Source organism: Peromyscus californicus, unplaced genomic scaffold (genome assembly GCF_007827085.1).
Source record: "Peromyscus californicus insignis strain IS unplaced genomic scaffold, ASM782708v3 Scaffold_19__1_contigs__length_69161282, whole genome shotgun sequence".
Classification (NCBI taxonomy): domain Eukaryota; kingdom Metazoa; phylum Chordata; class Mammalia; order Rodentia; family Cricetidae; genus Peromyscus; species Peromyscus californicus.
Window position 1 is genome coordinate 716,170 of NW_026294491.1, and position 141,734 is coordinate 857,903.

The window sequence follows — 141,734 nt, forward strand, 5'->3', positions numbered from 1 at the left end:
TGAGGGTAAGTAGAATATTTGCTGTTCTCTCATGTAATACTGGTTTCCATGTATCCTCGACAATAGAGCCCCAGAAGGGGAGTTTAAAGCGGTGAGGGGCTTTTATCTGCCTGCTTTTGGGGTTCTATTACTTTGGGGGTTGATTTTAGCTTTTGAGGCAAGTGTACCCCAGGCTGGTCCCAGATATTATCTACCCACTGCTGCCTCTTGATTGCCAAGATGACAGGCATTAGGTACTGCAAAACAGGGTGAGTTTAATCAGCCACATTAAATCACACTAATCTGCTGGCCTCATGCCCTCACATTTTGGGTAGAAAAATGCCACAGTCTGTCATAGCTCTGCACTACGTATTTTCCTCTGTATTCCTCCAGGTATGGGGGAAAGTTTCTAGAATTCTCTTAGTCCCAACATTTTTTTGAGTGGGTGACCTGAGAAACCTTACTTGCCCTGAGAGAGTTTGCTGTAAAAATTCATGGTAAAATTGATAAGATTTTGCTATGGAAACCAGATGTTCAGGCAGCTGTTTGCCATATTTGGCACAAGTGACAAACTCCACGGTTGGAAAGTGCTAATAGCAAAAGCAGGAAATGATTACCAGATTTCATCAACCCCTGCAGGTGACCAGCCTCCACCAGTCCTGACAATCTGGATTCAATCCCATGGATCCTCATGATAGAAGTAAAGCAATTCCCACAAACTGTCCTACCTCCACACGTATGCTGTCACATACAAAATAAATAAATGCAATATATCTTAATAAGATTTCTTTATTTTCTATCACACGTATGATTATTTTTGAATGCATGTGCATATGTTCACTACATGGCTTGGTAACTGCAGAGATCAGAAGAAGGCATCAGATCTTCTGGAGGAGTTATGGAATTGTTGTAAGACACCATGTGGGTGCTGGGAACTGACATACGGTCCTCTGCAAAAGAATAAGTGCCCTTAACAACTGAGCTATCTCTCCAGCCCCTGTATAACGTATTTTTAAAGAAACAAAAGTTATGAGAAAACAGAATAATTCATGTAAAGTTGAGATTGGTAGTTCCATCTTGGAAAATGGAAAATGAGAAGTTTGGGAGGGGCACACAGGGCCCTCTAAGATACCTGGAATGTCTGTTTACAACCTTAACCTGGTTATTGGATGCATTACAGGTTGAATTCCTTATTGTTTATACTGTAGAGATTTGATTTGTTTACACTTTGATTTGAATATAAAATAATAACAATGAAAAATATTCTGTAGGAGCAAAAACAAGGAGGAGGGGAATAAAACCAGAAGGTTCTGGAAATAATGATGGGGCAGTGAGTGAAGCCCTGTACCTGAGTGTCCTTCCATCTTAGAATACTTCTGGCAGGGCCCCACTTACCCATTGCTATCCTGTCATCTGCCAGGCCAGAGAACCCTGTGTCCTCAGTTCAGCTTCCAGAGGAGCCACAACCTCCCCCATCTGTCACTGAGCTGGCCTGCTATGCTCCAACATTTCCAGTCACTTCACTGATGGAGTTTTCTTGGATGAAATTTTCCCCAAGTTTGACCTTCACTTTATTAATTCCGTACTTTCAATCACCTCATAGACCGGCATGATTGGAATTCATATCTAAGTCTTTTGATAATGCAACTGTGAGCCACAGTAATTTTAACAAGCCACTCTTGCCTCCTGACTGTTAACTTTCCATGAGGACTGAGTGATTGGAACAAGGCTACTTCCTATCCAGGGTAGCTATGGTGATAATGTCTTCCCCAATATAGCATGCACCCTAATAAGCTTATCTGGGGTCAGAGAAAAGAACAGCCACTAGATGTAGAGGCCAGAAAATGGTGGCACATACGCCTTTAACCCTATCATTTGGGAGGAAGAGATCTATCTGGATCTCTGTGAGTTTAAAGCCACACTGGAAACAGCCAGGCATGGTGACTCACGCCTTTAATCCCAGGAAGTGATGGGAGAAAGCAGAAAGGTATATAAGGCCTGAGGACCAAGGAACTAGAGCTGGTTAAGCTTTTAGGCTTTTGAGCAGCACAGTTCAGCTGAGAGGCATCCAGTCTGAGGAAACAGGAACAGCTGAGGAATTGGCAAGGAGAGGTGGCTGTGGCTTGTTCTGCTTCTCTGATCCTTTCAGCATTCATCCCAACACCTGGCTCCAGGTTTGTTTTTCTTAGTAAGACCTTCTAAGATTCGTGCTACAAATAAATTGTAAAGAAGCCAAGAGAGCTGAAATGATCTGCTATGTATGAATGGAGTCTCCTAAAATGAAAGAAAACCCCTCATATACATAATTCTGAACCAGATTTGGTGGCTCACACTTACAGTTCCAGCATTCCAGAAGCTGATACAGGAAGATTGCCTGGAGGCACTGGCCAGCCTATACTTCAAACCTTATTTCAAACAAACAGACTCATTCTGTCTCTGATAAGCTGTCTTACAAAATAAGAAGTATAAAATATATGAAATATATTTCTAGTTATGCCAATAAGTATTCACCAGCTAAACACAGAAATGGTGAAACTTACAGAGATACAACCTGAAAATTCAATCAAAATAATTTGTTTGAATTTATTTTATTTCCTTATTTCCTTATTTATTTGAAAACTGCAGACCTAAACTACAATTCATGCTTATCAGCTTTCTGCCTCAGAGGTACATCCATACCCCTAAAACATAGTATTTAACTAATTCCTCCAAGAGATAGTAGGCATGAGACAACACAGAGTAAAAACAGAAAAGCACTGAGAAGATAGGGCACCCCACACATTTCTCCTGAATGAGTGAATGAGTTGATTAACCAGTCAGGCATCAGCGTTCTCCACCTTTAACCAGGAAGTCAGAGGACCAGTGTGACAATTTACCCAGCCTCCTTCACGTTCTTGGTTTCTTCATAGCCACTAGACAACGTTTGACCAAGAGAAACAGGCAAGGGCAACGACCTGTTTGGTGATGAGCCTGGAAAGTGAGCTTGGGAGAGCAGAGGAAGAAGAAAAATGTCCATCCAGCATGTCCTGACTATGTCCTGAGAAGCATATACAGTGAATTTTCATGAGGCCCCTTGTATCACACTAATCTGACAGCTTCTTCTCACCAACCAGACACAAAAGGCCATGGTCAACCACAGCTCCCCAGCGGGCTTCCTCCTGCTGGGCTTCTCTGAACACCCACGCCTGGAAAAGATTCTCTTTGTGGTTGTCTTGTGTTCCTACCTCCTCACACTCCTAGGAAACACACTCATCCTCCTGCTGTCCACACTGGACCCCAGGCTCAACTCTCCAATGTACTTCTTCCTCTCTAACCTCTCCTTCTTGGACCTCTGCTTCACCACAACCTGTGTGCCCCAGATGCTGGTCAACCTCTGGGGACCCACAAAGACCATCAGCTTCCTGGGATGCTCTGTCCAGCTCTTCATCTTCATGCTTCTGGGGACCACCGAGTGCATCCTCCTGACAGTGATGGCCTTTGACCGCTATGTGGCAGTCTGCCAGCCCCTGCACTATGCCACCATCATCCACCCCCGCCTGTGCTGGCAGCTGGCAGCTGTGGCCTGGGCTATAGGTTTGGCTCAATCCATAGTTCAGATACCACCCACCCTCCGCCTGCCCTTCTGTCCGCATAGGCAGATAGATGACTTTCTATGTGAAGTTCCATCTCTAATTCGACTCTCCTGTGGGGATACCACCTATAATGAGATTCAGTTGGCAGTTGCAGGTGTCATCTTTCTGCTTGTGCCTCTGGGTCTCATCCTTGTCTCTTATGGTGCTATCGCCAGGGCAGTGCTGAGGACTAACACTTCAAAGGGACGCAGGAAAGCTTTCGGGACCTGCTCCTCCCACCTCATCGTGGTCACCCTCTTCTACAGCTCAGTCATTGCTGTCTATCTGCAGCCCAAAAATCCCTATGCCCAAGAGAGGGGCAAGTTCTTTGGGCTCTTCTATGCAGTGGGCACTCCTACACTCAACCCTCTTGTATACACCCTGAGGAACAAGGAGGTCAAGAGAGCATTCTGGAGGCTGCTAGGGAAGGATAGGGACTCTGGGGAGAACTGAGGGAGAAATACTTGTGTGCTTTCTGAATTAAAAGAGTTTCTTCATGATATGTAGGTTGTATTCATATATTTGTGCATATATATTATGTAACAATAATAATAATAACAGAAAAAGAAGCTATCAGCTTGAGAGGGGGAAGATGTGTGAGGAGTTGGAGAGTGGAATCTGGGAGGAGCTAGAGGTAGAAAAGGGAGGGGGAAAGTGATATAATTCTATTTCAATGAAAATATATTTTTGAAAAAAAATTAAATGTTCAGCTTCTAAGGCCCTACACCTGAGCCACTATAGTGGGACAGTGGGAGAGGGAGGGAGGGAAAGCGAGAACATGTGCATTTCCTTTACAGATCTTAAGTTCAAGCACTATCAACTCTTGATATTTCTCCTCTTTTCCATTGTATTTTATTGCCTTTGTTTCTATACATCCCCAAACTCTGCCTTGGTTGTTTCTTGATATATCTTCTCTCACCAGCTGTTATATCTGTATATCTGCATGTGCCATGTAAGCAAAGGCTTAGGGCATAACAAATCTGAAATTTGGAAAGATTTTGATCATCTTACAATGTGAGAGAATGTGATCATCTAGTGATATCTTAAGTCTCTGCCTATCATCTATCTCCTAACTCTGTCTATCTATCTATCTATCTATCATCATCTGTCTATCATCTATCTTTGCACCTTGGAGTCATGAGACATTTCCTTGAGGCCTCCCAGCTTCTGGCAGAGCATGGGGTTTTCTGCCTCATAACATTAGGATATAGCAACAGGACATGAGAGCTCTCTGCAACTAGAAACTGTGTCTTCACTGATGGAGGTTGTAACTTGAATGTGAGATGCCCCCTATGAGCTCATGTGTTTGATCATTTGGTCCACAGGTAATGGAACTCTTTTGGAATAGTGTGGAACCTTTAGGAATAGGCACCTGGCTGGAGGAAGTGGGTCACTGAGGCAGGCCTTGAGGTTTTAGAGCATAGATTCAGTTGCATCCACCCTCTGCTTCCTGATTGTGAATCCAGTGTTGCTCTGTTGCTCATATCCCTGCTACCGTGCTTTTCCATCTTGATGGACTGCATCCCCTCAATCTATGAGCCAAAAAAAACCCCTCACCCCTTATACTGATTCTTGTCAGGTTTTTGGTCCTAGCAACAACAAAAGTCGCTAAAACTGAAACAGGATTGACAGACTGAGAAAATGGAGGGACATGGAAAAGAAAGTAGCCCCTACCTCAGAATCTTGTTTAAGCCTTTACCAGCTGAGAATCCAGAATTGGAGTACAGTTAACATTTGTTATGAAGGTTGCCTACATAAAGGCACCATTCTTTAATATAGAGAAGTTTCCAATAAGAATGTTAAAATAATGAATCATGGCTTAAGCGTGTACTACTTTCAGGAATGACCTCTTTCCTCTCCCAACTATAAACCTGCAATTTTCTAAGACTCACACAAGAACCTCCAGTTATCATAAAAGACATGTCTTAGGCCCTATACAACCCTTGTCACCTATGGTTTCATCTGATCAGGTTGTATTCCCACCCAAGACACCTCAGGAGCTACCGTATAATCTCATTGACCAAATGCTGGTGGCCATTTCAGAGGAGCAGCAGGCGGCAATTGGAGTTCAAGGTGTCAGCCCACCAGGAGAAAAATCCCTGATGGGTGAATCTCAGACAGACAAGGCCCCAAGACCACAGACTCCAGAATGTCTTTTGCTTCTGCTGTGCCTTTACATGTTTGTGTCTGCCATCTTCCTCTGGTGTCTAGCATGGTGTGAATGGGTGTGGGAGATCCCTACTGCCTGTAATATAGTGTGTTTATACCATGGAAACATCATGTTCTACTGGGCATTTTTACCTGCGGACTATTATGAAGAGGATTTCTTCCTAAGCTGTATTGTCTAATTGATAATAATAATGTTAGTTTATAGAGTTTTGATGATTAAAAATAAAACAAGGAAGTGTCACACAGCTAGAACACATGAGTTTCTATTGAGGAGTCACATAGACTGTGGCTTAGGTTAATGATTAAGAAAAACAATTGAGCCGGGCGGTGGTGGCGCACGCCTTTAATCCCAGCACTTGGGAGGCAGAGCCAGGCGGATCTCTGTGAGTTCGAGGCCAGCCTGGGCTACCAAGTGAGTCCCAGGAAAGGCGCAAAGCTACACAGAGAAACCCTGTCTCGAAAAACCAAAAAAAAAAAAAAAAAAAAAAAAAAAAAAAAAAAAAAAAAAAAAAAAAAAAAAAGAAAAACAATTGAGTCCCAGTAGCCCAGCTAGCTTAAATTCTTTTAATCTTATGTTGGGAGATGTGTTTACCAGTCTCAGAGTGCATCATAGCTGAAACACAGCTTTGAAAATAACTTAAAGTTGGACTAAAATGTTTTTGTCAAATAGCTTTGAGGTGAAAAACCCAAAAAGGCAATCTAAAGTTTTGGAAAGGCACATAGTTGAATGATGAATTCATTAAGGTCAGGGAACAAGAACAAAGCAGCCCAATTATCATTGGGTGGTATGATAATTTTCTTGTTAGGGTTGGTTGATGACCAAAGGTGATGATTAATTCCTTGTACCCATTTCTGCCCTCAGTCTCCTGATATAAAAAACTATTGATGAGTGAGTATGCACCTTGAAGATTTAAAGTAGAGCTGACTGATTCTTTTTCATATATGAAAGTTTAGATTTGTGATCCCTTTAAGATTCCTTATAAGATTACCTTTCAAGATAAGTAAAAAAGTGATTGGACTTTTCTCTGTGACTGCAAAACATAACCTGCCAGTAAAAGAACTAACTGAGAAGAATACCCTGCTTGCTTACACTGTTAATCTGTAACAAGTTGCTTGGTTATGAATGTACATGGGTTCTTAGGGATAATTTGTTTCTCATCCATAATACATAAAATATTTAATCATGTAAAACATACTTTTTTTTACTTGTATTCATTGTAATCATTCACTTGAAAAACAAAATGTAACCACACTGTAATTTTTATATTGCTTGATAGATTTTGCTCAGGTATATAAGCTGTAAGGGAAAAAATAGAGAGAATGAGAAGGAAAACATCAAGAATGAGAAAATTAAGAGGAAAACATCAAGAGAGACAGAAGGGACACTTCCTGATAAGAATAGAGAAGAGAATGCAAAAGAAGAATAAAGAAAATGTCTGAAGGAAACCATCAAAAGAGTGTGTGAGTGTCTTTCCCCTTACCCCCTCATAAAGAAAGTCATAGCATGCTGACTATGGATTCCCTTTGAGCCCTGCGCTGCTGGAGGCTGGTCCCAGGCAGGGAAAACCAAACAGAGGTGGGGGGATATTCTTAGCAACCTTTTGAGATATCATTGAAGGCAGCCAAAAATAATGGCAGCTAATGAGAAAATAAAAAGCAACTGTCTCTTGTGAAGTCCAAATACACACTTTCTGTGTGCTCTACCCTGCTCTGAGTACCTCTGTCTCCAATGCTTGAGTCTACAGAGAGTTTCTTCCTAATAAAATCAAGCTCTGCCTCACATTGGCTCACACTGAATTTCTTGTCTTCAGCAAACTCATCCCATCCTCACTCATGAAGAAGTCTGTGAAAGAACTCCACAGGCTGCTGCAAGAAGCAGTGTGTCTCTCACCCACACCCCACTGCTCCTGACAACGCAGTGGGGTATCTCAACACTATGCCATCATACACTCCTTTTGATTCAGTGTCATCCTTTTTGAAGTATATAAATAATAAACTGCCTGCTGTTAAGGTGCGTTCATATGTAATGAGACTGAGAAGGAAAAAGAGACATTGTCTTCATGTCTGGTGAGGGACCCATGCTCCTGTATATAACCCCTCACATACATTACTGTAAGCAAACCTAGTATAACTCACTGGGTTACACACAAAAAAAGGACATGAAAATAGAAGGGGAAAGAGAACAATGGGAGGAGAAGGAGAACAAGAAAAGGTAATAGAGGATGAATATGATTAAAATACATTGCACACATATGTGAACATGTCATACTGGAACTCAATGTACTAACTAATACATGATAATAAAAAGTATTTTTAAACCTAAGTACTTCATTTGTGTAAACTGTACCTGAATTTTGACAGAGAGATAAGAAATAAAATACAATACTTGGTTATTGAAAGGGTTGAAACGAGACTTAAGAGAAATAAATGGGACACCCGAGAGGACACCATAGATAAAATAATGCCATTATGCCCCCTAGTGACACAAAGGAGAGTGTGACATTTTCAACATGGAATATTCTAATGGAATGCAGACCTCCATCCTCTCTGTTCTTAACATCATTGTCAACAGTGGCTAATTAATCATCAGTGGGCAGAGGCCCCAGAGTCCTGGCAGAACTAATGAGCACGTGTCCCTGTGGGATGGGAGTCCCAGGGATCCCTCCTTTCTATTTCCAGTGCTAGCGAAAGAAAAGGTAACTTTTTGACTTTGGCAGAATATTGGTGGTAAGATGCAGTGAGTGACTGATCCTGGAAGCAGTCTCCTTTGGTTCAAGTCTCAGCTCAGATTATATTGTCCTGACTAAATTACTTAACCTGTCTGTGTTTCCATCTCTTCATCGGAAATCAAAGGCAAAACATGTTAGTCATATCCAGGCAATGCCATTGTTGCAAAGCACTTTGGAAGTTCAGAGTGGCGTTCCCATCCACACCACTGCTGAGTCCTGAGGCCAGTGCTTTCCAGGGAGCACAGCCATCAGTTTGCTCTGTTTTCATGCTGTGACGATCAAGTGGAGGCTTCATTCAGACCAGAAGCTCCTCATCATAGGGAAGCCTTGGCTGCCCAGGGGTGAGAAGATTCGACCTGACCGTGGTAAGTCCTGGGATTTTTCTCCTTCTACAGTCCATCAAAATCTCCCATGTCTTTAAGAGTGGAGGCACCTCTGGCACACATTGTATTGTCCTGAACAAATTATTTGACCTCTCAGTGTTTCTCTTCATCTGTAAACAAAGGTAGAATACAGTCATTGTATCTGAGTTACACAATTGATGCAGAATGCTTGAGTACCTGATAGGAAGTCAAACAGGGTTCAGAATCCAGGACTGGCCTTATTGGCTGTGTAGTGTTGGGCAAGTTGGTTCAATGTTCTGGACTGTAAAGGGAGAATAAGGTTAATGATTATTCTAGAAATATAGCATGGGGCCAGATATGCAGAAAGCTCCCAGCAGATGGTAACAGCGTTGAGATGTGAACACCATCAAGAGCAGATATGGCAAGCCATTCCCTGTAACCTTTTAGTGCATGGCTAGGTCTTTAGTGATCAGAAAAGAAAAAGAACACATTTATGAAAATGAAAATAACTGGAAGACTGTCAAGTTTGAGTTTTGGTGGTGTCTCAGAATTAGAAGATCAGGTAAAAGGGTAATGTTTTGTAATAGCACACACACACTCACACTCACACACACACATACAAAAAAAACACCAGACAGTCAAAGGATGATGAACATTGACATTGAACATTGAAGAGCTTGAAAATAATAAACACAAAATGATCAGTAGAGTTGCTGTGGGATATCTTTCTGTATGCTGTGAATATATGTTGCTCTCATTGGTTGATAAATAAAGTTGTTTGGCCAATGGCAAGGCAGAATAAGGTTAGGCAGTACATTCAAACTGAAGACAGAGAGGAAGAATGGTGGAGTCCGGCAGAAGCTGAGGGCCACCACCAGGAAGGAGAAGCAAGATATGAGAGAACAGGTAATGTCATGAAGCCATGTGGCAAAACATAGATTAATAGAAATGGGTTGAATTAAGTTATAATAACTAGTTAATAATGAGCCTGAGCCATAGGCCATACAGTTTGTAATTAATATAAGTCTCTGGGTGTTTACTTGGGACCACCATGGGACTGGGCAGGACAGGGTGAAACATAGGAAAACTTCCAGCTACAGAAAGTAAGAAAGCCAGGGATGCAGGAAGGGTATTGAAGAGTCCACAGCTGAGTAAGAACTGCTTTTTAGTAACACAAGAATGTAGTGCTATAAAACAACATAGGAGAACTTATTATAAATAATCCAAATAAGAGCTGTTGCCTCTTAAGAGGTAGGAAGTGAGTGTGATCAGGAGAGGCATGCAAAGGGCTTTTAAGACTTAAACAGCCTTTTGCAGAAATTATTAACAATAAAGTATTTAAAATTCATGTTGGGGCCTCTTCCCTAAGAGAGATTAATGTGGGAGGAAGAGAAGGGAGGAGATTCAGTTAAGCTGGAGGAGGAAAGATGGCACAAATTTTTTTTTCCTTTGAGACAGGTTCTCTCTATGTAGACCTGGCTGTCCTGGAACTCGCTAGAAAGACCAGGCTGGCCTTGAACTCACAGAGATATTCCTGCCTCTGCCTCTGGAGTTCTGGGATTTAAGGCATGCACCACCACACCCAGCTGGCACAGAGCTTCTAACACACAAGGGACCTGTGAGGACACACAGCCCAACCATCCCCTCTGCGGGTCCCACCCATCAGCCTGCAGGGACCCTGCCCCTAAGCTGTCACAGTGGCGTCACTGCCTGCCACTTTCAAGGCCCAGATCTCCTCTCTTTCACAGCAGTAGCATCAGCTCCTGCAGGATGCAACACTGTTCTCTACAGCTCTGCCTCTCCCCAGACTCAGTAATTTACTTCATGGCTTTCGGTTATGGGTTCTTCTGTGGATGTTGAATGTCCTGCTGGGTTTTTCAAAGTCATGAGACCACTCACCTTTCCAGCCTATGAGCTCTGACACATGGTCTGTTCATATTGTTCAATATTTGAAGGAGTTCCTTAGCTTAGTGACTTAATGTGGGCTGCTACAGTAAACTGGTGAACTAAAAATGGTATGTGAATTTTGACTTGATCCTATGCAAAAAGCAATCCTATTGGCCTGGGTTTTTTTTGTTGTTGTTGTTTTTGGGTTTTGTTGTTGTTGTTGTTGTTGTTGTTGTTTTAACTGAACACAAGCTAGGGTTATATAGGAAGAGGAACCTCAGTTAAGAAAATGCCACCATCATCTTGTTCTAGCCAAGTCTATATGACATTTTCTTGATTAATGATGGAAAGGCATACCCTACTGTGGGAGGTGGTTCTGGATTGTATAAGAAAGCAAGTATAACAAGCCATGGAAAGCAAGTCAGTAAGTAGCACTCCCCCATGGTCTCTTCTTCATTTCCTGCCCTGACTTCTCTCAGTGATGAAGTATAATCTGAGAGCTGTAAACTGAAATAAACGATTTCCTTCCCAAGTTGCTTTTGGCCATGGTGTCTTATCACAGCAATAGAAACCCTAACAAAGGCACCTCTGAAGGTATTGGAACAATGGACAACTTTGGAATATAAGGTGGTCGTGAGGCAACAGTACTATATCCATTATAATTTCTTTGAATTCGGGGCTGGAGAGGTGTCTCAGCAGTTAAGAACACTGGTCGCTCTTCCAGAGAACCTGAGTTCAATTCCCAGCAACCACATGTTGTCTCACAACCATCTATAATGGGTTCTGATGCTCTCTTCTGGCATAAAATTGTACGTGCAGATAGAGCACTCATATACATAAAATAAAATAATAAATCTTTAAAAAAACTAAAAAATAAATTCTTTGAATTCACTTCCTGTACAAAGTTTATTTCAGAGACCACATTATTGTAGCCAATGCACAACAAAATATGAAGGCAGAAAGGAGCTTGATGCCATCAACTTGTTCTCAATGACTCAGAATAAAAATGGTACTCTGGGAATATAGTATAAGTGAGTAAAAAAAAAAATTAAATGGTGCATCTTTTAAAAAGTTATATAGGAGACTTTAGAACCACTCTGGTAAATTTTATGAATATGTAACCTTGCTTCAAAACAAAATATTTGAAAATGTATCTGAATGATATTAACTAAGAATTATGCAAAACCAAACTCTACTTTCGATGTCCTATATTTCAACATAATGGTGCTGAGATGGGGGATCTCAAGTACAAGTCCATTCAGGACTACATAGTCATTTTTAGATCAGTCTCTGCAATGTAGTAATACCCTGTCTTTAAAAAGGAAAGGGAGGCAAGAAGGAGAGAGGAAGGGGGAGGGAAGGAGAGATGGAAACAGGAAGAAGGGAGGGAGGGAACAGGGAAGGAGAAAGGAGTAAATTTTACTTAAGGTACAAAATTTTGCCTTATACGGAAAGAAAATAATTCAATAAACCTACTTCAGATTTCATTAGCAAACTACATGGGGTTTTTTGGTCATTGTTTTATTTTGTGAGGCAGAGCTTCACTCGGTAGCCCAGGCTGTCTCAAACTCACAGGTCCTCCTACCAAAGCCAGACTGATGCCAGAAATGTATTGTCTCTCTTTTTCTTTCATTTTTAGAAATTATTTTTATGGTTTTTAATTATGTGTGTCTGTGTCTGTGTCTGTGTATGAGCATGCACACATGTGCACAGGTGACTGAGGAAGCCAGGGGAGTCAGATCCCCTGGAACAGGAAGTCTGGTAGTTGTGAGTGGACCAACATGAGTGGGGAACCCAATTCAAATTTTCTGTGAGAGTAGTTCATGCTCTTAACCATTTAGTCATCTCTCCAGCCCCACAATTCTATGTTCTTGAGGAATTATGTCATATAGTACCAGGTGACAATCATTGTAGATCTAACACGTTTTTCTTAAATTTTTCCACATACATATATTAGAAAGTTGAGATAAGGGTTTCTCACTTAAAGGGAAAATATTTGTTCCAATTTTATGAGTCATAAAGATTTTTTTATTTAATTTTAATTTTATTTTATGTGTATGGGTATTTTGCCTGAATGTATGTATGTATGTAGGTATGTATGTATGTATGTATGTCTTCTGGTATAATCTTCTGCAAACATGCACTAAATAGAACACAAATGCTACAAGAAAGTAAGATAAGTCCTTGCTATTATTTATCATCAGATCATTAATCAGCCACACAATTCATTGTCATTCCTATCACACTGAAGAAACAACTTCAAAAGACCAATGTTCAGATCATAAAATATGCTTAGCAAATGTTTGTAGTGACAATGAAAATTCATTAGTGAATCCATGTTTTTAATTAGCCTCTTTTGCCCTTAACCAAACAATCAGAGGCTCCAGTATGAGGACCTACCTGTTCCTGGTTTCCTTGGGACCACCAAAAGCAGTAGGAGAAGACCAGGAGCAGTAGGAGAACATAAGGAGCTGCTGGGTCAGGTGCCCAAGAAAGCAAGGGCAGAAATGTCCAAATAGCAGAACTTCATGACATATCAAATTGTGATGATGGGAGAGCAACTTCAGCTGGATTCATAGCAGAAACGGGCCATGGTCAACCACAGCTCCCCAGCGGGCTTCCTCCTGCTGGGCTTCTCTGAACACCCACACCTGGAAAAGATTCTCTTTGTGGTTGTCTTGTGTTCCTACCTCCTCACACTCCTAGGAAACACACTCATCCTCCTGCTGTCCACACTAGACCCCAGGCTCCACTCTCCAATGTACTTCTTCCTCTCTAACCTCTCCTTCTTGGACCTCTGCTTCACCACAACCTGTGTGCCCCAGATGCTGGTCAACCTCTGGGGACCCACAAAGACCATCAGCTTCCTGGGATGCTCTGTCCAGCTCTTCATCTTCCTGTCCTTGGGCACCACCGAGTGCATCCTCCTGACAGTGATGGCCTTTGACCGCTATGTGGCAGTCTGCCAGCCCCTGCACTATGCCACCATCATCCACCCCCGCCTGTGCTGGAAGCTGGCAGCTGTAGCCTGGATGATGGGGCTGCTCCAATCCATAATCCAGACACCTCCCACCCTCCGCCTGCCCTTCTGTCCGCACAGGCAGATAGATGACTTTCTATGTGAAGTTCCATCTCTAATTCGACTCTCCTGTGGGGACACTACTTTTAATGAGATTCAGTTGGCTGTGTCCAGTGTCATCCTTGTGGTTGTACCTCTGAGCCTCATCCTTGTCTCTTATGGTGCTATCACCAGGGCAGTGCTGAGGATAAACTCTGCTGAAGCATGGAAAAAGGCTTTTGGGACCTGCTCCTCCCACCTCATCGTGGTCACCCTCTTCTACAGCTCAGTCATTGCTGTCTATCTGCAGCCTAAAAATCCCTATGCCCAAGAGAGGGGCAAGTTTTTTGGTCTCTTCTATGCAGTGGGAACTCCCACACTCAACCCTCTCATTTATACCCTGAGGAACAAGGAGGTAAAAAGGGCATTATGGAGGCTGTTAGGAAAAAATGGGGACTCCAAAAATACCTAGAAGAGAAATACTTATGGCAGGAGGATTGCTAGGCCAGCTTGGTAGACACATTAAGATCTTTTGAACAATACTGGGAAGAAATTGGTAATTGGAGCATGAATGACTGGTGCATACAACAGGTGAGATGTGAAGGCAGCAATGGGAACCTGAGTTACCTACTTATGAGTCTTGCTTCAACTCTAGTTCTGCTCCTGTTACATCAAGATGTACTGCTACTATACTGTAGTGAAGGATGCTGTAACCATATGGTTTTCAGGTGGTTGACAGAACCCCACTAATGGTAAGCATTTATAGCCTTGCAGACATTAGATATCCCACAGCTTGGAGCCTTGTCTCTTACAGGGTTCAGTGAATAGCAGCAGGTCTGAAACATTTCCTAATGGATACTTTTCTTGCAACTGTAGGATAACCTTGACCAAGAACTCTAGAGGCCAAGAATTCCTTCCCACTATTGATACTTCAATACTCCAGAGTATGGTGGGTGAGATGCGCAAAACAGCAATGCACTGGGACAACAGCCCTTTCCTGCTTTGTGTTCTAGTCAGTCATCAGTAAGTGGTTCTGTGAAGAAAGCTCATCACTGAAATTTGCTTCCCCTATGGCCAAAGCATTAGTAGTTTACTACCAGTGGTGTTAAATGTGAACACAAGAATTTGTCCTTACCCCGCCACACTAGTGGAAGACCATGAACTGTAGACTAGTGGCTGTGGAGCCCCCATGGGACTGGACTAGGCCCTCTGGATATGGAAGATGGTTGTTTGGCTTGAACTGTTTGGGGGTATCCAGGCAGGGGGATTGGGATCCATCCCTGGTGCATGAGCAGGCTTTTGGGAGCCCAGTGACTGTGGTGTGATGCCTTGCACAGTCTTGGTGCAGTGGGAGGGTCTTGGACCTGCCTAGGCTCAGTGTGCTAGGCTCTGCTGACTCCCCATGGGAAACCTTGATTTGGGGGATGTGGGGGGGCTAGAAAGGGAGGGCTGGAAGGTAAAAGGAGGGGGGATCTGTGGGTGGTATGTAGAGTGAGTAGAAAATTTCTTAATAAAAAAAAAAAAAAGGATTTGTCCTTACTTTGAAGAGATGTCATGTCAGGGTCCAGACTACCAGACCTCTAACAGCTTCAAACATTTGAGGAGCCCTAGATCTTTATGAGTTTTATTTCCCACTCTCTGAACTAACTATTATAAATGGCCCCAGTACACTTCCCCTCCTGGCTGACCCCGATTAACCAATACAATTTCAATTAAGCTGATGATTAAATTTTCTGGAATTCTACAAAACAGTTGTTAAGCTCAATCATGATTAAAGATTAAATTAGATGACTGTCAGTAGTAGCTAATACTTTCAAAATCCTGTGAAAATACTCTATGTGGCAAATTTTACAAACAAGGGAAGATCCTGATACAAAACACTTTGTATAAAATTCTCAGAAATTTCACATCCTGAAGGAAATGTTCTGAAAGCTATAAATAGGCTATTTATCAATGAATCTTATTAAAATAAGTCTTGGGCCAGGCAATGATGGTGCATGCCTTTAATCCCAGCACTTGGGAAGCAGAGGCAGGTGGATTTCTGTGAGTTCGAGGCCAGCCTGGTCTACAGAGTGAGTTCCAGGACAGCCAGGACTGTTTCACAGAGAAACCCTGTCTCAAAAAAAAAAAAAAAGTCTTGGGCTGTTATTTCTAATTTCACTCTTAAAAATAGAAGTAAAATGTTTTAAACCTGTCTTCTTTAAGCAATAGTATATATTTTAGGTAATGTGTATTTAAAATCAAATTTAGGTTTTGGTACGTGTATTTTTAAACTGGGTTGAATCAATGGATGGATTGAAATGTCTTTTGAACAGTAGAGGAGCTGATGTTTGTGTGGTTTTTAAACTATTTTGATTAAAAGATCATTAAAAATAAGTTTCTGAAAAATTTGGAAATTTGTTATTGGTTTCATGTGATAGGTTCATGCTATATAGATGTGTTCATGTGTGTGTGTGCATGCATGCATGCATGCATGTGTGTCTGCATGTGTGTGGAGAACCTCTAGAAAATGTTATCTTTTGTGGATTTATATGTTTAACATTTCAAATTTACTTTATGTGTATGTGTGACTACTTGAGGATATATATGCAAACCATGTATGTGCAGGAGTCCTCAGAGGCCAGAAGAAAGTGCTGGATCCCCTGACACTGGAATTATCGGCAATTGTGAGCTGCAGGGTGTGTTCTAGGATCTGAACCCAGGTGCTCTGTAAGAACAATAAGTACTCTTAACTACCATCTCTCCAATTCCCTATATTTTTTAAATATTGCATGTGACTCCTCATCAATATTTCTGAACACATTTCTAGAACTTTCTTTATTTCAGACAGTATTTAGATTAACAAATGTTACCTTTTTCATATTCTGAAAAATATATTCAAAATACTCATGAGAAAATGATCATAATCAAGTTCACAAATCTGTCCAATTTTTCTTTTCATAGATGGTCATTATTATCATGTGCCTACAACTAATATTCTCTTCCTCATATAAATCTTGTCATGTTTACATTGTTACAACTCTCTTTTCAGTCCTCATTTGTGCTTGTGCCTCATGCTGTTTTACCAGAGATCATCACAATCATTCCTCTGTCCTAGAGGAGGAAAAGAATTGTTATGAGGTTGGGGAAATGGCTCAGCAGTCAAAAGTATTTGCTGCTCTTCCAGAGCATTCAAGTTCTGTTTCCCATACATGAATCAGGCAGCTCACAACCACCTGTAACTTGAGCCCCAGGAGATCCTGAATCCTCTTCTGGCCTCTGTAGGCATCCCTCTTGCACAACATACACATAAATTTAAAAAAAAATATTTTAAAAGAATAGAATTATCTGACAGTGGTGGTGCATGCCTTTAATCCCAGGACTCAGGAGGCAGAGGCAGTCAGATCTCTGTGAGTTCAAGGCCAGCCTGGTCTACAGAGCTAGTTCCAGGACAGCTAGGGCTGCTACACAGAGAAACCCTGTCTTGAAAAACACAAAACAAAACAAAAGAATAGAATTATCATAATAAATCTGTCCAAACAGCATTAAAAAGTTAATTTACACAAACTCAAACTGAAATAAATTGTAATAAAATAAAGATAATAAATATTTAAACTCATGATTTCCCAGTTGTTTTATTTATGCCCTGTGACTATTTATTTCCATGACTTCTAGACAATAAAATATTTTATCATGCACTGACAGCAGTGTGCAACTGTGCATTTCTTTCCAATTCTATGTGGTTGTGACATATCATATCAACAGGTTTATTTGTTCATTTGTTTGTTTGGTTGGTTGGTTGGCTATTTTTTTGAGACAAGATCTCACGATGTAGCCTTGCCTATCCTGGAACTTGTTATGTAGATTAGTCTGACCTTGAACTCACAGAGATCCATCTGCCTCTGACTCCTGGGTGCTAGGATTAAAGATATGCTCCACCATAGCCCCACCATATTGACAGTTAAAAATTGGCCACAGTGGAAATAGTTACACTACAGACATGCATGCTGTGCACACCTTTAATACCAGCATTAGGAAGACTTGCAAATTTCATCCTTGGATACATAGGGAGACCCTATATAAACCAAGAAGGGAAGAAGGATGGGACAGAGGAAAAGGGACAAACAGAAGGACAGACCAAGGGAAGAAGGCTAAGTTAAAATACAGAAATCAATACATGCTCTATCTCAGGCTTGTTTGCCTGAAGGAAAAGACACTGTCAATGTCTCGCTGGAATAGAGTTATGAAAGAGTTCTGAAACAAACTTGAAGCAAAGCTGTAGTGTGAACTTAAATCCACATCTGTAAATCTAACTTGAGTCTGGTCCTTCTTCATAATAGCATCTGAAAAGAGCCTATTCAGTACTATAATGCAGAAAGACAGTAATGCAGACCCAGACCCAAGCATGAAAACCAGGCATCACTACTACAGCTAGAGCTAGTCCTTAGTTTCCTTTGTAGGATTCCATCATTTCTAAGATACATCTTGGCTTGGGGATAATTAGAATAGTTAATTGCATGGCTGAAGGAATAGGGTCAATCATCTTTTGTATCCTGCTCAGTGTTTTTACATTGTGATAATCTTTCGGGTTATAATACCATTTTCTTGTCTCTGTAGAAGAATGTAGATTCAGGTTTTTAACACTGCTACAACTGTCACTCAACACACCAAAGAACCACTGTGGGATTCTGCCATCTACTAAATATACACATTTGAGTTACATATTCTGAGTTCAAAACTGAGATCCAAGTATAGTCATGCCCGTGATACATCCACCTTCATTTGAACTAGGATAATGGAACCTGTATTCCTATAATGATGCTTGGTTTACATTAGATGAGGGGTAGACAAATATCCTAAGTCTTCTACAAAACTAAGATTTGATCATCCTGTATTATTAGAGTATGGGATGTTTCAGAAGAATTGAGCAGAAAGGGAAGAATTTGAGAGAACTGAAAAGCATAGTCCTATAGGATAAATGAAAGAATTAAGAGGAATGTCTGGATGCTTGTTACGAGATACTTGATCTCACTTTGATACCCCAAGACAATGTTAATAAAGTTAACCTTGACTCAATGGGCAAAGCTAGCCACTAGATGATCAAAATTAGGCACAGAGAAGCCAGGAACACAGATAGAAAAGACACACAGGAAGGAGTAGGGAGAGACTTAGAGATTTTGTACTTCTTCAGTCTGTGATGTGTGGAGAGAGAGGCACTTGCTGAGTCTTCCATAAAAAAGGGAAGGTTAGCTGGTTACTCCTCCGCTTCTTTAATATATCAGGTTTTCACTCCAATATCTGACTCCCAAGTCTTTCCTGGTAAGAGAACAACTTAGATAAAAAACAACATCAGGAGTCCAACAGATGGAACTAGTTCATATGGTGGCTTCTGAAGCTGCCACTTCTCCCTACCACTCCTTGGGCAGCTTCTCCCACCACCACCACCCCAAGCCTTCCCCTTGTGTCACAGGCTTCGCCCATTGAGGTCCCCCTACATCCACCCCTGGGGTGGATGCTGCATGTACCTGCCTCACGACACCCATTCAATGCCCGCTTGGGCTTCTGCTGCTGCTAATCCTCAACAATACACACAGGACACTCCAATGCTCTGTCATCCAGATGGACCCTGCACTGGTGCCCACCCACACCATCACCACCTGCTTTGCCCTCAGTGCCCACGGTGTCAGCCTGGCTGCCTAGGTACACCGCCATGCCTGCATGACCCCCCCATATCACCTGTTGCCACTGTCACAGCCACCACTGCTGTGGACAAACTGAAAAGTCAACAGATTTGATAAGGCACTTGGGAAGGCCAAAGAAAAACATTTCCCACATTAAAAATGGGAAATATCACAATGCAGGGAGTTAGAACTCTCTACAGTGCAACAATGGATGGCTTGAAAATGGAAAAAAATAAATGAAATTATAACCAACTTAGCTAGGATTGACATAATGTTGATTACAGTTTTTATCAGTTTGGTAACTCATATTTTACCCTTTAAAAAGTAGTTTGATAACTGTGCTAAATATGAAAAATTGACTGATAAAACACAAGCCTTAGAAAGACTTACTATTGATAAGATACAAGCCTTAGAAAGACATACTAAGGAAAATAAGAAAAATATCCATACACAGACAGGGAAATTTAGACCAGAACCTACCACATCACCACATGATGAAACCCAAGAGGGGTGGCCTAAGGCTATTAGAAAACCAACCTTAGTATATCCAGTTACTATACAAGAATGACCAGCAGATAGGTGCCCACAAGGTTATGTAGAAGTTAAATGGAATCTTATAGAAATGTTAGATTTGAGATGTAAAGAAGCAGTCATTTCATATGATAAGCATTCATCCTGTGTGAAACAGATGTTAAATTCACAGGCAACCCAGAACAAAATTATTCCCCTAAGACTGGAAACATTTAGCTACAGCAATGTTGGAAGCTGATCCTCAGTTACAATGGACAGCATGGTGGAAAGAAGCTAGGGCCATAGAACAATGAAATAGGGCTTGAGGTATTGATATTTCCCAAGATCAGTTCCTCAGTAAAGGCCAATATGCTGATTTGCAAAGACAGTCTGGATTTGATTAGCACATTTTGGCCCTTCGTTGGTCAGCAGCTTTGAATGCTTGGAACAAGGTTGAAGAATCAGGAAAGAAGTCTGAGTCATTTACTAAAATTATACAAGGCCCAAAAGAAGCATTTCTGATTTTTTATAAAAATTGGCTTCAGCTATAAACAGAATGTATCAGATCCAGAAGTCAGACAAATACTAACTGAATATTTGGCTTTTGAAAATGCTAATTCAGAATGTAAAATGATGATTAGGCCTTTAAAGGCAAGATCAGAACCCATAGATGAATGGATTAGAAATACAGCTGATATTGAATCTCATGCTTATGATGCTGTTTTGATAGGAAAAGTGATTTCTATTTTTTTTTTAAATCAAAATGTCAGAAGTTTTAATTGTGGTAAACAAGGTCATCTGAAAAGGGATTGTAGGCAAGGCATTCCTAGAAACACTGATTTTTCTAAAGATAGTGCAAACAGAAGCCCCAGCCTTCTGGAGCAGAAGGTGTGGCAAAAAGCTGGCACTCGGCTAATGAATACAGATCAACAATGGACAGGCAAGATAACCCTTTGCCATCGACAAATGCCTTAGGGGGACTCTTACAGGTCCCAATATCAAATTTGGTTCAATCATTCCCTGTCAGCATGGGAGAAACTCATCCACAAAATAAAAGACTTAATGCCTGTTTTAAAAACATCCATGCTCTGGATGTGATCAAGGACACAACAGCTTCAGTAGATACAGCAAAAATTCAGGAGATTGCGCAGTGCTTTATTAACTTCAAATTTTTTAAATGATAATGAGAAAGGAACGACAGCTGTACAGAGACACTGGACAATACAAAAATTGCTAAACTGAATCATCCTATATATTTTAAGAATGTGTTGGGCTCAAAATGGAAACCAAGGTATATCTTATGTTGGGAAAGAGGTTTTGCTTTTGTTTCCACAAGAAAAGAAAAGCTGTAGATACCATCAAGATTGATAAAGATTAGATTGGAACTGGAAAGACCTCTTGACTGGGAAAGGTAATAGTTCATTAAACAGCTTGGTCATTCTATCCAAACCAACTCATAAGACTAACAAATGCCTTTCATTTGATTAGATATAAAAGAAAAAATCTTATTAAAAGATAATACTGTTTCTGTTGCCAAAAAACATTTTGTCTTAGCAAAGATATAACTTACTAAAAAAGGAATTACCCAAAGTTAGGGGCAAGGTTTTGTGTTTGTCTTTCCAGGAAAATAAAAGCATCCAACCAAGGAATCTAAAGACCACTAGACAAATGAGACACTGGAAGGATGAATCATCAAGAAAAAAATGTACCTCCCCCCCAAAAAAAGTAAATTGGCCTACTGGTATAGCACACATCCAACAGGGTAAAATTTCATCAATCTCAAATGTTTGTTTCTGCTGCTCTCTGCAGGCAAATGGTCCATCTGTGATCCCAATTTAATTAAAATTTTAAAGCTGGCTTTGGAGTTGGAGTGTGACTCTCTCCTTCTCTAAGCCCATTCATGCTTATTAAAAGAAAACCCAAAATCTGTCTCATGTTAGAAGAGCTACCTGGTATGGGACAGAAGAAAACAAAACTTATGGGACTATTCTATTGCCATTAATCTCATCATTTTTTAGTTTCCATATGATTCTTTAAAACTTCCTTAAGGTACAAATATTATCTCAAAATCTGTAAGATTATTATATATATTTAAGCTTTCTGTTGTGATTTTAATGGTCATATAGAGTTCTAGTTCTAAAAATAAGCTTCATCTAGCTTCCTGTATGTGATTTCAGGCTTGAGTCTAAGTCATGTAACTAGGAACTAAGTGTGTGTACTCCGAATGTATTAACAGATTGTGGTCCTTTAACCTCTCAGAGATCTGCTGCATACGACATTTAAAATGCTTAAGTTTTCTGCAGTGAACTGTGACCATTCCTGGCAGTGACATTTGAGGTCTCCAAGATGATGAGGCCCTACAAAGAATCCGCCTGGATTGTGGTAATACCACTAAGCTGACAACCACCACCCAAAGATCAACTTCAGACTACAAACTGCTCAAGACAACTTCAAAGTGGTTAGCTAAGGTGGTCCAGCCTCAGACTACTCCAGCCAGTTCTTCAGATAAGCTCTGCACTTTCCCATCACATTGAGACTGGACAACTGCTAGCTCTCCCAGGACTTGACCATTATCTCAATTTTCTCAGGGTCCCCTAAAAATGCTGTTACTCACAAACAGCAAAAAATAATTTTAAGAACATGATGCCCAAATCCCCAAGAGGTGGGGTGGGTGATTTTTGGTCATTTGGTGGGTCATGACCCATTTTGGGGGGTTGGTTGCAAGTTGTTATTGGTAATGGTCAGGGAGGAAACTAAGCAAAAGAGGTTAGATTCAGGGATCTTTTTCTGAAAAGATAAAAAAAAAAGGGGGGGGGATATAGGAATGATGATAAAAATGTAGATTATTGAATCTACTTTTAAACTAAAAAGCAACTATTAATCTCAAATATATTACATTGGTATGGTTTTTTGTATATTGGTACAAATTTAAGGTTATTTTTGTTTTAACACACTGTATATATGTTTATACTCTTGTTTAAGGTATTGTACTTATGCAGCTCATTTAAAAATATAAATCTAGTCCTTTAAAGCTATTATTATAAACTATTTAGGATATTTAAGAAATATAAGTTATAGTTAGTCATCTATAACAATCAAACTTATAGTCATGTTAGGTATGTTTTCAAGGTCAAATAGACATATTTTAGATAGATGATCTTTAAACACTTCAGAAATCTACTGAATATGGCATTTAAGATTTTTTAATAACATAAGACTTTCCATGACAGTCTTCTCCTGGCAACACTAAACTACTTCAGAGAAGAAGATGGGCATCAAAGTACCTCCATAAGGAGTTTGCTTTCATTGTGGCAAAGTTAGCCACTGGGCAAGAAACTGCCTGTGCCTTGACTGCTGACAGTATGCTGTCCAAATTGGACAAACAGGATACAAAAGAAGGCAACTACCAAGCTTTGCCAAGACAAGGTTGTAGATGTAACCAACCGTCTTATTAAATAAGAAACACAGAGCCGATTCAGAGAAGAAAGCCAAGAGGTCAGAGCTAAGAGCCTCACCCTTCCTGATTCAGCGATCCTCTTCAGTCAAGAGAGCTCTCTGAAAGGGACCTACTTCCTATGTGTATGTCTTTATATAGTCTAGCTGTTCTGCCTTCTCATTGGTTGTAAACCCAAACACGTGACTGCCTCGTCACTGCCTGTATGTACAGCCCTCCAGGTCCTCTATGGTATTGAGATTAAAGGCATGTGCCACCGCTGCCATGCACTTGCTATGGCTCTAATAGCTCTGACCCCCAGGCAACTTTATTTATTAACATACAATTAAAATCACATTTCAGTACAAGTAAAATACCACCACACAAGGTAGGACAGTCCTTCAAAATTCCTGCTTTCTCAGAGAAGTCTTTCAAATATTCTAGGCCTGTAGATTGAAGATGGATGACCCAACATTGGAATCTTAGTGACTATCCAGGCAGCCAGCTCTCTGTGTCACTTCTATAGTTTTGGAAGTTGTTTGCTCTGCACTTCCTGTTTTCTCAGGTGGTATTGTATCCTTCTTGATGGGGGATGAAGACTAGATAATTATACGATTTTCTTTGTTACCAAACTCAGAAAAGAAATTTACAAAACAGATATAAAGCTTGTGAAGTTGAGAGGCATGAAAGCTTACGTTGTTTACTAAGAAAATGTTTTAAGATCTAAAAAGATGTTTTTAGGCTGGTAATACAAGTTAGGATAAAAAATGATTTAGGTAGGGCGGCGGTGGCACACGCCTTTAATCCCAGCACTTGGGAGGCAGAGCTAGGCAGAGCTCTGTGAGTTCGAGGCCAGCCTGGTCTACAGAGTGAGGGCCAGGACAGGCACCAAAACTACATGCAGAAACCCTCTTGAAATAAAAAAAAAAAAAAAAAAAAAAAAAAAAAAGAGGAAGAAATATATGGGCTGGAGAGATGGCTCAGCAGTTAAGAGCACTGGCTGCTCTTCTAGAGGTCCCGAGTTCAATTCCCAGCACCCACATGGTGGCTCACAACCATCTGTAATGAGATCTGGCACCCTCTTCTGGCGTGCCAGGCACACATGCAGGCAGAACAGTGTATATATAACAAACATATAAATCTTTTTTAAAAAATGATTTAGGTATAAAACTTTGGACTCACCAAGATAGGATAGATAATTTTTTCTTCAAATTTGTCAAATAAAAATGGACTGGACATTGTAAATGCAATTCTTACTTGACAACTATTCTTATTGTATATAGTTTTACTGTGTTAGACTTAAAACCTTTCCTTTTTATTTAGACAAAAAGGGGGAAATAGTGCAGGATATTTGACTGCACTGTGACACCGAGACTGTGTTAATAAAATTAACTTTGAATCAGGGCATGGAGCCAGCAACCAGCAAACCAGAATTGGCCATAGAGAAGCCAGGAATATGGATAGAGAAGACACAGAAAGGAATAGGAAGAGACTTGAAGATTTCCTGCTTCTTCAATCTGGGAAGTGTGGAGAGACAGGTGCTTGCTGGGTCTCCATAAGGGAAGGTCAGCTGGTCACTCCTCCTCTGCTTCTTTGATCTTTCAGGTTTTCACCCCAATATCTTACTCCTGAGTCTTTATTGGTAATAGAACAACTTAGATAAAAACAACAGATGCTGGGTGGAGGGGAACAGATATGGCCCTGGTTATTCCAAATACTATCCTATTGAGAGGAGGCAGTGGGTGAACTATTGACCTACTGCAGTGGGGACTATTTGCTGTCATCTTTCCTCCAGAGTCCCATGCCCCCTCTATCATAATTACTAGCTAATTAATTGTCTGTGGGCTATGGAACCCTTGGGTCTCAGCTGAATTAATGAGCTGTTTCTCCATAGGACAGGAGTTCTGGGATCCCTCTCTGTACCACATACCATGTCAGGCTTTCCATCACCAGAACCACTAGCACAGATGCTAACTTCTCCACACACTGAAAGAGAAGGCCATTTGTAAAAACCTTGATGGTAGAGATGTATCTGCCTTCTCTTGAGCTCATTTGTGCTACAGAAAAACAGTGAACTGTGGTCATTTACACGACTCTGATATTCCCTTAGCTTAATTGATTTAAACTTTGCTTCAACGTCTCATGTTAAGAAGGTGCAGATATGTAGATTTGTGAGGGGTAATCCTAAGTGTGTAGACAAATTTTTAACAACCACCTTGGCTAGAGGGATGCAGAACTTTAGTCTGAAGTATTTGCTCCATTTACACGATGTAAACATTCCCGGCAAGGAAGATTCTAGCTAACAATGGGTTAATAGCTAACTCACAAAACCTGAAAATTATCAAGAGGTGCTATGAGCTAGCTCTAACTCATTGCATATTCATGTAGTTAGAAAACTGCCTAGTAGTAAACATTAACAAGTCTTACTAATACTAGACATCTAGCCACCCATTCAGAACTGAGTAATCTCCTTATATTCAGTCTTCTTCTCGACGTCCATGTGGGGACTAGGCACCTGTTGAGAATTTGGTAATAGGCAATTGCTAGACAAAGAGGATATTCTGTGGTTGAAGGTAAGTAAAACGTTTCTCACCTGTGAAATATCAGATGTTGAAGGTAAGTAAAACGTTTCTCACCTGTGAAATATCAGATGTGTACCCAATAACCAAGTCTCAGACTGGAAGGCAAGCAAATCCAGGGATTTTGTTTGTTTGCCTTTCCATTGTTGTTGGGGGAGGTTCCTTAAAAAAAAAAAAAAAAAAAAAGGAAAGAAAAATTTCATTTTCATTTAGTGTGTTAGTGTGTGTGTGTATCCATGTGTGTGTCAGTGTTTGCAGAGGTCAAAAAAGAGCATTGGATTCCCTGGAGCTGGATCTATAGGTACTTGTGAACTGCCTGACATGGGTGTTGGGAACAGAACTCTGGCCCTTAGGAAGTGCACCAAGCACTTTTAACTGTTGAGCCTACTCTCTATCATTCTGTGGCCCAAGCTGGCCTCAAACTCACCATCCTCTTGCCTCTGCCTCCTGGGTACTAGCATGAAAGCCATGTGCCATACTTAACCTAAACAGGGTGAATTTTTATCACCCATATTGAATCAGGTGGTCATGTGGTTTCATTCCTTCAAACTCTCAGCCACAGTTCCCCAGCAAGAATCCTCTTTCTACATTTCTCTGAACACCAGTTCTGGGGAATGTTCTCTAGAATCTTGGTCCTAGTATCTGTTGAGTAGGTGACCTGAGACATGTTATTTACCCTGACAGTTCAATCTTTGATAAAATTGGTAAGATCATTACAAGGATACTATGGAAATCAGATGTTCAGACAGCTGTGTACCACAGTTGGCCCAAGGGAAACACTCCACAGGTGTAAAATGCTAATAAAAAAAAAAAAGGAGGAAATGATTACCAGACTTTCATTGATCCCTTCAGATGATCAACCCCTGCCCTGGCTTGTAGCACAATGTTGATACCTTAAAGCTTAAGAAAAAGACAAATGCACAGACCAATAAATGTCAGGAAGACATCTGGGCAGTGGTGCATGTTTTAATCACAGCACCCAGGAGGCAGGGACAGGCAGATCTCTAAATTCCAGGCCAGCCTGATCTACAAAGCCAGTTCCAGGACAGCCAGGACTACACAGAGAAACCCTGTCTAAAAAAAACAAGATGGGGTGGGAGAGAAAGTCAGGAAGACATAAGCTAGGAGAAACAACGGCAAATGGCAGAGATCAAAAGAGAGCAAAGGGAAGGTCACTAAGTTAGCAGAAATAAGGCAAAGAAAAGGAGGGAGTGAACTGCCAAGAGAAACAGAAAATTGATAAGAACATTAGTTGATGGATGAATATGAGTTGGTTGCCACTAAGGTAACACACTGCATACAAAGAAAGCAAAAGATGGTCAGCTGCTATTTGTGATCAGCCTCCTTTGCCCTCAACCAGGATGCCAGTAAGGATTCACATGTTCTCCATCACATTCTTGGTTTCCTCTGACCAGACACTATCTGACTCGGAGGAACAGTGGAAGAGGACAAGTGGTTAAGTGATGGGCTGGAGAAGGGAGCCTGAAAAACATCAGCCTTGTGTTTCCTGATAAGTACACAGGGTGAGTCTTTATCAGGCCTCTTATATCACACTAATCTGACAGCTTCATTCCTTCAACCAGACACAAAAAGCCATGGCCAACCACAGCTCCCCAGCGGGCTTCTTCCTGCTGGGCTTCTCTGAACACCCACACCTGGAAAAGATTCTCTTTGTGGTTGTCTTGTGTTCCTACCTCCTCACACTCCTAGGAAACACACTCATCCTCCTGCTGTCCACACTGGACCCCAGGCTCCACTCTCCAATGTACTTCTTCCTCTCTAACCTCTCCTTCTTGGACCTCTGCTTCACCACAACCTGTGTGCCCCAGATGCTGGTCAACCTCTGGGGACCCACAAAGACCATCAGCTTCCTGGGATGCTTTGTCCAACTCTTCATCTTCTTAGCCCTGGGCACCACCGAGTGCATTCTCCTGACAGTGATGGCCTTTGACCGCTATGTGGCAGTCTGCCAGCCCCTGCACTATGCCACCACCATCCATCCCCGCCTGTGCTGGCAGCTGGCAGCTGTGGCCTGGATCGTTGGCCTGGTGGAGTCAGTGGTTCAGACACCATCCACTCTTCGCCTGCCCTTCTGTCCCCACCATCAGGTTGATGACTTCGTGTGTGAAGTCCCTGCTTTGATTCGACTCTCCTGTGGGGATACCACCTATAATGAGATACAAATGGCTGTAGCCAGTGTCTTCATCTTGGTTGTTCCTCTGGGTCTCATCCTTGTCTCTTATGGTGCTATCGCCAGGGCAATAATGAGGATAAACTCTGCAAAGGGACGCAGGAAAGCTTTCGGGACCTGCTCCTCCCACCTCATCGTGGTCACCCTCTTCTACAGCTCAGTCATTGCTGTCTATCTGCAGCCCAAAAATCCCTATGCCCAAGAGAGGGGCAAGTTCTTTGGGCTCTTCTATGCAGTGGGCACTCCTTCTCTTAACCCTCTCATATACACCCTGAGGAACAAGGAGGTCAAGAGGGCATTCAGGAGGCTGCTGGGGAAGGAAGTGGAGCCCAGCTGACACACACTCTCAGTATGCTGAAGGGAGATTCTGCATGCCTTTATCAAAAGGCTTATGTGGTCATCCTCTTCAGACCTACCCTGCTACTGTAATGGATGACACAATACAGGACACAAAGATGAGAAATTCAGTAAGGGAATATAGTTATACCACATATAGATTACCTCAGGAATCAAATGCAATCTATCTGTACTTTATCAATTCACCTCCATCCTCCTGTGCCCCATTTCACTGATTTTGATTTTAATTCCTTGCCTTTGCCAGGGTGTATGTCATGAAGATTTTATTTTTGTTATGTCTTTGTGTATGTGTGGATGTCTGAAGAAGCAGGAAGAGGGTTTAAGGTCCCCTGGAGCTGGAGTTACAGGGAGTTAGGTTGTCCAACATGAGTGTTGTATCTCGAACTCTGGTTCTTTGAGAGAGCACAAACGCTCTTAACCGCCGAGCACAAACGCTCTTAACCGCCAAGCCATCTCTCTTGCCCCTTGTCACCATTTTTTCCCGCTTCCAATCCCATTTCCCACTGCATTTTTGCTGTATCTCCTTTAGAGTTTCTTTGTAATTCTATATGACTCTTCCTTTTTTATCGCCCAAATATCAGCAAGGGTTGAGGGGAAACTGAAATTTAATTTAGAAACCCAACCAAAAAATAGTGTTAGGATGTTTGCCTAAAATTTAGGTCCTGTGACTTCTAGTCAGACCATTCCCAAATGCATGCTGTTTCCACACCATAATAAAATGTTCCATTATTCTTACCTTGAGACCAGTACAAGGCCTTGGAGAGCAACCTGAACTGTAGTCCTAGTGTTGTCTTTATTAATGCCAGACAGCCAGGTCAAAAAAAACCCGCTTCTCTTTAATGCGGGGAGAACAATTTGAGCACTGGAACTTTGGTGCCATCTACTGGCCAGATATGGAACTGCATTGATATACCGACCAGTCACCTAAGTCCTCTCCCTAAACAGAAGGGCTGCTCAAGAGATAATATGTTGTAGTTAATGTGATAATTCTTAGATGTCTTGTGATCTTCCAGGTACCATTGAAAGTATTTTACAACCCTTGGCTCATTTCATTCTTGTAGCATTATGAAGCTTTTTCAGAAGCAAAACCTAAGAATAGTTCATATACCATCTCTCAAATTTCTCAGCCAGGACTGGCACCCAGGAGGGCATAATCCAGATCCCCAGCTCTAAGTCCTGTTTTGGTATATATAGAGCCTTCCTAGCCCAGCGAGAAGCCTCAATTTGTCCTCAAACTTAAGAGGAATCAATCTTAACTAGACATGTCCATCCTGAGACCTGCCTCGCTATAGGAAGTTTCCCAAGTTGCTTCAAAGCACCCTGTGAGAACATTAGAAACAGAAGACTACTTTGGTAAGATATCTGAGCCTGGAAGTCTGTCTCGGTGGGACAGGGCTTCCCTGCATATGCAAGGTCCAGGGCTTGAGCTTCAGCACAACAGACAAGTATCTGTGATGATCTGAGCACTACAAAGTGTGAAGGCAGTGCAACCCCATCTAAGGGTAGGGCCACCATCCTAGACCACCTGCTGTACTCAGTTCCAGAAAGGACCTCAGGAATGTGCCATGACAACTCAACAGATACCCAGCAGGATGCTCCTGCAGACATTCTGTCTGCGATTTATGGCCCTTGAAGATATCTAGATAATCCTGCTGAGCAGTCCAGATAACCCTCCTCAGCGGGTTGCGGTTCCCCGCCACAAGTTGAACCCAATGGTTTCAAATGTGGCTTCGCGCCCAAAGTCTAGACCAATAGTTTCAAAAAGTCACCTTGCCCCATATCCCTTCCACCCAATCCCAAGCATGTAATTCCCAGCTTGTGGTTTTTCCCTATAAAAACTCTTTACACCTGGGCTCGTGGCCACCGCCACATTTCCTTCCACCTACCTTGTGGTGGCCCAGGTTGAACCTGACAATAAAAGGACCCTTATGTGTTTGCATTGGAAACCGACTCCTTGGTAGTCTCTGGGGGGTTTCGAAAAACAGGTACAACAAAAGCTAAGTCTGGAGGAGTCACTGTAAATTTGAGGTGCACTGTGTCTGGTCTAGTCACCAGTTTACTTCTAACCCTCCAGTAAAGCCAGCCTTCCAAGTCTCACACTATGCACAATTAACCATTCCCCCAGATATGTACCAGAATAATACCTCAAAACATACAGCTTTATATTTATTTTTGAGACAAGATCTTAGTATGTAATAACCCTGGCTGGCCTGCAACTCGTGCTTCTGACTTCTGAATGGTGGGATTAAAGGCATGTCACCCCACCCAGCACAGGATGTGCCTCTTTTTTGTGTGGCCCTGGCTGTCCTGGAACTCACTCTGTAGACCAGGCTGGCTTTGAACTCTTGAGATCTCCCAGGACTGGGATTAAAGGCATGCACCACCCCTGCCCGGCTAGCACATGTCTCTTTAAGAAGAGGATTACTTTGAGCTAAAGGCTATAGGAAACCAACCCCCAAGAAATGCTGCCCAGCAGGAAACAAATTTTCCTTTTCTAAAGGAAATTTACATTTGAAAAGGCCTCATTCTTATCAGTGAAGAGGGCACTTGCTTAAATCTGCATAACAAATTTTTATTCACAGAACAGTATTTACCACACTTTCCCTAATGTCCTTTCTGTAACACAACTCCCCTCCACCAGCTCACTCAGAAATGAAAAACCCTTCACCTTTGGGTAGACTAAGTTGTATAAAGCCAACCTCTGAGTGCTCGTTACTAGTAATCTCAAAGTACACAAAGCACATGTTAAGAATTTCACATTTGTCTCTTATTAATCTTTTACCTGCCTGCAAGACCTCAGCTAGAGAACCTATGACACAGGACTTTTCCCCTTTCTACACACACCTGAAGATGTATACCATTTTGCTGCGCCAGAGCCTGCCAGGCCCACACACCTGTATTCCCGTGCAGCTGCCCTGTACTGGAAATCACCTTCCATCAGTTTCAGTCACTAAAGCAGTGGTTCTCAACCTTCCTAATGCTATGACCTTTTAATACAGCTCCTCATGTTGTGGTGACCTCCCTCCCAACTATAAAATTATTTCGTTGCTACCTCATAACTGCAGTTTTGCTGTTATGAATGGTAATGTAAATATCTGATATAAGGATATCTGATATGTGAGCCCTGTGTATCATCTGACCCCCACAAAGGGGTTGTGACCCACAGGTTGAGAGCACTGCACTAGACTCTAGTGTTGTTTCTTGCTCCAGGGAGGCTATAAAAATGGATGCAATACAAATGGTTGTTAATGTATTTTTTTTTAATCACATGCTTGAGAGGCAGCTTGTTGTGGAGCCCACTTTTATGATGGCCTTTGGTTAATGGAACACAAAGGACAAAGTAAAGAATTCCCTGCTCTAAAAGCCTTGGTGAATAAGCCAAAATTTGCCTGTCTCAGGCAGCCTAAGGTTATGGAACATTGTGAAGGGAAGCTGCAATTAGCAGAGCCATCTTCAAACAAGACAGGCAGAAAGGGCAGGTCTGGGGTGGCAAATGGCCCTGAAATATCCCCAAAGAGGGGCCTGGTAAAATGCTAAATATCAGATGAACAAAACTGGTTTGCTCAGGCTGGGTACAACGATACACACCTGTAGTCCCAGCGATGCAGAGTCAGAAGCAGGTGTATTTCTAAGTTTGAGGTCAGTCTGGTCTACATAGTTTAGTTCCAAGCTAGTCAGGGCTATTTTGTGAGGGCCTTTCTCAAGAGAGAGAGAGAGAGAGGCAGACAAACCTGGTGATCGTCAAGAGAGAAGATGCACAATATGGTGAGGTCATGAACACTGTCTTTGCGGAAGGCAGATAAGCCTTGGTGGATCATGTTTCCAGGTAAACGTGCAATGAATTACACTACTCTGTATGTGTTTCCAAGAGTTTAGTTCTACCCCTTGAGACTAGCACAGCAGAATGTAGCAAAAACAGTGTTTTGTGACTTCCAAGGTTTGCTGAAAAATACATATGTACCCGTCTCTCCCACCTCCAAGGACACGCAGTGACCTTTGAAATCTAGTTTACTGTATCAGAAGAATCAGATCACAAGGAAAAGCCCTGTGTAGTGGTTTCAGTCCACATCCCAGCCAAGGAGCCTGCTAGGCCAAAACAAAACCCACTTCTAGGGGTTATAAAGGACTTCTAACTAGCTCCTTGTCTTCAAAACTGCAGGCTGTTGTGTAGTGTAGACTCCCCTCACTGCAGCCCATTTAATGCTTTCACCCACAGAAACAAAGATGTGGCTGTTGTGGGCTACGCAGTGGTCAACGCACAGTCTGGATGTTTGCTCCACTTCCTGTTGCTGACAGTGTTCCTCTCCCCCAGCTGCAGGCTCCTGGCCAAGTAATGAATGTAGAACCCCACTCTATAGACTGTTGTGAGGGATCTGTCTCTGCCTCTCTCCTCTCCCTCTCAGAGGCCATCTTGTTCACTTCTCTTTCCCAGTTCCTAGTACAGTAACCATGGCCGTAACTGACTTGTCCAGTCAGCGCTTCTTAATGGAGCCAGGTGCAGTGGCTGATGACTGTAATCCCTAGGAATGCTGCAAGAGAACTTCTGTACATTTCAACCTGGACTACCCAGCCAGAGCTACATACCAAGACCCTGTCTCAAAAATAAAATCTGTTTCCAGGCACAATGCTTAACACCTATAATCCAATACTTGGAAGGTTGAGACACGAAGATCACCATGAGCTCAAGGCCAGCCTGGGCTATATAGTAACTACCATGCTCCAGATAGAGCTATGTGGTAAGACCCTGTACCAAACAAACAAACAAACAAAAAAACCCACAACCTGTTGACAGGCATGGTAGTACACACCTGTAACCCCAACACTTGAGAAGCTTCAGCAAAAGGACAATTCAAAGACAGCATGAACTACATAGTGAGGGTGAGGCCCAACATGGGCTATAGAGATGAAACTTTATCTTAGAATTACAAAGATAACAGTCATACACAGTAAGTATTCACAGGAGTTCTAGTGACTGGGGCTAGGGCAGAGATGAGAAAAGACCACAGGTATGTAACAGGGCACTGAGGCCTGGCAGGTAGTCTGGGGTGCAGGGTGTACCTGACTGAGGCGAAGCTGGAGGTGCGGTCAGCTCCACTGAGCACAAGAACAGGTGCTGCCTAAGCTCCCTCAGGCCTCTGCACCAAGCACTCTGTCAGCTCTGCTATGTGGCTGGGTTCCTGCCTCTCTTGCTATAGTCTGCCTCACTCTTGGCTACAGTGGAGCTTCTGACCCTTGATTTACTTACTATTCACACCCCACCCATGTGCAATGCAGTACTGACAGGGGTGATTTCAGTCTGCACAGGGCTGGTCTGTGCTTGGGCTATAGTTTCTGAAGCCAACTGTTAATTTCTACACTGCAGGTTTCTCTACTCCACAGGCCTCCTCTCCTTGTTCTGAGAAAACTCCACTGCAGGAAAAAGGGAAACTCAAATTAAATCCAACTGGTCCCAGGTGGATAATCACTATAGGTTGTTTTCAAAGGGGCCTAAGATTTAACCTGCCATCAACAGGACAGTGAAATGACAGAGCAGATCCAACCCTTGTAGCTTTCATGCAGAGCTGGGGAGGAAAACCATCATCTTAAAACAAAACAAAACAAACAAAAACCCGCACAACATGAAAAAGCTTCAAAAAAGCCAAAAGGGCACTCAGAATTCTAAGAATTCCAGTTTGTTTTTGTTCCTCCTGGCTTTTCAAACTTTCATCTTGATCAAAAAAAAAAAAATCTTCCCAAGGTACTCAGTGTTCCTTAGATAATGATTTTTAAGTTTGGAGGCACCTATCCAGAGCCTGGCAGTCACTGTTTACTTGTGATTCTTCCTTTCTGAGGAGACTCCTCACATCTGCTCCAGGCTCCCAGATCATGGCCACCACTGTCAGGGAATCCAGGAAGCAGCTGTAACAGAGGCTACCATGGCCCAAGCAGATCCAGGCACTGGAATGCATAATTAACCTAGTTCTTATATGCACTCCATTGAGAAATGCATCATCATTACCGTTATTACCAGATTCCCAAAAGTGGAGAATAGAGATTGGAGACATTTCTGCATGTGGTGCAGGCCGGACACGCTGGCAGTCTGACTCCAGAGCCCACACTTCTAACCACCAATGTCAGCACTTACTAATCAGGGCCTTAATCTTGTCCTGCTTTGCCCTACTAAATTCTGCATGGATCAATCACATATCTCTTTGCACCTCTCCACTTCAAAGCCTCTTCATTAACTCCAAGCCTGAGAGCCTGGGCTTCTCCCTTCCTGGCCTGGAGCCCACTCAGTTCACAGGATGGAGGGTGAGGTGCTGAGTCACACTGTTCACTGGTTTATTGAGATTCAGGGAGATCCTTCCCCAAGAGACACCACAGTGTGAAAGGGACATTGCCTCCCGCCCCATCAGTCCATCTGTCCACGCTTTGTATGGTTAGGATGTGGACCTACTATCCACTGGAAAGAGCCTCCAACCTGTACCCGTTTCTTTTCCCTTAGTTCTGAAAAATAATAATAATAAAGAAAAGAAAACTAAGATGCAGTCTTGAGAGATGATTGTGAGTACAGACTGAGAGAGGTACACATGAGAGCAAAGAATCCAGGGAACACCTGAGGGGAAATGCCAAGGAGAGGGTACGGATGGCTCAGAACACATGAACTGAGGAGGACGTGCTTAACTATGTGCATGTTGGGTGCACATGGCTCTGTTGGAAAAAGACATGACATCAGGTAGGCAGACAACTGTAGTCCAAACACTCAGAAGGCTGAATGAGACAGGAAGACTGCCATGAAGCCAGCCAGGGAAACACACGCACACAAAACACACAACGATGTGAAGATGCAAAGCAGTAAATATACAACGCACTGAGTCACACAGGGAAAACACAGAAGGACATGGCATGTACATGAGGAAGACAGCTTAGTGTGCTCAGCACATCACACACACCTACCCAAGTACACCACAGCACACACCCATAACCACTGTGCATTCATAGGTGCAGGGTATGCGGAGAGCACATGGCAGCATGGGAAAGCACTCAGGAAAAATGCACTTGGAGGATGGGGTACAAGTGTTGGGATTCAGGAGCACACAGAGCAAAGAGACAAAGAGCATGTGGGCCTGGGTGAGAATGAATCCCCTGGAAGAAACAACACTTAAGGAGAGGAACACACAGGGATGTGTAGGACAAGGGCAATGGAAGGAGATTCTGATGCTGAGAAAGAGAGGATCCTGCTAGTGTGGGAAGAACACTTGTGGGGAGACCCCTGCTGCTAAAATTGCAGGAGTTTCCGTGGTAACTATACAAGATAGGCTGTGGGAGAAAAATATGGTCAGCTGCCCCTCTGGGGTTATGAGTGAATAGCTTCAAATAGAGTTTGAACTAAACCGTGAAGTAGTGATACAAAATAATATGAATGAAAAAGAGAGAAAACAGTCTGTTTCCCAGAGTATTGGAGACCCAAATAACCCCAGATGCACAGAGTGACATATATTTATAAGAGGGGGATTGGAGCATGTTCTCCCAGTTGGAGATAGGAGTCCTTGCCCTCCTCCCAGTCCCCCACCCTCTTCCCAGACCCTTCCCTCCCCGACTGGCCTTATCCTTCTTGACACCCCCTCACTTGTAAAGCAAATGCACTCGACTCCCATCACAGCTAAGTCGGTCAGGGGGCTCCGAGGGTCCCCTGGGAAGGCCCCCAGAGGGGTCCGGGGGTGTTGGGGGATGGCGCCGTGAGCGGAGCTGCTGCCGAGACTGGAGCTGATGGCGCAGTTCAGAGACACGCTCCTCTTTCTGGAGGAAGAAGCACAATTGGGAGTGTGGGAGGAGGGTGAGGAATGGAAGGGGGAAAAGGGAGGAGAGGCATTGAAATGGTGTGTACAGGTGAGAGAAGAAATTAAAATGTGAACCAAGAAAGGAACAAAGAAAGCCACGGAACGAAAAGGCACCAAGAGAATAGATGGAGGAAATAAGTGAATTAAAAAACAAAAGGAGAATGACAGGAAAATTGCATCAACCAAGGTGGAATGCCGCCCTCCACCCCCAGCACTGCACCAGTCCCTAACTACAGCCTGGACACAGCGGACACCGTGGGCAGCTGCCTAGAACCAATATGCTGTGGATGCATGCCTCCCCCATCTACTGCCGATGGACTCTCTTTTGCCTCAGGAGGGCTGAATCTATAGTCCCCACTCCAGAGCCTCCCTCCCCCCTCCTCCAGCTAACACTAAATTTTAGTTAAGACTGAACCTCAGCCCTTTTCCTTTCCCTCTCCTGCCCCTGCTCCCCTGCAGGTTTTATGGGATCCTCTGTAAATCACCAACACTTGAACCTGTATCTAAGGCTCAACCCCAGACAACCCACCCTTAGACAGGGGCCCCCGGCCGTCACCACACACCTCAGCAATGATCTTTTCCAATTCACGGTTCTCTTTCTCCAACAGCCTGGACTTCTCTTCCTCGTTGTTGTTGGTGGATGACCCCGTCTTCATGGTGTCCTGTGCTTCAGACTGCCATTCCCCTCGGGTGATCAACCTGCGCATCTGGGGGGCAAAGGTTTGGGCACTGGGTGGCTGAGCAGAAGCTCTGTGAGTGAGCAGCTGGTAAAGTGTTGGGAGTAAGGAGTAATGAAAGACAAGCTGGGCCAAAATGGAAGTCCTGGTTTGCTGTGGGATGTTCTGTATGGCAAATGTGTTGCTGATTGGTCAATAAATAAAACACTGATTGGCCATTGGCTAGGCAGGAAGTGTAGGCGGGACAAGGAGGAGAATAAAGCTGGGAAGTGGAAGGCTGAGTCAGAGAGACACTGCCAGCTGCCACGATGAGAAACAGCATGTGAAGATGCCGGTAAGCCACGAGCCATGTGGCAAGGTATAGATTATGGAAATGGATTAATTTAAACTGTAAGAACAGTTAGCAAGAAGCCTGCCACGGCCATACAGTTTGTAAGCAATATAAGTCTCTGTGTTTACTTGGTCGGGTCTGAGCTGCTGTGGGACTGGCAGGTGATAGAGATTTGTCCTGACTGTGGGCCAGGCAGGAAAACTCTAGCTACACTGGTTCTATCTAGGGAGGGCAGGGGAGAGCCAGACTCACCTTGGGCACAAAGAGCACAACCAGAGTAATGTAGGAAGAGAACACGATGGCCAGAGAGGCAAAAGCAAAGGCTGCATCCTGCTGGCTGGAAAGAATCATGGTGACAGGAGCAGTGATGAGACACAGGACCTGGAGAGAAAGCATTTGGGAGACTCAGATCTAACACACGGTTCAAGTGGGATGCAGGGTTTCCTTCCCCAAAGAGAGAGCCCATGGAGACACACTCCTGGTGAATGGTCCACAAATTCAGGATGATCCTCGACTTTAAATAGCTAAAAATCAGGAACAGACTACCAAACCAGTTCTCAGCTCTCGATCAATGCTTCCCTCAGGATCTCTGCATTCCGTCTGTCCTTGAGACTACTCTGGGCAGGTGCAAATGATGTAACAATGTACTTTCATTTCAGCTTTGTTCTTATCTGTGTGTATTGTGTATGTGTGGCTCAGGAGCACATGTGTGCACAGGGATGCTAGAGGAAAACTTCAGCTGTCATTCCTCCTCCACTTTGGTTTTTCATACCGTGTCCCTCACCTGGTCACTGAGAACTGAGGACCTGTTTATCTGCATCTCCTCAGGGCTGAGATTACAAGCACATCCCATTATACCCAGCCTTTTCTGATGTGGGTTTTAAGGACCAAACTCAGCTCACAGTAAGTTGTCTTGTAAGCATCAGGACCTATCACCCCAGCCCTAATGTAGTGTTCTTTCTAAACTGCTGTATAGTTAAATCCTCTGAATTGAAACATCCCTCTCCGAAAGAGAGGGAGACCTGTGATACTCAGCCACTTAGAAGACTAAGAAGGCCCATCCCCAGTTAGTTACATAAGCAGTAACAAATTCCTGGTGAGTGAATGTCTCCTGTGGAACTGCCTGTAAGTCGGGCAGGGAACTCCAGGTGTGCAGCTACCATGAGCCGCCACCCGTGCCGCAGTGGACTTTTAGATGACATAAATGCTATTAACTCCCTCATGCTCCTGTGGTAACCTCAACAAATACACAGATTCACCAAGTGTGGTGGTTAGCTTTGTCAATTTGACATAGTTTAGATTCTGGACTCTAGAATCACTCAGGTGATTATCAACGAGGGATTGTCTAGATCATCTTGGCTTCGTCTGTGAGCATATTTGGGGGGGGGGAGATTTTCTTGATCTATATTGTTGAGTGATTTGGGAAGACTCAATCATTGTAGAGAGCAACAAACCCTAGGCAGGAGGTCCTGGATTGAACATGAGTAAGCATGCATGCATTTATTTGTTTTTGCTCTTGACTCTGGATGACTAGCTCCTTCAAGGTCCTATATTGACTTCCCTCATTAATGGACCATAACTTAGAACTGTGAGCTAAAATCAGTCCTTTCTCCTCAAAGTTGCTTTTTGTCAGTCATTTTATCAAGCAACAGAGATGAAAGTAGGATGCCACGTTAGACTCTGGTAGAATCATTTCTTTTGCCTGTCGTGGTACCCTGTCTAGGGTCTCCTCAGGAAAGTCATACAACCATGTATATATACATCAGTCATTATTAACCAGTGTTTTATGACTTCTACACAAATGATCTCAGATCTAGTTTTCTGATTCTTCTAGTCCTACCACCTTAACAGTTTCCAGGACTAACCCCGGGTGTCAAGGGAGCTTACCGCAACGTTGTAGATAGCCATGCCCACAGCCCTGTGGTCGTTGATCTTTTCGGTGGAAACGCTTTTGGTCTCATAGGCAAGAAAGATTCCCAGTAGCAGCAGCAGCCCCTTGTAACCATAGAAAATGCCTAGAACAGCAGGAGAGTGTCACCTGGGCAACAAGGACCATCACACTCCCAACTCAACCCTCTTCCTCTCTTTGTCCTTGTAGCTCCTGTGTAAAGGAAGCCTTCCTCTCCATTCCAGTCCCTCTGACATAGCAAATTCTCAGTGTGGCCCCACCCGTGTGGCCCAGACCTCACTTCAGCTTCCAATGGAGCAGCTAGGAATGATCCAATATATGCTACACAGTGTCTAGACCCTTAGACCACCAGGCAGGAACATGCAATCCAGGCTAAGGGTTTTAGTTCATCCTGTGGATTTGTAGATCAGAGGAATATTAGCCAGGCTGAAGAGAGGCTAAGCCCATGACCTCATGACCTTGGTCTTACTCTCAGGAGCTGACCAGTCACAGAAGGGTGGGTTACGCACCAGCACTGGCCCTCTGCTGAACACTGCTACTCACGGCGAAAGCTCTCCTACTCTTGGAAGTTTAGTGCAGTGATAAAGGCACTGGAACTGTCTCCTCTCTGAATGGTCCTTCTCCCCTGGCCTCCTGCTGTTACCCATTCCTCCTGCATATGCTTCCTCCCTCCCCTCCTCCCACCCACATCCCACACACCAAGCCATGTATTCATCTTCTTGGAGCTGCAGTGCTCCAGCTGGGGCAGGATGGAGACATCAATGTCTTCCTTTGGTTCCTCCTTGGCAAAAGTCTGAGGGAGAAAAGGAGGAAAAGGATGAGTGAGCGTACATTTCTCCAGCTCTGAACGCCCAGCCCTGACTATGAGACTCAGTACTGTGCCAAATCCTACTCCAGGCCTCGGGACATTCTCCTGAACATGCTAGAAGGGCTTGTTCCCCACTTTCCCTGATGCTTGGAAACCCTACACATCCTCCCAGATCCCTGACATGTCCCTTCTCTAGATAAACCAAGAAGCTTCAGTGAGGCTCATCTGGGAAAGACAGAAGAGCCCTGAATATAAACACAACCAATAAGCTGTCTCTCCTTTTCTTTTTAAAGTCAGGGTCTCACTGTGTAGCCCTGGCTGGCCTGGAACTCACTATATAAACCAGGCTAGCCACAAACTCAGAGATCTGCCTGCCTCTGTCTCCTGAGCTTTGAGCCTGAAGGCATGCTGGGATTAAAGGTATGTGCCACCACCACGCCTGGCCTTCACTAAGTAGCTACATCCTTCAAGACCACATATATCCCTGAAGATGCCAAGCTGGTGGGCCCTCCCCCACTTCCTGACCCCAGAAACTCCTCTCAAGTGCCAGATACCTCGATGGTGCGGTGCAAGGGGTCCACAATCTGCCAGATGGCAAGAGTCAGGACATCCATGCCCACCAGCAGGCCTACCGTGGCATACAGTTTCCAGGGCTCTAGGGTCTGACAGACATCCAGAGAAGACAGGTCAGAAAGGTCTTCTCTATGCCCAGGATCAAAGGCTGAGTCTGGGAAGTTCCTCACCTTCCTCCATTCCTTCTTCTCCTCCTTCTTTGTGAAGACTGTGTGGACCCACCAGATCTTGGTGAACATAGAGCCATAGCCCAGACTAAAGCCCAAGCCCAAGAGCCAAAGGCGGGCCTAGAAAGGGAGGAAAGACACTGGTCATAGGTGGGATTGAGCCCTGGATGGGACTGCAGGGAGCAACGTGAACAGTGACCACACACAAAAAGCAGGCAGGACACAGCAAGCAGAGTATGGAGGGAAGGGAGGGGAAGGCTGGGACTCCATCCTTCTCTACCGCTACAGCACCAGAGCACTCTTGCTAAAGCCTACCGCTCTATTCTAGTGCCTAGTTATCACCTGCACACCTCTGAATGTGACACAGTATGGCCCATCCACTAGCCTGGCCCATCTCTCAGGCCCTCTCCTTCCCTGTGCCCCACCCAGCTATGCTGAACCACTCAGTCTCCCTTATCTACTCTCTTTCTGATCTCATGCATCGTCCTTCAAAGCACAAACACCACCTCCTTTCTGAGGGCCACTCAAACACGGACTGTGAGCTGCTTCCCTTCTCTCTGTCCATAGTGCTTTCTACAGATCCCTCCTTAAATGCATCTCCTAGTTGTCTCTTTCCTGCTGCACGCAGATCCCACTAGGAATAGGCACTTCCTGAAGACGAGAGTGCATGTGTGTGCACACATGTTGTGTGTGTGCACATGTTGTGTGCACGGTGTGTAATCATGACAGAAACGCAGTGGAGGAAAGAGAGTGCCAACGGAAGGAACCAGAAGATGCTACATATAGTAGAGAACCATCGTTGAAGCCAGCCTTTCCCCACAGTCCCAGAAACTCCATGAGCCCAGAGTCCCCAGAGGCCTTCCTCCCTCTGGAATGACATGTCCCCTGCCCCAGCTGTCTGCTTTGATTCTGCCGCCATCCTTTCAAACTCCAACCAAGGCTCCCACGGGAAAGCCCAGTTTTGTTTCTCAGCCCACACACCACAAACAAGCCACTATTGTTCCTAAGTTCTGTGTGCAGACCCCGTCCTTTGTCTTCAGCTCTTCACCCCTCTCCTCTGCGAGGCATGCCTAGCAACCTTGAGAGCGGCCAGGGAACTGCAGAATGGGAAAGGTCTGGCGCCAAGAAAGAAGGGACAGAGCCAGCGAGAGACGAGAAGGGTGATGCCAGGAGGAAGGCAGGAAGGGAGACACTGGTCAGGGAAAGCGGAGAGACAGAGAAGGCGCTCCTGAGAGGAGAGCCATATTCCGCACGGTCTATACTGGCCCACCATCTACTCACCTGGCAGACGAACGGGAACTGGCCTTCCCCTATGTGGTAACCATCCAGCCCAAGGGGGAAGACAGCAGCTAGTGCCAGTGAGCAGCCCACGGCAGTCAGATTGTTCAGGTTGGGTTGGGAGTTCTGGATATAACTAGGGCAGAGGCGGAGAGGGTGGGAGAAAGAGCAGAATTACCCCATCTCCTCCAGGGAGGCTTGGCTCTCCAAAAATGCCATCAAACAGCACAACCCTATCCCCGGGGCGGATAAAGGAGACAGACTGGGAACAGACAGAAAGAATACTCAAGTTAAGATGTTGGACCACAGGGCTAGACCTGGGGAGCACAGGGCCACAGGATAAGGCCCCACTGGCATACTCTAGTTAGAGCCCAAGACTGTGCACTAGGCTTCAAATGTTACTGTTTTTCTAGTTGACTACTCTGAAGCAAGGGTAGGGGTCATGCCTGGTTTCCCCTTACATTTCTGGTGAGTCATCACACCACTCTCTATGACACACGGTCTTGAGGGTCCCAGTTTTCTTACTCTTCAGGAAGTGTATGGTCAGTACCTTGGAGAGGCAGCCAGGCCAAGGATCAAGTCAGAAAAGAAACTTACCGAACGTGGGAGTTGTAGATGTTAAAGGACAGACAGACAACAGCAAGAACAATGCCCAGGCTGGAGAGAACTGAGACGGAGATAAAGAGTTTCTGTGACAGGAAACGGAATGTCTTGATGACCAAGGTCTGGTCAGCTGGGGGAGCCCCTCCTGCATGGCACAGGGGAGGAAGGGAGAAGAAAGAGAAGGGAGGCAGTGGCATGAAGACAGGAGAAAGGGGTGAAAGGTGAGCTGCTGGGGGACACTCCCTGTCCGCTGAAGACACGGGGCCCTCAAACGCACTGAGGAACTATGGTAGGCAGAATGCTGGAGGAGACTGGGAACCTTGAGAAACAACCAGAAAATGAGAAGATGGGGTCTGTGCTGGGGGTCTCTTTGCTTGCATGTTCTTTCCGTTTGTTTTTTGAGACAGGGTTTCTCTGTGTACCCTGGCTGTCCTGGAACTCCCTTTGTAGACCAGGCTGTTCTGGAACTTAGAGATCTATCTTCCTGCCTCTGCCTCCTGAGTGCTGGGATTAAAGGTGTATGCTACCACACCCAGCTTTGATTGCTTGTTCTTTTTGCTTCTCTGTTTTACAGGAAAAAAAAAAAAGACAGCTAAAGAAAGGAACAGCTGAAATAATCCCACATAACGTTGCCTATTGCCCCATTAAAGGAGCAAAAGGCAATTTAGAAGCAGAAAGCCAGAAGAGCCTCAAAGTATCCAAGTGTGTTCCTCTAACCTCCAGCAAAAGACACAAGAACAAGCCTAGCAGGGTAGTATTCCCAAAAAGTGTTTTCCAGTTACTATTAAGGGAAGGCTCAAATTTGTCGGAGGGGGGAGGGGGATGACGACACGCAAAACACCTACTTAATTTCAATTTGCTTAGCTTTAAAGAAAAAAATTAAAAAGCCAATTTAGGCCAGGCAGCATTTATAACTGTACAGAACACTGCCCTAAATTCAAGCTACAAAAATAAATAAATAATAAAAATGAAGCAAAGCCTAGGCATGGTAGCTCACTCAGTAAGGGAAGCAATGCTTGGAGTCGGAGGCAGGAAGATTGACACAACTTTGAGTTCAAAAGAGTGAAAGCCTGTCTCAAAATAAATAATAAACTAAAACAGAGAGCTGGGGAGATGGCTCAGCGGTTAAGAGTACTCCCTGTGCTTCCCAGCACCTATGTGGAGGGTCACAACCATTTGTGATTCCAGTTCCAGAAGCTCGGATGCCCATTTCTGGCCTCAGGAACACAAATGGCTCACACGTATGCGCGCGCGCGCGCACACACACACACACACACGCACACACACACACACACGCAGGCAAAACACCCATAACACATAAAAATTAATTAAACTTAATAAAGCTGGGCCCGAAAAATGACTCAATGGGTAAAAGCAATTGTTAACTCTGGCAACATTAAGTTCAATCCCCAGAGCTGGGTAAAAATGTTAGGACAGGACCAACTTCACAAAGCTGTCCTCTAACCTCACAAAAACACCATGGCATACTGGCCACACAGCATGCATGAGTATGTACTCAGCACACACACACACAGACACACACTTTTCCAGGAGTGCTGCTGGAAATGATGAGATTTCACTGGGCAAGGCAGGTGGCAGCTGCCTTCCATGGCCTTACCATCCTTCCCCATCAGCAGGAACTTCCTTTTTGCTTACCTCCAGTATCTTTCCCATTTCCTGTCATTTAGCATACCAAAAATAACTGCTTTCTTTCCCTCATTAAAAAGTACAAGGCCGCCGGGCAGTGGTGGTGCACGCCTTTAATCCTAGCACTTAGAAGGCAGAGGCAGGCGGATCTTTGTGAGTTCGAGGCCAGCCTGGTCTACAGAGCGAGATTCAGGAAAGGTGCAAAGCTACACAGAGAAACCTTGTCTCAAAAAAACAAACAAACAAAAAAAAAAAGTGCAAGGTAGGCTAGGTGTGGTGGCACACACATTTTATCCCAGCACTCAGAAGGAAGAGGTAGGTGGATCTCTGTGAGTTGGAGGGCCAGCCTGGTCTACAGAGCAAGTTCCAAGATAGCCAGGGCTATGCAGTGAGACTCTAGTTCAAAACATACAAACAAACAAAAAGAAACAAACAAACAAGAAACCTGCAAGGTAAGCCGGGCAAGGTGGTATACACCTGAAATCCCAACACTCTTGAGATGTTGAGGCAGGATGACCATCCTGAGTTCAAGATAAGCCTTGGCTACATCATGAGCTCAAGCCCAGCCTGAGATACAGGATGAAGCCCTGACTGGGAAATAAATAAACAAACAAGCAAGCAAACAAACAGAAACAAAAACTGGTGAGACGGCTCAGGGCATAAAGGTCCTGATGATCTGATGTTCAAGCCTGATGAGTTCAATTCCCAGACCCCACATGGTGGTAGGAGAGGCCTCCCATGAGTTGTCCTCTGACCTCCACATGCACACAAAATGAATATATAAAACTCGAGAGGAAAACAAACAAAACAAGTCAAAAAAGCAAAGGATAAAATAGCCAGTAAGAAGGACATGAATTTTTGCCTTCTCTACTACAGTTAAGCAGCTGTTTCCCTGACAGGGACCTGAAGTCCCTGTCCCTAATGTACCAAGGCTGAAGGAAAGCTTCCATTTCTTGAAGCTTCCGTGTTGCTTTTAATTCCCACTCACTGCAGTAGACCACTGATAAAAAACAGGGTGACTCTAGGTCTGTTCCAGCTTCACATCAACTCACCTTCCCTCCCTTCTTGGAGGCCATGTTCACTCTCAATCTCTGCCATGACCCCTCTGCCATTCCAACCCAACAGCACCCTCCCCCTCTCATCCAAAAGTCTGACAATGATTATTTGAAAGGACCAAAGCAGAACTTACCGATCCACTTATCTGTTTTGGACCAGGAAAGGTCATCCTTGGTGCTGTCATAGTAGCCAATCTTCTTGTAGCTGCCACCTGAGCAAAGGACTGGAGTTGCCATAGGTAGGGAGAAGCCACCCCCGGCATTTTCAAACTTCCATTCCCCTCAAAGTTGCTCTCCCTGGTTGCATTAATGCCAATGACCTAAGCAACTCAAGGATGCTAAGGATGCTACAAGGACCCAAGTTCGCCTGGATGGGCAACTTAACTTCACAGCAACACAAGGCGGTTCCCAAGTCAATTTGAATGCGTAATATAACCCTTACGGCATTTAAGGCTCTTCTCAGAGGAAGGCACCTTGCACGTCTACCACCTATTCGATCGCCTCACACCTCTCCCAGCAACATGTCTCTCACTTTGATTCTGGCTTCCAACGCTTTAAACCGTTTCTGCCTAGTCTCCCTCTTGTGATGGACAGAATTACAGCATCTTTTTTCCCCAGTGGCTTTAATTTTAGAAATCTCTCTCCCTTTGGCTTGGGTTCTAATGCCTTGAATAAGATACATCTGCCTCTTAAAGTGCCACTAAGGGAAATGCATCACTCCTAAGATTTCTCTTCCAGAATGGCCACAGTTAATACAACTTTCCTTCCAAACACCAACTCACACCCACTTTACCCTGGCTAAAGTCCAGTCTCACTTGTCCCATATACAAAGAGAGCTGAGAAGATTTAGTGGCAGAGGTAGGGGGAGGGGAGAAAGAAACTTTTTACAGGAGGCTAAGAAATGGGTCTCTTGGCCACACCACAAGAGGCTGAGTCAGGTGGAACTGAAATATTAACTCACAGAAGCTCTGTAGACTCCTCAGTGCTGTTAAAGGTAAATGCCATGGAGAAAAGGCCAGCTGTATGTATGACTGGAACACTGTGCTTACACTGAAAGGCACTGAGAGGATTCCCTTTATAAAGAGCCAGCTTCCTAGGCTCAGCTTTCCTTTATCTTTCAGGACACACTAACAGCTCTTAACCCCTCAACCTAGCCTGAAGCAGGTAACTTCTTGAACTAAAACTGGAGCCACTGGGAGGAAAGGACACCTCTTTTTAATCTTTATGTCCCTTTGAAAGAACAGAATCACTGCAAAAGACCTACCCAGGACTCTGGTTTTTGTCACTGTCTAAAGCCTGATGAACACAGTGAAAGGCAGCAAAAAGTACCAGGCAGTCTTGTTGAGATGCATCACTGATCTCCTCCCAAGTGAGCACTCAGCTCAGCCCCTGCCTGCCCCTTCCCCAGCCTCTCAGGCCTGAGCTCACCCTGTAGCTGCTCGATAAGTGTCCACGCCATCCGGGAGCCACTGGCATCAAAGACCACATGGCCCTGAGGAGAAACACGTGGAGGAAGGCAGGGGGATAAAAGCGGGAGGAAAGGAGAACATCAGGGACTCTGAAACCTTCTGGTTTTGATGTAACTGAGCTTCTGAATGAAGGCTATTTATGGCATCTGCTGCATATAGGACACACCCCAGATGCACATACCCTAGATTCTGGAAACAGTTTTCTTTTGAGAAGGAGCTTCACCCTTGAGATCTGAGTGAGAGAGTCCCCAGAGAGAGGGCCAGGAGCAATCACCAAACCCTATTGGACACTAATTTCCTTACTTTAAAAGGAATGAGGAGATTGCCAAGTTATCGCTTTTAATACCCTACACTTCTTATCTGACCTGCAAACACCTGGACCAGGTTGAAAAGCACTAGAATACAGTAATTCTTTTCATTGTCGTCTTTTCTCCCGTTTGCTGGTTTGGAAATCCCTCTTCCCATAGTCTATGACTGACTTTTACAGAAAATAAGCTGAGAAAGCAGGAGAATGCATGCATCTAGGGGCCCTCCAAGGTGTCCCTTTCCCTGGGGTGCATGGCAGAATCTGCTGTAACTCACAGAAACACCCTCAAAGGATGAGGAGTTCATGGCCCGGTAAATTTGGTCTGTAATGGTCTGGTTGTTGTAGTTGAAATCCTCCAAGCGCACACCCGAACGGCCGCCTCCTCCAGAGGTCTTGTTCAAGGCCAAAGCCAAGGCCCAGATAGCATCATAGGCCAGTGGCGCCTCCTGGAAGCCTCCAGTCTCCTCGGGGTGTCTTTTCAGCCTCTTGGTTAGTTTTTCCACAAATTCCTGGGATGTCTGGATGAGGTAAGAACAAGAGGAAAGCATTGGAATGTGTGTGGGCACAGGGGGAGAGGCCTCAGTTCTGGCTCAGACACTGTGACTCGAGCGGATGGTTTGTGTTCTGTTGTCGGGTAGACCATATGTACAGACAAAATTGTTAGCTATACCCATGTGTCTATCTTGGGTTGGAAGCTACAAGACTAAAGCGGGGATTAGCTGGGTCCAACGGTCTTAAGAGTGTACAGCTGCTAGCTCAGAACTACAAACAACAGAGAAATCTGATGAATAAACACTCTGGAAAATGAATGGCAAAGGAGAGAAGCAGAGACAGAGCCAAGGAAGAGATGGATACTGCAACGCAGAGTGGCTGTGCTGGCATTCTCCCAACCGTCAGACTTTCACAGCAGAGTTGACCCAGGAGCTAACAGCTCCTCCAATTTTGAAAGATCCAGAAAAGGCGACACCACAGCCTTTCACACTCTGCCTGCCAACCAGAATTGTTCTCTGGGGTGCTAACTTCTTGCTGTCCTGGTAGGACTTCTGTTTGCTGCCTCCTTAGACTGGTGATAGCTATTGGAAATACCCTTCACACCGTAGAGGTCCATATTCAGTTCTATTCACTCACTCCCCTCCTGGCACTCAACCTTTTTCCAGGAAATCTAAAAGGAATGGCAGTTCCTTCAACCCTCATGGATGAAGAGACCTGGCTGTGTATATTACAATAACCATGCTTGGCCTTCTACTTAAGGGTGAATGAGTTCCTGAACCTCTCGGAACTGCCTTCCACATAACAGAGAACAATCACACCCTCCTTTCCTTACCACCCAGAAACATAGGAAAACGTTTAACTTTTTCTTGGCAAAACACATGTACAACATAGAATCACTTCAGAGAACTGCTGGATTTAGAACATTCACAGGTATGCTCTAATGAAGGAATGATACATGCATGAAGAATATTTGCTTAAGAGTGAATGATTCAGCATGTAAAAGCACCTACTGCCAAGCCTGAGTTGGAGTCCTGGGACACATAATGGAGGGAGAGAATCAACACCCAAAAGGTTAGCCTCTGACCTTCACATGTGCACCTTGGTGTGGCACACATACACAAAATAAACAGATAAAATGTAATTTTTAAAACATATTGTCAGGTGGTGGTGGCGCACGCCTTTAACCCCAGCACTAGGGAGGCAGAAGCAGGCGGATCTCTGAGTTTGAGGACAGTCTGGTCTACAGAGCAAGTTCCAGGACAGCCGGGGCTACACAAAGAAATCCTGTCTTGGGGGAGGGGGGATGGATGTTTAAACCTTGTTCCCATGCCCTCAGAACATTTTTTTTTCTGTTTCTTTTTTTAGAAACAGCCTGAGCCTTGAAACACAAAGGTCTAGGCTCAACTACCTAGAGCAGGAATAAGCTCCATGCCCATTCCTCTCATAAGCATTAGTACCTATAGCTCACAGAGGACACACTAAAAACACCCCTGGAACTCTGTGCACTTCATGTGACACTCTAAGGGTATACACATGTCAAACGTACCCATAGAATGCAAAGAAAAATAAAACAGCTGGCCCTAATATAAGCCATGGGCTTTGGGTGACCATGGCCAGTTGATGAAGATCATCAGCTGTAACCAATATACTCATGTGGTAGTAGAATCTGACAACGGAGAGGTATACATGGAAAATATAGGAACTGTGGGCCTTGCAATTTTGCTGTGGATCTAAAACAATGACATCTTTAAGTAAAAAGAAAATCCATTGGATGGGTAAGTAGATGAATGGGTTCCAATTCTAATTAAACCACTTACCTACTAAGAAATCTCAAGCAAGTTATTAAATCTCACTAAACTGGCTATTCAGCTTTAAAATGGGAATACTAGTGTGTTAAAGAGCTCCTGTAAGGATTAAGTAAGAACACATAAAATGCTGGGTATGAAGAATATTACACTCCTCCCTGTGAGTTTCCCTGTTCCCACCCTCGTCTTTGTTCCCAGTGCTCAGGCCTGTAATTCTGGCCCAACACCTTACAGGTCTCATTGACTCTAACACATTGTAGTTATACATGACCACTGATCTCAAATTCAAAGAAACAGCAGCGGCAGCACCTGTAGGCCAAGCTGCTTGTGAGGCTAAAGGGACGGGGGTGGGGGCGGGGGGAGGGAGACACACATGAATCTGAGTTGTAAGTTCAAGATCAACCTGGGCAACACAGTAAGATCCACCTCAGAGAGGGGCAGACAGACAGGCGGTCCACAATGGCGCATGCCTGCAACCTCCAACTCAGGAGGCAGACAAAAACAGTAGGATCTCAAATTAGAGGTGATTCTAGTGTACACAGCTAAGATAAAAGATAACCAGAGCTACAGCATAGTAAAACTCTCGTCTCAAAACAAAAAGAAAGGTGGATGGGCTGGAGGAATGGTTCAGTGGTCAAGAGTGCAGATGCTACTGCAGAGGATCCATGTAACTCCAGCTCCAGGGGATCTGATACCTCTGGCCTCCACTGGCATCTCCACACACATATTCAGACATACTTAAAAATAATAAAATAGGCCGGGCGGTGGTGGCGCACGCCTTTAATCCCAGCACTCGGGAGGCAGAGCCAGGCGGATCTCTGTGAGTTCGAGGCCAGCCTGGGCTACCAAGTGAGTTCCAGGAAAGGCGCAAAGCTACACAGAGAAACCCTGTCTCGGAAAAACAAAAACAAAAACAAAAAAAAAAAAAACAAAAAAAAATAAATAAATAAAATAAAATAAAAACAAGGACAGAAGAAGAAAAAAACAAGATACACTTTTTCCTCATATTCCCACACTGCCCAGCATATAAGACAGAAAAGTAAACTACAGATTTTCAAATCAGGAAATCCTCCTAACACGTTTGTTCTAATATTTCATTAACACTATCCCTCTACATACAGGAGGAGGAAAAAGAGGCTGATGAGGGTGGATATGAAGACGGTGACGATGCTGGGGGTGGCGATGGGAGGGGTGATGGTGTAACTAACATCTGTATAGTCCTTACTTTGCTCCAGGCACATAGATCGATGTATTTAACCCTCAAACATTTCAATGAATCATTATCTCTATTTCAGAAATGAGGAAACTAAGGCACAGGGTCCTGTAACTTGCCTGACATTACACTGTAGCAAGTGTCGAGGCTGCGATTCCAGCCCAGGGTGTCTGGCTTATTGGGCGCGATCCTGAGCTACTTCTGTGCTGAAAGCCTCTGCAGGTGCAAGTGCTCACAGACAGCAGCGTGCTAACACTTTCTGAGCAGTCAGTCCTTCAGCTTTCAGGTCTAGCCAATCCTCAGTTCAAAGCAGAGATTACATCAGAAAATCACCATATTGGGAAAGGATTAATCTGCTCAGCATGATATTATCCCCAGATTCTCAGCTCACTCAGGACAGCACAGCTAGCCAAGAAGAGCACCACCGAAAATCATGAAAAAACAATCCTTCCCCTTGAGTCGGCAAAGATTATGGTTCTATTTCTCCCTCCCCACCCCCTCCCCCACCCACCTCATCACCCTCTCTCTTCTATCTTGGTGAATGGTGTGGGTTTGGATGTATATGGTCTCACACCTATAGCCCAGGCCGGCCTCCATTTCTCCATTTCCCAGACATGGTGCTTAACATTCTTTCTCTAAACCAGGGTTTCTCAACCCCCATGCTGTCGATATCCTTAGCAAGAAAGTCTTGTTGCTGGAGGCTGAACTGTACATTATAGGATATTTAGAAGCGCCCTCACCCTCACCCTCCAGACACTGCAACCTCTTTTGAAAACTGCTACCCTACAGTTCTCACCGATGACCAGATCTGCAGGGTCACAAACTCCAGAAATGAAATCCTCAGGTCCCAGATCTAGGCAACTCCAGGGAAAGGTTCAGTAACCTATCTACTAACCTAATTTTCCGGTTGGTGCTGATGGAAATTTGGGAACTGATCCAAACACACCTGAGGCCAACTCCGCTGTTTCTTTACGTCTCTATGGTTCTGCCACTCCACCCTTCAATCCAACCTTTGCCTGATCACTCCTTTTGATTCTGTTTGACTTGTTACTTGAAAAAACTGCTTCTCTCTTCTATTGAAAAATCTAGGCTTTTCCACATGACATTTTTAGCTGGGGATTCAAGAAGGCTCTGCATGCCTTTGAAAAAAAGGTACTTTCTCTGGAAACCAAAAGCCAGAAAAGACCTGTGCCCCCAACATCCTACCCCAAGGCCCAACATCCCCACCCAACTCTAAACTCTGTCAGTTCCTTCTCTCTCCCCAGTGTCAGAAAGAGCCCTAGAGTGGCAGGTTGTGAACTTAGGACACTAATAAGCCTTTCTGACTTTGGTAACCATGCCTCACTACTCTGGGTTCCAGAAAATGACTCAGCTTTCTTCTCCTGTGCAGGGAAGTGGTTGTCCAGTGTTCCTTCACTGTAGTTTTTAATTAAAATAAATTAAACATAGCATCCCCTTAGAACATTCCAGAGCACAGTTTATAATCAGAATCCACATAGCAGGCCACCCTTTATCACAATCTACTGCCAAAAGCAGATTACCAAATCTCATTTCTCCTTTGCTAAGACACTACCATTATCTGTACAGCATTATCTGCACATAAAAGTATAAAGATTTTGGCCAGGCTTTATGCTTTTCCATGGAAAATGATGGGGCAGGGCAGATTGGTGTTCAACTCCACAGGGCACTAGGAGATGCATGACCTAGGACAAGTCAGTAAACCTCCCTGATTCTAATTTTCTAGCTCAAAAGATATAAATAACAAATCTAGTTTAGAGTATTGCTGTTAAGATCCTGAAATTATATATCCAATATCCTGATTGTCCTCATAAAATCAACCAGTATTAAAAGCATCACTAGTTCACCTCTCTGAAAGCAGATATTTCACAGCTGGAGTTACATCAGGTATAATAAACAGACACAGGTTACCCCACTGACCTATCAAGATCCCTGCACTGTGGGGTATGGTGCTGTACAGCAAGGGCCTCTTCCCCACACACCCACACCTACTCCCACTCATGACTCCAAACACAGGGCTACCCTGGTCCTCCCAATTTAAGACAGTGTGCCTTCCAGCTTCAAGTGTTATCATTAGAAAACTATCTGTGCTAAAGGATTTCTGAAGTCTCATTTACATCCAAGATTCTTTAAAAAGAAAAAAAGAAATTGAGGGAGAGAAATAGTAAAAACTAATTTCACATCAATCAAAGTGACTATTAACAGTGGGCAGTGGTGGCGCACGCTTTTAATCCCAGCACTAAGGAGGCAGTGGCAGGAGGATCTCTGAGTTTGAGGCCAGCCTGGTATACAGAGTGAGTTCCAGGACAGACAAGGCTCTACAGAAAAACTCCATCTTGAGAAACCAAAATTAATAAATAGTGAATATTAAAGCCAGGCATGATAGCACACACCTTTACTCCAAGCTCTCGGGAGGCCTGAGGCAGGGGAATCTCTGTGAGTTTGAGGCCAGTCTAGTCTACAAAGTGAGCAAGTTCCAGGACATTCAGAGGTACAAAGAGACTCTCTTTAAAAAAGCAAGAAAGTGAATATTAAGCAACTCTCTGAGGTACTAACGTAAGTCTCTCTCTCTCTCTCTCTCTCTCTCTCTCTCTCTCTCTCTCTCACACACTCACACACACACACACACACACACACACACACACACACACACCAATAATAATATGACAATAATAATAATAATACATAAAAACAGATCGGTGCCCAAGAGAAGCTCTCTGGAAAAGGTATGACATGTATGCAAGCTTCTGTATCACCATTAACGCCTTTCCCTCACTTGACTTCTCACCAACTGCTCCTTGTTTCCATGGTAACAGCCCTTCCACTCATCAGAAGCCTACTGTACATGCCACTATTTTTCTCTCTTGCCCAAGGAAATAACAGCACAGGTAGAACCCACGAAACATGACGCAAATAAGCACAATATGGGCACAGGCGCCTTTCCACACTGGACTTCACTGCTATCCCCCTTCTTTCCCTTCCCTCCCCTTCGATGCTCCCACAGTCCCTTCCACCCCAGTGCCAGTTTCCAAGTCCCCACCCTCACCATGTTGGAAATGCTTCGGGTGTTGGCAGGGTTCAGCATGACAATCTCAGTGGTGATATGGCCCTCCACCGCCTCAGTCATCTCATCCACTGTACAATTGATTGACGGGTCATAGATCTTGAACCAATTGTCAGCATACCACCCAATGAGAAACCAGACATACTTCTTCCCGAAGAGCCGCTCCTTATAGACCTGCATTCAAAGTGGGGAAGGGAGCATTTGAGGTCTGTTTTGTTCTGAGGCAGGTGGTGTTATCTCTCTAGATACTGTTTAGCCTCTTGAGAATCAAAGAACGGGATTTTCTTTTTTAATCTTCACTGAAGCCCATTACTTTCTATGCTAACCTAAAAATTTAGTAATATGTTTTTTGAAATCTTCAAATCATAGGAAAGGCTCAACAAGATGCCTCCATCAGCCACTCAGGAAAGACGGTATTAAAACACACAAGAGGAAAATGAGAAAGTGCACGGGCATGTTTGAGTGTAGACAAGTGATACAGTCAGAGTCTACAGACAGGCTCAGTATTCATTATCACCTCAGGTCATTTGCTATCAATTTGAGCAGAAATGCCATAAGGAGGACCCATGAGAAAACCACCATAGACAGCCCATCCAGCCCCTCCCTGCTCCAGATTCCATCTCCACCTCACAAAAAACTTTGCGGGCTTCGGTCTCATAGAAAAGTCCCACGATGATTCGAGCATCTTGACGCTATAAAACAGAAAGAGAAACAGAGCTCCTAAGGGATGCTGAAAGCGCCTGAGGGTTAAGCCAGCGCTTTTGAAGCGTTGATTTCCCAGCTCCAACTGCTTAGTGCAAAGGAATGTTCAATGGGCAGTGGATAAATGTCAACGGAAGATGGAACTAAACCTTCCCAGGAGACTCAGCTGCCTCAAAGAATGAACAACTGCCTCTCCCAGACTCTCCTTTCCAGAGGACCACCTCCCACCATGGCCCCTCGGCAGGCTGAGCCCTCCATCCCTGCTCGCCCACCTTAAGGTTTTTAACAGGCACAGCTGGATCTGAGAAGAAACTCTGGCGGAAGGTGATCTCAATTCCAGCCTCTTTCACTCGCTCCTCTAGATCATCCAGCGTCTTAAGTGGGCATAAGAAAGAAGTAGGGAGATGGGGTACGTACAGAATAAAGCAGAGCTCATGCGTGAGAACTGACTATAAACTCACAGCAAATGAGTAGTATCTGAGCCTTAATCCAACAGCCCCTGGACCCTATGAGGAAAGGATGGAAGAAAACACCCCCAGTCTTAGGAGGCAGCTTCCAAGATGCATGATGAGCCCCTCCTCAGGGTCTGTATCCAGTGACACTGCCCCATCCACCCCACTCCTGACACTGAGAAGAAATTAGAGGAAACAGAAAAAAGCAGGGCAGGATCCAGAATAGACAAGATGATGCCAGCTCAAGAGGCAAGTGGGCAGACAGACAAAAGGATCACAGGAAAACGGACTGAGTCACTAGGACAAAGTGGGAGGGGAGGATTAAAGGGTCATTGAGCATGAGTTCATAGAAGACCCAGAGAACAATCAGGCTAACTTCCCTCAAGTGTGGAGCCTTGTGTTTCCTCTCTACCTCTGGGAACTCCCTGTCCCTCTTCAAATCATCTATAAGCATCATTCTGTGTCAACTACCAAACCCACACCTCTGTCATCATCTCTTATTTGTCTGCCTGTCCCTTTACCCTCTTCCTTCCCACCCCATCTAGGAGCTACACACTCGGCTGCCAATCACCCTCCACCCCAGAAGGCACTGGAATCCATTGCTTCCCTAAGACCCTATTTCATATTCCCTCTGATCTCAACTTGGAATTAAACCTGCTTTCACAGCACAGAGTCCTATCTATCTGGGTAACAAAACAAAACGAGGGAGAGGATTCCAAAAATCCAACTCATGTGTTCCCGTGGCTACAGAAAGAACAAGCACTTCGCCCACTTGGAATGTGTTCACTTTTGATAAACCATCAAGATCTCCCCCAACAGAGCAGATGCCCTGGGACCTCATGTCCCATCCCCTCTCCAGACTCACTGAGGTGAAGACCTCTGTCGTCTGCTGGATGGTGGCAATCTTCTTCCAGCCCCACTTTTCAAAGAGTTTCACCCGGGTGGGATTGTGGAGTGTGGCGGATGGATGTGTTCGGAAGAACGTTGGAAAACGCTGTCGGTTTGACAGGGCTGGTGAGCTGGAGCCGTATGAGAGCTGAGGAAGAAGGATGGGAGGTGTCCATGCACACTGAGGATGCCAGGAGTGTCTTTAGGCCTTTCGTGGCTCTGATTTTCCTCCCCACTCTCCAAACCTCCCCACCTTACACACACACACACACACACACACACACACACACACACACACACACACACACACCAATCTGAGTCTTTATCCATGGATCCCCAGAACTCCTTCAGGCAATGCTACTAGAAGGCCCAACAGCTCAGGTTCTCAGCTGGCTGAGTCCTGGCAGTGGGTCCCTCTCTCCAGTCCTCTTAAATATAACCACAATTCCGCTACTTAGCACAGCCCAAAAGGAGATGACCCTCCCTCCCGCTCCCACCACCTTGCATACCACAATAAGGTTCCACATCCGGGCAGCCTCGGCTACAAGTGTGGAGACAGAACTGCAGCCAGGCATGAGGATGATCTTGATAGGGTCATTGTAGAGTAGTTCGTACAAGTACTTGGTGGCTTGCCCCGGGTCACACTGAGGGAGGAAGGAGGAAGTGAAGGCTGGCTCCCAACCCTCCCCCTCCACATACATACATCTTACGATGCCTACTGTCTTGGACAACCTAGGGCCTTCCTCAATTCCTCCCTTCCATCGTTTTCACCACATTCTTCTTCCTGTCAAGTTTCTAGTTTCTCCTCTTTCATTAAGCTCCCTTCTCTTGTCTTCCATCTGGAACCCCAGCCCTACCCACTACTGCCTGCTCTGCCTTCCATAGTAATGCATTTTCTACCCTCCCCCTTTCTGCTCATCCTCAGTCATCCCTAAACCCACTCTCCTTGGCATCTCTGCCCCCCATCCCATGTTTACAGGCTCTGTACATCTGCCCAGAAAGTCTGCAGGAACACAAACACGTTCTCTCCAGATCCCCAGACAGCTTCCTCAATGAAATTTCCACCTTCAATTTGAGAGAACAGGAGCAAGATCAGTAGGGGATCTGCTCAGCACCCCATCCTTTCCTGCTGGGCCCTGACATTTGACAAGTCCATTAGAAAAAAAGGGGGGGAGGGAGTGAGGAAGACTCTAAAATGAAGAAAATAAACAGAATGGAACTCTCCACAAGTCAGAAGATATTAGAGGTGCCTGAAAGAGACGCAACTGGAAAGCTGGAGAGGAAAAGAAAGGTAGGAGGGAAAATTGGGGGAGGAAGAGCCAGCCGTGGGTCCCCCACTGTCTGTTCCCCTCCTGCTGAAGTATGACATTTCAGAAGCTGCTGGAGCCCCCAAAAGAAGTGGAGAAGAAATGGCAACCAGTGGGGAGTCAGAGCAGAGGGGCACAGGAGACTGGGGAGGGGGGTGGGTAGAAAGGAAATAAAGAAGGCACCTGGAGTCTGCTTGCTCCCCACTGAGGCCTGACATTTGAGACACTGTGGGAAGCTGGAGACATGAAGCCCAGGGAGCCAGGGGGAGCCGGCAAATCTGAGCACCCAAAAAAATTGTACTCTGAACTCAGCTACCTACTCTGCTCTCTCGCCCTGTCAAGGGCAGGGCTCACCTGTAGGTTTGGAACACATCGTGCCTCCTACTTAGCACCTTTACAATTTTTTTTTAACCATTATAGGGTCCTTTTCAACTTACGCTAGAGCAGATACTGCCCCCAGCTTCTCCCCAGCCCCATAAATGTTCCTCCAATATTTGTCTGAAGAAATTATTTAATATGAACAATAAGGATACTCAGAAACCTACAGTTACATAAAACAGGGCATGTGTGGCCTAATGTGTGTGCCATCTTTGGCTTCCTTTCTTCTCTTCCTGTTCTCACCTACTCCTCTCCACACCCCACCCATCACTGCAAAGTTCCCCCCTCCAGGGGGTTCCCCTCTTACCAAATGCCAAGGATCTAGACCTACCCTCTGCCACACCCCCTCCTTCACATCTACCTTCTTCTAGCCTGACGCTCCATTTGCCTTCCAACACCTCCAGGGACTCACTTGTCACTGGGGATGAGTTTGAGCTCAAGTCAGGCCTCCCCTATCTTCCTTCGTGACCATCCCAAAGCCTGCTCCGTCTCTGTCTTTCTCCAGCTCCCCCTCACAGCCAATTATCTATTTTGCTCTCTAGACAGATCAAGACCCTCTCTCTTCCTGCCTCCCTACCCTCACATGTAATTTTTTTTTTCCCCTGCACTCTGCCATTCTTCCCACAGGCATCCTGGGATAAGCTACAGGCAGGCATTTTCTAGGCAGGATTCCTGTGGATGAAAATGAAGACACTACTTGGGATTCCTTCCTGACTAAGGAGTTTGAACTAGTGTTTTAAACAAATGATGATTCTTGTTCAGTGATGTTTGAGACCCACAGAGAAGGCACAATCCAAGGAATTGTAGTTTTCTCTCCAGACCCCTAACAACCCTTCCCCAGCACTCTGCCTGCAGGCTCCCTTCTGCCCCCTTTGGAGGCATATGTCTATTTTTAGGTGCATAACAATGTTCCACACACCCCAAGTATAAAATGGCCAAATCCCACCTGTACTGTTTCCCTAACCTCAAGTCTCTGGAGCCACAAGTCAGAAAGGACCCAAACCTCCTTCCTTCTGTCCTATTAGTCTCCACTTAGACCTGGTAAAGAAATCTTATTATAGACCTCCTCTAACACCAACATTTCTTCACCATGGCCCCCTCCCCTCTATCCTCTTCCCAACCCTACATGCTGTTTCTCTTTTCAGATCCACTGGGCCATGACAATAAAATCAGAAGCTGAAATCAGGACCCCAAGGTTCCACAGGAGGCCCAGGGTTCTTCACTGTCCCCACCCTCCTCCCCGCCCCCTCCCTTCTCCATTCTTTTCCAATCTCCCTGTACACTGACTCTCCACCCCAGTGCTGTTGTAGGAGCTCCTTATGGACCCCAATACACTCTCCCAGGGCCTAAGCCCACCTCTTGATTATTATTAGTCTTTCCCAAAGCCAGTAGGCCACATTCTCACAGGAATGCCCCATAGGGTAGATGAGAAGTCAGGCAGCCCTACCTTGCTGTTTGTTTTGATACATAAAGTAGAAGCCTCTTGTCCCTCTAAATCCTCCCCCTTCTCTCCCTATTCCTTCCAGCCCCAACCTACGCCAAGATTTACCTTGTTACCATGGTAAATGTAAACCCCTGCGCCAGATGCCAGCTCTGACGTTCCTTCCAGCCCCCAAACCTGGCCAGGGAGAGTTTACTCCAAAGGATCAGCACCTAAGACCCCCCACCATTTCTGTGAGTCTCCTACTGACTGCAAGAGAGTCGGCCTTGAGAGCCACTGAGACATCCCTAAGCTCCTGCACCTCCAGCGCGTCTCCAGCCAATCACACTCGGGAGGGGTCTGCTTCGCAATCCCAAAGAGGATTCGCAGCCCTGGCCCCCCACCGCCCCAGGCACTCTGTCCCTCACCCCGACTACCTTGCTGTCGTGGTGGATAAGCTTGAGCTCGTAGTCGGGCAAGATGTCCCTGCGGCTGTTAACGTCCTCCAGCGCCATCTCCACCGCGGGCTGGCAGGCCTGGCCCCCCGGCCAGCCCCCGCTCATGGGAAACAGCGCCCCGATGTACACTGCACGCCGTTCTGAGGAGGGGTGCGGGGGGACCCTCGGGTGAGGCCGCGGGAGATGGGGGGAGTGAGAGGCCCACACCGAAGCCACCCCAGCCGCCATCACCAGCAGAAGCGGCAGCGGCCACCCCACCGGGAAGCAGGGGCCCCCCGGGCCCATGGCGGGGAGGGGCGGGGGCGGCCTCCTTGGGGTAGGGGCAGCTCAGGGGGGACACTTCTTCTGGGAGAGGATGCCGGGAGGGCTTCGGGGAGGCGCCTCCATCCCAGGTCTCGGGGAGGAGGGGGCCGGAGCCCCGGGGAGGCAGAGACGTGGGCTTCCTAGGGCCAGGCGGCGCTCGCTCCCGCCACCGCGGACTCTCTTCGCCGACTGACCGACCGACAGAAGGGAGGAGGGAGAAGAGGAGCTAGGAGGGGGGCCTTGACGTCACGGGCTGGGGGCGGGGATAGGAGCCAGCGTCGAGGGGAGGGGAGAGAAGGAGCACGGGAGGGAGGGGTCTCCGCCGAAGGAGACTGGAGGGGAGGATACCGAGAGGATCTGGAATGCGAGAGGCTAAGCACAGAGCAAAGTAAGAAGCGAGGGTGGGTTGGATGGGGGCGCTGGTCACAGTTCCTAAAGGGGGCTATGGGGAGATGGAGCGAAGGGCTGAGGGTGGAAAGGCTGAGAGTGATGAGAAACGTGTTGCAGACAGAAAGGGTTGAGAGAGTGAGGACTGGCATGGAGAAGTGAGCAGCATTAGGGAAAGCACAGTGCGGCCGAGGGAAGGCTTGAGGAAGGGTGATGCGAGAAAACGGAGGATGGGAGGAGGTCCCGCGTGGGTGGGACCGGTGCACCGGGCCCATGGCACCTCGCGGTAAAACCTAGGTAGGGGGTGGCAGGAATAGGTCCCCAGGTCTGAAGGAACCCTACCTACCTAGGAGAGACCTGGGATCCCCCGGCACACGGTTGCCCCCTACCGGGCTTCGCGCTTAGAAGCTGAGTCCGGAGGCGGAGCGCGAGCCCGAAGAGCGTGGCCGGGCAGGGAAATTGGAGGGAGCCCTACCCGCGGAAAACCACGATTTGGAGGCAAGAAACAGGTAGGCAGAGGAGGGCCAGGCCGCAAACTAGAATGGGGGAGATGAGTAACAGGACACCCACAACCCACGGTGGTGGAGGGTGAAGAGTGAGGAGGTGGGGGCGGCAGTGCACGCGGGAAGGGTTTCTGATCTCACCTGAGTGTGGCGTTCGATTCACTGGCAGCAGGAAAGACGGGGATCAGAGAAGAGTTACCAGTGGCGCCCAGCTTCCCAGGCCTGATCCCCAGCCCCCTCCCACACCTGTTCATGCGGAGCGGAGACTGCGTTCAGGGAAGGGTGCCTGGGGATAAGAGCAAGGCGGGGCTGGGGGTCAGGACTTGGTGTTTTCTTTATTTTTCAAAGGACAACAGAATTTGTGCCCGCAAGTAAAAGGGGACCGGGGCATAGCCTGTTTTTGTAGAGCTTGAATATTATAAAAAATCTATAGTCTCTTTAAGAAAAAAAAAAACCTACAAATATAATTGGTTTTAAATGATTGCTGTTTAAATACCTTAATTTAGTATATTCTCCCAAAAGTTGGCTAGCATATGAACACATTCTTAAAAGCTCAAAACGAGGGCTTAGTAAAAACTGAGGAAGCCTGAAGCTTAATTTTCATTCCAGGAGAGAAGAGTATAAAAGAGTTTGGGTGCCCAGAAAAGGGAGATGCTTGTAGAAATAGACAGAGTAGAGCAAAGAGGTGGAAAACAGAAAAGCAGTTATTCCCTCAAGGAATGACCAAGGTTGTAAAAGGCATAGACAAGGCCCATCGTCTCCCATCTGCCCTTGAGGTGTCCTTAGTGTCCGATCATTCTGCCCCCATTTTTGCCTCTTCCATATATTTGCAATCCCAGATCTCGGCAATTATTTTTCTAAATGTATGTATGATTTAATTCTGAGTATTTACAGTAATTCCATTGTAGAGTGAATAGCAAAGGATCAGTTCTAGAAGAGTGATACATAGGATGTTCTATGTCTACAGAAAGGGGGTGGTTTTTCTCCAGGAGAAAAATCTGAGTCATTAAACTCTAAGAAGGTGAAGGGGGGTGTGACATTAACGAAGAAAAAGATAAAACACAAGGCCCAAGATTTGAAAGCAGGAAGGACACATTACAGGGAAATGGAATGGAGGGAAGCCCAGCAAAGTGAATATAAAGGATGGTGGGATCAAGTCTGAGGCAGGTGGATGGTGGAAAGAGTTGGGCGTTCACCTCTGTCTTCCCAAAGTCCTCCCCAACACTCTTCACAGCACCCATCCTTTCCCTCTCTCCATTCCCACCCCACTCCCATTCTAGTGCAAGCAATCTCATCAGCTGCAGGCAGGCAGCTGTTCCCCTCACCCTGGCAGTGGGGCTTGGGGGTGCTCCACTGGCCCTGACTACAGATGCTCCGGGAGCTGCCCACCAGATGGAAGTCGGGATCACATCGGAAATCCACCCGGGCTCCATCCAGAGCTGGGAGGTCCCCACCCGTCAGGAAAACCTTCCCATTTTCCAGGGTCAAATAAGACTTGGAGCAGATTCGGACTGTAGAGACAGGAAAATAAGGAGAAAGGCAAGTTGTAGAGGGTTTCCCCTTGGGAATACAGGGAACGCAGGTTTGGGTCTGGGTTCACAAGCATCCTGCTCCACAGGAAACCAGGTGTGCAGTGGCTTTGCCTCCCTGCCTCTCTCCCTTTCTCCCTAGCCCCAGTATCCACATTCCTATCAGAAAAAAAGAAACAGCAATTCTATTGTAGGAACCCAAGATGGAGCTATAAACACACAAAGTAGGAATTGCTCACAGCACAGTAAAGTGAGTAGTTCTCTGCCTTACCAATGTGTAGAAGTATGCAAATTTGGATGCATGATCAGGCTTGCTTTTCTTATTATGGCTGGTCTATAATACTACTAAACTGGCTTATATGGTCATTGAGTTGGAGACAAAAGTGTCAGAAAATGTAATGAAATTGTTTTATAACTTTAAAAAAAAATCCTTCACTGATGATCCTCAAAGAACTCAGATGAAAAATCAAAGTTATTTCACCCAATGATCAATACCCTAATGAAGAGGATGAAGTGAACGTGCTGGCTGCTAGCTTGCTTCCTCCCACCAACTGCTCACAGCAACACCCCTCCTCCTACATAGTACTCATTCATTAAACGTATTTGTGAATTTGTTTCCGCTGTATTTAAATTGCTGACTTGCAAAATAACTATGGTTGGTTTGCGACTTGGGAAAGGAATGGCCTGAAAGGGGGTGGGGGGCGCTTCCCAGGCTACTCACCACAGCGGCTGGGTGTGTCCATATCCGTCCAGGAGCCGTTGGCCAGGCACTTGCGCACCTTTGGCCCCACCACCTCGCGCTCCCCCCGGCACACATATTCAATCTCATAGTCCACCGGCAGGAAGTTGATGGCCTTCACCTGGTCGCGCGTCAGGCCGCGGTACCTGATGCCCCCTTCCCAGGGCGGGTGTATGATCTGGCAACCTGAGAGGGAGTGGGGAGGCACAGGGGAACCGTGGGAGCGGGAAGGCAGCGCCGCAGTGGAAGGAGGAAGAGCAGGGCGTGGTCAGCGGTAGGGCCCGGGATGGGGACAGAAACGGGGCTGGGGTGGGAGAGGACTGGGAGGTGGGAGTGGGGACAGTTAAGAACCCCAGGCTGCAGAACCCAGAGTCATGGGCTAGGGCTAAAGCTGATGCAAGAGTCCACCGGTGGAGAAGTGTAATGGAGAACAACAGCTAAGAAGAAATCGTAGGGGCTGTAACGTTCGGTGGTTAAAATGGGGGAACAGGGCTAAAGAAGGATATCCGAGCTGAATGAGAAGAGCACCGACCACACAAGCCCATCTGAGCAACCAAGTGGACCACGGAACGGGGGCGCTGTAGTCATGTGGGGCCCGGAAAGGGAGGTAGGGCTTAGAAGATAATTCGGGGTCACAGAAAAGCGGTGTAGTATAGCAACGTGAGGCTGAGGAAACGGGCGCTGGTGGTGATGCGGGGTGACAGAAAGGAGGTCAGGAGTAGTGAAGTGGCTGCCGGGCGGTGGGGGTGGGGTTCTGACGCGAGAGTGATGAGGGAAAGGAGACGTGCAGGGAAAGGGGCTAGAGGGTGGAAGAGGTCCGGGGCGCCGGAGGAGGGTGCACCTTCCGAGGTGGCGTTGGGGGTCTGCGCCCCGCCTGCGCCCAGGGGGCGGAGGAAGAGAGGCACCAGCAGCAGCAGCAGCAGCATCTGAGGAAAAGGCGGCCGTGAGAGCACGGCGGAGCCCGCCGGCAGCGGCCTGGACCAGCCGACGGACAGACCTCGCTCGGCGCGCCTCGCAGGCTCCGACCGCGCGGTTCGGGACGCGGAGGGCGCCCCGCGGAGGAGGCGGGGGCGGAGCCGCACCGGCTAGGGGAGAGGAGGAGAGAGCGCCTGTCCCCACCCTCCTCCGGCCTCCCTCGGCCCCCCACCCTCCCGGGACTCCACCTCTCTCCACCTCCTCTCCGCGGCCCCAGTGGCTAGCGCGAGCCCAGCTTACCCACGCTCCGGGGTCCCGCGGCCCCGTCGCTTGCCATTCGCACCCGACCCCCAAACCCCCGGTCCTGCCCTGCGTCCACCCGCCTCCCTGCGTGCCCCTGTCCAAGCCCGGCTCCTGGGGCCCTGCTCTTACCTCGGCGCCGGGTCCCGCTCCCCGGCTGTCCCCGGGCCTCAAGGCCCCAGGCCCGGCCGCTGCTCCCCGGTCTCCCTCCCGGTCCTCCAGCTTCCCCTCCCCCCCGTCCTTCTTCCCTAGGAATCCGGGCTCCAGCCGGCCGGGGTCTCTCCCCTCCTCTTTCACTACCCGCAAACCCCACCCCCGTCTCTCCTTCCCCGGGGCGACGGCGGCCGCGAGAGCGCGGAGCCGGGAGGGAAGGAGGCGGCGCCGGGGACCGGGGAAGCTCTCGGGCGGAGGGAGGAAGGAGGGTGCAGGGGAAGACGGGGCGGGGGGAAGGGAAGGGGAGACCGAGAGAGGGCGCCTCCCACAACCCGAGCCCCGGGAGCCGCCCCGGATCCCGGCCCCTCCCTAGACCGCCCACGGCGCGGGAGAGTGTAGAGGTAGGATGGAGGGGACAGAGGTGCTCACGCACACGGGCGGGGACTGAGCGCTGCCGAAGGACCTGCGGGCTAGACTGCTCCAGACTGGTGGGGGGTGGGGGGCGGTGAGGCGACCGGAGCCTAAGGGAGGGGAGCTGGCACGGAGACAGAAGCCTGGATGAAGGTGGAGAAAAGGATGTTTGCACAAAGAGAAGGAAGACAGACCTGGATCCTGGCGAAAGGAGGGAAGCAGATGCCAAGGGCTTGGAAGAGAAGGGAAAAGCCAGGGTCAGAAGGGCAGCTGAGGGTGGAGGGGGCGCCCGGAGCCACCTAAGCGGGAGAAAAATGGGGTAGGAGAGCCGGAACTGGGATCCCAGGGTGGCTCTGTAGTACAGAAGTAAGCTTCTTGCCTGTTTATGGCAGGGAGCAAAAGACTGGGGCATTAAGAAGGGAAACTGAGGTAGATGGAGAAAGGAGGGGACATCAAGAAAGAGAACCTCCAGGTGAGCAGGAGCCTGTATTATCCACACTCGAACCAGACCGAATACCAGGGGTTCTTGACCAAGGGTAAACTGGAGGCCCTGGCGTCTGGAGAGATCTGACAGCCAAGGCGCCTGCGTTGCAATTGTCCTTAATGATGATGGACAGAAAGATGAGAAAGGGAATCCTGCTAAGAAAAGTAAAGGAAGGACACTCCTTTGCGGCCAATTCTTCCAGAAAGGTGAGAGGAAACCAGACATTGTGAGACCCGGGAGAACTGAGTCTCTCAACCTTAAATCCTACATTAGAACAAATATTTGTAATGACTCCTAAACTATAAACTAATGTTCATAGACTGATTACATCACTTCCCTGTGCACATGACTGAAAAGATCAAACTATAAGGAGGAAACAAAAGCATAGCAATCTGTAATAACGTAAACAGTATTTTAATGCTGAGTGCTCGGTTTCACTCAAAGCAGGAAGATGCTTACACCTCTCCACAGAGTCACAGAGAAGGAACGTCTACCAACACACACTGATACAGGTGCACAGTGACTCAACCACCTCCGGCATGTTGCCATCGATGAAGTGACTTCAGGAAATGTTGAGCAACTCTTGGTAGCAAAGTCAAGCTTCCCTACACTCACAGAGAACTGTAATTGTATTCCTAGAAAGTTAGCTGCACGTTCAGACCATCCAAAAAAAAAAAAAAAAAACTATTAAGTTCTAGGCTCAGATAATTAAACTCAAGTTTTCACCTACATGAATGTCCTAGGGGACTTCTGAAAATCTGGATAAGAGAAAACTCTTTATCTGGCAGAAGGATAGCTTTTACACCTGCTCTGCCCATAAATGAGTGTACCCCACACACACCACTAGATACAAAAAAATGAAAGAAACCCCACAAAGTTTTAAATATTGCTTGAAGAGAGACTGAGAACCACTGGACTAGACAATGAGCAAAGGAGAGTAGGAAGGATTTCTACCCACTGGAAAGGACAGCCACCCTCCTAAGAATGGCCTGCCCTCTCAATAGGACAGAACCAAAGAAATTTAGCCAAGTGAAGTTACGAACACCAGCAAGAGATGCTCAGACTGTCAGAAAGAAGAGCTACTTGACCTGTGTCAGGTCTGAAGGCTAGTCCTGTCTGGCCGTATACCTATCTTGGCTATTACCATGTGATCCTGGCAAAATTGAGTTCACAAGACCCCTCCTCAGACCCAGCAGGAGCCTGCTACAATGGAATATTTGAGCAAGCATGCTCGCAGGGGTCACAGAGTACTCTCAAAATCCTTGTATATGCACTCTGATATGCTCACCTCCAGAACACTCTGTAGCTGCCATTTTCTCCTTTCAAACCTTTTCATTCTCCAGTGTGATTTCCAGAATTCCTTATGCAATATTCTTCAGGATGGCTGTTTAGATCCTTCCCCAAATCACAGTGTGTGAGCCCTGTTCTTCTCACAGATAATGTGTTTAGCGGGAGATACAGTGTTGGGGATGAACTTAGGGCTTCATACATGCTAAGTGCTGCATTGTACCTCTAGCCCTCCACTTCATCTTTTCCTTTTACAATAAATACAAAAGCTTCTCTCTTCTGGAAAGGTCCTTGGGCACAATCTATTCTACATAAGGTGTGCCTTTGCAATGCTGTCTCCTTTTGCAGTTTTTCACCATTTTCCAAGGAAACGGGAGAGTTTCTACTTTGAGTCCCTGATAATGGCCAATCTTCTTGTTCATTTTATTTCCCATATCCCCCTTCCAATTCCTTTTCCCCATTATTCCTCTTCTGTCCAACCCAGAGAACATAAAACTTAAAAGCATCAGAAGCCCTGAAAAAAACAATAATCAAAGTAGCCTGATTTGGAGACCTGTGAAATGCTGGGCTTTTCTGGTAAACGCCATCTAATCCTCACACCACCACACAAAGTAGAGAGATGTTTATGCTCTCACACTGAACTGCATTAGAGAAGTAAAAAGCAAACCAAGCCCAGCTAGAAGACAGCAGAGACAGTATTTGAACTCTAGCGCATTACTCTACATCCAAATTAAATTTTTTAGTCTCACCGTGCAGTCTTGGCTGATTTGAAACTCCTTGTACAGAACAGGATAGCCTTTAACTTGTGGTGATCCTCCAGCCTCTACTGTTTGAGTGCTGCAGTTACAGTTAGGTACCATCATGCCTAGACTTATATTCAAATTCTTCGTGCTACATTTCCAAAGTTTAGGTTTGCCAAGCATCATAGTATATGCCAATAAGCCTTGCACATGGGAGGACAAGCCTGGAAGAATACTAGTTCAAAGCTAGTCTGTGTCACATAGAATTTGAGGCCAAGCTGGCCTGAGAGAGAGAGAGAGAGAGAGAGAGAGAGAGAGAGAGAGAGAGAGAGAGAGAGAGAGAGAGAGAGAGAGGAGAGATGAGTCTTTGTTTTGGGTTTGTTTGTAAGGCTGTATTGTTATTGTTCTGTTTGGAGTATTGTTTTTTGATTTTGTTTTACAGAGAAGGTCTTAAGTATGTAGCCCAGGCTGTTCTCAAACTCTCAAATTTGCTGGGGAACCAAGGATAACCTTAATCTCCTAATCCTGAGTACTGGGATTGTAGGCATGTGCCACTGACACTGAAACCCTGGTTTGGTCTTGGTGTACTCTTTTCCTCCAAAGCTCACTCCCCACAGCATTCTCCTTCAAAGGCTAAAATGCAGTTCTTTCTGTTCTGTTTTCTTGCCTGATGAGGAGTAGGAAGCATGTGAAGGACAAGAAGGACCTGTCTTCAGGAAGTTTTCTGTCCCGTGTAACTTGTGCTGTTTAGAAATATGTATAGGTTAAGACTTCAAAATTAAGACATTGGTTTTATTTACGCTCTGGGCATCACTGCTTCCCTGTAGTGTGTGTTAAACTAAACGCTTGCAGAGAGGTGAGTAGTGCCTGTAGTCTCAGGACTTGGAAGGCTTGAGGCCAGAGAGATGGCATGAGTTGAGGCCAGCCTGGGCTACATAGTAAGTTCCAGGCCAGGCTGCTGGACCTCAGTGTGAAACACTGTCTCTCACCCCTACCCCACCCCTCAAAAAATCCTAGAAATGTATGGCTGACGTATCTGGAAGTTGGAAGCACAGATTAAGGTTCCACTGCTTCCTCACAGATGACACCTTTCTAGTTACATCCCCAAAGTGTGCTTGTGAAAGAGAACACAAGCTTCTCTTCCTACACCTCCCCGCCCCCATCTGAAGCTGAGGAATCCAGTCCAGGCCTTGTGTGTGCTAGGCAATCATTCTCCCACCTAAGCCAAATCCCAAGCCCAAGTGGGCTTTATAAAAACAATAATCGGGCTGGAGAGATGGCTCAGAGGTTAAGAGCACTGGCTGTTCTTCCAGAGGTCATGAGTTCAATTCCCAGCAACCACATGGTGGCTCACAACCATCCATAAAAGAGATCTGGTGCCCTCTTCTGACCTGCAGGTATATATGCAGACAGAACACTGTATACATAATAAATAAATAAATCTTTAAAAAAAAAAAAACAATAATCGCCTTCCAAAATGGCCCACCTCTGAATACTATCACACTGTGTGCATTAGGTCTCAACATATGAACTGGGAAGCAAGGGGCACAAACATTTAGACCACAGCAAGTATGTGTTCTTGACACTTCTGGTCTTTGCTTCTTTGCTCCAGCATAGGACATAGGAAGATTAGTTGTGGCACACTGCTGTTGTGCCTTCACAGCCAGACACAGGTAAACCTAGTCTAGAATTCATATGAGAATGAGAAAACCACACCACGGAACCCTTTCTCTAGCTCACTTCTCCCTGTCTCAGGGGCACTCAGAGCCAATAACCAGGTTACCAAGTTGGCAGTGTGAATTGTCTCTATAAATAATGTCTCCACAAGTAAGCTCTTATGTAATAAATGAATGAGCACAGTGTAATTAAGTGTTAGAGTAACCAAAGCAATAATAAATCAGTAAAGCTTATCTTTACAGTATAGATGAGTGTAGTGCATTAAATATAAGACTTTTCACTTTGGATGGAGTAAATAGAGTCTGTAAATAGCTTCATACCTGATTTTGCTACAAAAATAAGTGCAAGTCTGGCTAGATTTTGCCACCATATAAGTGAGAAACAAAACTTCAGTTTTTAGATTATTGGCAAGTTTGGAAATGCAGAAAACTACATTTGAAACTAAGTTTATAAATATGAGAAGTTATTTGCAAATGGATATTTTAGGAGTCAAATGAAGAAAGCTGAAACAAGAGACTAAAAATTCTATTCATGGTAACATAATAAAATGTCGAGCAAGGATCCCATGCAGGCCTTGTCCACACCAACGAGCCTATCACAGCAAAGCAGACAGGTCCTACCCAGATCCAAGGAACCACATAAGCCGCTGGGATCCTGGCGTAGAAGAAAGCCAGGAACAGGTGTGCCACTAGCTCTACGTTAGCAATTGAGAGTAAACAAACACCTGTTGGGTTTACTCTTCCTTGACTGTCTTTCCAAACCGTCACTCTGGAACAACAATATGACTCATACCCACCTTCAGATGCTTTCAGTATTTGTTACACTTGAATCTGTGCAGAAACAGAATACCTTCATGGTGCGTAATTTACATTATGTTCTCTTCTAATTCATTCTTACTCTCTCTCTCTCTCTCTCTCTCTCTCTCTCTCTCTCTCTCTCTCTCTCGTGTGTGTGTGTGTGTGTGTGTGTGTGTGTGTGTGTGTGTGTGTGTGTGAATTATTGTGTGTTTTTCTGGAAACAGAACCCAGGGCTTTATACTTATAGCCAAGCACTCTGACAATGAGCCACATTCTCCAACCCCTTCTGTCCTGTTCTTTTGTTTCTTTATAATAATATCCACACATGTCAGATGAGAAAACTGGAGCTCAGACATTTTAAATATGGCCTGTGAGATAGCTGAGCAAGTAAAGTCACCTGTCACCAGGACTAAAGAGCTGATATCAAGGACATGCATGTTTGAAGTAGAGAACCAACCCTAGAAAGTCTTCTTCTGACCTCCACATTCTTGTACACACACACACACACAAAGTAAATATGTGAAAATGAATAAAAGAATGGATTAATTAAATACACTGGAGAGACTGACTGCAGAAGGTAGTTGTGGGAGCTATTCCAATGTAAGTTTAGCCCCACACCTGACACAGAAAAAAAAAAAACTTTCTGAAATACATACTACTATTTCCATTCTATTAATAAGAAACTCAAACTCAAATTCATGTGACATGGGGAGATGAAAAACACTGACTCCAAAGACTATACTTGACCTGAGGTGCTGCCATGGGAAACATTGCTAAGGCTCCTAGTTTGTCTCCCTGAGACATCTCTGTGTATCTGTAGTGCTCCTATAGATAAATCCACTGGGATCATGGTTACCTGGATAACAGTTCTTCTGGGAATAGATTCATCTTTCTGTAGAGCTGCCGGCAGTGTGGCTGGGCTGTAGGCAGAGTCTTTCTCCAGCAGATTCCTCTCCTGTTTACCTGTAAGTCATCATTTATCAATCTGTTTGCTTATTTACCTCATTTATAGATGCTATCCAGGATGCTGTCATGCCAGGTACCTGACTTCCTACCCAGCAACTCTTGCTCTTAGGAAACTGAAGCTTCTTCCAGCATTGGAAGTGACAGAATCCCGGGGTCCTGAACCACCCATGTGTCCCCTGACCACACGGTATGATCTATGGTACATACACAAGCTCTGCTCCACATGGCTGTGCTAATTGTGGCCCTAGTCAGATTACTACTACAGCGAGATATCACTTACCAAGAAGAGGGCCTAATCCATCCTCCTCTTCCTGTTCTTGCCCCTGTTTTTCCTCCTCCCACTTCCTCTTCTCCTCCTGCTCTCTTCTCCTGTGTTATGTTTTTGTTTTGAGGGTCTAATGTGGCCCAGGCTGGCCTCCAACTGTAGATCCTCCTTCCCTGGCCTCCTGTGGACCAGGATTATAGGTGTGCACCAATGTGTCTGGCTATTATCACTCTGCTTGCTCTTTGGAAGTGCCCATCAAAGGATCGTGGTTCTTGAGCTTATCCCAATATCCTACTCCAAAATCAAGAACATGGGTAGTGAATTTTCACCTGTGCCAGGGTCCAACTTCCATTCTCTGTAGATAGGTATTGCCAGAGGATAAGGAATTTCTGGGAAAGTAGGGGCTTGAGCTGATGGACCCTAGAAAGGCTGTCTGCCAAAATGGTAGGAGGAATGTACCACACAAGTGTCCCTGAATCATCATCTTGCCATTTTCCTAAAAAGTTAGGGGTGATGTTGTCCTTAACTCTAGAAATCTGTGAGTCAACAGCACCAAGTCAGTACTGGTGAATGTGTGAGAGATGAGAGATGAGCTAGACATGCTCTTCCACAGAACGGGAGTTTGCTCCCCAGAAGTTATGCTGCAGGCAGCCCACACTCCCCTGTAATTCCAGTTCCAGGGGATCCAACACATTCTTCTAGTATCACATACAAGTGCACAAACCCCATACACATATACATATTTTTCCATACATTGTATTTTGATCCCCTTCCCCAATTCTTCCTAGGTCCTCCCCACCTCACTACCTACCAAAATTCATTTTCTTTCTTCTCTGCATCTGTCTCTGTCTCTGTGTCTCTGTCTCTGTCTCTGTCTCTCTCTCTCTCTCTCTCTCTCTCTCTCTCTCTCTCTCTCTCTCTCTAAATAAAGAAAGTCAAAACAAACCCAATAAGATAAAAATAACAAAAAAAAAAGTGCACACAAAAATGGAGTCTGTAGTAGAATATTTTAAGGTGTGTTATTTTGTTTATGTTGCATTTGTTTAACTCTATGAAGCTGTATTACTGTGCCTGTCTAACACACTTGATGGTCTAATAAAGAACTGTCCAATAGCAAGGCAGGAGAAAGGATAGACGGGGCTGGCAAGCAGAGAGAATATATAGAAGGAGGAATCTGGGAGGAGAGAGCTGTTCTAGGAGCAGCCAGAAAAGGAGGAGGACTCCAGGGGCCAGTCACCCAGACACGCAGCAAGCCACAGAGTAAGAATAAGATACAGAAATAAGAGAACAGGAAAAGCCCAGAGGCAAAAGGTAGACAGGATAAGTTAAGGAAAGCTGACTAGAAACTAAGCCAAGCTAAGACCGGGCATTCATGATTAAGAATAAGCCTCTGTGTGTGATTTATTTGGGAGCTGGATGGCAGCCCCCCCAAAAAAAGAGCAAAAGCCCCCAACAACAGGAGTCTGTTTTGTGTTCACTAACTACTTCTAGGCACTAGACTGCCCTGGAGTGTGATTGGTATATTCAATGACACTCCATTGGAGAAAACTGGCTTTCCCTTTCTCAGCAGACATCAACTGCAAATAGCTTCTTGGTTAGGGATGAGACGTTGTGTCCATGTCCCCTTCTTTGTGCTGGGATTTTGTCTGGTTTGAACCTGAGAAGGCCTGGGTGTACTATCACAGTCTCTGTGAGTTCATATGTGCGTCAGTCATGTTGTGTCTAGAAGACTATTTCCTTGGAGTCATCCACCACCTCTGGCTCTTACAATCTTTCTGCCTCCTCTTCTGCATAGATACCTTATCCTCAAGGAGAGGGCTTTGATAATGACATCTTATTTTAGGGCTAGGTGATCCAAAGTCTCTCACTCTTCACATACTGTCCAGTTTTTTGTCTCTGTGTTAATTCCCATCTACAACAAGAAGCTTCTCTGATGGAGTTGAGCAATGTTCTAATCTTTGAGTATAGTGATATGTCATCAGGAGTCATTTTACTGCTGTGTTCTTTTAGTGGAATTAATAGTTGTAGATTTTCCCCTAGGGAAAATCCCCATGTATTTCAGATTCTGGGCCACTTTTTTGTCAGATATGGGTCCCATCTTATGGAGTGGACCTTAAATCCAAGAAAAACATGGTTAATTACTCTCTTAGTTACTGTTCTATTGCTGTAAAGAGACACTATGGCCAAGGAAACTCATAAAATAAAGAAAGCTTTTAATTGGGGACTTACTTACAGTTTTTAAGATTTAGTCCACGATCATTGTCTTATGGTTTCTATTGCTGTGACAAAACAGTATGACGAAGCCAGGTGGTGGTGGTGCAGCCCTTTAATCTCAACACTCAGGAGGCAGAGGCAATCGGATCTCTGTGAGTCCAAGGCCCAGCCTGGTCTATAGAACAAGTTCCAGGACAGGCTCCCAAAGCCACACAGTGAAACCCTGTCTCAGGGGGAAAAAAAAGGAACAACAAAAAAAAAAAAAACCATGACCAAAAAGCCAGTTGGGGAGGAAAGGATTTATTTGACTTACACTTCCAGCTCATAGTCCATCATTGGAGGAAGTCAGAACAGGAACTCAAGCAGGTCTAGAACATGGAGGCAGGAGCTGATGCAGAGGCCTTGGAGGAGAGCTGCTTACTGGCTTGCTTCCCCTGGCTTGCTCACCTTGCTTTCTTATAGAACCCAGGACCACCAGCCCAGAGATGGCACCACCCACCATGGGCTGGGCACTCCCCCACTGATAACTAATTGAGAAAATGCCTTATAGCTGGATCTCATGGGGACATTTCCTCAATGGAAGCTCCTTCCTTTCTGGTGATTCTGGCTTGTGTCAAATTGACAAACAAAACCAACCCACACAATCATCATGACAGGAAGCAGGTAAGTATGGCATTGGAACAGTAGCTGAGAACTTTACATCCTGATTTGCATGCAGCAAGTGGAGAGGGACCAAAACTGGGCCTAGAGTGGGCTTTTGAAACCTCAAAGCCTACCCCAGTAACACACCTCCTCCAACAAGGTCATAACTACTGCAATAAGGCCACACCTCCTAATCCTTCCCAAACATTTCCACTAACTGGTGACTAAGCATTCAAATATTTGAGCCTATGAGGGTCATTCTCATTCAAACCAACACAGTTACTCCCACAACGTTTGTGCCACCATTGCAGTAGTCTATTTTGCAGACAAGTTGCTGTTGTAGGTAATGAGGTTTATAGCTGGGTGATACTACTGATGATTTTCTCCTCTGGTAGCATGCAGAGTACCTTCTAGCACCATGAATACTAGTCAGTAGGGGTAAAAGTTCTTGTTGGGCACCAGCAGTATTCCTCCATGTTCAACAACATAAGTAAGTTGTGTCTTCAGCAACAGGGCCCTACCATCAGGTTGTGGAGAATAATCAAAATAGCAAAGGACAATAACCTGTGATGTTTGGGGGTGGCGTGTGGAACTCCTTTGGCCAATAACTGGAAAAGATGTAACCCATCTCTGCCACTTGAGGCTTTAATTGTTGACATATACACATAATTAAAAAATGTTTTAAATCAAGTATTGATAATAATGTAATAAACTAGATCCTCAAACATAGTTAACATGAGTGTATATAAGTAAAACCATTTGGGTGAAAGACTGTCACATTATGTGACAGACAACATTTTAAGTCCTCTTTCCTGGGTCTCAGCTCACAATGAATATGGAAGAGATGTTTCTGTAAAGAAACACTTTGAGAAGAATGCCAGTCTGGTGACCTAAGGTCTGGGGCCCTAGATCTTGTATGGACAATAGTCATCTGACTTATGGCCTCTTCACAATCCCTCTGGCCTCTATTTTCTCATCTGTGAAATTAGAATAAATATAGCTTATCTGCCATTGTATTGTATTGTATTGTATTGTGAGAAATAAACACATTAACAGAAAAGTGGTCTAAGGCTATAAAAATCTATCTGACATATATTAGTGATTAATATTTCTTCTGTTGAGTGGCATGCAGATGTTGGTACATTTTTACCATCATTTGGTGGCCTAATATCTCATTAAGTATGAACTCTGTGCAACTTTAGTGAGTGATTCTGTTGTGTCATGATTCACCTTCACCTTTGAAGTTTTCAGCACCCATGCATCTTCTGTGTTCTTGTACAACTGAAAGCAAGAGTGTGTGTGCGTGTGTGTGTGTGTGTGTGTGTGTGTGTGTGTGTGTGTGTGTTTAAGACAAGGTCTTACTATATGGATCAAACTAGTCACAAACTATAGGCAACTCTTCTGTCTCAGCCACCGGAATGCTGGAATTACAAGTGTGTGCCCTTCATGCACAGTTCAATTACTTAATTAGCCCATTAGATGGCATTAGTTACAAGGCAACTCTAAATGAGATGGAGCAAGTCTAAAGAGCAAATGATTGTTCAGTTTTGTTTGTTGTATAACATTTTTTTCAAAAATCATTATTATAAAGTCCATATGTTCACTGTGAAAATATATCAAAAACATTAAATGAAATAAAAAAAATTTCATTTCTGGTAAGCTTCAAGACAGCTTCTGGCTCTGATTTAAATACAGTAGTATATGGGTATAAACTCCTAGTTAAACCCATTTTAGCAGAGCTCTGAAAGTTGGGCATGATAACAAAAACCTGTAATCCTAGTATTTGAGAAGTAAAGACAGGAAGATCAAAGTTTATAGTGAACTTCGGCTATATACCTAGTTTAAAGGCAACCAAGTCTACATTAGACCCTACAGAGAAGTGGTAGTGAGAGTTGTACTGGGATCTTTGGAATGCCTATTATATTTAGAACATTACTAGCAGGGTAACAGTAATTAGCTCAAAATCACTATGTCCACATCAACCCTACCTCCTACTATATTATCATTCAGCTGTACAACTGGAGTTAATATTCCAGACTTTTTATAGTCCCCCCTGCTTCCCTCAGTCAGCAGACTAAACTGGCTTAACCTTTGTGGTATAAGTCCATAACTAAGTCAACAGTGTCATGAGGCATATTAAGAATCTTACTATTGTATTACTTACCTGGAATCTTAGCTTGTTAGGGACAGTAACTGTGTCTGTTTCTGTCACCCTCACCTCCTAACTTGTAGCTACCATGCATGAGTGCATCTCTGCCCAAATTAGCCAGGCTGGTGTCCAGATTGGCAATGCCTGCTAGAATCTCTACTACCTAGAACATGGAATCCAGCCCAAAGGCCAGATGCCAAGTAAGATCATTGAGGGAAGAGATGACTTTTTCAACATCTTCAGTGAGATAGGTATATAGCAAGCATATGCACAGGACAATGTTCCTAGACCTGGAACCCATAGTTATTGATGAAATTTTCATTGGCACCTACTATCCGCTCTTCCACCCTGAGCAGCTGCCAATAACTATGACCATGGCTACTACATCATTGGAAAAGAAATCACTGACCTGGTCTTAGACTTGCTGATGGAGTGGCCTTCTGTTGATTATGGAAAGAAGTCCAAGCTGGCATTCTCCATTTACCCAAAACGCCAGGTTTCCACCACTGTTGCTGAGCCCAACAATTCCATTCTCACCATTCATACAACTTTGGAAGACTCTGATTGTGCCGTCATCGTAGACAATGAGGCTATCTATGACATCTGTCTTAGAAATCTTGATATTGAATGGCCAACCTCTACTAACTTTATTCACCTTGTTAGCCAGATTGTGTCTTCCATCATTGCTTCCCTCAGATTTGATGATAACCCTGAATATTGGTCTGACAGAATTCCAGACCAACCTTTTTCTCTATTCCTGCATCTACTTCCCTCTGGCTATGCTCTTGTCATCTCTGCTGGGAAAGGCTACCATGAGCCACTTTCTGTGGCAGAGATCACCAATGCCTGCTTTGAGCCAGACAATGAGATGCTGAAATGTGACCATTGCTATGGTAAATACATGGCCTGCTGCCTGATATACCATGGTGACATGGTTCTTCTAAAGATGTCAATGTTGCCATTGAAACCATCAAGACCAAGAGTATCATTTAGCTTGTGGACTGGTGTCCCACTGGCTTCAAATTTAGCATTGATTACTAGGTCCTACTGTGGTACCTGATGGAGACTTAGCTAAGGTACCAAGAGTTGTGTGCGTGCCGAGCAACACCACAGCCATTGTTGAGGCCTAGGCTCACCTAGACCACAAGTTTGACCTGATGTATGTCAAGCATGACCATGCTCAGGTACATGGGTGATGGCATAAAGGAAAGGGAGTTCTCTGAGGCCTGTAAGGATGTGGCTGCCCTAGAGAAGGATATGAAGAGGTTGGTGTGGATTCTGTTGAAGGAGAGGGTGAAAAATGCCAGTTCATTCCTTTTAGCCTTGGACATATCAAACAACAGCTGATAGTAATCAGTGCTTCTGATTAGGTTATCTTCATCCTGTGATCATGTCTATCTTTTCCATATGGACCTGTAGGGATTTTCCATATCTCAAAATAAAAGCTTTAAGGATGGGTGGTGGGGGGAAGAATCTTACAATGAAAAATAAGAACATGAGGTAGGAGGCCAGGCATGGTGTCGCATGCCTTTAATCCCAGCACTCAAAAGGCAGAAGTAGGTGGATCTCTGTGAGTTTGAGGCCAGCCTGGTCTACATATCAAGTTCCAGGACAGCCAGAAGTACATAATAGAGATAACTGAGAACCAAGGACAAACAAAATATACTACTCTACTTAGTCAAGATGGCTGTCATATAATTTACTCAGCAAGAAATATTGAGCTGGGCATGGTGGCATAGAACAGTAATCCTAGCACTCAGGAGCAGAGGCAGGAGGGCTGGCACAAGTTTGAGGCCAGCCTGATCTACAAAACAAGTTCCTGGCCAACCAGGGCTATGGACTGAGACCCAGTCTCAAGTAAATCAGGGGAGAAGCAGCTCAGTTGTCATGGTGTTTTCTAGCATGCCTAAAGTGTTGGGTGTTTTGCTTTGTCTGTCTTTTGTCCCCAGCACTGCATAGACCATATGTGTGATACATAACTGTAGTCCCAACACTTGGGAAGTAGAGGCAGGCAGATCGAAAGTATAAGATCAGACTCAGAGTTCTAGGCCAGCCTGGGTTACATGAGACCATGTCTCAAAAACAAACAAAAAAGTGCCAAGGAGCTAGGCTTAAATTTTGCACCAAATAACTAAGCTTAAATCTTGACTCAAGTAGATTGGACAGTTTTGTAAAATCTATCATTTTCTTGCCTGACCTTGGGATGGTCCTTGCTTGAAGAGCCTTGGGACTGAGAGCTTCAGGTCCAGAAGTACCTGGCAGATGCAGATGCACAAAGGGCCATCTGTGGGGAAAACTAATATTTTCTTCCTGGAGGGAAATGACACAAGGAGAAGAATTTAGGAGTTGAATCTTAGAAGCTGTAGAAATTGATGTGGAGAATAACACTAAGGAAAGGGGAAAGGTATGGTGAGGGAGCACAAACTCTAGGTCCCCGAGAGGCAACCAAAGCTGTTTTATCACAGGTCAAATACCACTTCCTCCCTCCCACATTCTCCTTCACCAGTTCTTTAGGACTGGCCGTGTAGCTCAGTAGTATAGCACTTGACTAGCATATCTGAGGCTCTTAGTCTCAATCCCCAATACTGGGTGTAGGGGGAGGGAGGAGGCTGGAAAAATACAAGTTATTTGTAATCTAGATCGAGTGAAAGTACTGATGTTGATGTAGGGTTAGAATTCAGGAAGGTGTCTAAGGGCAAAATCACTGCCTGAAAAAGAATTGAATGTGAAGGTTAGAGATGAGAGGGTAGAAATTTTGTCCTTGGTTTGTCTGTCTGTTTGTTATCTACTTGAGAAATAAACTTACTTAGTCCAGGCTGACTTCAACCCTCTGAGGCTGGTCTTGCATCCGTAATCAGATCTAGGGCTTTCTGCATGCTACCAACTGAGGTATTATTATACATACCAGCCCCCAAGCCAGCCCCCAGCCCCAGCCTCTTGTCAATCATTCTTTTTTAATATAATATTTTTGTTAATTCATTGAGAATTTCACACATACATACTATGTATTTTGGTCATGTTCACACCCCAACTCCTCCCAGATCAACCCTGTATACCCCTCACTCATTCTTTTCACAAGTTTATTGAGGTTGAGTATGTAAAGAAAGGGTGGAGTAGTTGTGGTTCATTCTTTTCAAAAACTTACTCTGTTACATGTCTCTCACTATTACATGCCCAGAAGGAGGAGAAAATGGGGTGGGGTTAGCATCCAGGGGAAAATAAGACAAAATCTTTCCCTCATAGGCTAACATTCTGTGCACAGGTTCAGAATAGTATATCTTTGTTTCTCTGAGAGCCAGACACAACACTTAGCACTTTATGTACCTTGTCTCACAGAACCTCTGTCTCATGAAGTGAGTGGTATAGTGTTAACCCCAAAGATGGGAGGAGAGAGACCACCAACCCAAATCATCGTGGCCAAATTAATTACAGCAAGCAATTAATTAAAGCAAGTTTCTTTATTTGTGTACACAGGCTTCCTCACTCTAAGGAAGGGCACAAGAGGCCAGCACCGGTTGTGAGGAAGACAAGGCTTTAATACCTCAGTGGTAGGAGGTTCCCACATAGGGGGAAATAGGCCAGGTTACAGGAGCAGGACATAATCGGTGGCCAAAAGAAAGCACCAGGTAGTCATTGTGGAATGCTATTTTAAGATGTGCCGAAGCCGGGCGGTGGTGGCGCACGCCTTTAATCCCAGCACTCGGGAGGCAGAGCCAGGCGGATCTCTGTGAGTTCGAGGCAAGCCTGGTCTCCAAAGCGAGTTCCAGGAAAGGCGCAAAGCTACACAGAGAAACCCTGTCTCGAAAAACCAAAAAAAAAAAAAAAAAAAAAAAGATGTGCCGGGCGGTGGTGGCGCACGCCTTTAATCCCAGCACTTGGGAGGCAGAGGCAGGCGGATCTTTGTGAGTTCAAGGCCAGCCTGGTCTAGATGAGCGAGATCCAGGAAAGGCGCAAAGCTGCACAGAGAAACCCTGTCTCGAAAAACCTAAAAAAAAAAAAAAAAAAAAAAAAGATGTGTTACATTTGTTTATGCTGTGGAACATTTGTTTAACCATGAAAAAACGTGTTGCATTCTTTGATGTTGCATTTGTTTAACTCTGTGAAGCTGTGTTACTGTGCCTGTCTAAAACACCTCATTGTTCTAATAATGAGCTGAATGGCCAACAACGAGGCAGGAGAAAGGATAGGTGGGGCTGGCAGGCAGAGAGAATAAATAGAAGTCTGGGAGGAAAGAATGAAGGAGCAAGAAAAGGGGCCAACCATCCAGCTACACAGCCACATGGAGTAATAAGTAAAGAAAGGTATATAGGAAAAAGTTAAAAGCCCAGAGGCAAAAGATAGATGGGATAATTTAAGAAAAGCTGGCTAGAAATAAGCCAAGCTAAGGCTGGGCATTCGTAAGTAATAACAAGCCTCTGTGTGTGATTTATTTGGGAGCTGGGTGGTGGGCCCCCCCAAAGAATAAAGAGTAAAAAGTAAAAAACAACCAACTACAGGTAGTGATAACAACAGGTAGTCATAGGTGGTCATATAACCTTTTGAAACAAAGGTAGGGTTGCAAGATGGTTATAAACAACTTTTTGAAAAAAGACATGATTGCCATTCCTGGAACTGGCAGTACAGAACCATTTTGTAGTTAAGGTTACAGGTGGGAGCATAGTGCAATCCTTGAAAAGACAGAGGTTTAATCATAAACAGGAATAAACCTAGTTTTGTCTTTACTGTAAGATGGCTTTTAAGCCTATGATGGAGGCAGGCTGGTTCTTCAATAGTCCCCATTTTGTAAATACAGAAATTAACATTTCTTTAACCCATGTGCAGGACCCTTTAGCTAGTCTCAGATGGCTAGGAAGGTGCTAGACACAGAATCTGCATCTGAGAATTCCACTTCTGACATAAAGAAACAAGGTCTCTCATATTAGAATAAGAATTCAAAGAGCTCTAGGAATTCCAGGACACATAATTATCCCATCATATCGTTTTCTCTACTAGAAAAATGGATTGGGATGGGCTATAATTAAGAGGTAGGGTGCCTGCCTAGTCTTTTAGATCCTAGGTCGACCCCCAGAAAAGAAAACAACGGGGAGAGCCTGTAAGGTTCCAAGATGGTCTGCAACGTGACAGCTGCTCAGCTGGGAAACCGCCCGCGCACACAGTCGCTGGCGTCAGAGCCACCGTGGTGACTGACAGCCCACTGCGAGTCGGGCCTCCGCAGCCTGGGTCTTGATGGCCCCGGGTCCACACTGCACAGAAACAGAAACGAAGAGGTCAGTGGAGGACAAGCAGGTGACCAGAAGCGGCAAGTCTGAAGCGAAAAGGCAAACAAGGTCTTGCTTGGGGGGACGGGGTATCACAGTGACGCTGGCAGACATTACAGGCCCCTCCTAGCAACCAATCAGGGTGATCAGGCCATGGACGTCAGCTGTTGCTGGGCAGACTAGATGCCTCTTCCACCCCCTCCCAGCAAGGGCCTGCGGTAAAGGTCTCCGGGAAATGCAAGGATGGGGAGGAGAGGGGAAAAATGCTGAAGGAAAAAGTTCCCTTCTGGCTTTCCGATGCAGAATGGGAAGCGCCTTCTGGCAGTCTTTTTCCATGGTGATTGCAGCTCTGATAAAGAAATTCCATTTTTGTTTGTTTGTTTTGTTTCGAGTCCGGATTTTTCTGTGTATCCTGGCGGCCCTGGAACTCGTTTTGTAGACCTGGCTAAAGAAATTCTTTACACTGTGAGGAAGACATAGTAAAATGTGCCTTTGAATTCTCATACTCAGCTGTCCCAGGGGGCAGCCGCACCCTGCCCCTGCCTTCCAAACAGCTAAATGCTTCTTCCACAGGATAGCCCTTAGTATTGCCTAAAACCAGCACTCCTCCCCACCCCACCCCACATTTAGAATGGAAAGCAAGTGCTTGGCCGGCCCCCTTGACTCAATTAAACTACGTGATATTCTCTATAAAACATAAAAATGTGGTAACTTTTCATAATAATAATAATTATTATTATGATAACAGAAGACACGTAAGAATTTCTTTTCTATTTGTTTTGTTTTATTTGGGGTTTCCATGTTGTTTAGGCCCAGGTTGTCCTTGATTTCACTGTACTTTGTAGGCAAGTATCAGCCTGTCTCTACCACCAAGTGCCGACATTATAGCTGCACCACCTTGCCTGCCCCGCTAAGAACACTTAAAATGTGACATTTTAATCATCAGTAGATGCGGTGGTTTGAATAAGAATGGCTCCCATAGGCTCATAGATTTGAAAGCTTGGTCACTAGGAAATGGCACTAATTGGTAAGGGTTAGGAGGTGTGGCTTTGTTGAAGGAAGTATGTCACTGGGGGTGGGCTTTAGGGTTTCAAATGTTCATGCCAAGCCCAATGTCTCATTCTCTCCACCTGGATCCAGATGCAGAACTCTCAGCTACCATGTCTGCCTGGGTGCGGCCATGCTGATGATGGACTAAACCTCTGAGCCTGTAAGCAAGCCCCAATTAAATTCTCTCTTTTATAAGAGCTGCCTTGGTCATGGTGTCTCTTCACAGCAACAGAACACTGACTAAGACAGTCATAGAGCATAACTGATTTTTTTTTCTGATTTTCTACACTGAACTTAATAAACACAACAAGGGGGGCTGGAGAGATGGCTCAGAGGTTAAGAGCACTGAGTGTTCTTCCAGAGGTCCTGAGTTCAATTCCCAGCAAACACAAGGTGGCTAATAACCACCTGTAATGAGATCTTCTGGCCTGCAGGCATACATGCAGGCAGAATACTGTATATGTAATAAATAAACTTTAAAAAATAATAAAAATAAACACAACAAAATGAAAGTAAGGCCACCCACTCACACACCCCACTTCCACAGCAGCAAGTATTCTCAAATCCCACACTGCTGCTCTTCTCTTCGATTCATTAAATCCTCTGCATAATTTCCCTGTTTTAAAAGAAGTTTGAAGCAAACTGATAAAGGAAATAGATTAGTTTACATTTTGGCCAAAGTGCATTTATGCAAAATTTATAAAAAGTCATGGTACAAAGGCTAAGAATCTCCAATTAACTCAGAGATAGGCTAGCTGGTCCTTTCCTAGAAGAAAGGGGACCTGGCTTCTCGGTTGTTTCTTAAACAATTTTCTGGATTGAGTCCTGGCTGAGGAAAAGAGGGTCTTAAAGACCCCTCAACTTGAAAAAACAAAGAGTCCGGTTTTGTGGGATAACAACAGATTTGTTTTGTAGCTGGAGAATTTTTCTCCAGCTCCCACCACCAAGTCCCGCAGTCCCAGAGCCCACTTATAAAACAAACACACAGACTCTTACATTATTTAAACTGCTTGGCCATTAGCTCAGGCCTATCATTGTCTAGCTCTCACTCTTATATTCAGCCCATTTCTATTAATCTTTACTTTGCCACGTGGCTCGTGGCTTACCGGTACTTTACATCTTCCTTGTCTTGGCGGTGGCTCCAGCCGGTCTCCCTTTCCTAATACCAACATTGTTTTATATATAATTCTATTTCATTTGATAGTTGGAGAGCTCAAGTCTTTGTGTCTTTTATTTGGAGGTCAGCTTCAGGTTCCAGACCCTCCATTCTTGTTAAGTATTAAGTGGAAAAGGTGACACTCTGACCTGTCAGGCATAGTGGCACATTTCTGTAATCTCCCCATCTGGGAGGCAGAGCCATAGGCTCAGTAGATTAAAGTTATTCTCAGCTATAGAGTGAGTTCCAGGCCAGCCTGGACGTAACAAAAAAAGTGAGTCTAGCCGGGCGGTGGTGGCGCACGCCTTTAATCCCAGCACTCGGGAGGCAGAGCCAGGCGGATCTCTGTGAGTTCGAGGCCAGCCTGGACTACCAAGTGAGTTCCAGGAAAGGCGCAAAGCTACACAGAGAAACCCTGTCTCGAAAAACCAAAAAAAAAAAAAAAAAAAAAGTGAGTCTAATAACTAAAAGGAAGGGCACAAGTGAGTCAATGCTTTTGACCATATGCAGCGTCTAACGTCTGTTTCTCAAGCACACATTTGATAGGAAACTGAATCAAGCTGGTTCACATCAGCGTATCATTTCTCCAGCAGACTTATGAGGCGCCTGACTAAATGGAGATAACTATTCACAGTCTATCAGTCATTGGGTCTCAGTGGGCTCTTCAGATTCAAGCACACCAATATGATACAAGCAGAGTAGACCTCATAGGCACGTAGTCAGGGTCCCATTGTTAGGTAGCTGTTAACAGATTGAAAAACATTAGAACTGGACTCCTCCTTCATAATAAATATCTTATAAAGCCAATGGGAAACTTCAGGACTCTAATTATTGGTCAGAGCAATGGTACCTGAGCTATTTCTGTCCCTGAGAGGAGACTGGACGTCCTAAACTGCTCAGGGGGTCATTAATGGATATCTCTCTTACCCTGCTTCTGGGAGCCCTAAACCCTGTAAGATTATTATATTTTATTAGTTAAGCCCAGCATATACCATGCTGTTAAATGGTTATTAGTTTAAATTGACTAAATACACTTTTTGTTTCAGTCTAGTAGATTGTTTTTTAATGGCAGCAGCCTAAACATTGCAGAATGCCTAGTTAGATGAGTATGAAATGTATATACAATAAGATACTGTGCATTTGTGTAAAATAACAAGGGTATTATTTGGGTGCTGATAAGGAAAGATCTCCTAGAAAAAAAACAGAAATGCAAATTAAAATGATTTTGAGATTCTATCTCACCCCAGTCAGAATGGCTATCATCAAGAACAAAAATAGTAACAAACGTTGTCTAGGATATAAGAAAGAGGCACGTACGCGCACACACACACACACACACACACACACAAATAATAACAACAACAACAACAACCCCAACCTAATTCTATGTTTGAAAAAGAAAATAGGCCATACTTGGCATGAGGGCACAAGCCTGGGTTACAAGCCAGGCAAGACCCTGTTTCAAAACCAGAAAACAAGAAGGTCATATCTTCATTACAGATATCATTTTCATCTGTGAACAATGCCAAGCCTGGGTATGTATCTGCATGCTGGACCTGTTCCTGAAGCCCATGTTGACTGACAATTACTGATTCTCTTTCTCATCAGTGCTGCCTTTCTGGACACAATGACTATTAGCTCTTTTTTTTTTTTTTTTTTTTGGTTTTTCGAGACAGGGTTTCTCTGTAGTTTTGCGCCTTTCCTGGAACTCACTTTGTAGACCAGGCTGGCCTCGAACTCACAGAGATCCTCCTGCCTCTGCCTCCCGAGTGCTGGGATTAAAGGCGTGAGCCACCACCGCCCGGCAACTATTAGCTCTTAATATCCACCTTGTGACTTTCTCAAATATAATCTTTGAGAGCTGGGTACAATGGCTCACACCTGCAATCCCAGCACTATAAAAGAAGAAACAGGAAGATCCCTGCAAACTTGAGGCTAGCCTGGGCTACATAGTTCATTCCAGGTGAGCCTGTGCTACAAAGTAAGACCCTATCTCAAAAGGAAACAAACAAAAACAAAACAAAAAAACCCAATTTTCAACAGCAACAACAACAACAAATCACATCCATCCTTTGCTGGTAAGAAGCTGACTAAACTCAAGTGAACTGTCCCATGTCTAAGCATAAAGATGGGAGTTTGGATCTGCTACAGGCAAGAACATGTTTGACATAGAGGAGAGATGCCAGGGAGATGACTCAGGGGAAAAAGCACTTGACGTGCAAGACTAAGGACCGGAGTTCAGATCCCTAGCACCAACATTTAAAACACTGGCAGGTATGAGGGCCCACCTATAATCCCAGCTCAGGAGGTGCTTCAGTGAGAGACATTGTCTCCGTAAATAAAGTAGAGAGTGGTTGAAAACATCTGATGTCAACCTCTAGCCTCCACATATGTATGCACACACCTTTGAACAAATAACATATACATTCGTATCACACTTACAAATATACGCAAAAAAGAAGAGGCTGGGCATGGTGTGCACACTTTTAATCCCAGCACTTAAGACACAGAGGCAGGTGGATCTCTGTGAGTTCAAGGCCAGCCTGGTCTACATGTCAAGTTCCAGGGCAGCCAACCATAGGGAGACCTTGTCTCAGAGTGGGGGTTGGGGAAGAGGAAGAGGAGACGAGGCAAGGTGACCAAGCTGGTATGGTAACACACACACACACACACACACACACACACACACACACACACACACACACACACACACAAAGACAATTGACACAGCAAGTCAAGGCTGAATGTTTTTTATTTTTAAAAAACCTTCACTAACCACTCTCCCCCAGATAGTTCTTGGTAGCAAGAGGAATTAGAGAAGCCTTACAAACTCCATAAACAAGTCCCTCTGATCACCACTGAACACCCACTACATGCCCTTCCCCAGGCTGGATCTAGGGAGGGGAAAAGGGAAACGGCCCAGTACCAGTCAGCCACTGCTCCAATGCTGTGAGGGGGGTGTGGAGGCAAACCCTGGTCATCAATGGATCTGTAGTCCTTTTGTGCAAATGTCTGTCAGGGGTGACGTGGGGCCATTCCTCTGGGCACAGCTGTGTAATGCCTGGATGGAGGTAGGGCCTGGGCAGTAGTGCCCTCCCAGAGTCTCCCATCAGGCTTCTTGGAGTAGGAGACATGCAGCCTGAGGGCCTCAGCGTGGCCTGACCCTGCTGCCAGGGACTCTGTCCCCAGTAACCATGAAGATGATGGCCAGTTTGTGGAGCTTTTCTCTGTCTAGCTGCCTCCTCTCCCTGCTCCTCCTCCTCCAGCTGGCATCCAGCTATGCAGGTAAGCATGCTAATTCTAGCCCTACATAGACCTAAGAACAGAAAGGGGGTGTTCTGGGCTTACCTCCTTTAATCATTCTCAAATGTCTATATGAGTTTCTCATCTGCACTTAAGTCTACTGGCATGGTTTCCCTCCTTAGAAACCTTCCTAACTTCTTGTGGAATCCAGTTCAAACTTTCTCCCATTCCTACAGTGCTGGGAATCAAACTCGGGGCCTTGTGCAAGCTCAGTTCATGCTTTACTACTGAGCTTTATCCCCGAGCCAAACCTCGTTTTGGTTTTTCACCTTTCAAAAGAGAAAAAACTAAATTCTTGGAGTTGCTGTCAGAGTTTCAAATTCGAGAAAGTCTTTTGCACATTACTGCAGTGCCTGTTTGTAGTAAATCTCAATGAATGTTTGTTGAGGGTCAGGGGGATGGCACACTGGGTAAAGGTCCTTGCCTCTAGGCCTGATAACCTGAATGATAAAATAACACAAATAAAATAATTTTTTTAATATTTGAGTTATAGCATCTCATTATATTTGAGACAGAATCAGGCAGCAATAAGTTTGTATACAGGTTCCTGTTCCCCAACTAGGGGGAGAAATAAAAACACAGAAGACAGAGTCCTACCTCAGGGAGCCATATGATTGACGGAGGCCTAGCCCATGCACCCCCTAAGGACACCCCGCTCTAAGGAAGAACCCCACCTATTTGCCAGTAGCTGAATCTCACTGGGAAGATGTTCAAAGAAGGATCCGGAGCTGGGGCGAGGCTGTAGAGTGACGCAGTTATTTCCAGAGTGGGTGACTTCACAGGGAACAAGATGTGAGGACAGAGGGCTAGAAGCACTTAGGAGGAGCAGGTCACATTCCAAGGTGGAGGCGAGAATCAGAGCTGAAGAGTCAGACGAACACAACTGGCAGAGAAGTGGAAGCCATTGTCCAGATGATTTCATGTTGGAACATTCAATGCTAGACACTCAGAACATATCTTTAACTAGAGACTGCTTACTTTGTATCTGTTCAAAGTTTAGAAACGAGGCCCGCTGAGGCTCTTGAATTCCATTTAAAACTCCTCAACCTGGTGTGATGGTGAGCCCCTGTAATCCCAGCATTTGTGAAATGGAAGCAGAAGGACCAGAAGAAATTCAAGTCACCCCCAGCTACATGAAAGACTAAGGCCTGCTTGGGTTTCAAGTGCCATGTCTCAAAAATGGGGAGATGAAGAGATGGCTCAGAAGTTAAGCATGCTTGCTGCTCTTGCAGAGGATCCAAGGTTGGGTTCTCGGCACCAATATCTATGGGGAAACTCATAACTACTTGTAACCCCAGCTCCAGAGGACCTTACAGCCTCTTCTCAATTCCAAGGGCAGTCACACAAAGGTGAAATACATTCACCCACACTGGCACAGACACAAAATCTTTAAAAGAAAAAAATTGATTGTCCTAAGCCAAGCATGGTGGCACATGCTCATAATTCCAGCACTTGAAAAGTTGAGACAGGAGGATTGTTGTGAGTTCAAGGCCAGCTCGAGCAAGACCATGTCTCAAAATTAGTAAGTAGGGGCTGGAAAAGATGGTTCTGTAGTAAAGAGTATGTACTTCTCCTACAAAAGACTGGATTTTGGTTACCAAAACCCACATCCATGGGGTTGCTCACAACACCCTGTAACTACAGATCCAGGGGGACCAAATGCCTCTGGCCTCTGAGGGCACCTGCACTCTTATGAGTGCTGATGTAGACAAATACACACACACACACACACACACATCACTGGATGTGGTGGTATACAACTTTGATCCCAGCACTTGGGAGGCAGAGGCAGGCAGATCTCTGAGTTCTAGGTCAGCCAAGGATATATAGTGAGACCCTGACTCAAAAATAAATAAAATAAAAATTAAAAATTGATTTTCCTCTCTCTTACTCTTTTTTTGAAGTAGGTTTCCTATGACAAACTTGTCACATTTGACTCTTGGTTTCTTTTCTTTGATGTCTTGGACAGGACAGTTCAGAGTGGTAGGACCAGGGCATCCCATCCGGGCTTTAGTTGGGGATGAAGCAGAACTGCCATGCCGCATATCTCCTGGGAAGAATGCCTCGGGCATGGAGGTGGGGTGGTACCGTCCTCCCTTCTCTAGAGTGGTTCATCTCTACCGAAATGGCAAAGACCAAGATGCAGAGCAGGCACCTGAATATCGGGGACGCACAGAGCTTCTGAAAGATAGTATCGGTGAAGGAAAGGTTACCCTCAGGATTCAGAACGTGAGGTTCTCAGATGAAGGAGGCTTCACCTGCTTCTTCAGAGATCACTCTTACCAAGAGGAGGCAGCAATGGAGTTGAAAGTGGAAGGTGAGTTTGCCAAGGTGGATGAATAATTTCTATTCTCCCCTACAATCCCTCCCTTAGGCTTCTTAATGGTCTAAATATCCTTCTCATGATTCCCATGTTCATTACACAGTATGACCTGTGGGAGGAGTTGACCTCGCCTTCAGTCATTCAGCTAAGGTCTTTCAACCCAAACATGTCACTTCTGAGATCAGTTCCAGTAAACAGGGACTTTTATGCTGTGGCTGTTGGTTATTTTGTTATTTGAAATGGGAAAGAAACTGGAATCAAAGTCAGTGTTCATGGATAAGAAATTAGATAAGAGATGGTATCTAAGCTAGACAAATGCTTTTACACTTCAGTTTTGGTTTGGTTTGGTTTTTTGTTTGCTTGCTTGCCTGCTTGCTTGTTTGTCTTCCTTTAATGATGGCTTTTCAGTATGTAACCCTGGCTGGCCTGGAACTCACAGTGGTTCTCCCGTCTCTGCCTCCTAAGCACTAAGAGCTGAGATTAAAGGCATGTGCCACCACAGCTAGCTTTTATATATATAACTTGGGCAGTCCTCCATCCACAGCCTCTGGTGTGCTGGGACTAAAAGTATGAGTCACCATGCTCAGTTTAAAATGATTGTTTTAGAGCCATACCAGATAGCTTGGGTGCTTCCCATGAGAACTTGTTGAGTGACATAAGCAAGCCATAGAATCTAGGGAACAAAAACATGTCCCTGTGTTTGAGTGTATTTACATACATGTACACACACATATATACATATATACTCAGTATATATGTATATGTATATATATGCATATATGTGTGTATTATATGACAGGTATATAATTCGTGTGTGTGTGTGTGTGTGTGTGTGTGTGTGTGTGTGTGTGTGTGTGTGTTAAATATATGGCAGGGATAATTCAGTTAGTAGAGTGTTTGCTAGAATGCAAGTAGACACTGGTTCAATCCCCAGCACTGCATAAACGGATCTTAGAACCTGAAGCCTGTAATCCCAGCACTTAGAAGTTAAAGTCAGGACAATGAAAAGCCATACACCAGCCTATGTTATAAGAGACTGTCTCAAACAAAACAAAACAAAAAAGGCTGGAGAGATGGCTCAGTGGTTAAGAGCTTTTTCTGCTCTTGCAGAGGACCAGAGTTTGGTTCCCAGTACCCATATAACTTTAGCTCTGGGAGATCGGATACCTTCCTCTGGCCCCCAAAGGCACCCACACATACCCATACACAAATATACACATAAATAAAAATAAAATAAAAATTAAACACACACATAGGTCGGGGAGACCTATAGTTTTAGCATCATTGCTTCATTTTCATGACTTCATTTTCAGTATGCTTTGTGTGATAGCTGATTTTGGAGTTATTATTATTTGTCCTGCCTCAGAGTGGTTAAAAGTGTGGATAGGAAAAATACACAGAGGGAGCTTTGAAAGTTAATTGCTATGTAGTTGAAGAACAAAAGTGTTCTGAGCTGAGCCTCTGATCCTGCCCCTTCCTCCTCACCACCTGCAGCATGAGCATCACACAATCCATCGTTTTTGTATCTGAGGTGGGGGTGACTGTTGCCAGGCTGAGACCAGAAGATGCATTGTATGCCCAGTAACAAAGCGCTATTTCTAGAGACAGCTTGCAGGGACATGAAAATAGCTGTGCACCACAGAATGTTCTCAGACAGCTGTTTTTGCTGGGGAATTTTTACTCACAAAGAAGTGGAGGGTCAGAACTTCAGAATACAGATTTTCCCTCTTCCTGCTCAGCAAATTCCCAGTTCAACTGCCAACTCCAGCACACTCACTGAGGCCCTGCACGTTACAAGAAAGAAAGATAGAGGAGGGGGCAGAACACACACTAAACAAGGGAGAATGCTTTTCTTTGAGGGATCTCCACATTCCAAATCCCTCCAGTCATCTCCGGTTTTGCTTGTCTGAGAGAGAGGGGAAGGGGTGGAGTTTCGTTCACAACACTGAATAAGATTTGGAGAGTAGTAGCACAGGCCTGTAATCCCAGCATTTGGGAGCTAGAGGCTGGAGGGCAAGGAGACCTCAAGAGCAGATTTGCCCTGTTTTAAAAACAAAACCAATGGCCACATTATCCCTCACTAGAAACAAGCCCACTTTACTATCAAAATAAGGCCAAACTTGTTTCTCCAGTCTATGTTTTTTGTTTGTTTGTTTGTTTTGTTTTTTGCTTTGAGACAGGTCATACAGGTTGGTCTGTGACTTGCAGCAATCCTCCTGCGTCAGGCTCCTGAATGCTGGGTTTACAGGCTTATGGCACCATGCCTGGATGTGTCAGCATTTTGTGTAGTCAGACCTTTTCATCAGGACTGCCAGTTCCCCTATAATGACATAGTGACTTATCATTAATTACAAAAGCTCAGTTGATAGCTTAGCTTGTTACTAACTAGCTCCTATAACTTAAATCAACCCATTTTTATCAATCTACTCTTTGTCTCGTGGTTTATTACCTTTACTCTGTACTGCTCATCTGCTTCCTCTTTGTCTGGCTGACAACTCCACCCTTGTTCTTCCCAGTGTCCTCTGTGCCTCAAAATCCTGCCTACCTTTTTATTAAACCAATCAGAGAGACACACCTTTACAGTGTATAAAAAGATTATTCCATATTTCCCCTTTTTTGTCTAAGTAAAAAGGAAAGGTTTTGACTCTGACATAGTAAAACTGTATACAATAAGAACAATTATTAGGTATTGTTTAAGTAGAAAGGAAAGGCATTAATTTTAACAAAAGAAACAATAAGAACAATTATCAAGTAAGAATTATATTACAATGTCCAGCCCATTTGTATTTGGTAAATTTAGAGAAAATACTCCATTATCTATCCTTTCTTGATGAGTCCAAAGTTTTGTACCTAATTTACTTTATATCATAACTAAGGAAAACTATAACTATCTAATCTTCAATTCCAAAGACCCCAGATGGATATAATATTATTTGAGTAAACAAGAAGTGCATTGCAAGCCACTTCCAAAACTAAGAAATGACAGAGACATCTGGCTGCCTGGACAGTCACCCCAAGGTTCCTCTGCAATGTTGGGGCATCCAAGTTCAGCCTACAGGCCTAGAATATCTGACAGACTTTTCTGTGAAGCAGAAATTTTGAAGGACTGTCTTACCCTTGTCTTGAAGTTCAGCAGTTTTTCTTTGTGTCCTGCTTGTCCAATTTGGAAAGCATACTGTAAGCAATCAAGACAAGGGAAGTTTCTTGCCCAAATGGCTAGTTTTGCCACATTAAAAGCAAACTTTATATGGAGTTTTTTTGGTGCTCATCTGCAGTAAATTGGTGCTGCTAGGAGCAGACGTGTCTCATTGTCATGAAAAGTCCTATGTTAACAAAACATTTTAAATGCTATATTCTACAGGTCTTTGAAGTGTTTGAAGACCATCTGTCTATCTAAAATATATCTTTGTTTGACTGTGAAAACATACTTGATATGACTACAAGTTTGATTATTATAGGTGACTAACCACTAACCTGCATTTCTTTATTATCCTAAATAGTTTGTAATAACTTTCAAGGACTAGAAATTGACATTACATTGTTAAATGAGCTGCATAGGTACAATACCTTAAACAAGAGTAGAAATGTATGTATAATATGCTCTAACAAAAATAACCTTAAAATTTGTATCAATATACAAAAATATCTTTTTTTTCTTTTTTCTTTTTTTTATTATTTTATTTTATTTTACAATATAATTTAATTCTACATATCAGCCACAGATTCCCTTGTTCTCCCCCCCCTCCCTTCCCCCCCCCAGCGCCACCCCCCATTCCCACCTCCTCCAGGGCAAAGCCTCCCCCGAGGACTGAGATCAACCTGGTAGACTCAGTCCAGGCAGGTCCAGTCCCCTCCTCCCAGGCTGAGCCAAGCATCTCTGCATAAGCCCCAGGTTTCAAACAGCCAACTCATGCACTGAGCACAGAACCTGGTCCCACTGCCTGGATGCCTCCCAAACAGATCAAGCCAATCAACTGTCTCACCCATTCAGAGGGCCTGATCCAGTTGAGGGCCCCTCAGCCATTAGTTCATTATTGAGACCAAGGTTGGATAAAGCACAGGGACAAATAGCTAGACAAATGGAAACACATGAACTACAAAAATACCTTAAACGCTGGGCGGTGGTGGCGCACGCCTTTAATCCCAGCACTCGGGAGGCAGAGCCAGGCGGATCTCTGTGAGTTCGAGGCCAGCCTGGGCTACCAAGTGAGTCCCAGGAAAGGCGCAAAGCTACACAGAGAAACCCTGTCTCGAAAAACCAAAAAAAAAAAAAAAAAAAAAAAAATACCTTAAACAAGAATAGAAACATATATACAGTATAACAAAAATAACATTAAATTTGTATCAATATATAAAAATTCATACCAATGTAAAATATTTAAGACTAGTAGTTGCTTTTTTAGTTTAAAAGTATATTCAATAATCTACCATTTTATCCTATCATTTCTATGTCTCCCTTTTTCTTTTGAAAATGAGATCCCTGAATCTAATTTCCTTTGTTTAGTATCCTCCCTGGCCATGACCAATAACAAGTTGTGACCAACCCCCCTAAGCAGTGACAAACATCCATAACCCAACAAATGACCAAAAACCATCCACCCCAACTCTTGGGAATGTAGGTGTTATGTTCTCTAAACTGCTTCTTATTGCCTGGGGTTGCTGGAATCTTTGGGGGCCCTGAGAAAATTAGGGTAATAGTCAAGTCCTGGCTAGAATAGTCTGTGAGGCTGGACTATCTTAGCCAGCAGCCTTGAAGCTATTCTGGATGTAGAACTCTAAGGAAACTACAACAGAGGTATTCTGAGAGGCTGGATCACCTGGGCTACCTATTTTCATTGGTGTCTGGTCCCCTTGCTCTGATAACACATAAACTTTCAAAGGTAACATACATATCTGCATTAACACAAATATGGACTATATGTTGTACACAAGCCAGTTAAAGATGATTTTTTTTGTTTTATGTTTGAGCAGGTAAAAGGCATATGTCAACTTTATAAGTCCATTTGGACTGTGTAATCAAACTGTAATATAAATCTTTATCCATGCTATATGAAAGGATGGCATGTAATAATATCATGAGGATTCCCCAACAGGATTTATCATATCTCATCTCATCTCAGAGCTGTTCCCATGTAAAGGGATCAGCTTACATGGCACCTTTACTGTAGTCTTTTTTGGCTTCCTCCCCCATGTCCGTAGCCAAGATACTCAGGAGGTTTCCCTTGGTCAAATCTGATCTTTATCTGGAAGGAATCCATAGCTTTCATTTCCTGTGGAAACAAAAGCATAACCTCTCCCCCAGTGTAAGAAAAGCAACTGCTGAACTTTGCCAAGACAGGGTAGGACAGTCCTTCAAAAATTCCTGCTTCATAAAAAGTCTGGCTGATATTCTAGGCCTGTAGGCTGAAGATGGATGCCCCAGTGTTTCTGTCATTTTAGTTTTGGATGTTGCTTGCTCTGCACTTCCTGTTTCCTAAGGTAACATTATATCCTTCTGGGGTTCTTTGATGGAGTTAAAGACTAGATAGTCAGTTATAGTTTTCCTTGGTTATGACAGAAGGTAGGTTAAATCAGAGCTTTGGACTCACCTAGAATAAATAGGGTATTTTCTCAAAATATGCCAAATACATATGGACTGGATATTGTAAATGTAATTCCTACCTGATAATTGCTCTTATTGCTTATAATTTTATGATGTTAGAGTTAAAACCTTTCCTTTTTATTTAGACAAAAAGGGGGAGTGTTGTGGAATAATCTTTTGATACACTGTGAAGATCTGTCACTTGGATTGGTTTAATAAAAAGCTGAATGGCCAATAGCTAGGCAAGATTTTGGGGTCAGAGAGTACACTAGGAAGAAGAAGGGCAGAGATGTGGAGAATCTTGAGCCAGAGACAGAGGAAGCACGAAAGCAGCATGGGCAGTACAGAGTAAACGTAATAAAGCCACAAGGCCGAAAGTAAGTTAATACAAATGGTTTAATTTAAGTTACAAGAGCTAGTTAGAAACAAGCCTAAGCTATTGGCCAAGCTTTCAAAATTAATAATGTCTCCATTTCATGATTTGAGAGCTGGCAGGAGGGACAGAAAAATCTGCCTACAATTTTTATGTTGTAAATCTTAAGGTTTATTCCTTTATTCAAACCACCTCACTGCAACACAGGCTCTGTACAGGGTGATGGGGAAGCAAGCTGGGTGATGTCCCTTCTGCCTTTCAGATCCCTTCTACTGGATCAACCCTGGGGTTCTGGTCCTCATTGCACTTCTGCCTGCACTCCTGCTACAGATCTCTGTAGGCCTGGTCTTCCTCTTTCTGCAGCACAGACTGAGAGGTATGAGCAGTGACTGGGTTTGTCAGGATCCTTTCCTGTCCTTAAGGGATAGTTCATTTTTAAGGTTTCTGAGTTCAGGACTACATAACAAGTTTCACTGAACACTTTCAGATAGGACCCTGTGAAGTAAGACTGACATGTAACAGCTTCATTGCCGAGGAAGAAATTGAATCCAGGGGTGGTTCAGTGACTTGCTCAAATGGCATGTTACAGGCAGTAGAGCTCAGCCCTCCATCGTCCTTAACAATCTCATGAAACTGGGAGAGTAGTCTCTTCAAAGTCAGCCAGGTCGAAAATACTAAGCATTAATAATAATAATAATAATAATAAACAACTTAAGGGCTGGGGAGAAGGCTCAGTGGTTAAGAACAATTGCTCTTCTTCTAGAGGATTCAGTACCCACACCAAAGCTCACAACCATCTGTAACTCTAACTCCATGGGACCTAACATATCTAGCCTCCTCAGGCACCTGCACTCATGTGCATAAACCTACATGGAGATATACACACCTATACAAAATTAAAAATAAAATGAAAATGTAAACTTTCAAATTTATTTTTATTTGTGTGTGCTTGCTTGTCCATATGTGCACACATATGTATAGGTGCTCTAAGAGGCCAGAAGAAGGTGTCAGAGTCCCTGGAACTGGAATTATAGGTGGTTGTAAGATGCTCTATTTGGGTACTAGGAACTGAACCCTGGGTTCTCTGCAAGAGCTGCAAGCATTCTTCACCCTTGAGCCATGTCTCCAGCCCCATTACTTCACATTTTAATAAGGATTCTGAAATGGAAGTCTTCACCATATAGAATGCATTCAAAAAAATTGCTTTCCTTGTGTTTTCCATTCAACTGTGGACACAAGTTCAACTGTTGACGAAGTTCTTTTGTGCCCAGAACCTCCAGTCAGAGTCTTCTTAGACTGTGTACTTCCCAGTACCATAGCACAGGTCATGTGTTTCCACCTCCTCTGTTAAGAGGATAAGGCAGCAAGGAGTGTTTGGACCATGGAGAGGAGACAGGTACTAGATCAACAATGGCCCTGCCTTGTGCACAATAGACAAGTGCTCCACACTGTTCTACATCCCCAACACCACAGTGATGTCTTTTCTTTCACCTTAAACTCATCCCAAATGTTTGGTTACTTGCTTTTTGGCAAGGAAAAGGCCTTTTGCTGTTGTGGCCAAATAGAACAAGACAGAGCTAGGCAGCCTAGGATTCGACTCTATTGTAGACACCAAACTTTGAGGAAAATTCTTAGGTTCTCCAAGTCACCAAGCAGGGATAGCATTTTCCCTCTTAAACTGTGGGAAGTTTACAGAAGGATAATGTCATGTAAAGTGCCTGATGTAGATGCAATCATAAAGTAGTATCTCACTAAATGTCTCGCTCCTAGTCTAATTACAAAATAGTGATCTATTTGGCCATGTGAACTGAGCAAGGTGTGATAGAAGAAGTAATAAAGCCTTATGATATAGGACTGGAAAGACAGCTTAAGAGCTAAGAGCTTGTACTGTTCTTACAGAGGACTCAAGTTCCATCCCTAGCACATATGTCAGGCAGCTCACAACTACCCATAACTTCAGGAGATCTGACAACACACACACACACACACACACACACACACACACACACACAGAGGGAGGGGGAGAATTAAAAATAAAATAAAAAAAAAATAAACATGATTGAGTGGTTTGAGTATTGTTAGCTCATAGGGACAGTCCTGAAGGCTTTTGAATTCTTAAAAGCTTTTTTTGGAGGTTCTAGCTATGAAGTGCAGCTATTTGTATACCCTTTGGGAGGGACACATGTGGAGTTGTAAGAAAAGAAGGGAGCACTCACCTGGATCAGCACAATCAACCATGGCAATCACTGGGATGATCAACACCACAGCCAGATTGCCCTCACATCCAGGCTCAGGTTTTATTTCATTATTTAATTCAGACAACACCCACAGAAAGAGCCTGGATTCTTGGTTTTAAATCTAGAGCTCTTCCCACTCTCCTAAGATACAAGTTATTACAAAGTTGCCCACACAAAGGTCCAAGGTGCTGGGTGCAGAAGGGTCCTCATACAGTAGCAGATTGGGGAACTAAAAAGTTGTCTTTTTCTATTTTAGGGAAACTTCGAGCAGAAGTCGGTGAGTTCCAGGCACCCTCCTTCTCTAATTCCTCCCGTCTAGTCTTTTAGCTTAACCAAAATGCCCCTTTCTTCAGACCATTTCTGCCTCTCTCCAGTGCTTTGTGATCCCTTCAGTTGGGAATGTCGGTATTTAAAACTATAAGCAGCCGGGCGGTGGTGGCGCATGCCTTTAATCCCAGCACTCAGGAGGCAGAGGCAGGCGGATCTCTGTGAGTTTGAGGCCAGCCTGGTCTCTAAAGCGAGTTCCAGGAAAGGCACAAAGCTACACAGAGAAACCCTGTCTCGAAAACAAACAAACAAACAACAACAAAAAAACTATAAGCAGCTAAAAATTAGAAATCTTATTGTTTCACCTGAGTTTAGCCAGTATAGACATAAAATCCTATAGCTTGCTTTATTTTGTGTCAGGACTAGAACCAGCTTTAAGAGATTTAAATAGGTCCAGGGAAAGGATCCCCTCTCAGTGCCCAACTGAATCAATTTTCATCTGTTCCTCTTTCAGAGAATCTCCATCGGACTTTTGGTAAGTTCAGACATATCCCAACCCTCCCAAGTCACTGTGGGATTTCACTTGTGGCCTGGGGAACTAGGACCAGTGGCTCTTAGGTAGGTCCCTCCACCTTTATTCTTTGCATTTAAGATCTATAGAAGCCGGGCGGTGGTGGCGCACGCCTTTAATCCCAGCACTCAGGAGGCAGAGGCAGGCGGATCTCTGTGAGTTTGAGGCCAGCCTGGGCTACCAAGTGAGTTCCAGGAAAAGGCGCAAAGCTACACAGAGAAACCCTGTCTCAAAAAACCAAAAATAAAAAATAAAAAATAAAAAATAAAAGATCTATAGGAATATAGCAAAAACTTATGTATCACATTCTAGTGTCAGGCACTACACTAAATTGCACAAATGTAAACTTCTTATATATATGTTTTCATCTTGTGAATTACAAAAGGTAGATAAACAGATCCTTTGCACATAAACTTGGTTGCCTAGTTGGAAAAATATATATATACTTGAACAAGACACAACTACTGGAACTAAAGACATGGCTCAGTGGTTAAAAGCACTTGCTGCTCCTCTAGAGGACCTAAGTTCTATTTCCTGACCCACAGAAGACATTTTTTTTTTTTTTTTGGTTTTTTTTCGAGACAGGGTTTCTCTGTGTAGCTTTGCGCCTTTCCTGGAACTCGCTTTGGAGACCAGGCTGGCCTCGAACTCACAGAGATCCGCCTGGCTCTGCCTCCCGAGTGCTGGGATTAAAGGCGTGCGCCACCACCGCCCGGCCACCTTCTCTTCTTAATGCCCACCCCATCTCCACCCTTCCAGCCTTTCAGGGTCCTTCAACTACTTGTGTCCAGGGTTTTAATGAATTGTCAAGGTTTTTCTCATTTCTTTCTCTTCCAGATTTCCCCATTTTTTGTTGTGGGCCTGAAGCCCCAACCCTCCTTCTAAAAAAAAATGTATTTATTATGTACACAATGTTCTGCCTACATGCCAGAAGAGGGCACCAGATCAAATTATAGATGGTTATGAGCCTCCATGTGGTGGCTGGGAATTGAACTCAGGACCTCTGGAAGAGCAGCCAGTGCTCTTAACCTCTGAGCCATCTCTCCAGCCCCCAACTCACAGCGGACATCTATATGCACAGGGCACACACACATAAATGAGAAAAAAAAGATTTTTTGAAACATGGTGTTACTATGTAACCCTGGCTAACCTGAAATTCACTATGTAGATCAGGTTGGTCTTGAACTCACAGAGATTTACCTGCCTCTGCCTCCCCAGTGTTGGGACATATGCTGCCATACCCAGAAAATTATATTTTTAAAAAGCCATCTACTACACTTATATGGCAGTTAGTTTTCATGAGTACAACCCAAGCACACTATCAGAGAAGGCTTCTCTAAGGAAGAAGTAAAGCCGCACTCGTACCTTTTCTGAGTAAGGGCTCATGTGGCTCAGGCTGGCCTCAAACTCTCTATGTCATGAAGGATGGCCTTGGGCTTCTGATCCCTCTGCCTTCACCTCCCAAGTGCAGGTAAATACATATGCAGCCATGCATGCACCAACTAGAATATTAATCCCTCAAGAATGGTCTTTGCATTTTCTTTACTTCAGATTGCACAGTTCCTAAGGACAACACCAACAACAGAATACCCAAATGTTTGTTGAATAAATTCCATACAAATTAGAAAACAGCACTAAGCAGAGCACAGAAAATTCCTGCTCTGAGCAATCTTCCTAAACAGCCTTTCTTTCTGAGGCCAAGAGTAACCCTGTTCAATTCTCCTGGCATCTGGCACAGAGGACCCCACCCTAGCATCTGACAGTGGGCTAGTGTGTGGGTATCACACACGTAGTCTTTGACACACACGTAGTCTTTGAACATCCAAAGAAAAATAGTTATTTTTTAATGTGTGCGTGTGCGTGTGCGTGTGCGTGTGCGTGTGCGTGTGTGTGTGTGTGTACACGTACGGTTGTAGGGGGTGAGTGGGTGAGTGTGGGCAGGTGCTAACATAGAGGTCAGAGGATAATCTGTAGGACTTGGTTCTTTCCTTCCATCATGTGGGTTCTGGGGATCAAACTCAGGTCTTCAGGCTTAGCAGCAAGTGCTACCAACTAAGCCATCCTGCTGACCCCATTCACTTTATTTTGAGACAGACTGTCATGTATTTCAGGCTGGCCTCAAATTTGCTACATAGCCAAAGATTACCTTGAATTTTGATCCCCCTGCCTCTACCTCCTGTGTTCTAGGACTAGAGGTGTGAACCACCAAGCCTAGTGCATGCTGTGCTGGGGATGGAACTCAGAGTTCCGTGCATGAAAGGCAAGTTACAAGAATGTAGCTCTACAAACTGAGCTACATTCCCAGCCCCCAGGACTTTGCTTATAAGATTTGAATGTCTAAATTCTTAACCATTTTTGTATCTTGAAATCATACAGCCAGTGCTAATACTGTGCGTTTTTGAGAATTGATCCCAGGGGCCTCAACATGTGAGATGAGCACTCATTCTACTGAACCACATCCCTACCTAGCCTGCTGCTTGCCTTTTTACTGTAAGAAAACCTTAGGAATAGCCAGATTGGTGGCCTGTAATCCCAGTACCTGGGAGGCTGAGGCAGGATTTCTTAAGTTCAAGGCCACGCATGGCAAGACACCCTATCTCCGAAAAAGCAAACAAAAATGCTAGGGATGGGGGTGAGGAAGAGTTAGTGAGTAGCTGAATATAAACAATGTGTCATGCAACCCATTTTTTTGTATGCTAAATAAAATCAGCTAAAAAGGAAAAGCTAAATTCAATTAGAAGTTAATGAAAATAAAAACAGTGCACCTCATCCAAATTCATGGACTCTGTAGTTTGTCCCCAGAGTCCTTTGGTGTTTGAGGGCTTCAGGTTTAAGAATGGGTACGGTATAGAGGGAAACACTCTGTTCTGTTCTACCATTCAGATCCTCACTTCCTGAGGGTGCCCTGCTGGAAGATAACACTGTTTGTTATTGTGCCTGTTCTTGGACCCCTGGTTGCCTTGATCATCTGCTACAACTGGCTGCACAGAAGACTAGCAGGTGTAGTGTCTGGGCAGCAAACAGAACCACTATGCAGCAGGGAACTCAGGCAGACCATAATGGGAAAGAGTGGAACCAAGGTTCTACATTCCAGGGCTGGGATTGCCTTTCTCCTGTGTCCCCATGCTCACCATCAGAATTCTCAGAAAAACTGAGAACCACTTAATGAGGTGCATGGGTCCCTTAGTGGAAGGGGAGGGTTGTCTAGGGAGGATATGAGGTGTTGTTGTGGGGAATCTCCTGCTGATCACCCACCTACTCATTTTTCTTTGTTTGCAGGACAGTTTCTTGAAGAACTAAGTAAGTTCTCCCCAATACCCCTTTCCATTCTTGAGATCAGTCTCAGGATGCGCCTCTGGAACTCACTATGTAGACCAGCCTGGTCTGAACTTAGGGCAATCCTTTTGCCTCTATTTCCAAGTGCTAGGGTCACAGGCATGTGCCACCATACCCAACCTTTCTCCTTTCTTCTAAACTGAACAAGAAAACCAGCATAGGGAAGATGATTAATTACTGAGGGACCATAATCCCAGGAAGGACAGGACAGGAAGGACCTCCTCTCCTGTGAGGGAATGGGAAAGGGAATAACAAGTTTTCAGTGCCAGAGAGGCTTAGCCACTCTTACCTGCTGACTTAACATCTTCCAGTGCCCCTTGGCCAGAATCCCACTTCTGCAGTCTACTTTGACATTCTCCATAATAGTTTTCCTGAACCTCATCTTCAAGACCAACCTAGGGGGTGGGAGAGGCAGAGATAACATGACCCCTGGGGACTGTCTCCTAGGTTCAATGACTTCATGAAAGAAACCACTGGCAGGTTTTTGATCTTGTCTTTCTTCTAGGAAACCCCTTTTGAGTCATCAACTTCCTGGAGCAAAGGAGAGCCTGGTAGGCCAAGAGACAGGTCGCTGGGGATGTCTCTCATTGGCCTCTCTGCCATAGGCACTTTCCAATCTGCATCTACAGAAACACTCTGGATTCCAAATAGAATTTGATTTCTCTTTGACTGTTTTCCTTTCCTCAGCTCCTTCCTTCCTCTAATTTTTGCCTCCCGTATCTTTTTACTCCTGCCTCAGTCTCCCTCCAGAAAGTACCCCATGGCTAAGGCCAGACCGTCTATCAGAAGACACCTGTGTACCAGAGTAATACAGGAGTGATTCTGTCAAACAGGATATCCAGCACCTCATTATAAACTACAGAACATCAACTGTGCAAATGGTGGATGTTTATTCCAAGACCACAGCAGAGCCCACAATACTGGGGAAGCTAAGTGAGCCAGTGTATGACTATGGAGCCTGAACCCAAACCCGGAGATGGGATCTAAAGAACAGGATCAGAGCGCCATGCTTGGGCAGCCTGTGGATGGGAGGAGCTTGAGGAACAAGGGTTGAGAATTGGGTATCCTGTCTTTTCCCTTCTACTTCCCTGTGTCCTTTGTACTCCCGCCTCTCATTTTCTCCTGTCCTCATTCCTCTCAGAATACCCACTGTTTTATCAACAACTACTACTTGATGGTCTACCAGACACAAACAAGCTAGGTGCTAATTAATAATACAAGTTTCTCTGTGCACACTTCCATTCCTCTTCCTCGTTGAGTCTTTCATCATCCACTCACCTCTCCTGTTCAAACCTCCTGAGCCCAGAGGCCAGTCTTCAGAAAAACCAAATGCCAAGACTGAGATGATCCCCTTCTTTTAGTTTTAAAAATTATATTTATTTTGTGGGGGTGGGGAGAGATGTGAGGGGTGGGACATGTGTGAGGTCAGGAATAGGTTCTTTCCTTCTGTCACAATGGTCTCAGGGCTCAAATTCAGGAGGTCAGACTTGAGTAGCAAGCTCCTTTGGCCACTAAGCCATCTCACCAGCCCCAAACAGGTCTTTTATTTATGCTTCAGGATTCTCACTGCATGCTTATTTCATCTTGTCTTCCTGGATTGGATTTCATTTTTTCATTCATCCTCCTCCGAGGACTCCTCTACTGTTGAAGTATTTCCCAGACACAAGGGTTCATAAAGAAAGCCAAGCAAATGACCCAGGATTGCCCAGCACTTAATGGGTCTGCCTGATCTCTTACAGCACAAGTGATCCAGCAGGCTTTCCTTTCCCCTAAAGCAGATATCACAGATGGGGCAACAGTAGATATTTTGCTTCCTGTGGGTGTTCCGGTGGGAGCCTATCATCACAGACGACTGGGAGGACTCCTTGCAACTTAAGTATTGGTTGGGCTGATTTTTGAAGTGGAACTTGAGGTGGGTTAAGAAATAGGTCTTCCTGGTTAAACGTACTGAACAATAGGGGCAGCGGATCTTTCTTCTAGAGCATCTCACTGGAATAGGGTTGGATCTGACATCCAAGGATGAGGCTCTGCTGTTCCTTGTCTTAGTCCTGGCCACTGGTCCCTGGATCACTTTTGAGTGCCTGAGGATGGGAGCCTGGGATCTAGGTGATGTACGTGGAGCCTTCACCTTACGCTCCTGGCTGCTAGCCACTGGCTTCCTGTTTTGGTGTACCTTCATGTGGCGTTTGACCTCAGACTGATCCCGGAAGCGTTTTCCACACACAGAGCATGAACTGGGCCTATAACCTAAATGAGTACGTCGGTGACGGCTCAGTCCAGAGGCATCACGGTAATTCTTGTCACAGAGCTCACAAGCGAAAGGTCTCCCTCTACGATTCTGGGGCTTGGAGCCGAGGGCTTTGTGGCCAGTAGTCTGCTGGGCCTTCAAAGGAAACTGGTGATTAAAGACGTTGGTGTACTTTTTGTAACATTTGCCACAGGTCAGACAGAAATAGAGAGGTCCACCTTTGAATATCCCTGTGCAAGCACGAGAGGTCTTCTCTTCATCATCTCTCTCCTCATCTTCCAGGTTTGAGCTAGGTTTTTGAGATTTTCTCTTGCGTCCTGTGGTAGAGGAAGCAAAATACAGTTTAACATGACAACATCACCAACACAAGATTTTCACTCAGTGCAAGTCACTTTCCATTTTCCTAACCTTCAAAACTCAACCGTTCATCCTTGGGTCTTATAGGATAGAAATAGGAAAAAAACAATAAATAAAAACAATAAAAGCTAGTAAAAATTTGGGGGCTGGAGAGATGGCTCAGAGGTTAAGAGCACTGGCTGCTCTTGCAGAGGTCCTGAGTTCAATTTCTAGCAACCACATGGTGGCTCACAACCATCTCTAATGAGATCTGGTGCCCTCTTCTGGCGTGCAGGTATACATGCAGGCAGAACAGTGTATACATAATATATAAATAAATTTCATAGAAATCTCCTATGACCTCAAATATCTAAATGCTAGCTTACATCTTTGAAATCCATCTTCTCATTCTCAATATTGCTCATATTCCCACAGATGACAAGACCATATGGTAAGCAATAATCTCCCCTCATCCCTGATTTCACATGTGTCAGCCAGTTCAAAAATATTAAAGGGAGAATTCCCTACTGTAAGACCACATTCACATAACTTTTTTTTTTTTTAATTTTTTTGGAGCTGAGGATCGAACCCAGGGCTGTGCTTGCTAGGCAAGCGCTCTACCACTGAGCTAAATCCCCAACCCTCACATAACTTTTTAATGTAGATTATAATTAATCTATTTTATTAGTATTTTAGTTTAGTTTATTACTGTGTCTAGTATAAAAAACAGAACTCAGGGGCTGAGGATGTAACTCAGTAGTAGAGCCCTTGCCAAGTATATGCAAAGCCCTGGATTCAATTCCCAGCTCTGTAAAAACAAAAAAACACATAAATTGGGCCCAGTGCTATGTGTGGTTGTAGCTTCTGAAACAAAACCCCTCAGAATAGAAAACTTTATCCCCAGTGTTGGGGAGGCAAACCAGGCATGCAAGTGCTCCCCCAGTCAGCTACATCTCCAGTCCAAGGAAGACTATTTGTCTTGTAAATCTTGGGTGAAAAGTGATGGTATTAATTATTAGTAATTGAACTGGGATAAAAAGCAACACAGCACAACTGTCTCAGACCAGGTATGTGGCCACCCTAAATTATTCCTCTCAATTCCTCACTCTTATCTCAGGAACAAGCCTACCCTTCTCAGGCTCAACATTGCTTATTCACTTTCTCTTGGGAAGAAACTGTTAATCAAAGGTTAATCCTGACATAAGCGACCCACATGTAATCTCTCAATTCCTAGAAACTAGATTCCTTGTTTTGAAAGTCCTGGCTATTCATCATGAAGTCAGTGGACCTAAACCTTTGATCTCAAGGTTTCTTCCAGTCCCAGGTCTAATCAGGATGGAAAGGTATAAAGACATTGAGATGATACACTGAGCCTGGATCCTGGAGGACAATTCTATGATTGTCCTCGGCCCTTTTTACCTTCCTCTCTCCTTTGCATTTTTTTTCAACTTTGAAATTACCCCTTTATTATTTCTGTATTCATGCGTGCATGTATATACATGCTACAACATGCTTATGGAAGTGAGCAGATAACTTGTGGGATTGGTTCTTCCTTCCAAGTATATGTCAAATTCCAACTGTGAGCCTTGGTGGCAGGGCACTTTTAACCACTGAACCATTTTGCTGGCCCTTGGTTTTGTGAGATGACAGGGCCTCAAATACACCATGAAGCTGAGGTGTTGGGATTACAGATGTGAGCTACCTTACCCTGCTTCCTCTGCTATTCTTACCTGCTGTCTTTGGGGGATGGAAACCTGATCTCCTCCGTCCTTTTCCATTTTGCATGGTGTTCTGATCTGGTTTAGGCAGAAAATATTTTGGCTGTGAGTGGAGTTATATTTTGGGTGGGTGGGAGGCATAGTTTTGTTGTCTTTGTCTCACTGTGCAAGCTGGCTCTGAACTCTCCATTCTTCCGAGTGATGAGATGCACTACCGTGACTGTCTGTAGTGTGGAAATGAAACAAGTTGGTCCCATACTACGCCCCTTATTTATTTTGCAGAGAACAGGCAACCTCTTACGTGCCTGCTTTAAGAACATCAATCTAGGGCTGGAGAGATGACTCAGCAGTTTAGTGCACTTGTTACTCTGTGGAGGATCTGGATTTTGTTACTAGTAACCACATGGTGGCTTACAACCATCTACAATTCCAGTTTCAGGGGATCCCGTACCCTCTTCTAACCTCTACGGATACCAGGCACACAAATAGTGTACACACAAACATGCAAGTAAAACATTTATATACATAAAATAAACCCAAAAAATATGGGGTTTTGTTTTTAAGGAAGATTAATCTAAAACACTTGGTTGAAGGAAAAAAGATATTTTAAAAGGCAGCTTCTAATATAATGCCTTGCACACAAGACTAAGTAAATATTGGTTGGATATACAGGCAGGTGTTTTTTTGAGATAGTTTCACTATATAGTCCAAGATGGCCTCAGTCTCTCTAACCAATTTGTGATCCTCCTGCATCAGCTCCAGAAGTGTTGGGATTATAGGCTTTTGTCAACAAACCAGGTCTGAATAAGCAAATTTGCATATTTTCACAATATGGTGATAGTGATAAAAGTGTGTCTTGGGGTTGGGGAAGTAGCTCAGTAGATAAAATGTTTGCCATGCAATCATGAGTGCTTGAGTTTGATTCCCAGAACACACAAAAAGGCCAGGTGTAGTGGTACTTGGATGTAATGCCTGTGTCTGGAAGCAGGGACAGGCAGATCCTTAGGGCTCACTGGCCAGTTAGCCTAGCTCTATCAGTGAGTTCCAAATTAGTGAGACTCTACCAGAAACAAACAAAAAAAAACCAGCGTGGGTGGTATCCTGAGGAATGAAGGCTCAAAGTTGACCCTGGCCTCCATGTGAACACGTAAGTGTACCTACACATATATGCACACACAAAAAAAACATTATCTTTGTCTTTCTACAGGGTGTTTTTGTTTTCAGGTTTATTTTAATTTGTTTTGTGTGTGTGTTGAGTGTTTTGCCTGCATGTATATACGTATGTATACCACATACATGCCTGGTGCCCACAGAAGTCAGAAAATGGTGTGGGACCACTGGAACTGGAGTTACAAATGTTTGTGTGCCATCATGTGGGGGCTGCAAACTGAACTCAGGTCCTCTGTAAGAACAACAAGTGCTCTCTTAACTCCGGAGCCACCTCTCTGGGCCTATGTAGCTTTTTTGTTTTGTTTTCCCGTGTAGTCCAGGCTGGCCATAAAGCTGCTATGTAGCTGAGAATCACCCTTGACCTATGGTCTTCCTACCTCCACTTCCACACCCAGCTCATCATATTAAGTCTTCATTTCTTTGATTTTTACCCCTGAACTTCGTAACTCAGATCTTCCAGGTACAGAACTAGGAGCCAACTTTGATCTACCTGAGCAAAAAAATCAAATACATATTCTAAGGCTACAGAACAGGGAGAGTACCAAGGGAGTCATGATCTCTTACCTACAAATGTCAGGTTCTTAAAGGTTTCTGACAACACATTCTGGTAAACAGCCTTCTGCTTCTCAGTCAGACATTCCCACTCTTCCTGGGTGAAATCCACTGCCACGTCCTCGTAAGTGATTGGTATCTGGAGTGGCTGGGAAGACTTGAGAATGTAAATACATAGACTTCAAGTGACTGAGATAACACCATCTTGCCCTGACTTTGTGCCTGCTTAGGGACCCTCTAAACAGTTACATCAGCCTTGGCAACACATTCAGGATTTTCTATGATCCTGACCATAGCCCAAACTCATAACCAAGTATCTGAAATGTGTAGCCAAAGCAATATTACCAGGTTCCCCTAACCTATTCCTGACAATGTGGTTTTTGTCTGTACCCAAGCTTCTATGCCAAGAGTTTTTCCAAGGCGCTAGCCTGCTCCTGGTCACCAGCTTAAATGAAGGACTCCTATTTGGCCTTATATGCATGGCAGTGTGTAATGTTCTCATCTGGACTATAAAATACTGACATAGTCTCAAGATTTAGAGAATTCAAACCTAAGAGAAAGATAATGCCATGAAAGAAAAGAACAAGTATGAAGAAGGGCACAAAGTCAGGAGCTGTGGTTTACAGAAAGGAGAGGATGGATACAAAGAAGGAAATCACTGAATATAGAGAAGTGAAAAAATTAATGGCTACTCTTACAAAATCTGTGAAGAATGCTAGGGTGGTATGGGAGATAGACAAATCTTGTAATTCCCTTTTTCCCCCCGTTTGGCCTGGAACAATCTGAAGTTCCACTAGATCCACAGACAGGGAACTGGGTAAGAAACCTCAGAGAGACCGTGGCCTTGCATTTCTCTACCTGATCTTTCTCCCTTCCACTGTCGGACTTCACTGGTAATCTTGTTATATGCATGTGTGTCTTCCTCTACCTTAGTTTTTTGAGAAATCTCTCATTGATCCTGGAGATCACCAATGCAACAAGAGTTATCTGGCCAGAAGGCCTCTGGGATTATCCTGCTGCAACTAGTTTCTTGTGGGATTTATTTTGTTTTGTTTTTATGTGGAGACTGAACATTGGGCCCTCATGTTTGTACAAGTACTTTACACATGAGCCATCCCTATCTCCTCTACTATAATCTATCTTCTGGGCTCCTGTAGAGCAGCTAACATGCTAACTATTCCACGGAGCAGTATGTCTTTAGTTGTTTCTCTTTCTGGTTTCAGTCACTTCTGGTCTGGTCCCCAAGATTAATGGGACTCCTTGTGACTCTCTACCTCCCAGGCACTAGGCAAATAGGGAGGTCCTATGTGGTGACACTTTATTTGTGCTGAAATGTGGTGATATTTTATTTGTATGTTAATAAATAAAGTTTGCCTAGAGATCAGAAGACATAGCCAGCCCATAAACAAAAGTCAGGCAGTGGTAGCACATGCCCTTAATCCCGATCACATGGGAAGCAGAGTCTGTGTGTGTTCAAGGACACACTAGGGAACAACTAATCATGGTGACACACGCCTTTAATCCCAGTACCAACCATAGAGACCTGGAGGTCTGTACAGACAGGCAGTTACAAGGAAGTGAGGTTGCTGGGCTAAGAGTCAATGAGAGGGCAGAACAGCAAGGCAAGATGGTTCTTCAGGTTCCTGCTCCACAGAGGAAACTGCCAGACATTCTACAGGACACAGAGAAGCAACTGAGAGACTCTAGGCCTGTTGGCTGAAGAACGGATGCCCTAATGTTACAGAAGAACTTTGGATGACTGTCCAGGCAGCCAGCTATCTCTGTCATTCTAGATTTTTGGAAGTTGCTTACAATGTACTTGCTGGTTACTTAGGTAATATTATATCCTTCTGAGGTCTTTGATGTAGTTGAAGACTAGTTATAATTTTGCTTAGTTATGATAAAAGATAAATTAGATATGAAACTTTACTCACAAATATAGGATAGATAGAATATTTTCTTTAATTTTACAAAATACAAATAGACTAGATATTGTAAGTCTTGCTTTTTAACTGTTTGTTATATGTAATTATACTATGTTAAAGTTAAACCCTTCCTTTTTGATTAGACAGAAAAGGGGAGGTACTATGGGATGTTCTATATGCTGTGAATGTGTTGCTCTGATTGGTTGATAAATAAAACGCTGATTGGCCAGTAGCCAGGCAGGATGTATAGGCAGAATAAGCAGAGAAGGAGAATTCTGAGGAAAAAAAAAAAAAAAAAGACAAAAAAAAAAACAGAACTGAGGAGGAGATGCCAGTCCACCGTCCAGGAAGCAGCATGTAATGGCACACAGGTAAAGTCACGGAACACATGGCAACATATAGGTTAACAGAAATGGGTTGAGTTTAAGTGTAAGAGCTAGTAAGTGGTAGGCCTGAGCTACTGGCCGAGCAGTTTTAATTAATATAAGTCTCTGTGTGTTTACTTGGGTCTGAGCAGCTGCAGGACCAGGTGGGACACAGGAAAACCTTCACCTACAGTCCTATAAGGCCCCAGCAAATGATACTGCTTCTTGTAACAAAACTGTCTACTCTAAAAGACTGTCTTCCTTCAGTGTTCAGCTGTACAAATTCTCCTCTTTCACAAGTGATAGCTTTAGTTCCCTCAAAGCTCAGGCTGTAGAGTTCAGGGCTCTAGTTACCTGTTTCTTAGCTCCCATTGTTTGGTAATGCCAGGCTGGTGCTGGGTGTTTGAAGGTTATTCCAGACTGCTTCTAGTCACTGCTTGTTGGTGCCCACTTCTAGAAATCTGAGGTTAGGGAAAAAGATACAATATCAGGAAAAGGAAAGCAAGAAGCCAGTGCTTCCTTAACACACAGTCACTAACTTCCTGCACTGTGACGGAACCTTCTCAGCAGTGCCATTTGAGGTAACAGTTAATGATTCCATCTTCATAAACCTCAAACGTAGTGATGTTAAGTCATTCACTCAAGGACATTTGACCAACGGGGGAGTTAGTTTTTTTAATTCTAGATTCAGTACCACTGAAAAGTACATACTTGAATTTGTCACACACCATTGATCCTGTTTTCATTCTCCCTGACTTGATTTCATTGGAAACATGAAAGTAAATCTCTCTCCTAGGACCAAAGATTAAAACATAGATTCTGTGACCTGAATATGTGTGTGGTGCCTTGGGGCTCAGGCCCAGGGGCTTGTGGATACTAAGCAGGTAATGTACCACAGAGCCTTATGTATACCTCAAGCTCTGTTAGATTTTTGTATACATACGTTATTTACAATCGAGCTATCCCCTGACGACCTCTTAAGCTAAAGATACGATTAGGTCAGAAATGCAGGTAATGCACCTAGCCTACAGAACCTCATAACTTAGTAACACAGCACACTGTAGGGTGTTGTTTCCCTCCTAATCTGCTAGCTGTCTGGAAACTGCAGCCTGTGACTACTGTCCTGCATGAAGAGACATCAGAGTATCCTACGTACTAGTGCTAGTCTAGGGACAAGTTACCTCAACCCCCAAATACAAGCTGAGTGAATGTGCAGGACTTCCCGTTATCTTGAACCATCTTAAGTCTTGGCATCGTGAGTCAGGTATCACTTCTACAACCAGATCCTTGGAAAGCACAGTGATACTAATACAACAGCATTCCTTGTTCACATGCAAAATTTTATGCTGATTAAAAAAACAAAAAAGGTCTCTTCCTGTGGACAGCCATTCACCTACTTCTCCTCTCTCTAGATGCTAAGGAAAGCATTAAAGGCATAAAAACATGTCATTCTCTCTTTTCCTCTCACTTCTTTGGTTAAGTGAAAACACCGGCAAGGAACAAGGCATTCGAGGAATTGCTAACTGGATCCCCAAGAAGTTGCCAGGAAAGCTGCATTCCTAGGATCTGAAGCTGATTTTCTTCCTTCCTTCTCTGTCTTACCTCCCATTCCCCTCTCCCTTTCTTTTAAGACTCTGCTTGAGATGGGCAGATCTAGCATCTCTCCCATTTTTCAGCCATCCACACTCCAAACAGCTCTACACTAGTGTTTCCAAGGACCTGCCCGTAAGTTGTCTTCACAATGGCAGGAAGATGCACATCTGGTGACCCAGCCTATTACCCAGGCACCAGGAAGACAGAGACAGATCTCCATGAGTTCTGGGCAGCCTGGACTACAAAATAAGTCTCAGAAAACAACACACACACACACACACACACACACACACACACACACACACACACACACACACACGACAGCAGGGTGCAGTCCTTGGTACAGATTTAGGCTGCTTAAGAAGACTGCCAAGCATTGCTTACCTCCCCACCCACCTCCTCCCTCTTAATTTACCTCCTTTTGTACTTTCCTGGTCCAGGAGACTCCAGAGTGGAAGGAGACCGAATTAAGACTTGGCTGTTAATAGGCAGGAAGTCCCAAGTGGGTTCACCTGTACCCTGGACTGGCCCCTACCCTTCCATAGGGTAAATTTCTGGGGGGGGGGGGGGGGAATGTGCGGGCACTTCTCAATTCGACTCCACTCCTCCCAACTAAAACCCATTCATGATTTCCCAAATCTGAGGAGTCGGCGGGCCGGAATAGCACACACTTGCAATCCCTAAGCTCAGGTGACCGAGAAAAGAAGATCAGGCAGCCTTGCTTACTGCAAGACACCCTGTCTGTCCGCCTCTCTTTCTCTAAATCTGAGTCCCCCGCCTCTCTTCCACGTATACAACCTGTGGAGACAGGCCTGCACACCGAAGGCTTGGCTGGATGTGCCCGGCCCCAGCCCCGAAACCCCCGGGGCTCAGCCGCGTGAGCTTTACCACCGCGTTGCCGGGAGGGGAGGCTTCCCCAAGCTGGTGTGGGTCCCCTCGTGGCTCCACCGGGGCTCTCACAGAGGCCGCAGCCCGACAGTCCCGCGGCCGGCCTACAGTCTTCCCCAGCGCGGGTCCTCCGGGTGGCTGCCCCGGACTGCGCACGCTCACGCCTGAAACTCCGTCCCCCAACCCCCGACCCCCCACCCCGCCCCACCTCCGGAGAACGCAGCTCCCTGAAGGGCGGGGCGTGTTCGAGCCCGGACGGGAATGCAGCGGCGTGAACTCAGGAAGGCGCTTCTGCCCCAAGTCAGCAATTTTCTACGCGGTGGCCACACCTTGACTCGCAGTCCCTGCCCTCCCGCTCGGCCCGTAACCCACCTCGGGTGGCTGCCCGCCAAGGTCAGAAATTTGGATCTTAAGAAACCCAATGCCACGCCTTCTCGCCCCGCCTCCGGTCGATCATGACTAGTCTCACCTGCGCTAGGAAATCCCATTCCCCAGAGTTAAGTATTTACTTCTGAGGGCAGGGAGGGTTCCTGAGCGCGTGACTCAACTTTGCTAATTCCAGTAGTAGGCAGGTGGATAGTGAGTTCCAGGCCAGCCTGGACTACACAGTAAGAAAAACAACAACAAAAACACATAAAAGACACAACCGCTCTCAGCCTCTGAGCATTTTCTTGATTAGTGATTGATGGAAGAGGGCACAGACTATGGTGGGTGGTGCCATCCCTGGGCTGGTGGTCCAGAGTTCTATAAGAAAATAGGCTGAGCAAGCCATGAGGAGCAAGTCAGTAAGCAGCACCTGTCCATGGTCTCTGCATCAGCTCCTGCCTCCAGGTTACTGCTCTGTTTGAGTCCTGTCCTAACTTTCTTCAGTGATGAACGGTGATTTGGAAGTGTAAGCCAAATAAACCCTTTTCTCCCCAACTCGCTTTTTGATCATGGTGTTTCATCACAGCAATAGAAACTTTAAGACAGTACTTATGTGTGTTTTCCAACTCCTAAGCAAATTACTGCAGCCCCAGTGGCTCTGGTGTTGACAGTGTTTAGATCACAAGGCAAGCACAGAAGGACTGAGATCCAACATCTGAATATAGCTGCTGATGCACTCAGTGTAGAATGTTCACTTAACATACAGAAAGCCCTGGATTCCACCCCATTACCACAAACAAGCAAAAATCTAAACATAAATCTATCCAAACTCCAGGCTGACTTCTAAAATAAGTATTCATGAGTGTAGAAAAACCAGACTATGCAGGAGGTCTATCCTTAAAAGGCTGACTCTGTCCTGTTGGGATTTGCAAATCTGCAATCAACAGACATTGAACAGCCAGGTGCTATGGAGTATGTATAATCTCAGCACTAGAGACAGGATTGCAGCACATTTGCCGCCAGCCTAGATTACAGAGAAAGGGTGGGTACAGGGGCTGGAGAAGTGGCTCAGAGGTTGAGAGCACTGGCTGCTCTTCCAGAGGTCCTGAGTTCAATTCTTAGCAACCACATGGCGGCTTACACCATCTGTAAATGAGATCTGGTGCCCTCTTCTGGCCTGCAGGCAAAACACTATACATAATAAATAAATAAATGCATAAATAAATAATAAATCTTTAGGAAAAAAAGGAAGAAAAGAAAAAGAAAGGGTAGGCACAAAAGCCTGAATAGAAACTGGCCGAATCTTACTGATCACCAAATCACACAGATGCAGAACAAACCACTTAAATACCCCATCCCAAAACTGAGTCCAGGGAAAATGAAGCATGAATGTCACCCAAGGCTGACATCATGGGTACAGTCCAGGCAAGTTAACATGCATCTAATAAAACAGCCTGAGGATGTAGCTCAGTGACAGGACATTTTCTTAGTTTATGAGATGTAAGGTCTCAAGTTTGAGGCTTGGCTACATAGGGACAAATTGTCTAAAATAAAAACAAAGAACCAAAACCCACCGTCACCACACAAACAAACAAAAACTGGCAGTGTTAAGAAAAGCCTAATACCGAGTTTCCAGATTTGTCAAAGTATGAAAACTCTGAGATGGAGCACTGGCCGCTCTTGCAGAGGGTTGGGGTTCAGTTCTCAGCAACAACATGGCAGCTCACAACCCTCCACAACGCCAGCTCCAGGGGATCGGACACCTTCTTCTGGCCTCTGAGAGTACCAAACATGTAAGTGGTGCACACGTGTGCATTCAGGCGAAATGTATACCCGTACACATAAAATACAATGAAAATAAAATTTATTTAAAAAATGTTTTTATATCTCTTGCCTCTTTTCCTCCTCTCCCCCTCTCATAACCTGACATTTCAATGGGTCATATCCATGTGAAAAGCGGCACTCTAGCTAGAGAAGGTCCTAAGCATGTCTCCAACTGAACTCACTCCTGAAGCATCGATATCCCCTTCTAGACTTTCCGTGCCCCTTTCTCTCTGGTCTCCACCCACCATTCATTCCTTTTGGCCTCTCTCCCAGTCTCAACGCCTCTATTTTGGCTTCTGGGACCTCCCTGTCTTTCTTGGACAAAGCCCAGGGTGGTTTGGCTCCTCCTCCATCTATTTGTGGAAAGTTCTGGGCTGGTTCCCAGAGGGAGGGAAGTCCCAGCACAATGGGAACTACGGACTAGCTGTGTGGTCAACCTGGAGACTTCTGTCGTGAATTAGAGTCCACCAGCACTCAATGGAGAGGACGCATCTGTGTTGGCGTGGACCTGACACAGCTTTGAGTACTGAGCCTGGCTTAGTTGCTGAAAGCTTTGGTGACCCCGGGGACGTTTCCGCCCGCGAGAGGCTAAAGAACTAGGATCTTCTGTCCTCAATATTATGGCCACACGAGGGCGCTGCTGCTCTATCCTCTTAGATTGCGAAAGCGGGGAGAGGACAAGGTTGTCTGGGAATCAGCCCGAAATGGCCTACTGAAGGCTGGGCCAGGGTGTAGGGGATGAAAATGCTTCTGAGAGCCCAGGACTACCCAGTAGTTGGAAGAAAGTAGAGCTGTTAGAAGGCATCCTGTCTTATCTCTGAGTATTCCCCTCTCCAATCCCTTGATATCAACATTACTTCCACTTTCTTTTTTCTTTTTCTTTTTTTAAGATTTTTTTATTCATTATGTATACAGTGTTCTGCCTGCATGTATGACTGCACACCAGAAAAGGGCACCAGATCTCATTACAGATGGTTGTAAACCACCATATGGTTGCTGGGGATTGAACTCAGGACCTCTGGAAGAGCAGCCAGTGCCCTTGACCTCTGAGCCATCTCTCCAGCCCCCTACTTTCACTTTCTATGCCCTTCCTGGGGTTTGGTTTGGGGGTGGGGGATGGGAACGTGGGTGGGTGGGGGTGCTCTCATGCACACAGGAGCAGAACTGGGGATTCAACCCATTCAACCCAGGGCACATATTAAGCAAGCAATCTATCACTGAACAACACTCCCAGCCCCGGAAGACTATTTTCTAAACATGATCTTAGACAAGGGCTGGAGAGAGATGGTTCAGCGGTTAAGAGCATTTATGGCTCTTGCAGAGAACCTGAGTTTGATTCTCAGCACCCAGATGGCTCACAGTAAGCCTGTACCTCCAGCTCCTCTGTCTCTCACACACACATAAATAAATTTAAAATAAAATAAAATTTAGAATGCTTTTAGATTTCCAAAGAAACTGCAAAGGTGAGGCACAAAGCCTCCAGTCTGTGTTTAAAACATCCTACAAGGCTGGAGATACAGATCCATGGTTAAGAGCAGTCTGAATGTAAAAACATTTTATGTACAACTGCAGGAGAAATAATACACAGATAGCTAGAACATAAAAACAGGTTATAATTCAAAAGTTCAGAGTTATTTGAAAATGGAAAATATTTGGTTACAATTACAATATTATGTTCATTTAAAAAATAAGGTGGAATGTAATCACCATACATTATATGTGTATATGAAATTGAAGATAGCAATGTTCTAAAATAGAAAGTGATGATGATGCCATGGGCCTATGAGGATACTGGACTAAAGTCTATCAAATTGTGCATATAGGCAAATTGTATACTATGTGAATTATTTGTCAATAAAGATTTTATAAAACGTTAAAAAAAAATCACTGCTCTTGCAGAGGACCCGGTTTCGGCACAACACGCACATGGGGGCTTACAGTCATCTCCTTCTGACCTCCAGGGCACTGCATGTCTGTGCTCCCCATGAACTCATGCAAGCACACAGGTACATGAAAATAAATCTCATGAAACAATATTGACACATGCAGCTATATCTATTTCACTTACACTCTGTAGTTGCCACTAACGTCCCTTTTCTTTTCTAGGATGCTGTCAAAAGCACCACCCACTCAGTCTCAATGGATCCTTAAGGCTCCTCTGGCTGTGATGATTTCTCTGACTTTCCTTGGTTTTGATAACTTGACACTTTCGAGGGCTGGGCCAGCATATTAAAGAACGTTGTTTGACTTCAGTTTGACCGGGACCACGCTTTTAAGAAGCCCAGAAAGATGAAATGCTGCCTGCACTGTGTCAAAGTTGTGCGCCACACTCTTGACTTGCCCTGGGTAGACACCTGCAAGTGTGCTGTATGCTACGTCTTTGCTTAGTTTTAGAGAAACTATTGAAGATCTCCCATGGTGGCTGTACTATCTATATCCCTGTCAACAATGAATGAGGGCTTCTGTTACCCATAATCATTACTAGTACCTACTATAAAATTCCTTTTCTCATCTCTGTGACCGAATAGTTTACTAGAAGGGACGTAAAGGAGGAGAGGTTAATTCTGGCTCATGGTTGAAGGCTACGTTCACGATGGCAGGAAGGATGGTTACAGTGACACCTCGGGGTGGATCAGGAAGAAGGAAGGCCAGAGCTCAGCCGCTTTCTCCTTTTCCCATTGTCATTCAGTCTGAGACTTAAGCCTGTGGAATAGTGCCATTCACATTCAGGGTGGGTCTGCCCTTCTTTAAAAGCTGCCTCACAGATATGCCCAGAAGGGTGCGTCCTCAGCGATTCTAAACCCAGAGGAGTTGATAAGATTAATCAAGGGGCTGGAGAGATGGCTCAGGGAATCTGGCACATCAATGCACATAAAATAAAATTAAATAAATTATTTTTTTAAAGATTAATCATAAGCCCATCCCATGTCAACTCTACACCCAAACTATCACTTTAACCCATAATATTCTGCCCTTAGACCCCACAAAGTTTCAAATCCATCTCAGAATTTAAAATGCAGGCAGTTGCTGGAAACAGTATGGCTCCTCTGGAAGAGCAGTAAATGATCTTAACACGGAGTCACCTCTCCAAACCCAGTTTCCACAGTCTGGACAGCTGGAACATTCAGAAGTCTAAATTCAAAATCTCTGAAGCTCAAGGCACACTCTTAACTGATGCCTGTTTAAAAACAACAAAAGGGGGTGGGGCTTAGGTACTCCAATATTAGCATAAAGTATTTCCATTCCAAAAGAAAAACAAAGAGGAGTGGAAAGATAGCAGGGAAAGATTAATATTTTTGGTTTGCCTAAAGCCCAGCAGGGCAAACACCAAGTACTGCAGCCCTGTGCCCAGTGCCCGGGACTCCTGATGGCATCCAACAACAGCCTGGTGTAGCCTGGCTCCTCCAGTCCCGAGACCTGCAACGCTTGTGGCCTCCCTTAGGGCTGGCTCCACTGTGTGCCTTCTATGTGTTGTTTTGAAATAGGGTCTTGCTGTGTGGCCCAAGGTTGGCCTAGAACCTGTAGCAATGCCTTTTGTTGACCTCCACAGCTTCATATTTATAGATGTGAATTGTGACACCTGGGCTAGAAATCTGAGTTGTGATTTGTTTGTTTACCTCAAAAATTTTGTTTAAAGTTAATCAGGTTTTTCAGACATGTTTGTATTAGACCCTGAAGAACCTGAGTGTAAAATTTTTCTCATTTCTGTGGTGGTCAGGAATTCACTTCCTGGTATAAGCCACAGGCCTAGAAAAGCATAGTTGGCCGAACTGTTCCGTCTGTAAATATAGGGAAGTATGAATGGAAGTGAGGAGGACATGGCTGCTACTAGGACTGGGAGTTTTTTACTGTCGATATGGGGGAGAGTTCGGCCAGATGCATCAGGAAGGGCCCGGACTGAACCAGGCCAACAGACTAAACTGGGCCAGGAGAGGAGAGAGACAAGTGCCAGAGGAAGAGAGAGAGGAGGTCAAGAGAGGAGCCACTGACCAGGAGACCAGAGGGTGTGTAGTCAAAATGGCTGAGTCATACAGGAAAGAGAAGCTGGGGGAGGGAAGTGAAACCCTGGGTTGGAGGGGGTTGGGGGGTGGACAGTGCTTGGAGGAGACACAGGTGCTCAGTGAGACTTGTCCTGGGTTTCTTTGAGACCTAATAAAGTAGCCATACAAATCTTTGGAAATGATGTACAGGAGAACAAGAAGTAAAAATAATTTTGTGGGGGAGGGGGAGGGGGGATGGTGGGGAGTGAGACGGTGTTCATTATATAGCTCTGGCTGTACCTGCTATGTAGACCAGACTGGCCTCAAACTCACGGAGATCTGCCACTGCTTCCTGAGTGATGGGATTAATAGATGTGCATTACCATGGCAGGCTTGGAAAAGAATTATCATCTATCTATCTATCTATCTATCTATCTATCTATCTATCTATCTGTCTGTCTGTCTGTCTGTCTGTCTGTCTATCTATCTGTCTATCTATCTATCTGTCTATCTATCTATCTATCTATCTAGATATCTGGATTTTGGTTTTTTGAGACAGGTTTTCTCTGTGTAGTCCTGGCTATCCTCTGTAGTAGTAGTTCTCTGTAGTCCTGAACTCACTCTGCAGACCAGGCTGGCCTCAAACTCAGAGATATGCCTGCCTCTGCCTCCTAAGTGCTGGCATTAAAGGCATGTACCACCACTACCCAGCAGGAAAGCAATTTTTTAAATACACACATCTTGGTGCTAGAGAAGTGGCTCAGAGGTTAAGAGCACTTATTGCTCTTACAGAAGATCCTGGTTCGTTTCCCAGCATCCACATGGTGGTTCACAACCATCTATAACTCCAGTTCCAGAGCATCCTATGCCTTCTTCTGATCTCTGTATATGTAAGCATACATACGGTGCACATACATACATGCAGGCAAAACGTTTACATATAAAATGAAGTGAATAAATCTAATTAAAATTTTAAAAGTCACTGCTGTTTAAAAAACAAATCTTACCTTATAGATAGAATCTTACAGACAAAAACAGCATTATTGCTTTTGGGAAAACATTTAAAAGGCGCACTCCTTAAAGATCAGGGCCCTCCAGAGGTTCCTTTTTCCCTCCAGTAAGATGAAACCACACACACTAATGGGTCAATAATTTTTAGTTACATCCTAGAACTGAAAGTAGAAGATTCAGAACTGGAGTTTTATTGACACAAGTGTGCTTTTCTCTACTCTTGGGTTGTAGAAATTGTGAGTATCTGACATTTCTGATTCCCTTTAAGCTGTTGGAGTCTATGAACAACGTACTAAATCATCCAACTATCACAGCCCACTCCATATTGTTAGGCACTCTCAGTGTCCTAGGTCTTTGGGGTCTCTGACTTCTTATCAGTGTATATTTAGAGGGGATTTTGTTATATAAGTTTAATGTCACCGTTAAAGGAAGTGTTTTTATTTCAGGTGTCACCAGTGTTTTTATTTCCATGTCCTCAGAGCAAACTTCAAGCTTCCTACTTTATTGCCTTTATGGAAACTTATCTGGATTTAATATCTAAGAAAAGAATGACATGTGACAGAAAGTTTCATCCAGCTCTAGGCATCACACGCTACTGAGGTTGAACTGGTACTGACCACAGACCCATAGCCCTTCCTGAGAAGGAACAAACCTTTTCCTTTAGAAACCTAACACCAACCACCTCTCACAAGATTCAGAAGAAAGAAAGAACCTGTGGTAAATTCTCTCTTTCAGCTGGATTTCTGTTTCCACTTCTTCACCCTATAAAGCTAGTCTTGTCAGTAAAGGAAGAAGGCAATTGGATTCAGAAATCAAATACATTGATTTGCAAAAAACAAAACCCTCTTTGTATTCCCTCATGATGCTGTGCCCTGGTTTAGCCCTGGTTTACAGTGGTCAGCCTCTGTTCTTCTTTTTTTTAGATTCCCTCACACCCAGACTTGTTATTTCTCTCTGCATTTACATTTAGTGGGAGAAAGTTAGTCTGGACTCTAGTACCTTGGCCATGTGAGTTTCCCTCGGGATTTTCTTCAATACCTAAAGATGTTTTAGATTCTGTAGCATTTACCCAAGGCTCCAACCTCATGCAATATGCTCATAATTTCTTAACCAGATAAGATAAGGTGTCCTTATAGACATTATTCAGAAAGCTCCTGCCAAATGAGACTCTATGAAGCTTCCAGATCTAAATGTCACTGTCTGCAAAAACCTGCTTTAGCTTAGGACATGAGCTATCTCAGGGCACTCCAAAGCTCAACTCAAAATGCTTTTGATTTTGTTCAAACTAGTCCTCTAAAGAAGCAGTTATGTACTATTATGATCAATCCACATGAGTCTATCAATGGGTAACAGAATTTATTAAGGTATAAACTGAGGAAATATACTCATGATTACAGAATGGAGTAGACAGCAGAAGTCGTCCTCTGATCTGACTGGGAGTAAATCCACCTCACAGGCCAGAGCAGGGAGAAGGGGCATGTGACCCTTCTCCAACTCCTTATCAGAGGTCATGTACAACAGTAGGAAGTACCGCCTCCTTTGGGCCATATAGCCCAAGGTCATGGGCGGAGCAATTACCACTACATTGTACATTTTAGGCGCAACTGGCTGCCACCAGTTGCTAATGCTACTCCTAATGCTACTGTTGTACCTGTTTCCAGAAACCCCCAGAGACCACCAAGGAGCTGGTTTCCCATGCAAGCACGTAAGGGTACTTTTATTCAGGTTCAACCTGGGCCACTGCACGGCAGATGGAAGGAAATGTGGTGGTGGACACGAGCCCAGGTGTAGAGTTTTTATAGGGAAAAACCACAAGCTGGGAATTGGCAACTTGGGATTGGGTAGAAGGGATACGGGGCAAGGTAATTTTTTGGAAACTATTGGTCTAGATTTTGGGCACAAAACCACATTTGAAACCATTGGGTTAGACTTTTGCTGAGGAACAACAATCCACTGAACAGGATTATCTGGACTGCTCAGCAGGATTATGTAGATACCTTCAAGGGCCATAAACTGCAGACAGAATGTCTGCAGGAGGATACTGTTGAGTTGTCATGGCACATTCCTGAGGTCCTTCCTGGAACTGAGTACAGCAGGTGGTCTGAGATGGTGGCCCTTTCCCTAAGATGGAGCCTGTAAAGTCAAGTCTAGGCCTTCACACTACGTCTCTCATTCTGTGCCTTCCTCTCACTCTAAAGCTCATCCTCTCTCCCTCAGAAGCCTTAACTTCCTCTCAAACTCCAGGTTACCTGATTTTGAGAAACTTTGAACTGTACTGCCACAAAATGGGATTGATAAAGGTATCATGGGACAACCCTTTGCCTCACAGATTCATACTATGGTACTTTTTTCGTGCTGATTGGATCCTCTAACAGCATGCATGCCCCAAGGCCTGAGTGTTCTGACAGAGTCTGCCATCCTAGTCTGCCAGCCTCTTATTCTGGGTTCCTCATCTGCCTCATGATTGGTTTGACACAGCACTTTGAGAGCAGGAGGGGGCCTTGTTGGGAAGCTAGAGCACTGCCGAGATTATTCTCTTTTTTCTAAAATTGCTTTCCAAAAGGCATCACCACAAAGAAACAATTGAGTTATCTGAAGAAGTTTCTGAATGTCTCTTGTGGCTTCAAACCACTCCTATAGATCTAAGTCAATCATGTGGGCAGAACAGGAATCTCCAGTGGTCAGGAGCAGTGAGCTATATAACTGGATGTGAAGATGAGCTTGTAGTCTACTGCCACTCAGGCCCAACATAGAACAGCAGTTCTTAAAGCATGTTCTGTGGAACCCTCAAAGTCACTTAGATGCATCCAAGACATCATAATATTTTCTTTTATAACTTACTTGAGGTAACACTTATAACTTATTCACTGTAACACTCCTGACAGTGGGTTAATCTGTTGGCATCTTAGTGTTGTGCCCAGAATGTGACCCCCAGAGAGACCACCAAAGACGAGCATGTCGGAATGCAAAAGCAAGGTTTAATTCTGGATGTACAATACAAGCCTAGGCAGGGACTTCGTCCAATACATCCAAAGCAGTGGAGGCTGGAGGAAGTGCCCACCTATCTGCAAGCTCAGCTTTTAAAGGGAAAAATCACAAGGTTACATCATTTAAGTGTGCTAGTATGGGTACAATTCTGATTGGCTCACTTCTAGGGAATTCTAGCCATTTCTCATTGGCTGCCCTCAGGTGGGGGCATTTCTGTGGTCAGTTACCCTGGAAACCAGGGAGAGGACATTCCATAGTCTGGCAGGCATTACCTTGTGACTATCTTGTGACTCTGTACTTTTACACTTCCTGGTTTCTGGAATCTGAACTGACTTCTTTCAGTAACTAATGGCCTATTCCCAAAAGGAGAAATATTAGGCCTTAATTTTAGGGTGAAAGCATTTTGGTCTTATTTCTAAGATGGCTCATTTTGGTCTCACACTTAGTATGACTCCAGGCCAAGGAACCCAATTGCAATTGGAATTATTAATTATTGTGTTATCCAACACCAATTACTTACAGGATAAAAAAAAGGCAACTTTTTAAATGTCCTGTTTTGTTTTCTGTTTTTGTTTGTGTGGAGACAGGGTCTCATGTTGCCTATGCTGGTCTCAAACTGTAACAAGCCTCTCTCAGCCCTCCAAGTGCTGAGATTACAGGCCTGCACCACCATACTTGGCCTATCTTTCAGATATATATAAAAGACTTATTTGTTTTTGTTTCATGTGTATATGTGTGTGCCTACTTGTCTGTTTGTGCACCAATTGTTGCAGGACCCTGAGAAGGCCAGAAGGGGGCGCTATAACCCGGAAAGTGAAGTTACTGGTGGTTGTATCCATATTCCTGATCTCCAGATTATCTAATTTTGAGGAACCTTCATTTATATTGCCACAAAACAAAACTGCCCAATATGGATGTTGGAAACCCAACCCAGGTCTTGTACATTTCTCCAGCCCCTATTTTTGCTGCTGCTGCTGCTGTTGTTGTTGTTGATTTTTAAAATGATAAATGTGGGGCGGATGTAACATGCAAGATCTCTCTGAGGACCTCACTTATTTGTGAAAGCGTACAGAGATCCTAAAAACAAAATGTTGGGAATTTCAGGCACAGCTCCCAGCCCTAGGTGCAGGGGGAAGAGGGTGTTAATCTCCCTGATCTCAGGCGTGACTCTCAGGTCTGGTCTGTAAAGGAGGTATGTGGGGTGACAAGAAGCCAAGGGTTAGGGACTCCTCCTTACCTTTGAGTTTCTCCAGCTCACCACCTTTCTCAGCTGTCCTGGTCCTTCTGCCTGAACACTTGTCCTCACTCCCACTGCATGTCTGAATTCTGCAGAAAGCTCAGTCACCATGGTCTCTCCCCAGAAACCACAAGGCTATACCGTCCACAGAAAGGAACAAGGTCTCAGTTGCTCTGGGCCTTCTAAACACCAAGGATGGGAAGCTCCGCGCTTTCTGCCCTCCTACCGCTGCTCACCGGAGCTTTGGCCTTGACCCAGGTCCAGGCAGGTGAGTGCTGGCCAGAAACTGCCAATGTCAGGAAGAGCAAGGGCGTCGGGCGGGCTGGGACAGTACCCCGGAAACCGGGTCTCCGAATCTCCCAGCCAGACCCTCCCGCTCCTTTCTCTCTATTCTGCATCCTATGCCCTGCTGCTCCCAGCTCCCCTCCCGCCGCAGCACCGCCACAGATTCCGGAAGGAGGGTCTGGATCTCACCGCCCTCCGCCGCCAGGCTTCCATTCCTTGCAGTTTTTGGCCACCGTCACGTCCCAGCCTGGTTCGAGAGAGCCTGCCTTCATCTTCGTCGGCTTCGTGGACGACTCACAGTTCCTGTGCTACAACAACCAGGGGGAAAGTCAGAGAATGGAGCCCCGCGCGCTGTGGGTGAGGCAGATGGGGCCTGAGTATTGGGAGCGGCAGACCCGGACCGTCAAGGACATTGCAAAGAATTCCCGAGTGAACTTGAAGGAGGCTATGGGCGTCTACAACCATAGCGAGGATGGTGAGTGATCCCAGGGCTGGGACTGAGGTCACGACTCCTCATCCTCACAGACGACACCGAATTCCCGGGTACTCAGGTGTGAGGTTTGCCCGAGGCTGTGGAATTCGCGGAGAGCCTGGACCTCAGGGGACCCGAGACCGGGTTTCTTACGGTTTGGGGTTCAAATAAGACCCGGGGCGGGGCCAGGCTCTCACGTCTTTCAGTGTGTGTCCGGCTGCGACGTGGGGCCAGAGGGACTCTTCCTCCGCGGGTACGAGCAGCATGCCTACGACGGCCGCGATTACCTCGCCCTAAACCCGGACCTGCGCTCCTGGACCGCAGGCGACTCGGCGGCGCAAATCACGCTGAGCAAGTGGGAGGAGGCTGGTGTCGCGGAGCAAAGGCGATCCTACCTGACCGGCGAGTGTGTGGAGTCGCTCCGCACATACCTGGAGATAGGGAAGGAGACTCTGCTAGGAGCAGGTACAAGGGGCCTTGAGGAATCTCCTCCATCTATCCTCGGGCTGGGGCTCGCGTCTCCCCAGAAGGGAGGAACATGGGTTTGAATACTACTTATCTTCTTTGCATCTGGAGAGGGAAGAGTGATCCCGGGTATCCTGATCAAACACACCAGAGAGAGGGATCAGCCTTGTCTCAGGACGGTTGAGAGTCTGCCAAAGGAAGGAAGGAGAGAAGATCCCTGAAATAACCAACAACAGCTCCCAGTCTGCAGCCCTTTGTGATCCATGGCCTCTCATGCAGCTCTCTGCCCATAACCAAAGTCTTCAGCGTCTGGCTCCAGTGATGCTGAGTCTCTCAGCCCTCACCCAGTCAGGACCAGACGTTCCTTTCTCCCTCGGGAATCCTGAAGTCTATATTGCCTGAATCATCCTGATTCTAGAGCTTTCCAAGGAGTAGATTATCCCAGATACCTGAGTCTAGACTACTGTATGGTGCTTAAATCCCTCCACCACCCAAGTTCTCTCCATTCCCAGAATGGTCACATAAGTACTATGCAGTTCAGGAAAGAATCTTAGATGCCTGAACTGTCTGTTTCCCTCAGATCCTCCAAAGGCACATGTGACCCAGCACCCCAGACCCGAAGGAGACAGCATCCTGAGGTGCTGGGCCCTGGACTTCTACCCTTCAGACATCACCCTGATCTGGCAGCTGGATGAAGAAGACCAGACCCAGGACATGGACCTTGTTGAGACCAGGCCTGCAGGGGATGGAACCTTCCAGAAGTGGGCAGCTGTGGTGGCGCCTTCTGGAGAGGAACAGAGATACACATGTCATGTGCACCATGAAGCACTAACTCAGCCCCTTGTTCTGAGATGGGGTAAGGAGTGGTGTGGACACAGAGATGGTCGTTAGGAAAAGTGGGAGCCCTTCTCAAGACCCTGAGAGGGTCATGGCTAAGAACAGGTGGCCAGAGCCCACACCTCTTTTTTTCCCTTCCTTTCTCAGACCTTCCAAAACCCACCATCCCCATCATGGGAATTACCGCTGGCCTGGTTCTCTTTGGAGTTGTGTTCACTGGAGCTGTGGTTGCCATTGTGATGAGGAAGAGCAGAGGTAGGGAATGGGGTCTTATCTGAGCGCTTTTGTCTTACTGTTACTATAAGACATATACATATATGTGTGCTTATCTGATCTAGGACTTTGTGTTCTAATACTTTCTAAGGCATATTTGAAAATAAGTGACAAATATCTCACACTGATGTGATTGGACATGACATGCTGGTTGGGATAGATCTCCAGGCAGGAACTTGGGCTTTTCTTGCAAATCTCCCTCCTATTTCCTGATTTGAATCTAGGTCTTCAGATAATAATTCTAAAAATATTCCCGAGGTTCTGAACTCAGGAAGGAATTTCTGAGTTCTCCCATTCTGCATTTTCCCTACCTTCATGGAAAAGGATGTAGTTACACAGTCTGTTGTAAGAGTTGATTTTTCCCATTTTATCCCCATCCCTTGACCATTTGTCTCAGCTCTTGAACTCTCTTTACACTTCAGGGAAAAAGCCCTCTGAGAGTCTAGAAAGGAGCAAAGACCAAGTCTCTCCATTACCTCCCCAAAAACATTCCTGCAGCTGCGCACATCATGAGTTCCTGGTTCCACCAGTCAAATGACCACATGCTGGACTTTGGCTCAGCACATGGTGATAAGGAAAAGCTAGAACTGCACAGAATGCTTTTGGCAAGTGTAACATTGCAACATCGTTTCCAGGAGCTGCAGGGAAAATGTCCCAGCCACAGTGACCAGCACCTGTGTCCAGTGACAGGGACGGTTTATCCTGGGTGGCACCTGGCATTGATAGGCTTGTGTGTTTTCCACCTAGCTGTGAATACTCACTTGGTTCCATAATAAAATAATAAAATAATCTTCAACCCTCTGATATCAGGTAAACTTTCTTTATGTTTAGTAAGGACAAGAATTTGAATTCTACTATCTTTACATGGAAATAAGAAATCAATCTGGGGAATTTTCAGATAGCAAATAGTCAGAGGCTCCCATTATGTAAATGTCTTCCACCTGAAGCTAAACCCCATGGGACAGAAAACAATATGTATCTGCCAACATGACAACTCAGGGCTGATGACATTATCCTTTCTTACCTTCTCAGGGAAAAATATTATATTCCCATTTGAGGTTGTTCTTCATTATAGTGACCACAAATCTTGTTCTAAAATACTCAGGCTTCTTCCAAGACCTGTCTTAGATAGTTGAGCATAGAGCCCTCCCTGCCTTGAGAAAGGTTTTAAAAATATTTTTATCATTTATGTGTGTGTGTGAGTATGCATTCCACATGCATGAAGGAGCCTTCAGAGGACAGAAAACTTATTGTATCCCCTGGAACTGGATGATTGTGAGTCAAGGTGTATGTGTTAGGAACTAACCCCAGCTCCTCTGCTATAGCAGCCAGTGCTCTCAACCACTAAGCCATCTCTCCAGTCAATTATTTTTAATAAAGATTTATTTATTTATTTAATTTTGTGTACATATGTTTGCTTGCTTGAGTTTATGTGCACTGTGTATGCACCATCCTGAGGAGGCCAGAAAAGGACATTAGATTCTCTAGAGCTGGAGTTACAGGGAGTTGTGAGCCACCAAATGGTGGGAACTGAACCTTGGTCCTCTGGAAGTTTAACCAATGTTCTTAACTACTGAGCCATCCTCCAGTCCTCCCTCTACCTTTATTTTGGCAGGTTCTCACACTGTACCCCAGGATGACCTGGAACTCACCCTGTAGCTCTGAAAGCTAATTTTCATTGTGAACTTGACTGGATTTAGAATCTCCCAGGACTTGCAATTCTGGAAATGTCTGTGAAGGCGTTTCCAGAGAAGATTAACTGAGAAGGGGAGGGCTTCAATGAATGTGGGTTACACCAACCTGTGATTTGGGAGCCCAGTCTGAAGAAAAGGGAGATAAGAGCTAGTATCCCCACACTCTGCTGCCTGATGCATGGAGACATGAGTCATCCCAGCCATGTGCTCCAGCTTCCATGAACTCCACCATGCTTTTCCTACCAGGATGGCTTGTACCTTAAATAAAAAAGCAAAATAAATCCTTCTTGCCCTAAGTTGCTTCTTTCTTCTTTCAGGTTTTTGTTTGTTTATTTTACATTAGTGAGAAAAATGAATGATACAACAGTTTGGGCTGACCGTCTACTCCTGTAAATCTTCCTGCCTCAGCCTGAGTGCTGGTTTTGCAAGTGTGGGGGAATACAATCTGCCATAAATTTATTGGGATGAATTGAGATTGTGGGATTATGTGGGTGTATTAGAATCTTATCAGGGAAACTAGGCCCAAGAACTTATGGGACATACCCAGACAGTGAGTGGGTACATTTTCATCAGAATCCCAGAAGACATGGACATCAGCACTGTAATGTCATTGACCCAACACCAATTGACCCAACTGAGTGTCAGATACTCAGTGTGTGCATCAGTGACTAATGGAGAACTCCAGACTGTCCCTGGGGCTTCAGCACAGTTATGCTGATGTGGACTATTTCACTATAATTTGCTCATCCTCCTTTTATCCATCTAGATCTTTGTCCATCCATCTGTCCATTCCTTTGCTAGATCTGGTCCCACCCTTTTGCCTCTGCAGCTGGACTCATTTCTCAGTCTTCTGCTCAGTGTCTGACTCCATAGCAGCAGCCTCTTCCATGCACTGTTTGGTTTCCCACCTTATTAAAAAGACTATTTACATTTCTTTGGTTTATTTATATTTTCTGTGTATGAATATTTTGCTTGAATGAATGTCTGTGCACCAGGTATATCCGTGGTGCCTGCAGAGGCCAGAAGAGGGCATCAGATACCCTGGAACTAGAGTTACAGATGCTTGTGAGCCACCATGTGAGTGCTGAGAATCAAACCCAGGTCCTCTACAAGAGCAGTAAATGCTCTTAACCTGAGCCATCTCTCTAGCCCTCTATTTACATTTCTGTAAGCCAACTTATAAAGCATCATGAAATGCTACTGCAGCCTCCTTAACCTTTGTATCTATTCTGTAACCGTCATATATGCATATATTTCCTGTGTGATGTGTCACATTTCAGTTAATATCAGTAATTAAGATTGGAATAAAAGTTGTATTTGCTTTAATTCAATTACCAAAGAAAACAGGATTATCTGCCAAATTCCTGAAATAGAAACCAATCACACTTACTGAATTTATTGTCACTCAATTGTGACATTGTGGGATGTTGGGTGTTCTGAGTTGTGTGGGCTGTTCAAAGAAGGAAAGTCACCCCAGAATGTAATTTTAGGCTCTCTGGAAGCAGGGAGGAAGTGTTTCTGTGAACTGAACCTCAAACTTCTGTTCAGAATCATATTTATTGATTATACACAAAGGTTGTGTTTGAGGTACAACAAGTTCCTCATACCAAAGCCCCTTTGATCTATATGTTCTCTGAAGGAAATCATCACACCCCTGCAACTTTAATCCATATTGTGTACTCTTCACAGTACCCAATAATTCAAGACCTCCAAGTATGCCCAGATAGTCTTGTGATCAAAATCATGCAAGGGATGGAAAACTTCTTCAGAAAAATTCTATAAATCATAGAAAACCATCACTGTTCTCTACTATGATTTCTTCAAGGTCTAGATACATTCAGCAAACACTAGTACATTCTACTGATACCCTAGATACAGTGAAAAACAACTATTGCATTCTAATGTTTACCCTAGATACAATGACTCTACTAGATTCCCTCTAGTGGAAAGATACAAGCATGGTCATATATGCTTCTTATGTAGATTGAATACTCATGATACACTGTGAATGTGAAGAATAAAAACACAGATCCCAACTCAAAGGGAATAAGAGAGTTTATTTTGGAGCCAAATACAATTGATAATAGCCTGGGACATAGATTTCAGTTATTCCAAATTCCATGTCCTAAAATGGTAACCATTTTATGAAGTTTTCATAGTAATAGAACAAAAAAGGCATAAACAACACCTCTTAAAAATACATTGGTGGAAACATCAGGCAGGTAGGTTATATCAAGGCAGGGAAATCTCTGTTACAGACCTCATATGCTATCTGATGACATGGGTTGGTTGAGCTAGGAGTCTGTTTGTACATTCCAAAAGGATTTACCTAATTGTCACAAGGATGTCAGGTCACACACAGAGGGGATAAGAATGGCTTTTAAGAGGCTAGGATAGCTCAAGATAATTTGGCTCTCTGGACCAGTAACAATCTAATCCATCCACAATAGTGATGTTCTTTTTAAAAATTTGTTATTATTTTTATTTTATGTACATTGATATTTTTGACTGCATGCTTTTTTCCTCCGCACTTTCTACAGCTGCTCATAGCTCTGACCCTAACTCAAAGGCCTTACTTTCCTCTCTACATTACTCCAGACAGCAGCTGCTAAGATTATGGCTTGCAAATGCTGTTGTTGTCATAACCCCCCACCCCCACCCCGCCAAAACTAATGAAGTGGTCCTGGAGCGTCCTTCTGAGTGTGATTTTGTTATTGTTTTTGTTGTTAGCCTTAATTTTTTTTCTTTTCTTTTCTTTGTTGTTGTTGTTGTTTTTGTTTTTCTAGACAGGGTTTTCTCTATGTAGCTTTGTGCCTTTCCTGAATCTCGCTCTGTAGACCAGGCAGACCAGGAACTCAGGAAGATCCGCCTGGCTCTGCCTCCTGGATTAAATGCATGCGCCACCACCGCCCGGCAATTTTTTTCTTTTTTAATCAAGAAGAATTCACAAATGGGAACCCCTTATTCCCCGGTAATGTTTGGACACCCACATGCTCATTTCTGCTGTATGTGGGAATTTTAGAGAACCACTCAGAGTTATCATGATCCGTCCCCACAAACCCACAACGCTAAAAACTCCACAGAGAGGAACACTGACCTAGTCTCTTCAAGTTCTCCAAACACCAAGGATGGGGTCCACGCTGCCCGGCGTCCTACTTCTGCTGCTGATGGCCGCCCTGTCCCCCACTCAGGCCCTCGCGGAGGAGTGCGGGGTGGAGAGAGAAGCCTTCTCAGCAGGAGGAACGAGGAACCCGGCAGGGACTGCACCCGGAAAAGCATGTCTCCGCCCTCGCCCAACCAGACACCCTCCTCCCCGAGCTGGGTCGACCCAGCCAGGCTCCCTTCTCCAATCTGTGTCTGGAGCCCCGCACCCTGCACCCCTCCCAGCGGATGCACCTGTTCCCAGGTCTGACCGGGTGCAAGATCACGGCGCATCACCGCTGGGCTCGCACTCCCTGCGATATTTCACCACCACTTTGTACGGTCCTGGCTATCCCAAACCTCGGTTCATGGTCGTGGGCTACGTGGACAACACGCAGATCTTGAGCTTCGACAGCAACATGCCGAGTCAGCGGGTGGAACCGCGCGTGCCATTTCTAGCTCAGGACCCAGAGCATTTGAAGGAGCTGACTCGACTAGGCAGGGACATCTTAATACTTGGCCGAATAGAACTGTGGACCCTGCTTGGCTATCATAGCCAGAGAGAGAATGGTGAGCGACCCTAGACTCCCCGTATTCCTAGGGCCATAGACACATACCTTGGGTTAGTGAAACCGGCAAGTTGAATCATCCTGGAGAAGCTTGCGACAGTTTACTAGGGTTTCATTTCAGTTGGAAATAGGCTTTGACCAATCACACACGGGCTATGTGTAGTGAGTGGGGCTAACCTAGAAAACCTTGCTGATCTCCCTGGCTGCAACAGGGTCTCACGCTGTCCAGTGGCTGTTCGGCTGTGACTTAGGGCCAGACCACCGCCTCCTCCGTGGGTATAAGCATGTTGGTATTGACGGCCAGGATTACATCTCTCTGACCGAGGACCTGCGCTCTTGGACTGCGGTGGATACCGAGGAAGCTCAGATCACCAGGCGCAAGTGGGAAGCAGTTGGTGTTGCAAGGTCATGGAAGTCTTTCTTGGAGGGCAGGTGCGTGGAGTGGCTTCTCAAATACCTGGATAAAGGGAAGGAGATGTTGCAGCGTGCAGGTACGTGGGGGTAGCTTCTGTGAACCCTTAAGCAGAGTTTATGGGGGGAAGAGAACAGGAATTAACTCCTAAGCCACCTATTGTGAAATACTGTCCCCCTGGAGTGGAATGGGCTGTTTCAAAATCAGAGTAGTTGGGGATTCTAGTCATTCACACTCTACCATGTTCCTCACAAGGAATCCTGCCAGCTGTACCTGGTCGCAGAGTTATTACAGTATATAGGAGTTAGAAAGTTAATTGCTGGGCTGGGTGTAGTGGCTGATGCCTTTAATCCCAGCATTTGAGAGGAGGAGGATGAGTGAGTTCCAGGCCAGTCTTATCTACATAGTGAACTCCAGGAAAGTCAGGATGGGGGCAGAAGGAGGTTAATTGATAAAATACACTGGTCTCAGACTCCAGTGAGGCAGTCTTGTGAGCTGTCATTCATCCTGGAGTGGATTTTTCAGTGATGCAGGTGTTTTTGAATATTAACTCCTGACCCATGTGCCTGTAAGTAACTGACAATAAATGTATGGGATTGCCAAACTAGTGTTGGAAGATAAAGATGGACTTGGATGGAATCCCCTCTTTGGTCTGTTGTTGGAGTCTTATCTAGGGTGAATAGATGTGTGTTCATATCTCTCCAGAAAATGTAATAAAAACACTTGACACCTGAGTGGGAACACAGCAGGACCAAAGCTGGGTTAGGGAGCATCAGTTTCATGAATCCTCCTATGGGATATAAAACATCCAGCAAAGCTAAATCATCCGTGGGGGAAAGTACTGATGTGACCTGCTTTCTCCATGTGGGGTGGATTGACAGCTGACAGTTGCATTGCCCTTGGTTGGGTGATAACACTGGCATCTGAGACCATTCCATCTGAAGGAAGATGTATATCTGTGCTGGGAATCCCAGGGTAGTTGTCCTCCTCTACCTGGCATGAGATCTATCACATGAGCACCAACAATATCGATTTCTGGAGTAACCCCTGTGAGGCACCAGATCCTTGGCAGACAGTGGCAGCAGCTGTGTGGCCTTTGCTGTGGGCAGTGAAACTTGCAACTGAGGCTGAGTCACCTTCCAGAAAGAACTTGCCCACCTAAGGGAGGAATTACAATGAGCAAAGGACATGCAAATGCTGCCTTTTGTGCTAACCTCAGATTGCAGTGATAAACTGAAGGGGGAAAGTCTGAATGCAGGTGCTGGCTTACCACTTCTTATGACTAGGGGGTGGGGAGGGAGTAATAAAGGAAAAAGCAGGGATTAGAGCTGCGCTTCTGCAACCCAAAAACTTGGAGACAATGGTAAGAATAAGACAGTAAAGAGAGAAAGTGAAGTACAAGTAAAAGAATGCCCCTCAGGCCAACCTTTAATTCAGAGAAAAGCCTATGATTCAGCATGCATATAGGGCCTTAGTAGTGATTCAGTATGGGAAACCTTGATAACCAGGAATGTTCTCCCTCTGAACTTCTTGAAACAAATAAACAAACACTTTTAAAAATTAAGGAGCTCCCAAGGTTCCCACAGGGTTCCCAAGACTGTGGGACATAGATCTGAGTGCTGTGGAAGTAGAGAAATTGAGTCCTGTAAGTACTCATCCCTCTATAAAACAAAGGCTGTATAATCTGAGGCAATATGAAAGAATCATTAGGTCAGCAAGAGGACTGACTCCCTCAAGTTGTCTTCTGACCTTCAGATATGTGCTGCACGTGTACAGGTGCATGCATACATGCAAACACACACACACACACACACACACACACACACACACACACACACACACATGCAATTTGAATGTTTGGCTTTTATTGTGGACTGTGTAAGAAGGATTAGAAGGCATGACTTTGTTGGAGGAGGTGTGTCACTGGGGCTGAGCTTTGAGATTTCAAGCCCATGCCCTCCAGTTAGCTTGCTCCCTTCCTTTTATAAGTTGCCTTGGTCATGGTGTCTTGTCACAGCAATAGAACAGTACTAAGACATTTGTCATTGGTGTCCTATCTAGATACTTGCTGATGCCTCTCCAGTTAGTCACAATCACCCTTTCATCATTGGTCTGGAGCAGAGGAAGCCTCCCTGGTTTCCAGATCCCACAGGATCCACCCTTCTTTCAAGGATTATATGAATTGCTTCTCTCATTACTGTGACCAAATAACCTGAGAAGAAGCAACTTCAGGGAGGAAGAACTGAAGTACTGTGGCTCTCCAACCATCGGTTAACAATACATAAGGGGCACATGGTGGTGGGAGCCGTTCAGGGCTACAGTCTAGAAACTCTGCTCACATCTGGGCAAATCAGGAAGCAGAGAGTAGCTAGAAACAGACTATAACTCTTAAGGCCCACCACCCAGTGACCAACTCCCTCCAGCTAGACCCTACATCCTGAATATTCCACTAGAATCATCATCATCACCAGATACAAACCAAAGCTTCATATATCTGAGTCATTGGGGATCATTTTATATTCAAACCATAACAGAGATTCCATCTGTTCAGCATTGGAGAGGTACCAACTCTGAAAAGAGTGAGTGGAAGTCCCCTTTTGATCTCAGCCCCTGTTTCTGCCAATGCTCACAGATCAGCTATAGCTAGTCGGAGTCCCTGGGTTTTAACCCTCTCAGAAGTATAGAGGGTCATGCCTTTATTCTAGAACTTCTCAAGGAATAGATAGTTCTGCATCCTGAGTTCATGCAGTTTAAGTGCTCCTCTTTAAATCTCCAACCCAATGCTGGTGATAGTCACATGATCAGTGCTCAAGTGGTGTAGCAGAATATTATTCTAAGCTCTGTTACTTTTGTTTATGTTGCATTTGTTTAACTCTGTGATGCTGTGTTACTGTGCCCATCTAAAACACCTGACGGTCTAATAAAAAGCTGAATGGCCAATAGTGAAGCAGGAGAAAGCATAGAAGGGGCTGACAGGCAGAGAGAACATATAGAGGGAGAAATCTCGGAGGAGAGATCAAGAGATCTAGCAGCCAGAGAAGGAGAAGGACACCATGGGCCAGCCACCCAGCTACAAAAACCAGCAAGCCATGGAGTAAGAATAAGATTTAAAGAAGTAAGAGAATGGGAAAATCCTAGAGGCAAAAGGTAGACAGGATAATTTAAAGTTAAGGAAAACTGGCTAGAAAGTAAGCCAAGCTAAGGCTAGGCATTCATAAGTAAGAACAAGCCTCTGTGTGTGGTTTTTTGGGACCTATGTGGTGGGCCCACAAAAATGAGCCAGAAAAACAAACAACAAAGTGGTCCACAGGAAGGAACAGAAGGTTGTTCTTCTCTGACTCTTCTCCTCAGATCCTCCAAAAACAAATGTGACCCATCACCCCAGGCCTGAAGGAGATGTCATCCTGAGGTGCTGGGCGCTGGGCTTCTATCCTGCGGACATCACCCTGACCTGGAAGAGGGAGGAGGAAGACCTGACCCAGGACATGGATCTTATTGAGACCAGACCTGCAGGAGATGGAACCTTCCAGAAGTGGGCAGCTGTGGTGGTGCCTTCAGGAGAAGAGCAGAGATATACATGCCATGTGCTACATGAGGGGCTGCCTGAGCCCCTCATCCTGAAATGGGGTAAAGGAGTGTGTGGGGGCACAGAGTCTGTCCTTAGGGAAAGCAGGAGCCCTGAGCAAGGTCAGGGTCCCTCACTTCTATCCTCTCCTACTCTCTCTCCCAGAGCCTTCTCCCTCTCCCACCATCCCCACCATGGGGATCATCGCTGGTGTGGTTCTCCTTGGAGTTTTGATCGTTGGAGCTGTGGCTGCCATTGTGATGAGGAAGAATACAGGTAAGATAAAGACAGTGTTTGAGATTTGGGCCTTCCTGAGAAATTTCAAACCCTGGAAATAAATGTGTCCATCTCCTGTTTTATTACTATAAAGTGTTTCCATTCATCTGTGCTTAGCCACTTCGGGACCATTTTTAAGTAACTCTGTGAGGAACACCTGAAAATAGAGAACAAAGGTTTCACACTGATGATTCTGGTGGTGTGGACACAAATCTGAGGTGGAGTCTCCAGGAGGAGGAAACAGGCCTCTGGGAGGGTACTTGATCCTTTTCTCCTGTTTCCTGACCCTGTTGTAAGTCTGCCTGTGACCATACCCTGGAATATTATCTGAGGTTTAGGACTAGGAGTTTCCTCTGGAACCGACTCATTCTGCATCCTTCTCTGTCTTTATCCTCCCAGAGATGGAAAAGGATGTATTAGATAACATTTGTCATTTTATTTCCACCCCCTTGGCATCATGTCTCGGCATAAGAACTCCCTCCTCCCTGAAAGTCTAGAAAGGAAGCAGAGACCTAGTCCCCCATCACTCTGCTAAACATCCCTGCAGCTGAGCCCGGCTGAGTCCTTGGCTCCACCGGTGGCCTACCTGTACCTGTACAGAACCTGGTGTTGATGGGCTCTGTGTTCTATCCCTAGGTGTGAAGACTCAAGTTTGGGATTTTTGATTTTTCTAAGATAAAAAATTTGTAAGCCTATAATTTCATATATAAAATTCCTTCATATTTAAATAAGAATTTGGATTCCACTATTTGTGTCTATAAGTCAGATATCAGTCAGAGACTTTCATCATGTTAATGCTTACTATTTCTCATACCTGAGGCTAAACCCTATAGAAGAGAAAACAATATGTACCCAACATGACAACTCAGGGGTGATGACTTTTGGGATTGTTCTTCATTGTAGGTGCTTCTCTGATGATTGACATCAGTGACCTCAAACCTTGTTCTAGAATTCTCAGGCCTCTTTCCAGATCCACTGTCTTAGACTGTAAACCAGGGAGACCAGATATTACTTTTTCTTTCTCTCTCTTTTGCAGGGTCTCACACTGTACCTCAGGCTGGCCTAGAACTCACTATCTGTGATGGCAAATCTTCATTGTGAACTTGACTGGATTTAGAATCTCCCAGGACTTGCAATTCTGGAAATGTCTGTGAAGGTGTTTCCAGAGAAGATTAACTGATGAAGGAGGGATTCACTGAATGTGAGTGATACCAGCCCATGATTTGGGGTCCCAGACTGAAGAAAGGGAGAAAAAGGAGAAAGCCATATAGGAGCCAGCATCCTCACACTCTGCTTCCTGATGCATGGAGATGTGAGTCATCCCAGCCATGTGCTCCAGCTTTCATGAACTCCACCATGCCTTTCCTGCCAGGATGGGTTGTACCTTCTCATATCAAAAACCAAAAGAAATCCTTCTTGCCTTAAGTTGCTTATTTCTTCTTTGAAGTTTTTGTTTGTTTTACATTAAAGAGAAAAGTGAGCGATACAATAGTTTGGGTTGAACTTCTACTCCTATAAATCATCCTGCCTCAGCCTGAGTGCTGGTATTGCAAGTGTAGGAGAATACACTCTTCTTCAATAATGACTCATGTTATCAACTGTGAATGAGACTGTGCATTGACTAGGGGATCCTGGTCTACATCCTTGCAGCTTGTGGTCTGGACATCAGCAGGTTCAGTTCAATTTTATTATACAGAATCTCAGCCAAGACTCTGAATCTTGAGATGTCCAGGGGACTCCTGTACACAGAAAAGTTGAGACTTTCTATGCCTTTTCTTTTTCTTTATTCTTTTCTCATACACTATATCCCAATTGCAGCCTCCCCACCCTTCCTTCCTCCCATTCTCCCCCCAACCCCACCTCTGCCCACATCCATTTTCCCCCAGATCCACTGCTCCTCCAGTTTCCTTCATACAAAAGCTGGCCTCCCAATAATACCAACCAAACACAGCATAGCAAGGTGCAATAAGACTAGGTATAAACCCTCATATCAAGCTGGACAAGGCAACCCAGAGGGAGGAAAAGGGTTACAGGAGCAGTGAAAAGAGTCAGAGACACCCCCACTCCCACTGTTAGGAGTCCCCCAAAAACCCAGGCTAAACAGCCACAGCATGTATGCAGAGGACCTAGCATAGATCCATGTAGGCTCCATGATTGCCACTTCAGTATCTGTGAGCCCCTATGAGCCCTGCCTAGTTGATTCTGTGGGCCTTTCTCCTGGTATCCTTGACGCTTCTGGCTCCTGTAATCCTTCCTCCTCTTCTGTTGGGTTCCCTAATGTTTGACCATGGGTCTCTGCATCTGCTCCCACCAGATGCTGGAGGAAGCCTCTCTGATGAAAAATTGGGCTAGGTGCCAATCTGTAATATAGTAGAATATTATTGGGAATCATTTCATTTACTTTTTTTTTTTCTTTTGTCATTCATGTTTGTTTCAACCCTAGGTCTCTGAGCTATCCAGATTCCAGTTCCTGGCCATCCAGGCAGTATGGGGCATGAGCTCCCTCTCATGGCTTGGGCCTCAAGTTAGATCAGTCATTGTTTGGCCACACCCACAAGCTCACTTATAAGTGGATATAAGTTATAAGTAAAGGATATACACAATTCCAGAGAGGTTAAGTTTCAAGGTGGGCTCTAGGGGGTTGCATGGATCACCCTGGGTGGGAAATTTCTAAATATTTCCTAAGCTCATCCCTAGAACTGGGTATTGTTTCAGGATTGTGATCTAACTATAAAATATCCCCATAGGTTCATATGCTTGAACACTTGTATACATGCTGTGGTGATGATTAGAAATGTTTGGAACATTTAGGAAGTAGAGTGTGGCTCTAGAAAATGGTTGTTGGTAGTAGTGCATGGTGGCACAAACCTTTAATCCAGAACTGCGGAGGCAGAAGTTGCCAGATCTCTATGAATTGAGGTCACTGAGTTCCAGGACAGCCAGGGCTACATAATGAGACCAGACAGAGAGGAGGGAGTGAGAGGGGAGAGAATTTGCTAGAGCTTGGCCTTGAGGTGTTGATGTTGCTGGGTTTTTGTTTTGACTTTGTTCCTGTTTTTGTTTTTTCTTCTTGTTGTTTTGGTTTTCTGACACAGAGTTTCTCAGTATAACTTTGGAGCCTGTTCTGGAACTTGCTCTGTACACCAGGCTGGCCTTGAACTCACAGAGATCTGCCTACATCTGCCTCCAGAATGCTGGGATTAAAGTTGTGCACCACCACCTCCCAGCTCGATGTTTTTGTTTTGTTTTGTTTTGTTTTTTTGGTTGTTTGTTTAAATAACATCATTTGTTTGTATACTTCTAGGCATTTTTTCCACAAACATATTTTTTTCCCCAGGACACCTTATTTATTTACTTATTCTTTGACAATAACACACATTTTAATGTATTTTGGTCATTTTCATGTATACCATCACCCTCTCTCATCCTCTTCCAATGCCCACTGTACCCCTCCTTCCCAGGGAGTACCCCACCTACTGTCATGAGCAGTGTTTGAGTTCTGGAATGCAATGGCCATGTCCATAAGATAGCATTTCACAGCACTCCCAACCCCCCACCCTAACAATCTTTCACATGGTGTTAACTAAGTCTCAGAGGGAGTGATGCAGATGTTCTGTTAGGACGTAATATTCAACAGACACTTATGTGCAGCATTTTGATCAGTTAGGCTCTACATTAAGTGTAAAAACAAGCTTCTCTGACCAAGGGTATGAGTAGCAATAATCTGTGGGTATCCACATAAATATTTAGAAGGCCATTTGACAGGATTAACATTTAGCAGCACAACAGTAGTATGTGGAGCCCTACCTACTCCCTAGGGCTTATGAATCCCTTTGTTATGGGCTTTTCTCCAAGTTTACAGCACCAAGCATAAATTCCCACCTGTGGTCCAGGCCTCAAATCTAATAAAAAAGTGATTGGTGGTCCCCTTAACTTTGGTAACATGGGGAAAATCTGTCTATAGCATTAAGCAAATAGAAAGAAATGTTTACTACATTGGGGTGTATGTGGAATCAATGCAATAAAGGAGCAATAATCATAGATTCATAAATTCCCAACTATAATAATCTTTTTTAAAAAAAGTTTAATTAATTAATTTATTATGTATACAGTATTCTGCCTGCATATATGCCTGCCGGCCAGCAGAGGGCACCAGAGCTCAGTATAAATTGCAACCATGTAGTTGGTAGATCTCATTATAGATGATTGTGCACTACTATGTGGTTGCTGGGAATTGAATTCAGGACCTCTGGAAGAGCAACCAGTGCTCTTAACCTCTGAGACATCTCTCCAGCCTTATAAAAGTCTTTATAAGACCATAATAATAGGGAATAGAGAGATGGTTCAGCAATTAAAGGCACAGGCTGCTCTTTCAGAGGATGTGGGTCCCTGGATCTGGGACCAGGTGATCTGACACCCTCTTCTAGCATTGTGAGTATATGGTGCACAGACATACATTCAGGCAAAACACCCATACACATAAAGTGCATATAAATCTCAAAAATCTTAAACTCATAATAATTTATTTGTGAGCCATCTATTGTACCTTATACCTCTAATCCCAGTTCTTGAGAGCAATGGAACAGGAGGGTTGTTAAGAGATTAAAGCTAGTCAGGCATGGTGGAACATGCCTTAATCCTAGTACTTGGAGGCAAGTCTCTGTTAATCTGAGGACACCCACCTACAAAGCAAGGGTTGGGGTTAGGGTTAGCCTGGCCAGCCTGGTGTACAAAGCAAGGGTTAAGGTTTCGTTAGGGTTAGCCAGGCCACCTAAGGCTATATACTGAAATCCTGTCTCAAAAATTGAAAAAGAGAGAGAGAGAGAGAGAGAGAGAGAGAGAGAGAGAGAGAGAGAGAGATATTGAGATTAAGGCTAACCTAGCCTGTTACCAGAGGTAAGGTCAGAGCCTGTGCCCCTCACAGCCCTAATAAGGCATGGTCAGCTGTCTGCTCAACAAGGTAATTAAAAGAGCCAAATAGTATAAAGCAGAGGGAGAGAACTATATTTATTTAATATGGCCACATTGATAAGGACTAGAGCAGCTCCCAAGTCTACACTTAGAGACCTCACATGAGGACAATGTTTAACAGAAGGTAACAGATGTGCATAATTAGGCTGTCCAAGTCCAGGGTGTGTCTAGCTCACCATCAACCCCCCATTGTCTGGTCTGTAGTTTCATCCCACAAGGTTGTCCAACAAGTTATTAGAAGTGTGTGAAACATCTCTTCTGGGGACAAGTTCCTCTTCTGACTGGCACCAGGTTTGAGTGTTTGTCTCTCAGCATGAAATTCCTGAGACAATTACAATTCCCTGAGGTACCTTAATCCACAGTCACATATTCAAAAGGAAGGACACAAGTGTCTTTAGACTATCCTCAGACCAGTTATATCCAAAAGTTCCTATTTAAACCTGATGCTGGATGTGATGGTATTTGGGGTGAGGAACTTTGGAAATAATGGGATCAGGATGGGGAGCCTTTATGAATGGGATTAGTCCTCTCACAACAGAGAATCCAGAGAGCTCCTTCACCATGTCTGCCATGCTGAAAATTCAGCAAAAAGACAGTGTCATTGTACCAGGAAGTGAGCACTCACCAGATACTGAATTTTTACCTTGGGTTTACCAGCCTCCAGAACTATGAGAAATAAACTTTTGTTCTGTATGAGCTACCCAGCCCCTGGTATTTTGTTGTAGCACTACAAACAAATATACACAATACCTATTACAAATTCATTCTCAAACATTTATTTCCCAGGGTCCAGATCTCCTTTAATCCAGGACTGGTGACAAATGCCTATAATACTGGCACCCAGGAGGCTGAGGCAGGAAGATTGAAAATTCCAGGTCAGTCTGGGTTACATGAGACCTGGTCTAAAAGCAAGCAAGCAAACAAGCAAATAAACATATGTACCTGTATGCACCCAAACATGTGTGCACATGTGTAGGGACATGTGTTCAAACACATATGGAACTCTACCAACACTCTTTGGGACAAATGTCCCATATCCCTTGTCCAACCTGGTGCAGGGCGGGCAGACACCCTGGATCTCCTTAATGTTACCCTAGTCACTCCATTGCTCCACTGTCACGCTGGCTGTCTTGTTGCTAGACCCTCATGGGTTCTCCCGCCTGTGTTCTGTTTTCTTTCCTTTCTTTTTCTTTTCCTTCTTGCCTCTCTCCCTTCCTTCCTTCTTTCCTTCCTTCCTTCCTTCCTTCCTTCCTTCCTTCCACTCTTTGTGTTTTTGTTTTGTTTTGTTTTGCTTTTTGAGACAGGGTTT

The 141,734-nt window shown here is 44.7% G+C and overlaps 8 protein-coding genes and 1 pseudogene across 23 annotated transcripts; 7 read left to right on the forward strand and 2 right to left on the reverse strand.

The window, feature by feature from the left end:
- Positions 1–756: 756 nt before the first annotated feature.
- Positions 757–6,073, forward strand: LOC128114221 (olfactory receptor 2H1-like). Its single transcript, XM_052744044.1, has one exon. It carries the CDS (start codon positions 3,105–3,107, stop codon positions 4,041–4,043), a length of 939 nt encoding a protein of 312 aa, XP_052600004.1. The 5' UTR covers positions 757–3,104; the 3' UTR covers positions 4,044–6,073.
- A 220-nt stretch (positions 6,074–6,293) lies between these two features.
- Positions 6,294–26,101, forward strand: LOC128114224 (olfactory receptor 2H1). The gene is made up of 2 exons (XM_052744048.1): positions 6,294–25,953; positions 25,997–26,101. The coding sequence occupies exon 1, from the start codon at positions 13,311–13,313 to the stop codon at positions 14,247–14,249; it is 939 nt and encodes a 312-aa protein (XP_052600008.1). The 5' UTR covers positions 6,294–13,310; the 3' UTR covers positions 14,250–25,953; positions 25,997–26,101.
- Positions 26,102–26,168: 67 nt separating this feature from the next.
- On the forward strand, positions 26,169–35,010 carry LOC128114225 (olfactory receptor 2H2). Its single transcript, XM_052744049.1, has one exon. It carries the CDS (start codon positions 27,555–27,557, stop codon positions 28,485–28,487), a length of 933 nt encoding a protein of 310 aa, XP_052600009.1. The 5' UTR covers positions 26,169–27,554; the 3' UTR covers positions 28,488–35,010.
- Gabbr1 (gamma-aminobutyric acid type B receptor subunit 1) lies at positions 33,381–64,267 on the reverse strand. Of its 3 annotated transcripts, none has more exons than XM_052744046.1 (23): positions 64,157–64,267; positions 63,651–63,894; positions 62,792–62,995; positions 61,867–62,052; positions 60,683–60,703; positions 59,328–59,488; positions 56,295–56,429; positions 55,763–55,933; positions 54,718–54,819; positions 54,370–54,435; positions 53,726–53,917; positions 47,427–47,669; positions 46,804–46,867; positions 45,510–45,587; positions 42,668–42,818; positions 42,074–42,206; positions 40,796–40,912; positions 40,607–40,714; positions 39,944–40,037; positions 39,223–39,350; positions 37,588–37,716; positions 36,891–37,034; positions 33,381–36,286 (listed from the first exon to the last, which is right to left on the reverse strand). In XM_052744046.1, the coding sequence occupies exons 2-23, from the start codon at positions 63,733–63,735 to the stop codon at positions 36,113–36,115; spliced, it is 2,886 nt and encodes a 961-aa protein (XP_052600006.1). In that variant the 5' UTR covers positions 63,736–63,894; positions 64,157–64,267; the 3' UTR covers positions 33,381–36,112. The 3 variants fall into 3 exon arrangements, with proteins under 3 accessions (XP_052600006.1, XP_052600007.1, XP_052600005.1); XM_052744047.1 differs by having other exon boundaries at positions 63,651–63,735; positions 64,157–64,263; XM_052744045.1 differs by lacking the exons at positions 61,867–62,052; positions 64,157–64,267 and having other exon boundaries at positions 63,651–63,880.
- A 118-nt stretch (positions 64,268–64,385) lies between these two features.
- On the forward strand, positions 64,386–79,621 carry LOC128114223 (tubulin alpha-1B chain-like; annotated as a pseudogene).
- A 6,655-nt stretch (positions 79,622–86,276) lies between these two features.
- Mog (myelin oligodendrocyte glycoprotein) lies at positions 86,277–102,505 on the forward strand. Of its 2 annotated transcripts, XM_052744064.1 has the most exons (8): positions 86,303–86,558; positions 88,546–88,893; positions 95,116–95,229; positions 97,347–97,367; positions 97,872–97,892; positions 100,812–100,928; positions 101,208–101,228; positions 101,770–102,505. In XM_052744064.1, the coding sequence occupies exons 1-8, from the start codon at positions 86,468–86,470 to the stop codon at positions 101,781–101,783; spliced, it is 747 nt and encodes a 248-aa protein (XP_052600024.1). In that variant the 5' UTR covers positions 86,303–86,467; the 3' UTR covers positions 101,784–102,505. The 2 variants fall into 2 exon arrangements, with proteins under 2 accessions (XP_052600025.1, XP_052600024.1); XM_052744065.1 differs by lacking the exon at positions 88,546–88,893 and having other exon boundaries at positions 86,277–86,558.
- Positions 102,506–102,625: 120 nt separating this feature from the next.
- On the reverse strand, positions 102,626–112,286 carry Zfp57 (ZFP57 zinc finger protein). Of its 13 annotated transcripts, XM_052744056.1 has the most exons (7): positions 112,060–112,200; positions 111,587–111,649; positions 110,290–110,370; positions 109,933–110,039; positions 107,301–107,445; positions 105,579–105,644; positions 102,626–103,829 (listed from the first exon to the last, which is right to left on the reverse strand). In XM_052744056.1, exons 4-7 carry the CDS (start codon positions 109,948–109,950, stop codon positions 102,877–102,879), a joined length of 1,182 nt encoding a protein of 393 aa, XP_052600016.1. In that variant the 5' UTR covers positions 109,951–110,039; positions 110,290–110,370; positions 111,587–111,649; positions 112,060–112,200; the 3' UTR covers positions 102,626–102,876. The 13 variants fall into 13 exon arrangements, with proteins under 13 accessions (XP_052600016.1, XP_052600012.1, XP_052600014.1 ...); XM_052744052.1 differs by lacking the exon at positions 111,587–111,649 and having other exon boundaries at positions 111,970–112,201; XM_052744054.1 differs by lacking the exon at positions 110,290–110,370 and having other exon boundaries at positions 111,970–112,201.
- Positions 112,287–122,261: 9,975 nt separating this feature from the next.
- Positions 122,262–126,062, forward strand: LOC128114186 (popy Class I histocompatibility antigen, A-1 alpha chain-like). Its single transcript, XM_052744019.1, has 6 exons — positions 122,262–123,733; positions 123,956–124,225; positions 124,412–124,687; positions 125,268–125,543; positions 125,672–125,779; positions 126,022–126,062. Exons 1-6 carry the CDS (start codon positions 123,661–123,663, stop codon positions 126,060–126,062), a joined length of 1,044 nt encoding a protein of 347 aa, XP_052599979.1. The 5' UTR covers positions 122,262–123,660.
- Positions 126,063–130,619: 4,557 nt separating this feature from the next.
- Positions 130,620–135,516, forward strand: LOC128114187 (HLA class I histocompatibility antigen, alpha chain G-like). Its single transcript, XM_052744020.1, has 5 exons — positions 130,620–130,690; positions 130,934–131,202; positions 131,414–131,692; positions 134,965–135,240; positions 135,344–135,516. Exons 1-5 carry the CDS (start codon positions 130,620–130,622, stop codon positions 135,514–135,516), a joined length of 1,068 nt encoding a protein of 355 aa, XP_052599980.1.
- Positions 135,517–141,734: the final 6,218 nt, after the last annotated feature.

Coding starts and splice junctions, on each gene's coding strand:
- LOC128114221 (XM_052744044.1), top strand. CDS start 3,105: ATGGTCAACCACAGCTCCCCAGCGGGCTTCCTCCTGCTGGGCTTCTCT.
- LOC128114224 (XM_052744048.1), top strand. CDS start 13,311: ATGGTCAACCACAGCTCCCCAGCGGGCTTCCTCCTGCTGGGCTTCTCT.
- LOC128114225 (XM_052744049.1), top strand. CDS start 27,555: ATGGCCAACCACAGCTCCCCAGCGGGCTTCTTCCTGCTGGGCTTCTCT.
- Gabbr1 (XM_052744046.1), bottom strand. CDS start 63,735: ATGCTGCTGCTGCTGCTGCTGGTGCCTCTCTTCCTCCGCCCCCTGGGC. Junction 55,934..56,294: donor GGATGTGGAACCTTATTGTG/GTATGCAAGGTG, acceptor CTTCTTCCTCAG/CTCTCATACGGCTCCAGCTC. Junction 39,351..39,943: donor GAAGATGAATACATGGCTTG/GTGTGTGGGATG, acceptor CTGCTGTTCTAG/GCATTTTCTATGGTTACAAG.
- Mog (XM_052744064.1), top strand. CDS start 86,468: ATGAAGATGATGGCCAGTTTGTGGAGCTTTTCTCTGTCTAGCTGCCTC. Junction 95,230..97,346: donor TCTGCAGCACAGACTGAGAG/GTATGAGCAGTG, acceptor TTTCTATTTTAG/GGAAACTTCGAGCAGAAGTC. Junction 100,929..101,207: donor GCTGCACAGAAGACTAGCAG/GTGTAGTGTCTG, acceptor CTTTGTTTGCAG/GACAGTTTCTTGAAGAACTA.
- Zfp57 (XM_052744061.1), bottom strand. Junction 105,645..107,300: donor TAAGAACCTGACATTTGTAG/GTAAGAGATCAT, acceptor TGCCTAAACCAG/ATCAGAACACCATGCAAAAT. Junction 103,830..105,578: donor CCATCCCCCAAAGACAGCAG/GTAAGAATAGCA, acceptor CCTCTACCACAG/GACGCAAGAGAAAATCTCAA.
- LOC128114186 (XM_052744019.1), top strand. CDS start 123,661: ATGGGAAGCTCCGCGCTTTCTGCCCTCCTACCGCTGCTCACCGGAGCT. Junction 125,544..125,671: donor GCCCCTTGTTCTGAGATGGG/GTAAGGAGTGGT, acceptor TTCCTTTCTCAG/ACCTTCCAAAACCCACCATC. Junction 125,780..126,021: donor TGTGATGAGGAAGAGCAGAG/GTAGGGAATGGG, acceptor ATTTGAATCTAG/GTCTTCAGATAATAATTCTA.
- LOC128114187 (XM_052744020.1), top strand. CDS start 130,620: ATGGGGTCCACGCTGCCCGGCGTCCTACTTCTGCTGCTGATGGCCGCC. Junction 131,203..131,413: donor TCATAGCCAGAGAGAGAATG/GTGAGCGACCCT, acceptor TGGCTGCAACAG/GGTCTCACGCTGTCCAGTGG. Junction 131,693..134,964: donor GGAGATGTTGCAGCGTGCAG/GTACGTGGGGGT, acceptor TCTTCTCCTCAG/ATCCTCCAAAAACAAATGTG.